Consider the following 144,179-nt stretch of genomic DNA (forward strand, 5'->3'; position numbering starts at 1 on the left):
TCTGTTTAAACCAATGGCTATCTTTGGAAAAATCTGGCTATTTATGGGTGAAAATGGATTTAATCTGAAAATAAAGGACTCCACTCATAGGGGAGTCGTTCCATCCTCTTTTTAGATGTGGTGACCAGAACTGCACACAGAACTCCAGGTGTGGCTTCACCATGGAGAGATACAGAAGCACGATGACATTCTCTGTTTCATTCTCCATTCCTTTATAATTCCATTTTGTTTGCGTTATTGAATGCCACCATGCAACTGAGCTGAGGATTTCAAAGTATTGCCCACTATGATGGCCAGAATCCTTTCCTGAGTGCAGTGGCGTACCTAAAGTATGGGGCACCCATGGCAAATACAACTTTGGCATCCCCCCTCCCCCCCACCCCAACAATGCTGGTTCACTCCCTCTCTGTCTCCCCTGGATCCCCTCACTCGAAATTTGTAAAACCATACTAATAAGAACATTTCCAACAAGCTGATGAATTGAATAACATCCAATAATTAAGAGCTCATACAAAATTTTAAAATGTTTCTAAATAGCAATAAAATATTTCAAAATGGCAGACACATCAGACACCCAATAATTAAAATTGATAAGGACAGAAAAATTCTTCACTCTCCACACCTGAAATCTATTGATTTCCAGTCACCCTGAGCCTGTCTTAGATTAGTGGGCAAAAAACAACAAGGGGACAACCTTATACCGTGGAAAGATTTTATTAAAGAGCCAGACTCCGGCCGAGTTTCGCCAATTAAGGCTGCATCAGGGGCTCAAGTCACAATTGATGACTATATGGAACTACATATTCTATGTAGTAAAAGGATGACAAACCAAGACCTGGATGAAGTGCAATAATGGAAAAACAGAATCACCATTCCTCATAAAATAAACAATCAAATCACTCCCATATATGCTCTCTCTCTCACACACACACACACACACCACACAAATGCACACTCTCTCGTACATGCTCTCAGTTTCTCATACACATACACTCTCGCTCTTTTATACATATTCTCTCACACACAACTCACATGCTCTATTTCTGTATTTCATACATGGTCTCGCTGTCTCACACCACCTACACTCTCACTTTCTTTCACATGCCCTCTCTCTTACTTTCTCTATTACTCATACACACTCTCTGATTCATATCAGGTCTCTCCTTCTCTTCTTTGGCTGTTGACATTAGAGGGGTGGGGGATCTAGAGCGAATCAGCCAGAAAGGGGCCCCTTATTCATGACTGAAGGACAAGAAAGGTTTCCTTCCTCAAGATTGAGATTCTACACTGCATTCCCCTTCTCCCAAGATACCTCAATCAGCCTCCCCCCATGATCCCTTCAAGTAATCGCTCCACAGTCTATGCCCCCCAAAATACCCCACAAAGCCCTTTCCCTTCCAACCAATCAACAAGCACTCTCCCCTTCTCTCAGACACCGACCCCAGGAAACATTTCCTCCCAATCCTCCAGGCACCTTGTTGATGTGACAGTCATCTCTTCCTGTCTAATGTTGATTCCTCTGCACCTTGCGGGAAGATAGAAATAAACGGCACCTGCCCTTCCTCTGTGCCAGCAGACGTATGCTGGTGGCGCTTCCTGCAGAAGATGTGCAGGAGACGCTGCTAGGGACTATTGGAGTCCTTCCTGCAGCTGAAGGAGGCATCTGTTGGGGGGCCACTAAAACGCAGATTCCGGCACAAAATCACCCCAGTTTACCACTCCTCCTCAATGTTCCCTGTAAGGATTAGCTTGCCGTGTGCAAAAACGTTTGCTCATTAGCAAACATTTTGGGTTTAATTACCCTGTGAGCATTACTTTCTTTGATGTAAAAAGACTATCAATTTCATGCTCGCAGAACACAGTCCTTAGAGGAAACATTGGTAGCAGCATGCACACAAATTTTCTCACGTACACACACATACACACACACACACACTAACATACTTGCATATTCACTCTCATACTGTTTCTCACACATACATGCGCAGGGGCGGATTGTGGGAAAATAGTGGCCCGGGGGATTTTTCTCCATACTGGCCCATGGGTACTCAATTACACATACAATATAATTTACATATATAATTTACATATATATGCACACACCCCTTAAAACATAAAAAAAAAGCTACCTGGCATGCACATGCTATAAAATCCATGGGCTGTGCCCACATATATCATTTATAAAATGTTTCAGTAAGTACTTTCATTCAACAAGAAACCTATTAGTTTGAGAACATTTACTATTTTCAGTAGAAGAGCAGGTGGCAGTACAACATATTTCTCCTCAATAAACTAAAAAGCCATGGGATAGGAGGTGTTGTCTTGATGTGATTGATAACTGGTTAAAAGACAGGAAACAGAGTATTAAAGGGTCAGTTTTTCCAGTGGAGAAAAGGTGAATCTTGGCGTGCCCCAAAGATCTGTTCTGGGACCAGGGCTATTCAACTTTTTATTAAATGACCTAGAAAGGGGAGCGACAAGTTAAGTGAACAAATTTGCAATTACATTCAAATATTCGGGATAATTAAAACTAAGGAAGATTTTAAGGAACTATAGAATGACTTTGCTAGACTGGAGAATTGGGTATCTAAATGGCAGATGAAATTTAATATGAATAAAAGCAAAACAATGCACATAGGGAAAAATAACTCTAATTTTACATACACAATGATGGATTCTGCATTATGACTAACCACCATCCACCATTGTTAGTTTCAGTGAGCATCCCCTAGTCCTAGTGTTATTTGAAAGGGTAAATAGCTGTTCCTTATTTACTTGTTCTACTCCACTCACAGTTTTGTAGTCCTCAATTATATCCTGCCTCAATCGTCTCTTTTTTCACTCAATGTACAATCAAGTTATGGAATTCACTGCTTGAGGATGGGATCATGACAGCTAGCATAACTGAATTTAAAAAGAGTTTGGTCAGTTTCATGGAAGAAAAGTCCATAATTAATTATTAATCATTTGACTCAGGGAGACCCACCATTTGTCACAGGGAAGTAGCAGCAAGAAACTGAATCTTTTAGGGCCTGGCCACTGTTGCGAGACAATATACTGAGCTTGATAGACCTTTGGTCTGAGCCAGCATGGCACTTATGTTCTTATGGCAGTAGGCCTATTTTAACGCTTGCTGGGTATGGGTCTGGATCTCAGAAAACCTTGGGTAAACTGAATTACAATTATAATACAGTAAACCTCCACACCAAAACAGCACTAACTGACAGAACGCAGAGTTACAATGCTACCTCTAAAAAGGTAACACGGAAAATATTATATCAGACTCTAAAACATCAATACACCTCCTATTGGAAAAAGAAAACAAATCAGACTGTTATAGATCCCTAAACAGAAAGCTCATGCTAGCAGAATACTTCACCTTGATTACACATGCAGAACATAAACAGACCTTCAAACTCAGAATAAAAAGACCATAATGTATGAACAGAAACGTCCAAAAACTGAACTGGAAACTACAACAAGCCAGTGCAACAAAATCACCATCATTCCTCATAAAATATCAAACAATAAAATAAAAAATTATAAAACTTCAACCATAATAGTAAAACCATACTAAAAAAAAGAATAAATATTTCAGAACAATTGACAAATAGAACATCAAATAATCAGAAACGAATAAAATATTTTAAAATAGCAGACACATTTAATAACATCTAATAATTTAAAATAAGGATTAAAAATCACACACTTTTTATTCCTGGGAACTTTTGATTCCTATCACTCTGAGGTTGTCATGGATCAGGCAAGCACAGGGGTGTACACAATCTCTTCTCTCTTATATACATACATTCTCTAATACACGATCATTCTTATACGTACTCTGTCTTATGCACCGTCACAAACACACACTCTCTCACTTGATCACTGACACACACACACTCACATGTGCTCACTGACCCACACATGCACTCTCATGCACTCTCACATATACTCAGTGACACAGGCTCACACCTGCTCACTGACTCACATATGCACTCACAAGCGCTCACTGACTCACAAACACACTCTCATATATGCTCAGTGACACACAGGCTCACACATGATCAAAATTCACACTAGCTCAAAAAATACTCAGTGACTCACTCTCACTCTTCCTGTGAATAAGTTAAAAAATATATTTTACTTACTTTTACATTGGTGGTCAGAGGGTATTCAGGCAGGGCTCCAAAAGAATAGGGTCTGGGTAGGCATCCTGTTGTTCCTCCAGCAGGCAGGGATCCCTATCGGTAAGGGCAGGCTGGAAGGCCCAGATGCTGGCAAGGGGGCTCTGGTAATTTATTTTTTAGCGGGCTGAGCTTGAAGGCAGTTGAGCCTGGGAGAAGCAGGAAGTGCTCATCCCCCGGTGAGGTAGTCCCGGGAAGTTTATGCATTCCTGTCCCCGGGAGAGGAATGCACATAGATAGGATTTTAGATCATGCTGGGGATGAGCCGGCTGTCTTGGTACATATGGGTACATATGGCTTTGGAAAGTGCAGGAGGGAGGTTCTGGAAGCCAAATGTAAGATTTTAGGTAGAAAGTTGAAATCCAGACCCTTCAGGGTAACATTCTCAGAAATGTTCCCCGTTCCAAGTGCAGGACCCCAGAGGCAGGCAGAGTTCCAGAGTCTCAATGCCTGGATGAGACAATGGTGCAGGGAAGAGGGTTTTAGGTTTGTTAGGAACTGGGCATCATTTTGGGGAAGGGGGGGTCCTTTTCTGAAAGGATGGGCTCCACCTTAACCAGAGTGGAACCAGGCTGCTGGCGCTAACTTTAAAAAAAAAAAAAAAGATAGTGCGGCTTTTAAAATAGATGATGGGGGACACCCAGCAGTTGCTCAGAAGCGCATAATTTGGAATGATGGATTTTTGAAGGATACTAAGAGACCAGGGAAACTGGGGCATCCTAGCAGTGAAATTGCAATAAATGTTAACGTGGCCCAGGTACCTTTAAGTAAAGAGCAGACAGCACAGAAAGATTTCAAATTCCCTATCAACCAATAAGCAGGTTGTTAATACAAACAAAAACTATACTTTCAAATGTCTGTATGCTAATGCTAGAGGGCTAAAAACTAAGATGGGAGAGTTGGAGTGTATAGCACTGGATGAAGATGTTGCGATCCCCCCTGCTGCTGCGCTACAGGAGGTCTCTTACCTTCCTCCAGAGGCCGCTCTGAAGCCAGGGCCTCGCTTACGTTCCATCCGGGACTTGCTCCAGGGCCTGAGAGGCCTAGCTGTGCCTGTGGCTTGCATGCCAGCGTTTGGACTTCCTGTTTGGCGACGCCCTTCTCCTAGGGGCTGGCCCGCAGCTCTCCACCTGACTTATAGGACCAGCGGTGGGCGGTCCTGGCAAGCTCCTCCCAGGGAGTTGCCTTCTACCTCCAGTATTTAAGGACTTTCTGTTCACTTGCAAAGGGCCTCTGGATCGGGCTCTACAGTCATCTGTAACCTTGCCGATCCAGGTCCCCCGGTTTCGCCTATGCCTTGATGGGTTCCTGTCCTGTGTCTCTGCCTAGATGTCTGCTCCTGTTCCTGCCAGCCGTAAGGACTTCGGATGTCAGTATCCCAGCATCGGAGTTCCTGTTCGCCTGGAGTTTCCCTGCACCCTCCTTCTCAGCGTGGTCCGCGACCAGCCTTCCTGGGCTGTGTAGGGTGCGTCTGGGACAGGGTGGTCCACGACTCAGTCCCACGGGTGGGCTGAGTAGGGCGCCCTGATGGACAGTGCCATGTTTCCGTCCAGCCTTGTCTACAGTATCTGCTTCAGCCCTTGCCCGGATGTCTTCCTGTCTCTGCCTTGACCTACGTCCTCGTCTGGTTCCTGAGCCTTCTGTCCTGTTAGGCCCTGGAGTGGCCAACAGGAGGGATTCGTCCCACGGGCTCTTGAGCTTCTGCCAGCCGAGGGGGCTTCGGATGTGAGTATCCCAGCATCGGAGTTCCTGCTCGCCTGGATCCTTCCTGTGTCTCGCTTCAGCCCTTGTCCTGATGTCTCCGTCTTGCTTCAGCCTGCTTCTGCCCCGTCTGATGTCTTCTGTTTAAGGACTCTGTCTGCCCTCGCCTCTGTCCGGCCTGCTGCCCATTGCCGTTCCCTGCGGCAGGTCCGAAAGGGCCGGGAACAGTCGGAGGACCATTCATTAGTCAACTTCCCCGTGTTGGCTACCATGGGCATGCAGGTCTGGCTGAGGGTCGGACCCCCTGCTTCTGTTTCTGCCTGCCTGGCTCACCATGCCTGCTCAGCTCACCTCCCACGGTGTGGCTTGGGGCTCCTCCTTGAGTCCTGCCGTGGCCCAAGGGCTCACCACCACCCGCTTACGACGACCGCGCCCGCGCGCGCTCGTAACAGAAGAGGCAGATATAATTGGTATCTCTGAGTCTTGGTGGATGGAGGATAACCAATGGGACACTGTGATACCGGGGTACAAATTATATGGAAATGATAGGATAGATCAAATGGGTGGAGGGGTGGCACTATATGTGAAAGAGGGCATTGAGTCAAACAGGATAAACATTTTACAGGAATCAAAATGCAATGTTGAATCTTTATGGGAGTGTGTTACCATCCACCTGGCCAGAATGAACAGAAAAACAATGAAATGCTAGAAGAAATTAGGGGTGGGAGAGATCTGTAACCCCCTATAAGAAATCTGTCATGTTTTCATGAGGGGGGGGGGGGGCAGTTAAAACATATTGGAGAGGTGGTTGGGAATTGGGACACAGACCCACAATGATTTTTTTTTTTTTTTTAGGTTTTACAGTACTACTTCTTTGAAGATATTTGGTTAAGTAGCAAGTTATCTGGCTACACAAGGCTGAATAACTTAAAAACCTAACCAGTTGTATACAAATATAGTTAGGTTTTTAAGTTGGCCAGCTGCATGTTATTTTTTCATAAAGCCTCCCAGCTGCCCCCTCCCTCTACCCACCAGCAGCTTCAATATCCTGTACCCCCCAATGCCCTCCCTCCCCCGGACCCCAAAAATCCTTGCCAGGAGTAAGGTAACCTCTTACCTGCTCCTGACACTTCCAGCACTATTCCGATAAGACGAGCACTGGAATGGTAAGCGACCAGCAGCTTTCACTTCTGGTGCTGCTGCTGACAGAGGGCTTAATAAACTTGTGGTTGTGCTTAATAAACTTGGGCATTATTGGAACCTCCAATCTGAGTACTGGGCTGAACTGTTTTCCAAGGTTGGGATTTTCCTGAAGTGGAGCTTACAGTAAATTGGAGTGCGCCTGAAGAAGCCAAATACCTGGGGAGGCGGGATCTGGTCACCCTTTTCCAATTAAAGAAAATCTTAGCTTGGTCCACTAATTTATCTACTCAACCATTTTCAGAACGCACTGACCAGTGCAAACATTGGAACCCCCTCAGCTTCTGATCATATTTTATGTATCCAAGTCAGGGTTACACGGATTTTATCTCATTGCCTGCAAGACTTGTAGTCTTGAGAAGCTGTGGTCATGTGGAAAGCCTGAAGTTGGGTTTAAACAGCTTTATTTTCATTCGCTTATCTACATCTTTCTGTTAAGTTTGTCTTGAGACATCAGTCCTCACTTTTATTTGCAGTTTCTTTCTTTATTCTTTATTTCTTTGTTTATTGGGAGAAATAATTTTTAACTGCAGCATCTCTTCCTTTCCCTCATATTCGTTTGTTCATTCTTTTATTTCTAATTCCCCTCACACACACACAAGCACGATTAAGGGTCCATATTCAGTAAGCCAATGAATGGACAAGTTAAAGTTAGCCTGATATCTTATCATGGATAGCAGATCAGATGGCGGTGGGGGCCCTAAGAAATGAGATATTGCATGCAGCTGGAACAGCACCACTATCCTGGGACAGAGCTTTGGCAATTACATAGGAATTTGCATCTGCCTCTAGTTCTGCCATAGCCCTACAAAATCAGAAGCAAGCAGCTGGAGCTAGTGCACAGAGTACAGGTCGGATGTCTGGTGATATGACTGCCCAAGTGAAGGACTGTGACGACACGATTCATCGGCTGCATCAGCATGTTGATGGTGTGAGGGAAGGCATGTAGCAGACAATTGCAAGTTTACTAGAGTTGCATGCCACCAGTACAGTGAGGCCCATGGGGGAAATAAGGGAGAGAAAGGAGGAGAAGGAGCTGGGATGTGAAGAGGGCGCAGGAATACATCTTCCTTCAATCCTGTCTCTTAAACCTCCCTCCCTGATCCTAGATTCTCTTCACCAATGCTAGCAGTTCCCTCTTCCCCAAGTCCTTTTCCTGCTGCCTTCTCCCTCCTCAATCCTCTTCTCCCCAATCCTAGAACCTCATACCAACATCAATCCTTTCTCCACATCCATGATCCTCTCTTTCACCTCCCTGATCTTCTCTGCCCCTTGAAGTTGCCATCCCTAGCCCTCCCTCCCTCTGTTTTTTTTGATCCCCAGTATTCTCTCCCCTCCCCTCCTCCTTCTCCCCATCCCTGTGATTCCTTTCCTCCCCTCATGCCCTTACTGCTCCCTGTCTCTCTCTCTCTCTCTCTCGCTCCCTTGCATTGACACCTGAGGTCCCCTTTCACCCCCCACTATAGAAAAAAAAACCTTAAAATTATATAGACACACAAGCATGGTTGGAAAACTACTTTAGATTTATAGGGAGACATTTTCATATAGCCCATGCAGTTGCAAAAAGACCAGATGTACTTTTACCATCTGTGGTTGTAGTTACTTTTGAAAGAGAAATGCCCCTGGGAGTCTCTCTTTGAAAACTGGATGGGTTAATGTGTCTGAACTAAAAGTGCCTGCATGCTCTGCACCTGTTATTTGTGTGGGTAGCCGAGGGGTTGAAAATACGCACGCGTATGTGCTGTGTTACTCCCCTGTCCTAAACCCGTCCCTTGGGACTCGGGAATGCCTCTTTTCAACCCAGCTAAACATAGGCACAGGCTGTGGATGCCCTGGTATGCTCTTAGCCAGAGAGAGAGGAGGGTGATTTCCAGCTTACCCAGCTCAGTGACTTTTGAAAATTGCCCTTGTATGGGGTCATTTTATCACATTGTGCATAAGTTAGCTGCCAACTAGGCATATAAGTTACAGCAGTTTTCAAAGTGGGCTTATGCACAATACATTGGCTTTCAAAATTATCCTGGCAAAAACGGGGGTACGCAAATACCCCCCTGCTATTTGGTGCTTGGAATTTTGTTACAAGACTTTATGCTCAAGCATTTTAAAATTTAAAAAAGCATGCACGTAAGTCGCAGCCCCTCCCAGACTCCACCCACTAGAACGCCTCTCCCCTATGTACATAACAGTACACGTATACGGTAATTTGATGTCCAATTTTCTAAAGGGCCATTTCTGTGGGGAAAGCATGATTCTGAAAGTTACCCCCATCTTGTAAAATAAGTATTCCAGGATTTAATAAGAATAAAAAGGTAAATATATGCCAATGTGCCGTAAAACTGCCATTGAATTTCAGAAACTTTCTGCAGAAATGTCTAACTCCTGCCACAGAAAATCGAGGCTCGGCGTCTATGTTACTATAATAGCCACATATTTTGGGATAAAGCTTGTTAACAACATTCTAATGAGGGAAAGTGCGTATGCGCTGTTGCAGTTCTGTGACCCTTTTTAGTATTGTTCTGATGACAGCAAAATGCAAGTTCAAAAAGAGGCATTCATGAAGAGCAGAACAAACACAAACTCTGCAGGAAGGCAGTGAAGCGAAAGAAGATATTTGTCTCTCCTTGTCAAGGCCTGGAAGGCAAGAAGACAAAGCTTCTCTCATTTTCTGGGGTCTGGAGTTCGTGCAGATTGAGTGTGGCCCTTTGAGACAGATGTAACCTGTGAGAGTAATGAGCTGCTGGAAGACAGCCTTGTTATATTCCTCCCTCCACACAAAAACACACACGCTTTACCGTTATAACAATTTCACTCTCATCTGTTGCTCTCGCTCCTCTCTGATGGTGATTACTGTTCCAGTAAGGCTGGTGTGAATACAGCATCATTTTGCTTTGGAGCTGCTTGACTGAGGCAGATGCCTATCACACACTGTGCTCATTTGCTTGCTGGGACAGTGCTGCTGGATATTATCTTATTACCAGCAGAAGATAGCCTTCACACTTTGATACTGCTTCATTAAAGCAAGCTATTGGACATATCTGCACATTTTCTGGGTCCAGTACTAACTATGAGCTGGTGACAAGCAAATTCCATCTCTCTGGTTAATCTTGTTTATATTTCTTATATATTTTTTCCCAAAGTTTTAATTTTCTGCAACTTTGGAAGGATAAAAAAATTCCATAGAAAAACTGCAGAAGTAAAGCTTTGTACACAAAGTGTTGTGGGGCTGTTGACTTGAAGGGCCACATTTAAGGATCAAGAAAAAGGCCCACAAGGATTTTTTGTTTGTTTGTTTTTTTTGCAAAAGAGTTGACTGAAAGGCAGGGATAGACACTCATACACTTATTCCACCTGCTGGTTCAATGAGCCTGGTTACTATACAGCTTGTTTCAGAGTTGTCTGGGGCAGCTGTTGGACCTTCAGAGTTGCACAGTTCTCTATATGTTGTGCAGTCACCTACAGATACAAACAGGAGGCTGCCAGGATTGTTAGGCTCCAGTAATATGGATCCCCTGCTTGTTGTGGATTCATGATGACACTTTTTCATGTGCAGGCAAATGTGCAGCAGGCACCCTACCGAAAGACATGGAAATTTGTCAACAAGGTTTGGGACTCTGAAGACACTGGTACTTGTTGGTAGGTACTAGAGAGGTCCAGTTTTGTAAAACACTCACTTCCTGCTAGTTGTGTGAATAGATCTTGTGGTTTAGGTAGAGCATATTGATTCAACTCCAGAACTGGGTTCCCTGTCTACTTAAAATCAGCTGCACATGTGTGGATGGATCTGTCTAGCTTGGCATTTAAATAAGTAGTGAACTCCAATCACTATGTTCTATGGTTCTTCTTTTACCATTTCATCACCCCACAAAGAGCATTAGAAACTGATTGAATTTTGACAATACAGTTTCAACCCCTTCTTTGACATCTACATGTGGCACCCCTTTGCAAAACATTCTCTGTTTAGCACTGAACACTTCCCGGGATTTGCTTAACAAGTTCACCAGACGTGGACAGACAATATGCCAATCAAGTTGTATATCTTGCCACCAGTTCCTTTCCAAAAGAGATAGCTCCTCAAGGCAGCTGAACAGAAGGGGCAAATGCAGCTGTTTGCCCAGGTTCCCTACTGACAGAGGCATAACCACTTTTAGGGAGACTGGATAGCCATTGAAAAAAAGCACTGACTTTGGAGTTACCACTGCCTTTTGGCCAGGGCTGTTCCTGCAGCTTTTCTAAAGCAATGGTGAAGAGAGCACCTGCATCTAAAACAAACTGCAGGGGGCGCCTCTGCACAGCGAGTTTCTTCTGTATGGATGATGAAGGCAGCAATTCCGGTGACTTCAGTTCCTCTTTCTCTTGTAGAGTGAAAAGACTCCAGTCATCTGGTATGTTCACTGATGTAGTGGCAGGCACTGGTGACTATTCCAGAGAAAGAAAAAAATGGGAAGATTGGGACCCACAGAGAATGGGAAGGGGGTAAATGGACTCAGCCCCAGGTCCTGTATCACTCCTAGCGCTGAGGGCCCATGGAATAGCCGTCCCCCTGAGAGTCTATTTAGGAGCTCTCCAAACTAAGCACGGGAGGCAGTCCCTTTAGGTTTTCAAAGAGTACACAGGCATAGAGAAGTTTATCTTTTGTTGTTTTCTAGGCCCAGTCAGAAAAGCAGGCTAGCCCAGCAGGGGCAGTTCAAGACAATCCGCTGCCTGAGGCAAGGGACGAGCTGGTGCCCCCCCTTGCCCCACCCCGTCTCCTCCACCCCCCACTCACTCCGCCTCTCTTGCTCCACGCCATCCCTCCTCCCTTCAGCCTCAGCGGTGACTGAAGGGAGGAGGGAAGGGGTGCCTCGGCGGTGGCTGAAGGGAGGAGGGACGGGGCAGAGCATAAGGGGCAGGGAGAGTGGGGCGGGGAGAGCAAAGGTGGAGCAAGATGGGGGCATGGTAAGGGGGCACCATCTCATCCCTTGCCTCAGGCGGCAGATTGTCTTGAACCGCCCCTGCTAGGCTAATCTGCTTTTACTAACTGGGCCAAGACGTCACCATGGACCTATAAACAGCGCACGTGGAACAGCCTCTGAGTAGCGAGTGTAAGCCAAGCTGACTGCAAAGCTGCAATCGGAAGTGAACACAAGTTCATTGGTTTTCTTCACTCACTACTGGGAAAGAAATAAATATCATCATGGCTAGGGATGTGAATCGTTTTCCATATCGTCTTAACGATAGAAATCGTGTGGCAGGGCAAGAAAATCGTCTTAGGCACGATTTTTTAGTTAAAAAATCGTTAAAAATCGTTTTTTCCGATTAGTGCGCACTAACTGAAAATGATACAATTTGACACTTTTCAGGTCAGTTAAGGTCAGTTTAGGAATGAATATGTATTCCTATTGGCTGCCCTCTTATTTATTCATGTTACCAAGTTTCCTACTGACAGTATATGGGGGATGGGAAATGGAAACAGTTGGTAGCTTGACAAAACAAGTAATGTGATCAGTCAATGTGACTAGAACTTGTGCCCTAACCCTGATACCAGGGGTATTGTGATCTTCCTGCACACAGTGCCCTATCCCTATTAATACCAGGAGTGTTGTGATCTTCCTGCACACAGTGCCCTATCCCTAATACCAGGGGTGTTGTGATCTTCCTGCACACAGTGCCCTATTCCTGATACTGGGGGTGTTGTGATCTTCCTGCACACAGTGCCCTATTCCTGATACCGGGGGTGTTGTGATCTTCTTGCACACATCCCGGTATCAGGGATAGGGCACTGCGTGCAGGAAGATCACAACACTCCTGGTATTAATAGGTATAGGGCACTGCATGCAGGAAGATCACAACACTCCTGGTATTAATAGGGATAGGGCACTGCATGCAGGAAGATCACAACACCCCTGGTATCAGGGATAGGGCACTGTGTGCAGGAAGATCACAATACCCCGGAGGAGTGAGGGTCAGGCAGCTCCCCCCTGTCTGTGAAGCCAGCCTCTCACTAGTAATGCAGGGAGGGAGCTGTCTCAGACTTCACCATCCTCCCCCCCCCCCTCACCCACACACCATTCACTAGCTGGGACATGGGGGAAGTCAGGAGTGAGGGTCAGGCAGCTCCCCCCTTTCTGTGAAGCCAGCCTCTCACTAGTAATGCAGGGAGGGAGCTGTCTCAGACTTCACCATCCTCCCCCCCCCCCCCTCACCCACACACCATTCACTAGCTGGGACATGGGGGAAGTCAGGAGTGAGGGTCAGGCAGCTCCCCCCTGTCTGTGAAGCCAGCCTCTCACTAGTAATGCAGGGAGGGAGCTGTCTCAGACTGGTATCAGGGTTAGGGCACTGTGTGCAGGAAGATCACAACACTCCTGGTATTAATAGGGATAGGGCACTGTAAGAGATGACTGTAGTAGATTGAATAAAGATCTGATGTTTCTGCTCTCCTCACACCAAACAAAAACAACACACAAGCAGAGAAGCCCTTCTTACAAAGCTGAGCTAGTGAGTTAAGTAGGAGGAAAAGTAAACATACTTGTGCCAGTGTGGCTACTTAAAAAATACACTTACCAACAATCAATTACATATATTTGAACTGTGTACAGTTCCAGCCAGGACCACCTTTCTAAAATGCACAGTGATTGGCAAATTCAACATGCACTAGCATTTCAGGTGCCTGCTAACAAAAATAATAAACAAACAAGTTCTAGTCACGTGAGTGCTGATCATTACATTACTTTTTTTGTCAAGCTTCCAACTGTTTCCATTTCACATCCCCCCAACCATTACCTCAGTATTAGCCTTGGTAACATCAATAGATAAGAGCACAGCCAGCACAGCACATACATACATATTCATTCCTAAGTGACCTTTACTGACCTGGGAAGTGTGAACACTTTGTTTCATTTTCTGTTGGTGTTCGTTAGTTTCCAGTTCCATTTCCCATCCCCCCAACCATCACCTCAGTGGTAACCTTGGTAACATCAATAGATAAGAGGGCAGCCAGCCAATAGGAACACATATTCATTCCTAACTGACCTTCAGTGACCTGGAAAGTGTTTATTTGTATCATTTTCAGTTAGTGCGCACTAAATCGAGTTAGTGCGCACTAACGGGGAGTTAGTGCGCACTAACTCGAGTTAGTGCGCACTAACACGATTTAACGATTTTTAACGATAAATCGTTAGAATTTCTATTGTATCGTGTTCTATAACGATTTAAGACGATATAAACATTATCGGACGATAATTTTAATCGTTGAAAAACGATTCACATCCCTAATCATGGCTGAATCCATCGAGTCCGGAGCAGGCGGCAGTCCGCCTATGCCATGCTCAAAAGGAAAACAGGCTGGGTAGTCATCTGGATCCGAAGGGCTCCGAGGCCTCACCGCTAGCCAAGCATCATCTGTCAGGAGTGAGACAACAAACTTTTTCATCCCGATGGGGAGGATGGGACTTTTCCACGGATGCCAGACAATGGAGGCATTGGAGTGCGCCAGCTATTTCACCCTACAGCACCTTTACCTGGTAAGCCTTTCTTGCTGCAGTTGTTCCAGTTTACTGTACGAGGAAGCTAAACTGGACAGCACATGCAAGCCCCTATCTCCAGCCACTAGCTAGTGGAGGCTTTGATCCAAGCAACTCGACACGAGAGATATCAGTGTCCCCTTCCAAAGGATCAGACGGAAGCAGGGACAGGAGCGCGAAGTTGGTAACTGGCATGGCAAAAGAAATACCTGTTTTTCCTAGTGCAGGAAACACAACAATTTCCTTCCATGAATTGTTGGAGGCGCTACCAGCCAAGCCTCCGCAGGGTGTGGGAGCACAGGAAAAGGGGCAGCCCGCAGCAAAGGAAACAGAGATTGAGGAATCCAGCCTCCATGGACTAAATAAGGACATTCAATCTAAGGTGTCGATTGAACCTGTACAGCCCCTGTACAGACCCTGGAGTGATATAATGGGCACAGAAGAGCGAAAACTCGCCGCTCAAGAAGAATATCAGGAGAGAGTTGAAAAGCCTCACCGTCACCGACCTAAAGAACAGGAGGCAGATAGTGCAAGTGTCTGAGGTCATCCAGTGCTTCAGAGGCCTCTAACTGGAGCTAGGCCTAGGAGGGCCACTGTATACTGATCTTATGGATCACCAAGAAGGGAACAAGGAAGATCTCCTGACTCATTATCATCTCACTCCATCTATGCAAGTTCATCCTCCTTCCAACAGGTGGATTGGAATATAGATTCAAAAAACTGGAACGTGGCCATCAGTGCAGTGGTTGCCAGAGAAAGATTTTCTATTGCTCCACTAGAAATGGACTTTTATGCCTTGGAACCCACCACCTACAAGGAATACACAGAGCAAGCCATGGAGGGGTATATAATAAAATCAAATTCTGGTTTCTCAGCAGAGGAAGCTTCACAAACAGAAACAGTTTCACCTGTCTCTAGTTTTTCTATTTCAGCTGTTACCAGTGAGAACTCATTACCGTCCTCTTCAGCAGGAATGTGACTGAGAAAATATCTACTAGAACAGCCTATTCACCCAGATGTCAAGAACCAGTCATGGGTGGTTCCCAGTAAAGTAACAGATCCTATTTGTCTTTCCAGGGCCTCTCAGGCTGATAGAATCATCTGGAGGTGAGTTAAAAATGATTTGGGGCTGTACTATCCCTGCGTTCCCTGCTTTGTCATGAACTATGTGGAGCAACATCATGAAGCCTGGATCAGAGAGGAGGTGGATCATAGAATAATAAAGAACTCTGACTCTGAATTTGTCCATAGCCATCCTGATTACCAGAGAGAAGTGATAAGGAAAATGAAGGAAATTCATCTGGGTTGCAATGTCCATAAATATGCGGTTGCTGTAATCATCCTGTGGGTCCTCCTACAGAGTCCCAGATCTGCTGCTTGCTTTTCAATGGGGTCACTGTTTACAAGCCTCACCCAGAGGACTATGAGCCTTAGCCAGTGATACCACCTTCATAGTAAATGAAAAATGCATGCATCTTCCAGTTTTTTACATTTCGGTGCTTCTATAAAAATGTTTACTTCCTCACCCACTTTGGGGAACGAAAAGAAGATTTTGTTCATTATTACTTACACTAAATGTGTAATATATTCTTTGCCCTAATATGAAGGACATTTTATTTTGATCAACATGTGGACATTTCTATTACAACAAGATGGCCTGGCCTTTCAAGCGGCCTAGAAGAATAGAAGACCAGCTTCCACACATAAGAAGTGGGACTTTTGTTTTATTGACTTTTCTCTTTTGCATTTATTTGGATGGCTTTAATAAAATATTTTCTTATGAGTTATTTTGCATTATGAATATGTTTTATTTTGTTGAGTATATCCATATTGATATCTGTTGTAATAAATGTTTTGATATAAAAACTATAAAAAAAATAATTCCATAAAAATTGAAAACTTTGTTCATAAAAATGTTAACCGCGTGCTTGGTTTATGTCGCAACATTGCCAAATAAACATTTTTATTTTTGCAGGGTGGGTGCCCACTGCCCATCCCGTGTTTTTGGACCTGTCCTGAAGAAACTGCCACAGGAGATGACATCTGCAATTTAAAAAAAATTGTTTTCTCCCCAGGTATCAGAGGAGCCTAGTCCAGATTCCTGTCCTATAAATTTAGAGTGAGTCATCTGTCTTTTAGCAAGAAGGACTACAACAAGAGGTCACTTTCAAATTGAAGATGTGAGTGCAGTGCACAGGCGTAAATAAATGTATCATATGCAGACTGGTGAGAGTATTCTTCATCAATTAAGGGTGGTGGCAGCACCCATTGTAGCCAGCAGTGGCAGGGCTGGCCCATTTCTTAGCCCATACTGTCATTTTCCATAAAATCATCTGTTGGACATTGGAAGTGTTTGTCAAAACTTTTATGTTTCAGGATGGAGCTGCTGGCCGTGAATAATAGTGACTGCACCAGGTGCATTTCATGCCTGGGAGTCGAGGCCTCGCCCAGATAGCAATGGAAGCATTACTCTCCTGGAGTGCCTACTTGTGTCATTGTATTATTTAAAGTATTATATTGCAATGCAATATTACCTCTACTGAAGTTTCCATTGTAAAATCTGTGGAAGAGTTACCCTTTGTCCAGATTTAAATAACAGGGGGATGGGGGACGGGGCGGGGGGGGGGGGGGAGTGTGACAGGACCACAGTTCCTGCCACTAATAAGACCTGGGTGAACCCTACGTTTAGCTATAGAGAGAAGGTTAGAGTAATGGGAGGTACCATTCATCAAATGCAGATCCTCTTCTTGTGGGGTCTGGAATGGCCGTCCCCCTAACAGTCTATTTAGGAGCTCTCCAAACTGAGCTCAGGAGGCAGTCCCTTTAGGTTTTCAAAGAGTGAAGAAACATAGAAAAGTTTATCTTTTGTTGTTTTGTAGGCCCAGTCAGTAAAAGCAGGCTAGCCCAGCCTGTGGGTCCTCACCAGGATCGGGAGGGTATTCTCCTTCCAGTACACAACCTGCCTGGTGGAGTTTTCCCTCTGTTTCTACTTTAAGGGATTTTTGTCATTTTTATTAGGAGCCTCATTGGCACCTGGGCTTGTCTTGCACACTATCAGGCCGATACAATAGTGGCGCGCGATAAACGGGCGCTCATGATTGAGTGCTTGCTCCCTTAACGCGCACCGATCCACCTCTCTGGGGCACCCAATGCAAAATGCAAATGGGCTGCCACAGTAGAAGGAGGCACTAGGGGAAATTGAGCAATCCTAGTGCCTCCTTGGCAGCAGGTGCCTGGGAGAGGTGGCTGTCAGCCAGTTAGGAAAACAGACACTCAATTTTAGAGCAGCCATTTTCCTAACCTGTGCACAGGCACAGGTTAGGAAAATAGATGCTCGTTAAATGAGTGTCCCTTTTCCTAACCTGACGGCTGGCACCTTTTCTTTTTTTTGGGACATTCTAATTTTTTAGTTCCCCCGACTTAATATTATCACATTATTAATTCAGAGGAAGTACAGAAAAGCAGTATTTGTGCATGTCGGGTGCACAATTTTTTTTTTTTGAATTGGGGAGAATAGATAATAGCCTCATTAACAAGCATTTGCATGTGATGAGCGCTATTATGTACGTGCGCGTTTTGGAAGTGTTAACCCGCGTTTTGCATCGGGGGTTATGGACCCGGGTCCGAAATGCGCATCCAGTCGCGGATTGAGCCACGTGCTGCAGCCAGCGCAGGATATTGCATCGGCCTGAATGATTGGGGAACCCTGTGTAGGGGCCACCCAAAGATAAGGAAGATACACCCCTGAAGTGGTGGTGACCTGCTGTGAAGAGGGGACTCTGATATTTTGATTCCGTTCCTTTTGGGGGGAAAGAACACTTTTTGTTAAAAGATCCAGGAAGAAGTTTGGCTGTCGCTTCCTTCCAGTTTGACACAAGAGAACATCTTGTTTCCAAGCGGATTCCTTACCATGAAGGATCCTGCAGAGAGTACTAAAGAGACTGGGTAACAATTCAAGAAGATCCAGAGCTCTTAACTGTGAGCAAAGGAAACAACATCAGTGGAACTGGAAGCCCCCATCCGGTGTTTACCACCCAGGGGAAAGAAAGAATTTAACTTTCTGTGCCAGAGACTTTTTTTTTGGCACGTTATCGGTTTTGGAAGGGGTTTTGCCCAACTTAAAAGACCCTTCTCCTCCACTTAATTATTCCAAGAGAGCGAGAGTTTTCCCTGGTTCCTGATACAAGTAAGCCCTGCACAGATAGAGGGAAGAGATTGTAAAAAAAATTGTGAGGATAATTCTGTGGTGTTGCAGTTTGATTTTTGTGCCATTCATCATCACCAGTGTTTACAGTAAAGACTTTTATTTTAGACACTACTGAAGTGACTCCAGAGTATTTATTTTTCACTCACTGCAGCCACATAAAGGACAGATGACCTCTCCAGGGGAAACAGAAGTAAATGAGTAAAGAAACTCTCGTCACATCGGGACCTGAGAGGACTCCTTTCTTCCCCCAGTCCAATGAATCCACACTTGGGGAAGTGAGGGAGACAGAATAGCTAGCCAAGGAAAGTTTCCAGCCTTGAAGAGCAACAAGTAAGTTTATGTACAGGAGAGGCACACTGGGGTGGGGTTATGCACACACCCTGGTAATGATCCAGTTGGATGATTCTTCCAGTTGATCACCCTTCTCAAATCATTATCCCACTTCCTACCCACTCCCATCCTGCAAGTGCTCTCCCTCACACACATCCTGACCAAGGATCTTTTCTCTGATCCACCCCAGTTTGCCCACCTCTCACTCCCCTGCCCCAGCCAATGCAACCTCTTGTTCTATCATTGTCCCAACCCCAAGTTGATCCACCCCTCTCAATCCATCCCCCTCCTGATCCTCCCAGCTAATCCCCCCCCCCTCCCTTCTCCTCCCTCTGGCCGACCAATGCAAGCCAGGTAAAGGAAAAAGAGAGCACGGAGCTTCAGGCCATGTTCTGCTCTATCACCCGGAATCCAACATGTGGTTTGAACCATGGAGGACACCATTAAAACTCACAAGTTGGGTTCTGGGCAACAGGCAAGCAGGGTTTTGCCCAAGGCAAGCACTGCTGCTGTCCTTCTTCTCTTGCCAGTGGGGGAATCATGGATTTAGGAAGGAGAAAGGCTTCTGGCTCCCACAATTCTGCCAGACCCAGCAATTACACTGCAAGGGTAACATTTTGTGGTCTGTTTTATAGCAGTTATATCCAAAATGATGCAGTAAGCCCTCCCCCTGGTGGAAAAAAGAAAGCAGAGATTGAAAAAAAAAGAAAAAAAAAGGAATGATAAACCTTCTTCCTGTTCAGTAGGGGATAATCTCTTTACTCCTGGCTGATCAGGGTAGAACTGCTGCCTTTAGACCAGATCGTAATTAGTCCTAGCGCCGACTGAGATATGTTTTATTTGTTGAACTTTATAGAACAACTGTATACGTATTAGCAATTTAGTATATACTTAGTTTTATGTGGTAAAATAGAAACATAGTACACAACAGCATAAAAAAAAATCAATCAACCCTTCCATTCTGCCCAGTTATTCCTGCCCACACAGTTAAGGATATATCACAGCTGCCAGCCACAGAGCGCAACCACTTGTAAACTACCACTGCTTATCCAGGGCAGTTTTTCTTGTCTTCCTTCTTGGGAAGAGATTGGTGTACAAAATCTCCCACAGTTCGCACCAAATAGCCTTTTCTTCCTATGTAATAATCTAAATAGCTACAAACACTAGCACGGATGTCCCCTGCGTAGCCTGCCGGAAATACCTGGCTACACGAGTGCCTGTGTTTTCCTCTAGAACTTTTCGTGATTGCTGCATTCGTGGCCTGCCAGACAGCCCCAGCTGCTAACTAATTCTGTCATTGATCAATGTCGGGCCGATACAGTAGGACGCGCAGGAGAGCCGGCGAGCGCACCCAGGCCACTCTCTTTGGTGTGCGATTCAGTAAATAAAGGTATGCAAATTAGGGCTCATGGTAAAAGGAGGCGCTAGGGACACTAGCATTTCCCTAGCGCCTCCTTTTTGACAGAAGCGGCGGCTGTCAGCAGGTTTGACAGCCGGATGCTCAATTTTACTGGCGTCGGTTCCCGAACCCGCTGACAGCCACGGGTTCAGAAAATGGACGCCGGCTAAATTGAGCGTCCATCTTCCAACCCGTGAGCCACAGGCAGATTTTTAATTTGCTTTTATTTGTGGGGCCTCCGACTTAATATCGCTATGGTATTAAGTCGGAGGGTGTACAGAAAAGCAGTTTTTTCTGCTTTTCTGAACACTTTCCCGGTGCCGGCCGAAATTAACTTCTGCCTTTGGGCAGGCGCTAATTTCTGAAAGTAAAATGTGCGGCTTCGCTGCAAATTTTTACTTTCTGTATCGCGCGGGAATAACTAATTGGCCTATCAACATGCATTTGCATGTTGCAGGTGCTATTAGTTGTTGGGCGGTTGGCCGCACGTTTTCGACGCGCTATTACCCCTTACTGTATAAGGGGTAAAAAATAGCACGCTGAAAACGTGCAGCCAAACTGAGGCTAAAGGTGTGCTCACTCGAGCGCACCATACTAGGGGTGTGCATTCGTTTTGAACTTATATGTAAAACGCTACTTTTTTTTTTTTTTAACTTAAAAAAGTGATGAGGCGAAAACGATCGCGATTTCCAACGTATTCAACATAGCTATGTTGAATAAGTTGGAAATCCGATTGTTGATCCTAAATAAAAATTTAAACCCCTCACCCTCCTTAATCCCCCCCAAGACTTACCAAAACTCCCTGGTGGTCCAGCGGGGAGTCAGGAAGCCATTATTCTATTCCTTTGCGAGGAGAACGTGACGTCCGCGTCACGTCGGAGTGACGTGGCCGTCACATGGTCCACCACGGTTCTGCTCCCGGACCCCTCCTTGGACACAAACGGAACTTTTGGCCAGCTTGGGGAGGTCAGGAGGCCCCCCCAAGCTGGCCAAAAGTTCCGTTTGTGTCCAAGGAGGGGTCCGGGAGCGGAACCGCGGTGGACCACGTGACAGCCGCGTCACTCCGACGTGACGCGGACGTCACGTGCTCCTCGCAAAGGAATAGAGGAATGGCTTCCTGACTCCCCGCTGGACCACCAGGGAATTTTGGTAAGTCTTGGGGGGGGGATTAAGGAGGGTGAGGGGTTTCAATTTTTATTTAGGGAACCGGTGCACGTATGGACATAGACTCAACTTATGGAATTCTCCATATGTCCATATTGACCGAAATTGACCCCCCTTTTCGACTTATGGACTTATGAACATAAACGTTTTGTCTGCACATCCCTACACCATACTGAATCGGCCCGTGTGTTTGCAGGCGTAATCATTTTTATCTGGAATCTAAGCTGTCTCATCAAAATTCTTCCAGTTTTAGCTTCTTACGATCATCAAATGAAAAAAAAATGCAAGCTGTATTGAGCCAACACTGAAGGTTGTTTACAGCTTGTGCTTCAGATACCCCCTATATTGTAGCTAGAACAGGTGGTACCTGAACAGTGCTGTAGTACATAGTGGGTTTTGTTTAGTGTAAATTTTAACTCTTTATTCATTTGCATTTAAATATCTCCAAGACAAAATATCTTGTAAAGATATTAATGAGAGATTATATAATTATAACAAAAAAATATATATAAAAATTTGCAAAATAATACATCTTTCTGCTATATTTAGTTTGATTTTATAGGTGAGTTAAAATCTTCTGCACTTGATCATGCCTTTCTATGCAAATACTTGTCATAAAGTGTTTCTAAGCCATGCATGGAACATGTAGTTATCAGTTTAAGCTTTAAGGGGGCAATGCTCCAAAGCTTTTCTGCAGGTAAATGTGTTTACTCATAGGTTCCCCCTTCCCCGCTTTAGTGCTAGTAAAATTTCACATGGACTTTTGCCAGCAGGGAAAGAGGAGGCAGGTTAGGTGACGGCAGGGAAAGTACATGCAGTAATTTCATTTTCAAGTCATTGCATGTGCTTTCTGGCTTGAACTTTGCCCCTTGCTTCCATGCAGGTACAAAGTATGTTGATACAAGTGTAGCCATGTTGTGCATGCTACTTGGAAACTCCACAGGGAGTTTCCATTTGAAAACTGGTTTTCCTGCTCATGGAATTTCAAAATTGCCCTTTTAAATACTAGGAAGTTCCCCTAAATAATTTGATAACGAATGGAACCCACAGTATAGAATCCCTGCATGTGTGCTGTTAAAATGTACATTTCTTGCCTACTCTGACTGTAATGAAAGCCATATTTTTCAATTGCATCTTTGCCCCCATAGCACTTTCTCCTAGAGATCTGAACACCCTGAGGGGCTGGTCACAACACAGGCTGAAGGGAAGCTGCAGGAAGTAACTTTCAAAACTTCTCGCATGTGGCTGTTTACGTGTGCAAATTTATTACTGTATTTTATAACCTACATGCAAAAGATATGCACAGGTAATACAATAGTATAATATATGATCTCACTTTATGCGATACGGAATTAATTTATCATAAGATGAATGACCTTCATGTAGCACAGGACTAACACATGCTGATCGTGTTTTGAAGTCCCCGCATATATGCTTGAATTATAATCATCGGCCATGTAATATGAATTATATTGCCTTGTGATCAGGTATGTATTTTTTAAAGCATATTTTCTTTTGCAATTTAAAACGCAAACACACTGCTAACTTCAGATCTTATGTAAAAACACAGCACTTATCTGAATGTTTGTTCTTGTGCAAATGCCTCCGGGAGAAGTCTCTAAATGTATCAGCAATCAAGAATATTTTCTTCTAGAAGCTTTTTCAACCCGACACTGCAATGTTTCGGAATGGAGCTTCCTTCCTCAGGAGTCACCCAGAGTATTAAGGTCTTCCTTCACAAAAATCATGGGTTTGATGTCAAAAGCTTTATATAATAAAGAAATTGCTGTTGCTGTCATCCACTTTCTCGTTCTGTCAAGAACCGAAAAGACCTATGACCAATGATTATAATTCAAGCACATATGAGGGGACTTTATAACACTATCAGCATGTATTAGTCCTGTGCTACATAAAGGTCATTTATCTTATGATAAATTAATTCCCGTATCGCATAAAGTGAGAACATATATTGTACCGATTAAGTGGATTCTTATACTTTTGGGTTTTTTATTTGTTCAGGTAATAAAATATGAATACCTATGCTTGTGTATGTAAAAACTGCAAGCTGTACAATTTCGGACATATCTAAATAAGTAGTGGCATTTATTCGGATAAGTTCCACTTTATCCAGCTAAGTAGCAGCACTTAGCCGGATATGTCTAAAATACTCTCCTTATCCCTCTAAATAGTGCTTTTTAGCCTTATCTAGCTAAGTAGCGCCTGCTGCTACTTAGTCGGAAAAATTGGAATATAGCTGGATAAGTGCAGCTACTTAGTCAGGTAAGTCAAAATTTAGACGGATAAGTGTGCACAAATGATATACCCGCAGATTTGTACTTCATATTTTTAAAGGGATATGCAAGTAGATTTGCTCTCATTATTTAGATGTATTTACCCCACGTAAGTGGGCTTTTACATGCGTAAATCAGAGGGTTTTCTAACATGCACAAGACAATGAAATAACCAAATTTACCAATTAGTCTACCAGTTCGCCTAGTCCATCTACAGCTTATGAAGACCTTCCTGGCACTTCAGTTGGAAGTCTCCTCATTTCACCCAGAACCCCTACCCCATCATTTTTTCACTTTTAAAAGATGTTAACAATCTCTTACTCCTGATATTGAGCAGGAGTAAATATATGCGAGTAAGGTGCCACATTTACATGCGTAAATTGCTTAGAAAACAGCAACTTACTCATGTAAATGTTGGTCCCTCCCCAGAATGCTCCAGTCCTTCCCTTTGTTACATGTGTAAATATAATCAGGGACTCTGATTTATGCATGAATGTAGAGGTTATTATACCCGCATGTATGCTATTTTACATACACAAGTGGTATATTTTTATGCATGCAACTTTTTAAAATTCACCTTTAATTATTGAATCAATGCCCCAGCATGGTGATAAGGGGTACATAGTGGGGTGCACAGACTTCCTATATTATATTGGTATGAAAAAGTTAAACCATTTTCTGTGGACTGTGGGCAAATGTTTTAAGAACTGCCCAGATTACAGCACTAACTGGTGGTTCCATGCAGGGATATCCTTAGTATTGGGGGACAAATTGGGGCACCCACCACAGCCCTCTGCTTTTGGGTGTATTGCACCACAACATATCAACAACTTCTGGTCTATCACTCTCCCACACCAAGATCCTTCCTTGGGGTTTCCCACATCTACAATAATTTAAGCCCAACTTGAGTGGCATCATTGAGCTAAAGGGCTCACACTCAATACCAGGGTTAAGTCTTTGACTTCCTCCCTCTGCCTCAAATGCAGGTCCTCTGTTGAAAGAAAGAATAAACCTCCAAGACCATGCATATTATGGGTATTAGGTATTCTCGAGACTAATAGAGAAGCTGGACACTATCATGGTGTTCCAACATAAATCTTTACCTAAGAAATGGGTTAAAATAAATACGGTACTTGATACAAGTTCCTCTGGTAATCTTCAAATTGCAATTAAAAGCAATAAATCTGTGAATCTGTGGTCCATTAATCTTTCCCTCAGATTCTCTTCTACCTCCTTGGGTGAAAAATGCTGCTGCCCTGGACAAATTGGAAAATGTCCTCCTAACCCTTAGAGATTCCCTTGGAAATATCTGGAATCCATTGGTTGATCCTGAATTCTTCACTTCTCCTCTTTCTTCCCTCTTATATCTTGTGAGCCTCTCAGTAGCTATTTGCTTTAGGGGATTACCTGTGGTGACTTTTTCCTCCTCTCTCTTCCCGGTTATGGTACCAGCTGGATCTCGGTTCTTTTTCAACCAGTTGCTGATTTGGTAATTATAGTAACCCTTGGACTAAGGGACTCCTGGATGATTTAAAAAATCAGTTTGTCACTCCTCTCTCTCTTGGATAGGATGGGTGGTAAACGTTCTCCCAACAAAAAGCACATAGAGTAAACAATTTCAAAACACGAAAGAGAAATGACCAACCTCTGGATTTGGATTGGAAACAAATCTTTTACTAAGACTTTACAGCTAAAGCTTTAGCCTATTCCATGCAAGTACAGAAAGGAAAAAACTCCTATCCCTTCAACTCCAAACTCAAAAATCCATGGAGACACTAGAGGGTGACTGGATAATATATGTAGAGACCCATAGGTCTCCACTTGATGGCCCTAGAATGATCCCTGCTCTTAGATTTAGTCAGCTAGAAGGGATATACCATTCCTTGCAGCACCTCCCCATGAGGCTGGCTGGATGGTGTAATCCTGTTCCAGAAAAGGCAACGAGTCTAGGGATAGTGGAGTCAGTGTAGTTTTGATTTTAAGGAAGGAAGAAGTGTTTTGTGTGCCCTCCAAGTGTAGGCTCCCTGTCTAGACAAAGAACGGAGAGACACTGCCCTGCCAGGCCTTTGAAATAAAGGCTGGAGGGAAGACAGGCAGATTGAGATGTTTTTTTTTCTCGTTTGAATGATTTTTGATAATTATGTGCATCAGACGTGTACCTTCTGGGAAGCAGTAATCCCTTTCCTGGAGGAATCTGTACACCTCTTTGTGCCATCTAGAGAAGGTTAGGGAGACCACAGAAAGATTCCAGAATTTTTTTTGCTGAGATTGAGTTTTTCTATAATATTGACAAGGAAGTATTTTTGCTGCACCCTTCCTTGCCCAGAACTGGAAGTTAAGACTTGCTTCCAGAACAGATCTTTCCCTCAGAAAGGTCCCACTGAAATTCAAATTGGAGAGAAGAGGAGAAAGACTCCTGGAGATCCCCAAGTGGAGTTTCCACCCTGAGATGCAGGTCAGCTGCCAGGCTGGAGATCAGGACTTGCACTGTGGACCTCAGGTACTGTGGGAATCCGGGATCTTACCCACTGTTAGGACACCCCAGCCACATTAGGATATCTATTCTTCCCCAACGGAGGATACTAAAATCTCAACGCTCCACACTGAGAGATACTTACAAAGGGAGAGAAACAAACACAGCATGTATTCTCTGGCCGTCAGTAAACCTGGATATATTTGGACCTTATGTTATTTACCCATCTTGATTACCTTACTACAAATTACAGTAAAATATTATTTGAACACACATCCAGTGAGTCTCACCTGGTCTGTATCAATACCTGCTCCAAAGAGCCTGGACAATGTACACACAAAGGAAGATACGCTTGCCCCGGGCATTAAAAGTTATCCTTTCCCCCTGACAGCCAGAGCCCACTCCCGGAGATGGAGAACATGGAAGAGAGAGAGAGAATGGAGCCCCCAGATACAAATTAGTTTATGGACCCTTTAGACACAGTAAATCCACCAAAAAAAGGTTACATATGCAAGCAGTAATAAATCATTATAGCATTCTTCAATGTAAGTCTGTGGCAAAGATGGTACATTCCTCTATTCTGTACTGCATGACTTATCCAATAGGCCACACTCTTTAGTAGGGATCCCTTTGAGGCACTACAGTAGCGCTGGCAAAGTCTTCTCTCCTTTGAGCATGCTCCTTCTCCACAACCCCACACAGCACAATCCCTTCCTTCCAGCAGAAGGAGTCAGAGAGCAGGGCTTCTTACCTGCCTCCTCCTATGGCAGCTTTGAGCTGAAATCTGAACTATGCAAGGACTCCCTAATGTCACGAGACCCACAAGTCCTGCATGATCAAACTGAGGAAGAGGCAGAAATAGGTAAGATAAGCTACTCTCTTGCTGCTGGCAGGAGGGGCTGGTACCATAGAAGGGGGGAAGAGATGATGGCTGGGGGGGGGGGGGGGGACGGTAAGTGGGATGAAGAGATAGGAGATATTGATAGTGCCAAAGAAGAGGAAATGATTTAGGGGAGGGAGAGAATAATTGTTATGGGGGAATGGGAAGACAGATGATAATTGTGCCAGGAAAAGGGAGGGGAAAGGAAAGAAATAATGATTATGCCTGAGGTGGGGAGACAGATGATTGTATAGAGGATGAGGAAGTGTTGATTGTGTGGTGGGGGGGAAGGGGAGGGCAATGATGATTATTGTGCCGGGGTAGGGAAGACATGATTGTGCAGGTGAGGGGAGGACAGAGATGATGATTATGTTGGTGGAGAGGGGGGGGGGGCAGTGTTTGAGTGTTTGTGTGGGCCCTCCTCAGGCTGATTAACCCATTTACATACCCCTCTAGGGTCAGTCCCAGGTGACCATAAGAACTAGAGATGTGCATTCGTTTTTGCCGAATTGGAAAATTGCAACGAAATTGTCCAATTCGGCATGTTTCAGGGAGCCCGAAAAAAATCAGGATTTTCCCATTTTTTCGCAAAAATTCGTTTTTCTGATTAGTGCGCACTAACGGGAGTCAGTGCGCGCTAACTCTCCGTTAGTGCGCGCTAACTCCCGTTAGTGCGCACTGACAAAAACTAACAAAAAGTAACAAAAAATAACAAAATCTAACGGTTTTTGTTAGTGCGCACTAATGGGGAGTTAGCGCGCACTAACTAAAAATCGATTTTTTGCGAAAAAAAAAGACCCGAACCGGAAAAAAACGACATTTTCCATGGCGGCCGAAAAACGAAGAACGACACGAACACAAAAAATGATGCACATCTCTAATAAGAACATAAGAAATGTCATACTGGGTCAGACCAAGGGTCCATCAAGCCCAGCATCCTGTTTCCAACAGTGGCCAATCCAGGCTACAAGTACCTAGCAAGTACCCAAAAACTAAGGGGCAGATTTTTAAAAAGTACGCCAGAGTTTAAAAGATACGCGCGGCTTCGCGATCCGGCTATGCGCGGATCTTTTAAAATCCAGGGTCGGTGCGCGCAAGGCTGCGCAAAATCGGCAGCCTGTGTGCGCCGAGCCATGCTGCCTGCCTCCGTTCCCTCCGAGGCCGCTCCGAAATCAGAGCGGCCTCGGAGGGAACTTTTTTTTGTGCCCCCCACTTTTCCCCACCTTTCCCTCCCTTCCCCTATCTAACCCACCCCCTAGCCCTACCTAAATCCCCCTCCACTACCTTATTTTGTTGAGTTATGCCTGCCTCTGGCAGGCGTAACTTGCGCATGTCGCCAGCTCCCTGCCCCGGCATAGGTCGCTGTGCCGGAGCACTTGGCCCCGCCCCCGGACCTCCGTCACGCCTCTGTCCCTGCCCCCTGACTGCCGCCACACCCTGGACATGCCCAAGACACACCCCATTGCCCCGACACGCCCCCTAAGCAAAGCCCCGGGACTTACGCGCGTCCCGGGGCTTTGCGCATGCCGGCGGCCTATGAAAAATAGGCGCGCCGGCGCGCAGTGCTTTTAAAATCTACCCCAAAATATATCCCATGCTGCTTATCCTAAGAATAAGCAGTGGATTTTTGCAACTCTACCTTAATAATTGTTAATGGACTTTTCCTCCAGGAACTTGTCCAAACCTTTTTTAAATGCAGGTATACTAATAGCTTTCACTACATCCTCGAGCTTAGTTATGCGTTGAGTAAAAAAATATTGTATTTGTTTTAAATGTATTACCCAGTAACTCCATTGTAGGTCCCCTGGACTTTGTATTTTTCAAAAGAGTAAACAAGTGATTACAGTTTACTCGTTCCTTTCCACTCATTATTTCATAGCTCCCCTCAACTGGTGCAGGTGAGGTCACTTAATCCTCTGTTTAGACGGCAGGTTTTTTATATATCTTATTTTCAACATGACCAGGAGAAGGCACACTGCCAGCTACTACTCTGAATGAGATATTTCTATAGGATGAGGTTTTCTGGGGAGAGAGTTCCTCAGGCAGGGTTCACTCCGGGAATTGCTTCAAATGTCAGATAATTGTGTAGTGCTCTGGCTGCAGAGGTTGCAGCAGGGCAATGATCTCTGGTTGGAAAAAAATACTGTTTTTCTTTTTATTGTGTAACCCCACCTCCAGGAGTAGGCTGCACTCCGATGGGGCTATAAAAGATATATCTCTTCAGGGCTGGAACTCTGGCTAACTCTTAAAACACAGTCTCTTTCCCCCTGGGGTTTGGATCCTTGGTTGGTTGTGCAGAAAAGTTATCTTTTCAGGGCCCAGAGTGCTAGGGGTGCCTTTCTCTATAATCTTTATCCCTGGGAGAGGGGTATTTTCTATTTTTTAAACATGTATTGCAAGTGCCAATAACCACGCTGGAGGTGAGTTATTAGAGCCCAAACTCAAAGTCTTTTTACTATTTCACAAATCAATTGGAATATGGCACATTTATTTATTTATTTATTATTTTTATATACCGACATTCATCTCAATTGAGATTCCCAAATTCCATAGTACTTTCTCCGTTTAAGTTCTTTTATAGTCTCTGTCCTCTATCTGTGCAGGAATATCTTATACCAGGACAAGGAAACTTCTAGCCTCCAGGGCTTGGAGAAAGCTAGAGTTCCCAGGTGGGCAAGGAATCCCTGAGTTAGACAGGAAACCCCTTCCAAACTGGTAAAAAGGTAAAAGAAGTCATTTTCTCTGCACAGAAAGCCCATTTGCCCTCTCTCCATAGGGCACAAAGACCCCTGTGTGGTGTCCTCAGTGATCTTGAATAATACTTTACTCATGGTTAGCAGTTGTATCAAGTTTTTCTTGATCTCAGGATCTCTGATGTGAAGGATCCAGGCTGGCTTAATAGTTCAAATTGTCCTTTGGATGGGTAGGAAGAGGGGCAGCCGAACCTTTCTCCCAGATTTTCCAAATCAAAGTCTTTTCCTAAAAATGATGCAAACCCCAGAAGGTCCTGGCCTCGGGTCACCACCTTCTCCATCCTCGTTAAGGGGATAGAGGGGCAGGTCTTCCCTAGCCTACACAGCCCGAAAAATGTTGTTCCCCGTTCCCTGAGTCTCGGTGGTGTGCAGGGTCTCTCCAGGCTTCCTACCAAGTAAAATGTCTTTAAGCCCAAAATATACCTGGGATGCCGCTATTACCCACCAGGGACTGGATAAGAAAAAGCAGATCACCCACTCAACTCACAAACTACCAGCAGGGTTTGGTGGAGCCCTCCAGAGACCTCCTAAACCTTCAAAAAACAAGCTACACTGCCCCCTGAGCTCTCAGTGGAGAGCTGCTATAAAACCTTTCAAAGGGGATGGCCATTCCAGCTCCCTCGAAGGGAGGTGCTGCATTAGAATGGATCTTCCCCTTTACTGACTAACCTGCACTGATCTTAGCTGGCCCAGGAAAACCCAGGACTTACTAGTAACAGCATTGAGTGCCTGTTAACAATTGTGTTTTGTGTACGCAGGTTTCAACTGCTTTTATATGTAGTAGTAATTTTCTAAATGAAAAAAAGTACTGGGTCAGGTCCAGGGACAGCCTCCGCCTACTCTCCCCCAATGGGGAAAAAGGAAGCCATTTTCAAAAGGTTCTGGATTGGTGACCTGGCAGAAAATCACCCTGTATATTCCTGCTGAAACCTTTAGAACCTCCCATGCTGCCTCTGAAGAAATTAAACTGTGAGTGAAGAGACACCAGGGAGAAATAAACATATTGGGTTTTGGCAGTTGTTGAGGCTGTGCTATTGTTTCCGGTTTACCAGCCAGCAATCCTGGCCAAGTTGCAGCGAGCAACCCGCTACAGGGTGCTAAACTGTTGAGTGTGCTGTCTGTCAGACAAGATGTTAAACCAAGGACTTGTAGAGAGAAACAAAAACAATTCAAAGTCAAACGAACCAGACAGATTTCAGGCTCGTTTGAATTCATGGCGAAAGTTTATATAGCCCTTCTTCCCTCAAAGTCAAGGCATGGGCTCAAAGGTTCTTATCTATACTGGGAGGCCCTGCTGGTTGGGGATGTTGTTGATATTTCACTCTTATACTGTAAAAAAAAAAAAAAAAAGTCCAAAGTAAAGTCTTGAGGTTTCCAAGCTCCTTCTTTACTTTTTAAAATAAAGCAGAGAATCATACATTTCATACAAATCTACAGTCTTTTTACGCTCCATTCAAAAGCACTAGCAGCAAAACTTTTTAATACAAGTCAACTATTCCAGAGAATTAAGACCGAGCAAAGTTAAAGCTGTTAATACTCTCAGCCTCAGAGGTCTTCCATGGCATCAAGCAGTAACACCCTGTTCTGATGCAAGAGGTCAATTTGATGGTTTCTCTTTGGAAAGCATCTCGAGTATAAAATAAGCACACTGAAGGTAGCTGCTTCTTTGCTACTGCGGTCAGCTGATGGGGACAGGTAAAATCGCACATATACTTTTGGAAAATCCCATACATGCTGGGCTTACTGACCCCAGCCTAGCAACACTTCTTTTTAACCCCAGCTAAAAGTACACACACCATGGAAACCCCATGCAGACTTTTAGCCGCTCTAAGGATAATTTTCCGACAGGGTCAATTTGCCTGGGCCACTCGGTGTATACCTGAATAAATTGCTCTGAGAATTCCCCTCTAAATGCATTTCATTATGACTAAACTCTAACATTAGTTATGAAATCCAGCCTGCGATATAACTTCCCTTACCAGAAATCTAATGAGACACAGCTCATACACAGGACAAAAATAAATAATCTTCTCCTTTTCTGATCACATCCAAACATCCTTGGTGTGTAAGTGTCTGGGCAAATTATCCCGAAAACTTTCAATGTAATATTTCTATTTTCTTGAATTTCTTCCCCCTCCCCTCATCTTAGGTACAATGAGAGTAATTTTCAAGGGCTCTTCTGTGGGTAAATTTGTGCTTTAAACCAAAATAAGGGCCCTTTAAAAAAATGACACAACCAAGAGTGCACACTGGTAAAATGATGGGCACGCACACATAGGGGAAAGGCATTCCAGGGGGTGGGCTCTGAGCAGGCTTGGCACCTACACACCTACATTCTCTCAGCAAAACCTATGCAAACAAAATGGCAGGTATAATCGTGGATAGTTTTGGGGGACGAGTGCATAAGTCTGTTTGGAAAACAGGTTGTCTATGAAACATGACCTTACTAAATTATTCCCAATGGGATCAGTTTTCAAAAGCTTTTACATGGGTAAATGCATGTTTACCTACAAAAAAAAAATCTTTGGAAATGCTCCCCTCCCCTCATGTAAATGGGTAAAAATACATGCCAGCACGCATATTTTTAGATGCAGCTGTAAGGGGCGGGGGGGGGGGGGGGGGAGCAAAGCTGAGGCGGGACCAGGGAGACTAAAGTATGCCCAGAGACCTCTTTGTGTAAGTCGTACCTGTGAGCCACCTTGAGCTATTTGTATGGGTGTGGAATATAAATCTGCTAAATAAATACACTTTTGAAATTTCAGCAAATGCTGTACCCCCCATATAATTTGCACCTGACATTCTTTGGAACAGGACACACATACTTTGAGTCCTCCTGTTGAGGGATGGTAGTTATTTAGATTTATTTTTATTTATTATTCTATTCTGCTTTTGGCACCTCAAAGCAGATTACATTCAGGTACTGTAGGTATTTCCCTATCCACAGAGAGCTTACAATCTAAGGGGTAGATTTTCATACAGGGTGCCCTCGCGTACTTTTGTAGGCGCATCAGGCGCAAACAAAAGTACGCTGGATTTTAGCAGATACGCGCGGAGCCGCGCGTATCTGCTAAAATCCTGGATCGGCGCGCGCAAGGCTACCGATTTCGTGTAGCCGGCACGCGCCGAGCCACGCAGCCTACCTCCGTTCCCTCCGAGGCCGCTCCGAAATCGGAGCGGCCTCGGAGGGAATTCGCTAACGCCCTCCCCTCACCTTCCCCTCCCTTCCTCTACCTAACCCACCCCCCCGGCCCTGTCTAAACCCCCCCCCTACCTTTGTTGGGGGATTTACGCATCCCAGAGGGAGAAGTAAATCCCCGCGCACCAGCGGGACACTGGTGCGCCTAGACGCGACCCAGGGGCGGTTCCGGAGGGCGCAGCCACGCCTCCGGACCGCCCCCGAAACGCCGCGTCCCGCCCCGAAAACGGCGCGCCGCTTGGCCCCGCCCCCGACACACCCCCCTCGGAAAACCCCGGGACTTACGCGAGTCCCGGGGCTCTGCGCGCGCCGGCAGGCCTATGTAAAATAGGCGCACCGGCGCGCAAGCCCTGCTCGCGTAAATCCGGGCGGATTTACGTGAGCAGGGCTCTTAAAATCCGCCCCTAATTTTGTACCTGAGGCAACAAAGGGTAAAGTGGCTTGCTCAAGGTCACAAAGAGTGACAGTGGGATCTGAGCCCTGGTTGCTGTTGCTTGTAGCCTGCTGCTCTAACCACTAGGCTACTCCTCCCCTTTGCTCTTAGATGCCCAATTTGCATATGCAAATTACTATGTATATTTGCACATGGCTTCAACTATGTTTTGCCTGCGGTATAATTACAAAATGAGTCACTTATTTCATATCCATTTAATTATTTTTCTAAATATTTCTTCAGGTACTGTTATAGGAGCCAACCAATTCCCCTATAGGATGGGGAGGCCACAACCGGAGCTGTGCTCTTCCTCCAGACACCCAAAAGAGTTGGATCAGGGAAAGAGGTGGAGACCGGGGGCTGGACTGGTGTGGACCAGGCTACTCACTATCCCCTTATTTTGGTGGCGTTCCCAGGTATGGTTTTTGGGGTTTTTTTTTTAAAAGAACAGGGGTCTTGGTATGGGGGGGACAGTAAATGGGGTGCGGAAGAGGTGTCGAGTTGCATCTGCTGTGGTTGTGTACATTCTGTTACAAGAAGAAACCCTGACAAGGACTGGTAAATGAAGGTCATCAGCAAATCATAACAAAGGAGAAAGGAGATGGACTTCTTATATCATAGTCCAGACAAAGTCTATAGTGAATTTTCTTCAAAAGATTATAATCAGATAACATCAAGAAATGCTGTTCACAAATTTGAAATATAGTCAGTTTTCAGTCCCTCTACATGGAACCATGTTTCACAAAAAGCTGCGTTAGAGAGGACTTACATCCTTAACAGCATGACAATTTTAGCATAGAAGAGGCGTGGACAGCAAGGCTTCCTGAATCCTGACATTCCTTTTTCCTTTGTTGCAAGAAGAATCCCTACAACAACAGGAGGCGTAAAACTATAAAAAGTTTAAACAGCATACCACATATCACATCAAAGATCAACTGCCATCCATCCCACTTGGAAACACGTGCTCAAGAAACAGTTAGGGTTGCCAACTGACTCCAGATTTCCAGGACAGGTTGATCCAGTCCTGGTTTTACTCCTCTGCATGCAGGTACAGATAGTCTTGCTTTTCTTAGGGAGTGCAATAGAGAAATCAGAATAAGTCCCAGAATCTAATGGGGCAAAATCAAGACTGGATCAACCTGTCCTGAAAATCTGGAGCCAGTTGACAACCTTAGTTATAGCGGAGTCTGTTGACCCCAGATCCTCATCCAGTACATTCAGACCCGCAGATAGGGAAAATTATCATCCTCAGTTAAGAGGACTTGTTGAAAATTACTCCACAATGTACTTAATGTTCTTAGTCTACAAGACTATTTTATTTACCTTGTGTTTAAAATGTACATTGATGAACTTAATATGTTGCCTTGGGACAGATCACATTTCCATTGCAAAATTTAATTGCAATGCCACTGCTTTCTTTTAGTTTTCAGGAGGCTTATCCAATAAGATGTGTTCAATACAGCGCACACAGTTTAACCCTTAGTTGAATGCACATTATTTGTGTGCAAACTTTTCTGCTAATGAACCAAAACACAAAAAAAGCGCACACAACAATGTGCATTTTAACTTAGCATCCTCGCATTCACTATTACCCCCCAAAGCAGACAAATGTACTTGCATACCTAGGGACCGATGCAATAATCTTCGTGGTAAGCAGGCGCTGACTTTTCAGCGCCCGCTTTCTTAATGCACGCACGGTGCCCGCAAGGGGGGCGCCATGCAATATGTAAATTAGGGGGTCGCGCTAGGAAGGAGGCACTAGGGTCACTTGCGTGACCTTAGCGCCTCCTTGCTAAGGCAACCCGCCGCAGCTGCCGGTTATGAAGAGCGACGCCGGTAAACTCAGCCTCGGTTTTCATAACCAGCCGTCTGCCAAGTTATTTTATTTTATTTACTTTAAAAAAGTACAGAAAAGCAGTTTTTTCTGCTTTTCTGTACTTCTTTTCAATGCGCTCAGCTATTAACACCTGCTCCAGGCAGGCGTTAATATCTTAGCGATAAATGTGCGTCTGAGATGCACATTTACCTTTTTGCATTTGTAGTGAATGAGCAATAGCCTCATTCACATGCATTTGCATGTGATGAGCGCTAACTCATTCACTCTGCATTGGACGCGCGTTAAATAGGCGATAATCCTCCTATTGCATTAGGGGGTGGATTAGCGCCTATTTAACCCGCGTCCAACAGTGGGTTAAACAGTGCACTTGGCTGAGCTCACTGTATTGCATCAGCCCCTTAGTGTTTTCTTAATGCTGGAAATTATACTCCATCTTGGACTAGGAATTAAGTTTCCTGGACTAATGTTATTTTATGGGCGGATGCTAGATTTCCTATGACGGGACCTGTAGTTGGTATTTTATGAGCAGAATACATACTTTGTGCACCGAAAGCACGGCTTCCACATATGAAATATGATTTCAGTGAACAAAAACACTTTCTGCACTGAAAACCTTTTTTGGTGTATAATTCATATTTTATGCATAGAAAACATGGTTTATGTGCACAATTGTTTTCCACTCATAAAAAAATGTTTGTCTGCATAAATCATGCTTTCTAAACAGAAAGCATGATTTGTTCACATAAACCATGTTTTCTGTGCATAGAATATGATTTATGCACATAAACCATGTTTTGTGCTGCGTGCGCCTTTTCTTCATGCACATTTTTTGGTTTCTGAGCATTTATTAACTCCTGATGCATTAGCATACTATTAGTTTACTTTATCAGAAGTTTAAATAAAAATTAGCTTCTGCGTTAAGAACTCAGCACATAGTTGTAACGCTCAGCTTTTTGCATTGGCCCCCCTGTCAGGAAACAAAGTACAAAATGCAGTATTTTCACTGCTGTGCTTTCCTTCACAACACCACAGCCTGCGATTAACTTTATTGATGTTATTTCTGATGGTAAGATGCAGAGAGCACTTGCAGAGAAATTCAATTCTACGCCACTATCTTTATATAACTGCACTGGCAGACACATAAACAAATTAATGGGAATGTAAATAGAATGTGATTAAAAACAAATTCTGCATTTGTGCTTACTAATAGCCAATTTTAACAATGCTGGTATTAAAAGTAATTGGGTAAACAGAACATAACACAACAGAAGATGTTAAACTTAGTGACGTTTAGCACCTCCGGTAAACGTTCCAAAGTGTGCATGGAGAGACTGCTAAAAATGCTCGCATATCCATAGCCTGCCGAAGATTTCAGGCTCCAAAAATTCAGAAACTGTAATATGCACAAAACTTTCAATTACTGGATACAAACTTAGGTCAAATAGAAAATAAATCTGCTCTATCAGCAAACTTTGCTTAAAAAGAAAAAACCGCTTGCTGATTCAAAGAAGGCTGTATAGTTCAGATGCTTCCACACTAAATCAAGCCAGCAAAAATGGAGTTTGTCTTCTCATGGTTTTGATGTTGACAGCTGATTTGATCAGTGGCGTCTATGAGCTCCGCTATATATTTCTGTTGGCACAGTCAAACAGGTGTCTCTTGTGTGCTATAATGCAGCATTGGTTGCTATGACCTTTCCACAAGTAACTGTGAACATTACAGCTTGCAGGGCCTTGTCATGGATTCTACAGCTAGGATGATCTTACAGTTCATCTTCTGAGGTTTTAAAAACATTTTAGGCTTCTGCCACTCAGCAAAGTCCAGCAGTGTGAGCTGTGACCCTTTCATTGGCGCATTGCTTCCTCTGGTAGAGTTGAACCTGCTGGATAATTTCAGATGATGTAGATGAGAAATGTGCCTTCCAGTAGAGCTATAGTCTTATCAGAAGTTTTCTCTGTGCGTGACACCAGACACATTAGTGAACATACGATTATGTATGTTGCAAATCCTACAATATTTAGCAGAACAGCTTACTTTTCTTTTCATCACTGATAAGTCTTGCAGTTTTGCCTAAGTAAGTAAAGTAGTCCCTGCCTTCAATTAAACCCATCTATTAACTCAACTTTGAGACTTTAAAATCTTAGCCTTTGTTTTCTTGTTTCTTGTTTATATTTTCTGAAAACTATATTATTTACAGTTAACCCACAAGTGGATTCTGAGGAACTGCAGAATGATCTTGCTAGACTGGGGGACTAAGCAACTAAATAGCAAATGAAAGTTAATGTGAACAAGTGCCAAGTGGTGCACATAGGGAAAAACAATCCTAAGTAGACGTGTATAGAGATACACAATGCTGGGCTCCATATTAGGAGTCACTACCCACCCACCCAGGAAAAGGATTTTAGTGTGACAGCAATCAAAAAAGCAGAGAGAATATTAGCAAAAATTCAGTAAGGAATGGAGAATATCATAATGCCTCCATAAGAATCTGTGATGCAACTGCACCTTGAGTACTGTGTGTAATTCTGGTAGCTCCATGACAACAAAGATATAGCGTTAACTAGAAAAGGTACATAGAAGGGAAAATAAACAACTAAACAGAGCTCTTTAGCCTGGAGAAGAGGGAACTAAGGCAGGCAGAAGAGGTAAATAGGGGACAGTTATTAATATTTACCATTTCAAATAGTATTAAGACTAGTGGACGCTCTATGAAACTAACAGGTAGCAGATTTAAAACAAATTGGAGAAGGTATAACTGAGTTTAAGAGTGTTTTGGACCAATTTCTAGAGAAAAAAGTCCATAACACCAAAACAAAGAATGCAAAAAAAAAAAAAAAATACTTTGAAAACTTGATTAAATCATATTGTTAAATCAAATACAGTATTCCAAAACTATACATTGAATACAATGTCACTTAACATTACAAAATTTCAAAGCAAATACACAACTAACAAATCAAATTTCTTATGAATAGCTAATCAAGAACATTAAAAAGGGCCCACAGACACCAGACAAATACACAAAAAAATAAGCATAAAAGGATAACCACAAAATATAAACAGGACACGAGTGTAAGGAACCCTTGGTTTCCTTACCAGATGGAGCGTACTAACTAGCTGGGTAGATTCAGAGGGATTTACTAAACAGTGAGTTGGATTTTCATTTTATTGCCTATGAGGGAGACTGAGATGGTATTGCCTTATCCTTTTTCACCACTAGACACCATTTTAGGTTGTGGCATTTTAGTTAGCTTTCCTGAAGGCAGCCACTCTCTGTCTCCTTTCCTTTGATTTACTACTGTAATTATTCTTGAAGAGTTGTCTGTTTCTTCCCTTTGTGGGAAGAAACAGACTTCTGATTTCTTTTGCTCATTTAATCCATTTTTGGAGATTTCCCTTGTGAGAACTGTTCACAGATGATTGGGGTATCCCTGTGTGTGGTTAAATCAAGAGTAAGGAAGATTCTAGCAAGAGTTCTAGCACTCCACCCTGGGATAGACTTGTTAATGACCCCGATACAGAGGAGTTTCAACTTTAAAGTATGTCTTTTGCGCTATCTCCTCATTTATAAGGCAAGAAAGTTTTCCCATCCTTCCAGTCACTGGTTTGTTTTTCCCCTTTTTGTAAAAAACTATTTTTGTTCCACCTGGAGCTGAGTACCTTTGGTACCAGGGAATCAGTTTCCATTCTTTGGGAAGAAGCATCTTTCACTTAGGAAGAACCTGAGGAGTGAAGGTTACATTTAAGAAGTGGACTCCTGTCCCTTGCTACAGGAAAGGAACCGAAGGTTTTAGAGAACTGTGTTCACTACTGTTTCAAGTGCAGCTTACTTGAGAGGATAGTACCCACTGGAAATGTCATAGGAAGATCTAAATTATTTAAGAAGTCATCAGGAAAGGTATGGCACAAGCCATCCATTAAAAAATGGTGCAAGCCATCCATTGCTCCTACCATGTGACAGGGGCCAGCCAATGGCATCGATAGCTCCTGTCACATAGTAAGGGCAATGGGCCACCGGAGCCATTTTGATTAGTGGCAGCTGACAGCCTTAGAAGGGGAGATCGCTCCCAGGACCCCCGCTGGACCACCAGGGACTTTAGGCAAGTTTTAGGGGGGATCAGGAGGGTGGGGGATTATAATGAATTAAATCTGAAGGGTTGGGGTGGGTTTGGGGTTTTTTTATGTGCCCTTTCTTCCCCCCCCCCCCAAAAAAAATGATAAGAAAACCACACAATATTTCATGGGTTTTCCTATCATTTTGGGAACCCCCTGAAATGCGACGAAATAGGAAATATCGTCGTCTGTATTTCCTATTTCGTCGCAAACAAATGCACATCTCTACAATATAATAATATATAAAAACACAATTAAAAGATGCATAATGGTTAATTTAAAGGAACATTAGGATAAAATATACAAAAAAGAAAAAAGTATTAAAAAGAAGCATCCTAGGAAAGCAAGCACTAAACATAGATAAAATAAAAATTATCTTATATAATAGATGCACACTGATTTCTGAGGATAACATAGGATCCAATATGGCTAAGGGTCATGATAGAGCTGCCATGTTTTGATTAGGCATAGCCTTGTTGGAATAGCCAGGTCTTTATTTTCTTCTTGAAAATTCAGGTGTTTTCTTCTAGTCTTAGATCCTGTGGTAAAGAGTTCCATAAGTGAGGTCCTGCTAGAGATAGAGCTCGCTCTCTTACAGTATTTAGGTGTGCTAATTTGGGAGAGGGTATAGAGAGGGGATCATTGCTTGCTGAGCACATGTTTCTCTGTGGAGTGTGGAAATGTAGGGCAGCATTGAGCCAATCAACTTTGTCATTGTATAATGTCTTATAGGGATGTGAATCGTTTTAGGACGATTAAAATTATCGTCCGATAATTTTAATATCGTCTTAAACCGTTATGGAACACAATACAATAGAGATTCTAACGATTTATCGTTATAAATCGTTAGAATCGTGAGCCGGCACACTAAAACCCCCTAAAACCCACCCCCGACCCTTTAAATTAAATCCCCCACCCTCCCGAACCCCCCCCAAATGAGTTAAATAACCTGCGGGTCCAGCGGCTGTCCGGAACAGCAGCGGTCCGGAACGGGCTCCTGCTCCTGAATCTTGTTGTCTTCAGCCGGCGCCATTTTCCAAAATGGCGCCGAAAAATGGCGGCGGCCATAGACGAACACGATTGGACGGCAGGAGGTCCTTCCGGACCCCCGCTGGACTTTTGGCAAGTCTCGTGGGGGTCAGGAGGCCCCCCACAAGCTGGCCAAAAGTTCCTGGAGGTCCAGTGGGGGTCAGGGAGCGATTTCCCGCCGCGAATCGTTTTCGTACGGAAAATGGCGCCGGCAGGAGATCGACTGCAGGAGGTCGTTCAGCGAGGCGCCGGAACCCTCGCTGAACGACCTCCTGCAGTCGATCTCCTGCCGGCGCCATTTTCCGTACGGAAACGATTCGCGGCGGGAAATCGCTCCCTGACCCCCGCTGGACCTCCAGGAACTTTTGGCCAGCTTGTGGGGGGCCTCCTGACCCCCACGAGACTTGCCAAAAGTCCAGCGGGGGTCCGGAAGAACCTCCTGCCGTCCAATCGTGTTAGTCTATGGCCGCCGCCATTTTTCGGCGCCATTTTGGAAAATGGCGCCGGCTGAAGACAACAAGATTCAGGAGCAGGAGCCCGTTCCGGACCGCTGCCGTTCCGGACCGCCGCTGGACCCGCAGGTTATTTAACTCATTTGGGGGGGGGTTCGGGAGGGTGGGGGATTTAATTTAAAGGGTCGGGGGTGGGTTTTAGGGGGTTTTAATGTGCCGGTTTTGCGATTTTTAGATTTTTAGATTTTTCATGATTTTTCACGATTTTTCACGATATTTTACTCCCCCAAACGGCAACAATACGATTCCCTCCCCCTCCCAGCCGAAATCGATCGTTAAGACGATCGAGGACACGATTCACATCCCTAATGTCTTATGAATTAATGTTAAGATTTTGAAGTGGTTTCTGTGGGATATTGGTAGCCAATGTAGTTCCTTTCGGATGGGTGTTATGTGATTGGCTTTTCTGGCATTAGTTAGTACTCTAGCAGCTGCGTTCTGCAGTAGTTGAAGGGGTCTGATGGTGGAAGCGGAAAGGCCTAAAAGTATGGCATTACAATAGTCAATTTTTGAGAAGATGAGAGCTTGAAGTACAATTCTAAAATCGTTTGTGTGAAGCAGAGGTCTTAAGTTTTTTTAGGACATGAAGTTTGAAAAAGCAGTCTTTAATTAAAGTGCTTATGAATTTCTTTAGGTTTGATTCACTGTCTAATTTTACTCCTAAATCTTTAACTTCATTTAAAATGGGGTATTTAATCTGAACTGTTTTCACATCTGAATTGACTTGTTTGTTCAGTTTATGGCATAATACGAGAAATTCAGTTTTAGATGGGGAAAGACAAACATTGAGCTGACTCACAGGGCGGATTTTTTTTTCCCACATGATAAAATCCCAGAGGAAGGAGAAACAGGGAAGGCATGCCAGAGAGGGCCTGAAGAGGCACTGGAGAGACCCCATGGACCAGACCAGGCAGACTGGAGGACACTTTTTTTTCTAAGCCAAGAACTTCTTACACCAGTCAGTACACCTGCAGGTTGGAATAAATCAGTGACTAGCTTGCAGTACTAAAGGTAATTGGTGAGCTTTTTTTTGTTTTTTTTTTATTTTTGCTTATTTTCATGCAGAAGTGATTCTCAGAATACCCTACAGAGCTGACTTGCTGTTAAAGAAATAAACCCTTTTCTTGGATCCTGTTAGCATCTGTCCATTTTCTGGGAAAAAGGTTTTCACCTAAACCCAAGTCAGAAAGAAGTAATTTGCACATTACCACATATGCACTTGAATTTAGAAAATATTTTTTAGTTTAGAGATCCCACATTACTGGGTTAACAGGTCACTCACCTCTAATGTTGCATCATAAAATATCTGGATTATGTATTTTATTATCCACATTTATAAAAAAAAAAAAACAACAACAAAAAACACCCATTCAACAAGGGCTCTGGATGAGAACATGACATGTAAAATAAAATGCAATTGAAAAACAATAACTCGAGACCTACATTAACAATAAACTAAAACATTGGAATAATAAAACAATCAAAGCATCAATTAATATAAGTAGAACTCAGATACAAAATTTCCCATCAACCATATGCAGCAGTATGCAGCTAGAGTTTACAAGTTTTATGAAAAATTAAGCAATCATCAATGAAACCCTGCGTAGAGTTGCAAACAGGACCTCTACATGAGAAGGTTTGGTATCTGGTATCTGTTAGTCAAACTTCCTTAACTGAGGAAACATCCAGTAGCAACCCCTGAGAAGATCGTAAACTCCTAGCTGGGTAATATTGTGGCCTAATTCTTTAGATACTGAGTACTAACAATCGCAGGACCAAGATTATGGAATAAATTACCACCAGAATTGAGGCTTCAACAAGATAAGAAAAGGTTTAGAAAAGAACTAAAAACATGGCTTTCTGACAGGCCAATGAGAGTGATAGCCAAACTACAAGCTGAACCACAAATATCTTTCTTTTCATCTTTTATGTTAGTTTAAAGTAATTTTATTAAGTTTAGAGAACTTTGTTTACATTAGGCTAATTTGTAATAATATGTTATAAGCTTTTTATTCAATTTTTTAATGTATTTATTTTGAATATTTTATTGTGAACCGTAGCGATGGAATTTACTGTTCAACGGTTTAAGAAAACCGTACAAATAAATAAATAAACAATATAAGTCCTTGAATTCAAAATATAAAGTTTTAAACAGAACAATCCAGTCAGGATCCCACTTGAACCTAGATGTTCCTTCTTTTAAATGTGTTTGCCTAGAAGAGTCTAGGGATCGTCTTTTTTGTATTCAGGGACCAAATTTGTGGAATGCATTATCTAAACAGTTAAAAAAGAAACAGTCTTAATTGATTTTAGGACGATGCTAAAGGCCTATTTATTTACATAGGCTTATCAGTTATAACATATTTTTTTTTATTATTATTTATGCCATTTTAGATAATTACAAGAACAAAATCTTGATAGGAAAAAACAAAAGAGATTTCACTTATACTGTTAATATAATATTACATATACATCAGGTAATTATAACCATTTCAATCTCTCTATTATTAAAGTCCTCAAGAAGAGAGGGAAATCCTTCACAACCTTAAAGAAAAAAGTATTTATAACTTATAAGGCAATATACCGATGTAACAGCAACACATACTTTATGGAGGACCAAGAGGGTCCAATCAGTTATAACATTTAAATACTACTCGTGATTAATTGGATCTATTAGATAAGTTTATTTGTCCTTTTATTTTAATTTTTACTGTTTTTATTTTACCATTATTGCTTATTTGACTATGTATGTTTATTGTAAATTGCCTAGAATTGTAGATAGGCAATCAATCAATCAATAAATAAATAAATAGACTGAACACTGGTCCATCATACTTTGCCTTCTTGCTGCAGGATCAGGCCCATAGAGGAAAGATTTTTTCTCTTTTATTGCATAGTATCCATGGCAGCAAAATGTCTGGAAGGGTTTCCCAGGCTCCACCAGCAGAAGTGAAAGATGGTACATGGTGACAGCAGAAAAGCTGGCAGATTTTCCCCGGCCCCACCAGCAGAAGAAGAGCTGGCAACCTATGCCACTGAAAGGCACCAGTGACAAGGAGGCCAGGCCCCATTAGCAGAACAGAAGCCAGCCAATACTTGACTGAATTCAGCTGCTGACAAGGAGGCCAGGCCCATCAGCTGAAGACTGAGTGGAGTGAATAAGTGCCAAGGGAATGGGGAATAACAGACAAGGGAGAGAGAGAGAAGGGTGAGTATGAGCCAAAGGAGGAGGAGGGAGAGAGGGAGGAGAGAGTGAATGAAGGAAGAAGAAGGAGTGTTCCATACACACAATCATACATCTACAAAGGAAGGAAGCAGGGATCCCAGGAGTATGGCAGAGATGTCAACATCTGAGCATTCTACAAATATTATTATTAACACTCTTACTAGCTGCCTCCCTCTGGTCCCCTTGGGAACCCTGCCTTCTGTCCCCTGATCAAACCTTTCCCATCATTTCAAATTATTGAAAAGGATATATATCAACACCCCTTCCCACCCTTCAAGCTCAACAAACTCCTTGGCCTTCTCAGTAGTTTCAAAGGTCGAATGTGGCCCTCATTTTAAATTTTAGGGACCCCCTGTTATACAGTCTTAAATTACATAATATTCTTTCAGCAGTATTCTGAATAATCTGTAGCCTCCGAAGTGATAACGATTTAAACCCTAAATACTGTGTGAATTGCAGTAATGCAAGAGATTTGTGACCAATGCATAAATCAAAGTTGCCAGATGATCTTTTCAAATATAAGGGGAAAGACTACATATCACATTTAATTCATTGAAACAAGACCGCATTATGTATTTTATATGGCTTTGAAATGAAAAATTGGAATCTAAAATAACTCCAAGAACCCAGACTTCCAATTTCACAGCTAGCACAGTCCCCTCTACAATTAGACAAGATGAAGAAAATGGAATGGAAGGTTTTGTGACCCACAAAACTTCCATTTTCTGAGGATTTACTTTCAATTTATTTGCCCAGATCCTGTTTATAGTCGGATTCAAACAAATCTGAAGATTTTCTATTGGCTAAAGACGAGATGACCCCAGCTCACAGTACAGCTGTAGATCATCACCACTAGCTCTAATCAATGTTCCCAGAGGTTGTGAATAGATTATTAAATAGAGTAGAATATATTACAGAACCCCGAGGGACTTTTTATTCTAATGTGCAAATAAAGATTTCTGCTTATCCATCTTCTTTACACAAAGTATGTTGAGGCAAATCCTGTCAACATTATACCTGTGATACTGAAGATCAATTTGTTGGAGAGAAGAAAAGGCTCTTTATTTTGCAGATCTGAAAATCATGTCAGTCTCAGCTTGAGTATCACTTCCCAGACAGAGGCCCACTTGCCTTCACAAGTTACTTGTTGGTTCACTTTCCTTGCAGTTTTCAATTTCTTCCTCCTTCTGCTTACACGCAGGTGAAAAGGAGAGTTCTCATTTTCACTACCAGATTGTCATGTCATCACCTGGAGTGAGAGAAACAGAAAGAACATTAACACAGGTTGATTCTGGAACAAATGTCTGCACAAATTGTCTTCACAGACAAAGTCAGAGGAATTCTGCAACACTAAGCACAGCAAACAGAAAGACAGATGTATTCTCAGCTAGAATACATTTTACTACTACTCAGTGAGCAGAGGTAACATTTACATGCTATGCTATGCTGCATATAAAACATGTGGCATAATTAAAGTGCATGCACTGTGCATACTGTTAGAGTAAAGTAATGGCTAGTGAGCTCTTTAGCAAAAGACCTTCCTAGAGGAGCCAATTCATCCCTCAGAGATTTCGGCCTCCACTAATCAAATAGCAATCAAGTACTGGATTTTCCTGAATAGCTTCTGTCATAAAAAAGATATTCAGCCATTATTCTGTCTGTTTTGAAACCAAAATCTTTTTGCAATGGTCCAAATAAAGATATGTTCAGGGTGTTCAGGGGGTAAAGCCTGCCTATCCTTTCCATGATCAGTCTCCATTCTGCCTCAGGATTATTCCTGATCTCCTTCCTGCCTGACATGCTGCACCCTAGCGTTATTCAGCCTCCTACATATGAAGCCTCTACCCTGCATTTCTCAGGGAATATGTCAGTCCAGCCAGCTTCCCTTTTGGTCACATAGATCCCACTATTTCCTAAGGGAGAAAAATTGTATTTTTTTTTTTACTTTATTTACAAAGTAACAAACATAGTAACATAGTAGATAACAAAGAAAATAACATCTGGTCTGTCAGTTATTTTCCTCCTATGAAAAATTATGGGTGCCGAACTGTTGTGTTTGGTCAGTCGTGGGCCGACCTGTGACCTGGTCGATCTTACCTTCTGCATTCAATTGGCTGCTCAAGACGTGACGTCAAACGTGTGATGTCACGTCTTGAGCAGCCAATTGAATGCACAGGGGCCGCTTTCCCCCGTGCTGGCAGCCATCTTCCCGGGGAGGTAGGGGAGCAACGATATCTTCTACAGATGGCCGGACGGCTGCAAAAGTAAGTCGGGTCGGGTCCGAGTCCGGGTCGGGTTGGGTCAGGTCAGGGTTACCTTTTGGTTTTTTCACTTTTTTCGCTTTTTTTTTTGGCTTCGCCGCTGTCGGGTCCAATCGGATGCAAAAGTAAGTTGCTTCGCCACTGTCATCTCTCTCCCCTCCTCCCGGAGCAAGGCTGCTTTTCGCGCCCTGCTTCGGGAGGAGGGGAGAGAGATGACAGCGGCGAAGCAACTTACTTTTGTATCCGATCGGACCCGACTTCCTGGTATCTGTCATTTCAAATGAGCAAGTACCTGTTCCCTGAATGGCACCTGAAAATAGAACAGAGGTCCCCGGAGGAGCGGGTACCCAAGTTAGTAGTAAACACCCAAGGGCAGAAGGAAAGCTTCCTGCTGGCAGCAGAGAAGCAGCAGAGTAGTGCAGACAGGAACAGTTCGAGTCTATTCCAGCCTATTCGAGCCTTTGCCAACTCAATGAGCTTGAATCTTGAGAAGTAGATATACCCAGATTGGCATGATGTCAGATGAGGGAACGCCCTCGAGGTTCACGCCACTGGGCGTACTTAGATGTGGGTTGCGCGCGAGCACACACCCTAGCAAGTACCTGGGAGGAGCAATGGCGTACGGCTGCACCATAACCGTTCCGGGGATGCCAGAGAAGTCGGCTTGACGACGCTGCGGTAGCCACCTTGCTCAGGTAAGTGGGAGGAGCTGAGATAGGGGTGCAACAAGTGGGGCGAAGCCGAAGACCAACAGATGCAACAGTACCCCCCTTCAAAGGGCGTCCATGCAATGACCTACCAGGTCTAGGTTTTTGCGGATGTAGATGATGGAAATCCAGTAGCATCTTCTTATCCAAGATATTGGTCATTGGGGTCCAAGAGTTGTCTTCTGGGCCATAACCATCCCATGTAAAGAGGAATTCCAATACTCTGCCTCGTTTTCTTACATCAAGAACTGCGTCAACTTTGTATTCGATGTCTTCTTCTGCATCTACATGTAAACCGTTGTGATGGTATATAACTTAGCGACAGTATATTTTAAATAAAATAAATAAATAAATGTCAAGAAATGGGCACAACCCACCGGTTTAAAGACTCTCAGATGCTTCTTAGGTTTCACCAAGTATTATAGGACCTTCATCAAGACTTACTCCTCACTCACCGTTCCGCTGACCGCTATGACAAGAAAAGGTGCCCGCGTGGCTAATTGGTCTCCCGAAGCAATTGCTGCATTCCAAAAACTGAAGTATGCCTTTTCAACCAAGCCATGCCTTCGACATCCAGACCCCTCAAAACCTTTCATTGTAGAAGTCGACTCCTCAGACCTTAGCGTAGGGGCAGTACTAAGCCAGGCTGACAACTCTAAGGTCCCACATCCATGCTCATTTTTCTCCCGTTGCTTTCTCCTGCTGAGAGAAATTACGGAGTTGGAGACAAGGAACTTCTGGCTATAAATGCAGCAGTCAGTCCTTCCAGCGCAGTCTGCTGTTAGGCGATCCGCTGGGCCAGGCATGGAATGGCCTGCAACACCGTGAGTTGAGTCGGATCTATGGAGTTGGCAATCTGTTATTTCGTGTGTTTTAGTGGATCCTTGGGTGCTGTGGAGATGACCACATCCCCGGGGAGGAGCCCCGTGAGGAGCTACAGCACTGGGCTACACTCTTATACACAAAACACCGGAATTGAGCTCTCTTATTATACAGCTTGAAGTAGCCACCAGGTGGCAGTGGTGAGTTGTAGACTTAGGGACCGCGACAGAGGGAGCCCTTCTCTCCTAGATGATGTCAGGAGGTTCTGCAACAAGGAGTTACTGTGGATGAGAGATTAGAGTACTCACTCGGTGTTAGCTGTTATGGATGCGATCCCACCAGATAGTTGTCGTAGGTACAGGCACTGAGGCAGGGAGAGCAGGCCCTCGAGGAGCCTGAATGGCACCTGAAATAGAACAGAGGGCCCCCGAGGAGTGGGCACCCAAGTTAATAGTAAACCCTGAAGGGCAGAAGGAAGCTTCTTGCAGGCAGCAGAGAAGCGGCAGAGTAGCGCAGGTACAGGAACAGTTCGAGTTTTATTCGAGCCTTTGCCAACTCAATGAGCTAGCAATCTTGAGAAGTAGATATACCCGGATTGGCGTGATGTCAGATGAGGGAACGCCCTCGAGGTTCGCACCACTGGGCGTACTTAGATGTGGGTTACGCGAGCGCGCGCGTGCACCCTAGCAGGTACCTGGGAGGAGCAATGGCATACAGCTGCACCATAGCCGTTCCAGGGACACCAGAGAAGTCAGCTTGATGACGCTGCGGTAGCCATCTTGCCCAGGTAAGCGGGAGAAGCTGAGATAGGGGTGCAACAAGTGGGGCGAAGCCATCGAAGACCGATGGACGCAAAAGCCTTGATCCTTGCTATCCACTCGGACTCTCTGTTATGGCCTCTTGTGACCTCTGGACATGCTTGTTTGGACATCGTCCGTGTACCCTTGCTTGTGGTGGGCACTCCCCTGCGCTTCCTCTCTAGGAGATCCTGCGAAGCCCACTTAAGACCTGGCGGCCCAGGTAACCAAGGGCTCAACCTTAGAAAACCACAGGTTGCTATTGGTGAACATAAGAACATAAGAAAATGCCATACTGGGTCAGACCTAGGGTCCATCAAGCCCAGCATCCTGTTTCCAACAGTGGCCAATCCAGGCCATAAGAACCTGGCAAGTACCCAAAAACTAAGTCTATTCCATGTAACCATTGCTAATGGCAGTGAAGCTCCAGCTAGCCTCTGTCTCCTCCTGTGCTCCGCCTCCTGGTGGCAGGCGCTCTCCAGGTCCGACCGGAGGACTGTACTAATCCTGCACCAGGCCAAGGGTCCACCTCCAGCGTAACACTTTAGTGTTGGAGAGTAATCTGAGATCAAGGGGTAAAGTGTTCCACAAGATTGGGCCTGCATTTGAGAAAGCTCATTTTCGTGTCATACTCAGTCTGGTTGATTTAGGTGATGGGTCCTGTATAAGTTGATTTTTGATCTGAGGATTTTTGCAGGCGCTGTATAAATGTAAGTAGGAGATAGCCATGAATTATTGATGTCATAGATAAGGTTGTGTATTATTGTTAGGGTTTTGTATTGAATGTGCCATTTAATTGGGAGCCAGTGTAATGAAAGAGAACTGGGATGTGTGATCATGTAGATTGCAGTTAGAAAGGAGCCGTGCTGCAGCATTTTGTATGAGGGAGAGGGTGTAGAGCAGATTGAGATAGACCTAAATAGAGAGAGTTGCAGTAGTCTATATTAGAGGTGTACATTCGTTTGCAACATATTGGCAATCCGCAACGTATATGCCATAGGGATGTGAATCGGGCTTCGGACGACTGAAAATATCGTACGATATTTTCAAAATCGTCAGAAATTGGGGGCTCCCCCAAAATGATAGGAAAACCCCACGAAATTGTTCGTGGGGGTTCTCTTATCGTTTTGGGGGAGGGCAGGAAAAAGGCACACAAAAATAACCCCTAAACCCACCCCCTAAACCCACCCCGACCCTTTAAAACTAATCCCTTAGCTTCCCCCACCCTCCCGACCCCCCCAAAAAACTTCTTACAGGTACCTGGTGGTCCAGTGGGGGTACCGGGAGCGATCTCCCGCTCCCGGGCCATCGGCTGCCACTAATCAAAATGGCGCCGATGGCCCTTTGCCCTTACCATGTGACAGGGTATCCGTGCCATTGGCCGGCCCCTGTCACATGGAGGGAGCACTGGATGGCTGGCGCCATCTTTAAAAGTAAGGGGGGGTCGGGAGGGTGGGGGAAGCTAAGGGATTAGTTTTAAAGGGTCGGGGTGGGTTTTTTGTTTATCGGCTCGGGTGCAGCCAATAAACAAACCGCGATCGGGCTGGACAAAAAAAAACCCACGATGTGAATTGGAACTGGAATCAAAACCGATTCCGGTTCCGATTCACATCTCTAATATGCCATATTCGTTGTATATGTGGGGGTCACGAAACGTATGGCGAACCCCCACAAATACAACGTATCACTAACAAATAAACCCCCACCCTCCTGACCCCCCAAGACTTGCCAAAAGTTCCTGGTGGTCCAGCGGGGGTCCTCGAGCGATCTCCTGCACTCGGGCTGTCAGCTGCCGATATTCAAAATGGCGCCGATAGCCCCTGTGACATAGCAAGGGCAAAGGCTATCGGCACAATTTTGAATACCAATAGCTGACAGCCCGAGAGCAGATCGCTTCAGGACTCTTGCTGGACCACCAGGGACTTTTGGCAAGTCTTGGGGGGGTCAGGAAGGTGGGGGGGGTTGTAGTAAATTAAATTTACAGGGTTAGGATAGGGTTTTTTGGGGGAAATGAATACATATGTAACTAATGAATGGATTGGGGTCCCCCAAGAACGGATGCAACGGATTTGGGTCCCGACGAATACGAATACCAAATGGGACGAATCCGTCCCTGCTGCACATCCCTAGTCTATACCAGTTAGAATCAGGGATTGAAGTACTATGAGGAAAAAAGAGTTGGGTCAAGTAATGGCTTGATGTGTTTGAGAATTTGAAATTTGTAAAATGAAGATTTGATGGTGGATTTGATGTGTTTGGACAGCATTTAGTTTTGGATCTACAGATGATGCCGAGATTGCGGACTTGACTGGGAATTTTAATGGGTATGGTGTCAACCAAGATGGAATTAGGAATGTTTTCAAATTCTGGGTGTCCTAAAATCATTATTCAGTTTTTGCAAGATTTAGGATGTTTATTGTGGGATAGCCATATTTTGATGGTAGATAAGCAAGTTCAAGAAGTTAGAGTAGAGTTCCAGTTGTGCTTGGTTGGGAAGTAGAATTGTATGTCATTGGCATATAAATGGTAGGAAACACCTAGAGGTGATAGCAGTTGACAGACGGGTACAAGATAGATGTTAAATAAGGCTGCTGATAGAGTAGATCCATGTGGGACTCCTGTTTTTTGAGGGAATTGAGCTGAGCTTGCATGGTTTAAAAAGATTTGTGAAATCTAATTTTAAGAAAAGATTGAAACCAGGAATAGACTGTCCCAGTTATTCCTATGCTGGGTCCGGAAGAACCCTCTTCATGATTACATAGAAACATAGAAATGATGGCAGAAGAAGACCAAACGGCCATCCAGTATGCCCAGCAAGCTTCGCACTTTTTTTTTTCTCATACTTATCTGTTACTCTTGGCTCTTAGTAACCCTTTGGTTCTATTTCCCTTCCACCCCCACCATTAATGCAAGGAGCAGTGTTGGAGCTGTATCTAAGTGTAATATATAGCTTAAATTAGTTAGGGGTAGTATCCGCCGCAATAAGCAAGCTACACCCATGCCCATTTGTCTACCCAGACTATGCGACTCAGTCCCTGTTGGTTGTTGTCTGTATATAGATCCACTTTTCTTCATTCCCCCTGCCGTTGAAGCAGAGAGCAATGCTGGATTTGCACAAAATATCAGACTTCCTCCCCTGCCATAGAAGCATAGAGCTATGCTGGATATGCACGTAGTATCAGACTTCCTCCCCTGCCGTAGAAACATAGAGCTATGCTGGATATGCACGTAGAATCAGACTTCCTCCCCTGCCGTTGTAGCAGAGAGCTATACTGGTTATGCATTGAAAGTGAAGTATCAAGCTTATTTGGTTTGGAGTAGTAACCGCCGTAACAAGCAAGCTACTCCCCGCTTTTTGTGAATGCAAATCTTTTTCCACATGTCCTCTTGCCGTTGAAGCTTGCAGCTTCAACGGCAAGTATGATGTGTTATCCCTAAGTATGATGTTGGCCTGCTGTGACAGAGCTTGTGTGTTCAGTGAAAACAATTTTTCTCCAGTTTGTTGTAAATGTAAATGTTCTACTTACTAACTTAATGGCATGTCTCCTAGTTTTATAGACCTCAGCCATCTCTTCTCTAAGCTAAACAGACCTAACCTTTAGCCTTTCCTCACAGGGGAGCTATCCCATCCCCTTTATAATTTTGGTCACCCTTCTGTATACCTTTTCCAGTTCAGCTATATCTTTTTTTAGATGCAGCAACCAGAATTGCACACAGTAGTCTAGATGCAATCTCACCATGGAGTGATACAGAAGTATTATGACATGTACCATTCCTTTCCCAATAATGCTTAACATTCTGTTTGCTTTGTTGACCACCACCGCATAGAATTTCAAAGGTATATTCTCGGATGACACCTAGATTCTTTCCCTGGTAATTCCTAATATGGAACCTAACACTATGTAACAACAGTTTGTGTTACTTTTCCCTATGTACATCACTTTGCACCTTTCCACATTAAATTTCATCTGCCATTTGGATGCCCAATCACTCAGTCTTTCAAGGTCTTCCCAAAATTTCTCACAATTCATTGTGCTTTCACCAATTGCAATAACTGTGTAATCTGGAAATGTGATCATCTCACTCATCAGTATTTATTTATTTATTATTATTCCTCGATTTTTCTATACCACACTTACAGCTAGCTGACCAGGGCAGTTTACAGCATATTAAATAAACAGCATAAAAATATATCATATTTTTTAAAAATCTGTAAAACATCTCAACATAAAAAACATTTACCAATACTAATTAATAGCTGGAAACGGCCATACCTTCACCTTCTTCCTAAAAGCCACATAGTTTGCATCTAGCCAATATTTATTTAATGGTGCAGATTTCCAGATTTTTGGACCACATTCTGAAAACATCTTCCTTCGATTCCCCTCTCTTTTTACTTGCTTCACACCTGGCATAAAATACAATGATCCTTCTGCTGAGTATAAATTTTGTTTTGGCATGTCTCTTTGCACTTGGGTAGAGAGATCACCTGCACCTTTAGAACACTTGATCTTATACATCAAGGTCATAACTTTAAACTTTATCCTTTCTCTAATCGGCAGCCAGTGCAATTTTGCCAGCAGGGGAGCTGCACTAGTTTATAGGGGTGTGAATCGTGTGATTGATCATCTTAACGATCGATTTTGGCTGGGGGGGGAGGGAAATCTGATTGTCATGTTTTGTTTTGTTTTTTTTTTAATCGTTAAAAATCGTAAATCGGGGAAGGGCGGGAAAACCTGCACACCAAAACAATCCTAAAACCCACCCCGAACCTTTAAAACAAATCCCCCACCCTCCCGAACCCCCCCCCCAAGATGTTTTAAATTACCTGGGGTCCAGTGGGAGGGTCCCGGCGCGATCTCCTGCTCTCTGGCCACGGCTGTGTTAAGAGAAATGGCGCCGGTGGCCCTTTGCCCTTATCATGTGACAGGGCGAAGGTAGCGCCGGCGCCATTTTGGTTCCTGGCTCCCGATGTCACGAGTGCAGGAGATCGCTCCCGGACCCCCGCTGGACCCCCAGGGACTTTTGGCCAGTCTTGTGGGGGCCTCATGACCCCCACAAGACTGACCAAAAGTCCAGCGGGGGTCTGGGAGCAACCTCCTACACGCGGGCCGTATTGCCAATATTCAAAATGGCGCCGGCGCTACCTTTGCCCTCACTATGTCATATGGGCGACGATAATTTTAATCGTTCAAAAACGATTCACATCCCTAGTTTCCTATTCCAGATCTTTTATAAACACAGGTAGATTAAAAAGCACTGGTCCCAGTTCAGATCCCTAAGTCCACCGAGAAAACTGTCCATTTAATCCTACTCTCTGTTTCCTTTCTTTTAACCAATTTGCAATCCACAATAGGAGATTGCCTCCTATCCCATGAATTTTTATTTTTCTCAGGAGTCTCTCATGAAGAAATTTGTCAAATGCCTTCCAAAAATCCAAACACATTATATCCATTGGATCACCATTACATAAAAACCTAAGAAGAACATAAGAACATGCTATACTGGGTCAGAACAAGGGTCCATGAAGCCCAGCATCCTGTTTCCAACAGTGGCCAATCCAGGCCATAAGAACCTGGCAAGTGTTGCGCGTCCCGGCCTTGTTGGCACCACGGTTGGGCCTGCTCACCTTGTGCTTCCGTCAACCAGCTCCGGACATCCCTCCCTTGCGGCCGCAGCCAGTTCACAGCATCCTTGGGCTCACCGCTCACCATCTTCCTCGCAGGCCTCACAGAAGGGCTCCCATTGGGGCTCCGTGTCATTGGCGTCCCTGGCCATACCCCTAGGTGCACATGCTGCCGACATGCAGCCCTTTAAAGGGTCCAAGGTGGGAAAACCAACAGAGGCGCCTCCTGATGACGTTACCTTTATTCACTATTTAAGGCGAGGCCCTGTCCCCAGGACCTCACCTTGGCAATCGGGTCGACACCGTTGTGTGTGTTAGTTTGCCTTCGCGTTCCAGTGTCTCCTGTGCCAGCATCTCCCGTTCCAGCATCTCTGTGTTCCTGTATCCTTCTCAGGTAGTACTTCTCCGGGCTGATCTTTGGTACTGACCTCTGCCTGCCTGACCATTCTCTCGCTTGCCGCCTGGAACTGACTACTGCCTGCCTGACCATTCTCTTGCTTGCTGCTGGGTACCAACCCTTGCTCACCTTGACTACGCCGAGACTGATTCTGGTATTGACCCCTACTTTGGCTGACCTCTCCTGGACTGGCTCTGACCCTTGCACTTCACTTGGGCATCCAAACCCATGCGCCGCCGGGAATTCTCACTGCGGGCCCCTTAACTGGAGCACGGCTGCGTGCATGCATGCCTAGAGGTGGCTGTAACAGGGTGTCTTAGACGTGGCGCAGCCGAGTTCTTAGGTTGGCCATGTCTTTGAGGAGCTGGCATGGGCAAGGCATTCTGAAAGGGCCAGCCTGCTACGGAGGGCGAGCCGTTATGGGTAACACTTACTTCTTTAGGGTAGTTTCTGTGATTTTTCCTGTCACTAAAGACAAGCTCACTAGTTTATAGATTCCCGGATCATCCTTAGAGCCCTTGCTAAAGACTGGTGTTACATCGGCCATACTTCAATCTTCAGGTACAGTAGATGATTTTAATGATAAGTTACAAATTACTAGTAATAGATCTGCAATTTCATTTATGAAATCTGGGGTGTGAACCATCTGTACTATGCAATTTGCTATTTTTTAGTTTGTCAATCTGCCCTATTACATCATCCAGGTTCACCATGATTTGTTTCAATTCTTTTGAATCATCACCGTTAAATACCATTTCCAGTGCTGGTATCTCCACAGTAACCACTTCAGTAACCACTGAAACATAGAATTCATTTACTCTGTCCCCTATGGCCATGGCCTTGTCCTTGCTAAGTGCAACTCGATCATCTAATGATCCAACAAATTCCCTCACAGTCTTTGGCTTCAGATATATTTAAAAAAGATTTCATTATGAGTTTTTGCCTCTATGGCCAATTTCATATCAAATTTTCTTTTTGCCTGCCTTATCAATGTTTTACATCTAACTTGTCAATGGTTATGCTTTTTGTTTTGACTAAAATAGTCTCTTTCACTTCACCTTTTAACTGTACCGGCAGTTGTTTGGCCTTCCTTCCACCTTTTCTGATGCATGGAATACATCTGGTCTGGGCTTCTAAGATGCTAAGAACATAAGAACATAAGAAAATGCCATACTGGGTCAGACCAAGGGTCCATCAAGCCCAGCATCCTCTTTCCAACAGTGGCCAATCCAGGCCATAAGAACCTGGCAAGTACCCAAAAACTAAGTCTATTCCATGTAACCATTGCTAATGGCAGTGGCTATTCTCTAAGTGAACTTAATAGCAGGTAATGGACTTCTCCTCCAAGAACTTATCCAATCCTTTTTTAAACACAGCTATACTAACTGCACGAACCACATTCTCTGGCAACAAATTCCAGAGTTTAATTGTGCGTTGAGTGAAAAAGAACTTTCTCCGATTAGTTTTAAATGTGCCCCATGCTAACTTCATGGAGTGTCCCCTAGTCTTTCTACTATCCGAAAGAGTAAATAACCGATTCACATCTACCCGTTCTAGACCTCTCATGATTTTAAACACCTCTATCATATCCCCCCTCAGTCGTCTCTTCTCCAAGCTGAAAAGTCCTAACCTCTTTAGTCTTTCCTCATAGGGGAGTTGTTCCATTCCCCTTATCATTTTGGTAGCCCTTCTCTGTACCTTCTCCATCGCAATTATATCTTTTTTGAGATGCGGCGACCAGAATTGTACACAGTATTCAAGGTGCGGTCTCACCATGGAGCGATACAGAGGCATTATGACATTTTCCGTTTTATTCATCATTCCTTTTCTAATAATTCCCAACATTCTGTTTGCTTTTTTGACTGCCGCAGCACATATAAACTTGTTTTTTGACTGCCGCACCTCATATAAACTTGTTTACCCTTGTAGCTACACCTTTTATTTTTTTCTGTTTTATTCATTTTCTCAAAGTTTCCTTTTGAAAGTGAAATGCTTGAGCATAAATATTCTACTGTGCATTTAGTCTCCTGCAGGATCTTTTTCCTGTTGGACTCTGTGCAATCCCTAACAAAATGCCACCCCCCACCAAGTTGATCCATCCTATCATTGCGGTATAATTTTACCCTAGTATAGCACTGTCCCATTGGTTATCCTTCTCCCATCAGATCTCTGAGATGCCAGTCAAGGAAGTATACCTCTTCATTCAGTGAATATATTCTACCTCTCTGGCATTAGCATACAGACATTTCAAGGTACATTTTGTATTTGTATATAAAACTTTCTTAGCAGTTGACAAGGATAATTTGGAATCTTTTAACTCAATCTGTTCTTTATTTAAAGGCAAATGAGCTACATATGCAGTTTGAAGACTGAATTGTGGGTAAGTATTTTTGGCTTCTTGACCTAAATTTGCACTGATAGCATGTCCTGTGCATGCTCAGTGTTATTTTCCCACCTTTTTCTGCCACTCAAGTGACTTTGCAAGTCTGAAAAGAGATAGTCAGGCTTATGCATATGGAAATGAGGCAGCTAATGCATTCCATGGCTCAGAGCATGGCAGGCCTGAAACGCTTCATTATACACTCATTATTGCTTCATTTGCTACTATTCAGCCTCCTCTATGCCTCTCCTCCAGCTATGAATAGCAATTATTTTTGTACTGGCCTGCCCAAGCTGCTATTTGCCATGGTCCCCTTTCCAGCCTCAGATGGGTGAATCAGCCTCAGAATTGTTTATATCCATTCACTTAATGGTTCCTATGGTGGGTATTTTTCCTGTTTACTATTTTGAATTAAAGAGAACCAAAGAGCTGACAAGTAGGCAGAGCTTTTGTTTTTGTTTTTTCTGGACACTATATATGAATGCAAAGGGAATGCTCTGGATATTTGTAAGTGCTGGTGGAAAAGGGTAAGTATTAGAATTTCAGGAAGTCTAAGCAAGGCAAGATAGAGATGGGAGAGTTAATGCAAAGATAGACAGCACCAACTATATTAATAACACAGCAAACTAAAATCCAGTAGAGATCAGTAGAGATGTGCATTCATTTTGATACGAATGGAAAAATACGAGAAATAAGTTGATTTTCAGTTTAGTTTGAGTCAACAAACTAAATAACTGTGGTCCCTCAAAAAGTCCAAATCCTGTTTGAAACATTTGGTTTGGCCCCATTAAAGTCTATTGGAGAAGCACAGCATGTATTTTTTATACTCTGAGCCAGACAGAGTGCATCTGTTTATGGATAGGACAAGGAAAGAGTAGAACCACTCATATTTCAACACTTTTTCAGTCAGTCTATCCCAGCTGGCAGCTGCATGTCATGACTTTATCTTTTTTTTTTTAGACAGGAGTGAAACTAAGAGCACTTTGAGCTGTGACCATTTTGTTCTTTGTTGGATCTCAAAGAAATAAAGCAGATATTCTGAAGTTTCTTGCTTCAGAACTTAGAGTGAAGGAAAAGATTAGAAGAGAGAATTTACAAGAGAAAACAAAGTGTGCAGAGAGTCACTCACTGACATTGTGCTTAGCTGTGGTTTAGGGTCCCACCTAGTAGCAGAAGAAAATCTATAATCTAATTGAAAGGGTTACAGTATGCATCCTACCACTACAGTTTACTCTGTTCCAGGAAAGTTACAGACAGATTGTCTATTTCTTGCAACCTGTGCACTGCAGTGACTTAGAGGCAGTCTTCTGCTTTCTTTCGGGACGATGAAGTAAAGTGCGCTCAGGCTGAGCGCACTGTTAAGCCCCATTTGGCCGCGCATTTTTGACATGCCCTATTACCCCTTATACAGTAAGGGGTAACAGCGCATGGAAAACGTGCATCCAACTCCCCCAAAACTGATAGCGCCTGAAACATGCAAATGCATGTTGATGGGCATATTAGTCATTCCCGTGTGATACAGAAAATAAATTGTTCAGCGAAGCTACACATTTTACTTTCAGAAATTAACGCCTGCCAAAAGCAGGCATTAATTTCGGCCAGCACCTGGAAAGTGTACAGAAAAGCAGAAAAAATTGCTTTTCTGTACACCCTCCGACTTAATATCATAGCGATATTAAGTCGGAGGCCCCAAAAATAAAAAAAATTAAAAATTTAAAAAAAAATTTTTAAATCTGCCCGCGGCCTGCGGGTTGTAAGACTGATGCTCAATTTAGCCAGCGGTCATTTTCCGAGCTGTCAGCGGGTTCGAGAACCGAAGCCGGTAAAATTGAGTGTTGGCTGTCAAACCCGCTGACAGCCACCGCTTCTGTCAAAAAGGAGGTGCTAGGGATGCGCTAGTGTCCCTAGTGCCTCCTTTTACCGCGGGCCCTCATTTGCATACGGGCCGATACTGAATCGCACACCCAGGAGAGTGGCCCGGGCGCGTGCTGGGAGAGCGGGCGCTCGCTGGCTCTCCCGTGGGTTTTTCTGTATCAGTCCGTTTGTGTGAAAAGTCAGTGTTATTCTTATGTGTGATAGCCTTGCACCAAGATTGACTTATTAGGAGTAAATTTTCAAAGAGTTTTCACTCATAAAAATAGCATATCCACACATAAATAGAATGTACTCAAGCACATGCTAGTTTATAAGTATATGCATATTTTTTGTTTTCTGCATACATTTTACTGGGGGGAAAAAAGAAGCAATCTAGGAGCATTCGGGAGTAGGGTTAAGCAGTAAACATGAAGTTGCTATTTTGTAAGAGATACATTAGCAAACTTGTTTGTATACTTTTACACCTGCTAATTGACTGGTGCAAGTGAAATCAGAATTGTCTGTTGTGTGCAGTTTTTGGTTGAGCGGTAAAGTGGTGTGGATTCCATTAGGGATGTGAATCGTGTGATCGATCGTCTTAACGATCGATTTTGGCTGGGGGGGGAGGGAAATCTGATCGTCATGTTTGGTTTTTTTTAAAAATCGTTAAAAATCGTAAATCGGGGGAGGGCGGGAAAACCGGCACACCAAAACAACCCTAAAACCCACCCCGACCCTGTAAAACAAATCCCCCACCCTCCCGAACCCCCCACCAAAATGTTTTAAATTACCTGGGGTCCAGTGGGGGGGTCCCGGCATCACTATGTCATACGGGCCAACGTCGCCCGTATGACATAGTGAGGGCAAAGGTAGCGCCGGCGCCATTTTGAATATTGGCAATACGGCGCGAGAGCAGGAGGTCGCTCCCGGACCCCCGCTGGACTTTTGGCAAGTCTTGTGGGGGTCAGGAGGCCCCCCCAAGCTGGCCAAAAGTCCCTGGGGGTCTAGCGGGGGTCCGGGAGCGATCTCCTGCACTCATGACATCGGGTGTCAGGAACCAAAATGGCGCCAGCACTACCTTTGCCCTGTCATATGGTAAGGGCAAAGGGCTACTGGCGCCATTTCTATTAACGCAGCCGTGGCCCGAGAGCGGGAGATCGCGGAAGATCGCGCCGGGACCCCCCCACTGGACCCCAGGTAATTTAAAACATTTTGGGGGGGTTCGGGAGGGTGGGGGATTTGTTTTAAAGGGTCGGGGTGGGTTTTAGGGTTGTTTTGGTGTGCCGGTTTTCCCGCCCTCCCCCCTCCCCCGATTTATGATTTTTTGACGATAAATCGGGGGAATTTTTATTGTATCGCTGCTCTAACGATTTTTGATGATTTAAAATATATCTGATGATTGTTTTAAATCGTCAAAAAATGATTCACATCCCTAGATTCCATGCAAAGTGCTAGAGGGTTTAGGTGAAATAAAAAAAAGGACTGAGAGACCCGACTAAAGTATCAGTGAACTGGCAATTCCAAGTATTCACACATACTTTAAAATATATCTGCATCTGTATTTAATTTTGGGTGATTATTTCAAGTGTATGTTTATAAAACGGATAGAGAAAATAAGCATTTTCTTGTGCATACTGAAACATACACACATATTTTTTTTGTGCAGCTCCCTCTGCACAGTTTATAAAATTCTAGTATTAATCTCTGCATGTCTGCTTATGCACGCATTTGATGTACCTCAGATAGGTTACCCAGATAAGTGGGAGGCATTCCGAAGGCATTGTAGATTGGAAGTTTGCTAGCCGAATATCTTATTCAGTTAACTCTGACATAGCAACAGGATTATTGCTTTTCTAATCTTAACCATTGAAAATTAAAGAGCTCAATTAATCTAATTTTTGGATGACTGCAGCAGCCATGGCGTGGTCAGCTTCACCTCCCCCAGGACGACGTTGACGCTACAGGCCGCAGGACGCCGCCGTGCCGATCTTGATCCTGAGCTCTAGCTCTGGCTCTCGTGTGCAACCTTCAGATTCTTAAAGGCCCCATGGCGGGAAACTATCTGCGGCACCAGCTAACATCATATGAGCCCGGGTATTTAAGCCTCAGTCCTGCAGGTAGCCAATGCCTCAGCAACAGATCCTCCTGTATCTCGCTGATATTCGTTGCTAATTCCTGCCTTGTTCCAGTTCCTGCCTTTGCCAGGCCTCCTTGTTCCTGGTCCTGCCTGCCTCTTTTTACTTCCCTTCTTGACCTCCTCTGATTGATCTCTCATGTCTTGACCCTCTGCCCGTATACAGACTCTGCTTAACCACCGCCAGCTAAGGCTCTCTGCCTATAATCGGACCTTGCTGCTCAGCCACCGACCCTGAAACTTGGACCATTTGTTTAGCTGTGGGCATTCTCCTAACCCTGCTGGCCTCAGAACCCCAAAGGCTTAGCCTGCAGGGGGTGGGAAGAGGCTGGTAAAGATGAAGCTTCTCTCATCATCCCAGCCAGTAGCACATCTGCCTGCTGCCAAGATGGACAAGCTGCACCACAGCCGAAGGATTCACTTGCCATGACAATTAATTATATGTACAATGGGGGCCCTAATACTAGAATTCAACCCAGATGGCAGAGACTTTCCCTTTTTAATCACATTGAATCATATAACAATCATGCATGCTGGCTACTGAAGTCACCTTCCACTACTTCATATATTTTATCATTCCTTTCCTGTTAAGTTTTGTGTGGGAGCTGTGATTTCTCATAATAAAAGAAAGAGATTCAGCAGCTGAGGTCTTCAGTACTGTCCTAAATTCCTTCTGGGGAAAGTAAAAAGATAACAATGCAATATGGTGATAAAAAGCATTCAGGTGAAATTCCATTCTTGCCTTATTAATTGTAGTGATGCAATCTATCCTAACTTTCAGCACCAGAGAATTATTGCCAGCAGCTACTGTACCATCCACAGCTTCCATTTCTCTACCTGGTATTTTACAAGTTCTGATAAAATTAAGTTTTATAATCTTCCAGCATCATCACATACAGTTTTATTAAAGGAATAACAAAGAAGGGGAGACATCCCGAAGCCTGGGGCTTCCATGAAATCTTGTGAACTTAAAGTTCATAGCTACTATGTGTCCCTTTACTGCAATAGCTCAGTTTTAATGTAGTCTTACACTCTAAGCAATAACCAGTTTCCATCTTTTCCCAGAAGGGCATAGCAATCATACTGCAAACTGCAGCACGCCACAACAGCCATGTAACATAGATGACACACTGCTGCGCACGTTTTGTGAGCAAACAACAAGCCATTTATAAACACCACAGCAGTCACAGTCACACAAGCATACACTACAAATATTTATTGCATTTATTTATTTCAAACATTTCTATTCTGCACCTATCTAGACATTCATAAAATACTCTGGATATAATAAGACTCAAAATAAAAACATAAATACAATAAACTTAGAAACAAATAAATATAAGAGAACTCATGACAATCAAAATGATAAAATCAATAGAAATAAACTCATAGTTCTATACACATTAGGGATGTGAATCGTGTCCTCGATCGTCTTAACGATCGATTTCGGCTGGGAGGGGGAGGGAATCGTATTGTTGCCGTTTGGGGGGGTAAAATATCGTGAAAAATCGTGGAAAATCGTGAAAAATCGTGAAAAATCTAAAAATCGCAAAACCGGCACATTAAAACCCCCTAAAACCCACCCCCCGCCCCTTTAAATTAAATCCCCCCCCCCCCCCAACCCCCCCCAAATGAGTTAAATAACCTGCGGGTCCAGCGGCGGTCCGGAACGGCAGCGGTCCGGAACGGGCTCCTGCTCCTGAATCTTGTTGTCTTCAGCCGGCGCCATTTTCCAAAATGGCGCCGAAAAATGGCGGCGGCCATAGACGAACACGATTGGACGGCAGGAGGTCCTTCCGGACCCCCGCTGGACTTTTGGCAAGTCTCGTGGGGGTCAGGAGGCCCCCCACAAGCTGGCCAAAAGTTCCTGGAGGTCCAGCGGGGGTCAGGGAGCGATTTCCCGCGCGAATCGTTTTCGTACGGAAAATGGCGCCGGCAGGAGATCGACTGCAGGAGGTCGTTCAGCGAGGGTTCCGGCGCCTCGCTGAACGACCTCCTGCAGTCGATCTCCTGCCGGCGCCATTTTCCGTACGAAAACGATTCGCGGCGGGAAATCGCTCCCTGACCCCCGCTGGACCTCCAGGAACTTTTGGCCAGCTTGTGGGGGGCCTCCTGACCCCCACGAGACTTGCCAAAAGTCCAGCGGGGGTCCGGAAGGACCTCCTGCCGTCCAATCGTGTTCGTCTATGGCCGCCGCCATTTTTCGGCGCCATTTTGGAAAATGGCGCCGGCTGAAGACAACAAGATTCAGGAGCAGGAGCCCGTTCCAGACCGCTGCCGTTCCGGACCGCCGCTGGACCCGCAGGTTATTTAACTCATTTGGGGGGGGGTTGGGGGGGGGGGGGGATTTAATTTAAAGGGGCGGGGGGTGGGTTTTAGGGGGTTTTAGTGTGTCGGCTCACGATTCTAACGATTTATAACGATAAATCGTTAGAATCTCTATTGTATTGTGTTCCATAACGGTTTAAGACGATATTAAAATTATCGGACGATAATTTTAATCGTCCTAAAACGATTCACATCCCTAATACACATATTGACATGCAAGCAAGTGAAATATCAAATTTAACAATAAGTACTAAATTTGACCTCCTACTCAAAATCTTGAGTGGGGTGGAATGGATAAATAGGGAACAGTTATTTTCCCTTTTCAATATTATTAGAATTTGAGATTACTCTATGAAGCTTATAGGTAGCACTTTTAAAACAAATTGGAAAAAGTATTTTTCACTCAGTGCACAATTGTGGAATTTGTTGCCAGAGGATGTGGTGTTAGTATTTAAAGGATATAGGCATCTTAGATATGCCACTTAAATGGTTCATTTAATTTCTTAACAATAGGACCTTCCAAGTTAATTGGAACTCTATACTTTCAGTACCAAATCAGTTAATGTGTGGTGTCCCACAGAGTTCAATCATATCCCCCATCCTGTTCAACTTGTACCTGGCACTCCTGACCATGCTAATCCAAAGATTGAGTTTCAGAAGCTTTTTTTTTTTTTTTTTATACATACATGGCATCCGGATAGTGTCCAATTTTGATTCTAAATGTCCTAATTCCTTGACTAAATTTGAGAACTGCCTAACAGAGGTCGCTATATGACTGTCAGCGTCAAAGCTCAAGGTTAATCCTGTCAAGTCTGAAGCAATGTTGATTGGGAGGAAAACTGATAGCCATGGACTCCCTGCCCCCAAGACCACTGGCTCTTCAGTCCCTCTTAAAGAGAAAGAGTCTTGACTTTAGATGTCAAGTTAGATTCAGGAATTAATTTCTCCTCCAACATATCAGCCCTAGTTCAGTGTCCCTATTATTACCTCTGTTTCATTAGAAGATTTTGACCCTTTCTTGAATTTCAAGATCTTAAAATTCTGATTCATTTTCTAGTAGTAAGCCAGCTTGATTATTGGAATGCTCTATACCATGTCTTATCCACTAAACTGGTGAATAAACTACAGATAGTGTAAAACACCGCCACTAAGCTAATATTTGGGAGGAGAAAAAAAAAAGTGATCGTGCAATCACTTTAATGCAGGAAATTCCACTGACTGCCAATTCCTTGCCACATGAGATTCAAGATTGTATGCCTCACCTTTAAAACTCTGCCCTGGGGTATGCCTTCATCTCTGTCAGCTCTACTTATCCCTTATCAGCCTGCATGTCAATTATGTTATTCTCAGCATGAGAAACCTTTGCATTAAGGAATAAGGTTAAAGTGAACTTGAGAGATCAGTTTTTCATTTCTGGTGCCCCATCTTTCGAACTCCCCATCATTAGCTATTGACCTTGAAAGAAAATACCCTAAATGCAGGTAGGCTATAAAGACCTGATTATTTGTTCAAGCATTTCAGGATAGCTAAATATATAAATATTATAGCCAGATTCTGCTGTTTATCATAGCTAGGGGTGTGCGTTCGTTTTCGACGTATTGTGAATCCGCAACATATTTGTTGTATTCGTGGGGGTTCTGAAACGTATGGCGAACCCCCACGAATACAACGGATCACCAACGAATAGGCCCCCCCACCCTCCTGACCCCCCCCCCCCCAAGACTTGCCAAAAGTACCTGGTGGTCCAGTGGGGTTCCTGGAGCGATCTCCTGCACTCGGGCTGTCAGCTGCCTGTATTCAAAATGGCGCCGATAGCCCCTGTGACATAGTAAGGGCAAAGGCTATCGGCGCCATTTTGAATACCGGCAGCCAATGACCCGCATGCAGGAGATCGCTCCAGGACCCCCGCTGGACCACCAGGGACTTTTGGAAAGTCTTTGGGGGGGGGGGGGGGGGCAGGAATCTTATGTGGCAAGGAATTGGCAATCAGTGGAATTCCTGCATTAAAGTGGTTGCACGATCACTTTTTTTTCCCCGACAGCCCGAGTGCAGGAGATTGCTCCAAGAACCCCGCTGGACCACCAGGTGCTTTTGGCAAGTCTTAGGGGGGGTCAGGAGGGTGGGGGGTTGTAGATAAATAACTTTAAAGGGTTGGGATGGGTTTTTTTGGGGGGAACGAATATATTTTTGACATATGAACAGATTGGGGGCCCCTAAGAATGGATGCAATGGATTTGGGCCCCTATGAATCCGAATCTCGAATGGGACAAATCCATCCCTGCTGCACATCCCTAATGGTTAAATCATATGCAGATAAATTGATTGCTAATATCTACTTTATCTTTAGTTGATTATATTTATCACTCTCCAGTTGTTATAGTTTAAAATCTGTCCTGTCTTCCATCTCCCATGTTTTTACACTCCCTGTTTAATGTAACTTTACTTTCTACCTAGATGTTAATTGGTTTCCCCCTGTTCTATTGTAAACCGGTACGATAAGACCTGGTCTTGAGTATCAGTATAGTAAAAGAACTTAAATAAATAAATAAATAAATAAATAAATAAATAAATAGTTTTCTCTTTATTGTTTTTTTTCTGTTATATTTTGTTTCTAATCTTATTGTAGTTCATTGTTTTATGACAATATTTAATTTTATTTTTTTATCTTAATATGTTCATTTTATCAACAGTTTTTTGTTAGCTATTATTTAATTATTTTATACATTGTGCATTATTTTACATTATAAAGAATATAAACGGATATATTGTTACTCTGTGCTTTGCTTTGAATTATCAATATGAGAAAAGCAATTATTTATTTATTTATTTAAATCTTTTTCTATACCATCGTTAAGGTGGGTACAGTAAGGCACAAAAAGTAATGCTATTAACCTCTATCAGTTTACACAGGTGCCATAATGTTCGGTAACATGGTTTTAATTAATGTTAGTTGTTAAATGAGTGTGAACACTATCATGTCCTGGTCGATTCTATAGCGGTTTTCAGTCTAGGACTCATTCTATAAGTAACTTATCCTTTACTGATGAATTTTATTAAAATTTTATTAAAATTAAGAAAGATAAGTAAACTGAACTACACTATAAACTAAATTAGGTTTCAAAAGGGTTTAGATAAGTTCCTGGAGAGAAGGCCATAAACCATGTAGACTTGGGAAAGCCATTGCTTATCCCTAGTTATGAATAAGAAGGATTGGACCAATTCATTAGGATCCTATTGGATATTTGTGAACTGGTTTGGCCACTGTGGAAGACAGGATACTAGGCTTGTCAGATCTTTGGTCTGACCTAGTATGGCATTTCTTATATAGATATCTTCTAAGCATTTCTTCAATGACTGGGCCAGCCTCTTGTTCATATTATCTGATCTCTCCTTTCTGGTCATCCATGAAGCAGGCTATACCACACAAAAAGAGGGTGGTGAATAGTCCCACAGAGTAAAAAACTAAAGTTATATATGAGCTTTAAAAAAAAATCATATAAGTTATTACAGCACCCCTATTTCAACACAATTAATATATCCTTGCACAGTCTGGGTCCAATAGAATTAGCAGAGTCATAAAAATAAAACAAACTATGATAAACAGAGTTGTATTTATAGGGGTTTATAGGGGTGAAGTGGAGGACCTATCAGAATCCCTTCTCTTGTGTCCTAGAACTAAGCCAGAGGATCTGTTGGAAGAGGGTGACTAACCTTCTCTAAGGGTGAAAGGGATGAGCCAGTCCACTGCTGTCAATTCTGCTTTTAGATAGGGAAATGCAGTCAGTGGAAGCAACAGGGGAAATGTTAATGGCATTTTCTATGTTGTTTCTTGTCATTTTGAAATGAAATGACAGGGAAAAAAAATACTATTTTTTAATTTTATGCACTCTATTTACAAATTGCACACATTAAAACAATCTAGTGCACATTATTTGTGAAAAACATACACAAAACTCATTTAGGGCACGCTAGTCACAAATAACAGGCACTGAATGCATCTATTGTACTCTATTCACATATAACATGAAGAAAAGAGAAAAAAACTAAATGAAATAAAAAACTGAAATGGAATAAAAATAAGAAATGAAAAACTAAATTGCACACCCTTTCCTTAGTCAGGCAGTACAGAAAACCATATCATGGGAGCAGCATCAGCACCATGTGTAACCAGAAGGGCAGCACAGCAGATAAATTAAACAGTCCTTGTCAATGTCACACACCTTATAAAAATAACAGGATAATAGAGTGCAATGAAAAATAGTCTCTACAGGACAACTAGGAGGTGTGCTGTTACTTTTAACCTTGGCCTACATTTGTCTTTGCTACCTTTGGGGTAGATTTTCCACTTTACGTGTGCATGTCCATGTTCGTGCGCTTCCTGGCGAGCACACATGGACACGCCGATTTTCTATCATGCATGTGCCAGTGCACGTACATGCGCACCGGATTTTATAATCCACACACGTATGTGCGGGCAGCGTGCGCAAGGGGGGGGGGGGGGGGAAACTTCTGCAATTTCCGCACGGCGACGCATTCCGGCCTTCCCCAGTTCCCTCCCAGTCTGCTCCAATTAAGGAGCAAGGATAGGGGATAGGGGATAGGGGATAGGGTTTTCCTCTCAGCCTGCTCCAATTAAGGAGCAGGCTGAGAGGAAATTTCCCTACCCCCCCTACCTAACCTCCCTTCCCCTCTCCTCCCCACCCCCTAAACCCTATCTTTTTCTTTTCATTGTTTCACAACTTACTTCAGCTACCGAGCTGAAGTAAGCTGCATGCGCTGGCAGCCGAGTCTTCAGGACAGCAAACAATGGCACTGTCCTGGCCCGCCCCCCGCCCTGCCCCTTCCCACCCAGAACATGCCTCCCCCCCCAGCCCACCCCTTCGAAGAAGCCTGGTACTTGTGCATGTACCGAATTTTACACGCTTGGTCGGACCCCTTCGAAAATTGGCTTGGCACACACAAGACCCTGCTATCCACATAAAGCCCGGATTTTAAGTGCCCATGGCATTTAAAATCCAGGCTTTTATGATTATGTTCCAGTGCAAAGAGATCCTAGCTCTCAGAGAACAAGTCAGATCTCTCTGGAGACTAGAGTGGCAGACCTGGAGAAGCAGAGACAGTCAGAGAGTACTGAGGAGACCTAAATGGACATAGAAAAGAGGTCCCAACTTAACAGGGGCACATCAACCTCTTGCCCTAGCAACTCATTCTGCAGAGGGTCCTGCTCCCTCTGGTCCTCATTGCTTATAGACTCCTGTTCCTTCCCTACCCTCAGCTCCTAAGCATGCATGGGCTCCTCTGTCTAATCTGTCCCTTTAGTTCCTTGCCATGAAAAGAGCAATTTGCATGAGAGCTCCTAGCTCTCAGAGAGCTTGGAAAAAAGGAAAACTGAATACAGACAACAACCAACATGGGTCCTGACTTTTATGGTCTGGGGTACTGACATGCAGACATAAGGGAAAAAGCAAAGGACAGTTTCTAAGGCCAAGTCCCAAAGCAGAGTATGTCAAGCAGCATTGTCAGAATTATCAAGAAGCCACAAGGTAGGCATAGGTTGGCTTCTACGGCCAAGTCCTATAGCAAAGAACATCAAGCAGCATTGTCCTAATTATCAAGAAGGCTCCTCACTCAGTAAAAATGTTACGAGCAGTAATTTGTTATGGGTTTGACAGTTGCTTGGTTTTGATTGTAAATATTACTATCCTTATAATAAGGCTTGGGGGTAACTACATGGAGTGGCAGTAACCACCCTTGAGAGAAACATGGGGATATCCTGTATGGAGCAGCAGATACTACCATAAGAAGCTTGCTGGGCAAACTGGATGAAATATCTGGTCCTTTTCTGTCATTATTACTATGTTACTGTGAAAAGTCCTCCCTACTCCTGGACTCCAGCTCGCTCTATATGCAGAAGAAAACAGAAATCTGTGTGGTTCGGGGCAGGCTGCTGATTCAGTTAATTATCTTGACTAACAGAGCTCCTCCACTGTTGCTCAGTGTGAGTTACATCCAGTGCTCAGTACACTTCTCCAATTCTCACTCAGCCTGGGGATAAGTCAGAGGCTGGAAGGTCTCAAAAGAGGATGATCAGGAGGAGAAAATGGAGGAGGTTCTGTGTGTAATGTATGTGCTGTACAAAGTGGGTCCCAGCTGTCTAAGCCTTGCCTACTGCCCATTAATTCTCACATGCCACATGTGCGCTGGAGCACTGGTGTTTCTCATTGTTGCGAGGTGCTGAGAGCAGAACTCAGGCACTGATCTGGTCCTGGGCATCAGGCAGTGGGGATTTTCCCTGGCATGCTTGATCAGATCTGATATCACCTCAAATCAATGTTCAAGAAATATTTCTAACATTTTATAATGAAGAGAAAAAATCTATAAATATTTCAAATTACTGTAAAATGCAATTTTTTATTCACCAAAAAAGTGAAAAAGAAAAAATTTTGGGGGAAGATGAGGAAGGTTTCATACAACTTCATGTCATTGCATCCAGCAATGTATAATGTTTTTAATCATGAACCAACCTCCTCCAACCCGTGAATGATTTTTTTAATATATTTTTAGCGTGATTTAATTTAATGAAAAAATGACTTAAAAATATTTCTTTGGAATTTTACTTGAAGTCCTTTGCCCTCAATCGGGCTTATTCTCAAAAAATACCAGAACAATCCTCAATGAACGCCGAAAAAGAATTCTTAATTTAAATTAGGGAATCACCCCGTCACTCCTTTACATATAAAGAATTCCTTAATGACAAAGTAATTTTCAATGAACGGCGAACAAGTGTTTTTACAGTTTTACTGAGCACCCAACTCATCACATCTTTGTGTCTGGGAACTTTCTTAGAGAATTTTTTCACAATTGAGTTTTGTTGACCTTCTATTTTTCAACAAAAGAAAACAATTCTCAATAATGCAGACACTTGTTTTTTTCAATTTTACAGAGGGGAACTTCCCCGTTACTTATCTGTACACAATCGAACTGTTAGCTCCATGTCCCTATCCCGACAAGGCCTCGTTTCGAATCGTGAATTCTTCATCAGGGGACAGAAATTTTTAATCCTCTGTTTGAAGGCTTTACGGCGTTTTTACAAACTTTCAATCGCCAAATCCATGGTCGCCATTGTTGATTTAAAACCCAAGGTAGCATCCCTCTTTTTATTCATACAAAGCTCCTTCAAATTGGACCAATCACTATGGAACGTTTTACGTCATTGCGTAGAATACGAAATGACCTGAACTCACAACAAGGTGTTCCATTCCAGTTCTTCATTTAATCCCTTTGGGGATTGCGTACCCAAAGTAAAAATCCAGTCTCTGTTGGAATATAGACCTAAAAAACAAGAACCTAATCTAGTGTGTGTCCTTAAGCAGACTACAGCATTTCAAGCGATTGCCAAATCCATCAGAACACACTGGCATATATTGGGTATTCACGATGTATTTCAAGAACCACCGTTGATCGTCACTTCTAGGGGCAGCAACATTAGGGATTACTTAGTACATGTTCAGTCATCAACATCATTGAGTCAAGATGCAATTGGACATTTCAAATGCAATCAATTTTCTCATTGTGACACATGTATAGAGGGGGAGGAATGGCAAGATCCAGTGTCTGGTTACAAGATTAGGAGGAGAACAAACACCACTTGTAATTCCAGTTTTGTAGTATACGCTCTATGGTGTAGTTGCCCTAAAGTATACATCGAAAGAACAACTCGCAATATAAAAATCAGATTGAATGAGCACAAATTCCGAATACAGATGCGTGTGTTAACTGCTCCTATAGTTTCACACTGTGTTCAAAATGATCATTTATTTTCTCAAATAAAATGGACCATTATAGATCAAGTAACTATTTCTCCTCGCGGTGGTGACTGCAAACATTTGTTGAATTTAAGAGAAGCTTACTGGATTTTTACTTTGGGTACGCAATCCCCAAAGGGATTAAATGAATAACTGGAATGGAACACCTTGTTGTGAGTTCAGGTCATTTCGTATTCTACGCAATGACGTTGTAAAACGTTCCATAGTGATTGGTCCAATTTGAAGGAGCTTTGTATGAATAAAAAGAGGGACGCTACCTTGGGTTTTAAATCAACAATGGCAACCATGGATTTGGCGATTGAAAGTTTGTAAAAATGCCGTAAAGCCTTCAAACAGAGGATTAAAAATTTCTGTCCCCTGATGAAGAATTCACGATTCGAAACGAGGCCTTGTCGGGATAGGGACATGGAGCTAACAGTTCGATTGTGTACAGATAAGTAACGGGGAAGTTCCCCTCTGTAAAATTGAAAAAAACAAGTGTCGGCGTTATTGAGAATTGTTTTCTTTTGTTGAAAAATAGAAGGTCAACAAAACTCAATTGTGAAAAAATTCTCTAAGAAAGTTCCCAGACACAAAGATGTGATGAGTTGGGTGCTCAGTAAAACTGTAAAAACACTTGTTCGCCGTTCATTGAAAATTACTTTGTCATCAAGGAATTCTTTATATGTAAAGGAGTGACGGGGTGATTCCCTAATTTAAATTAAGAATTCTTTTTCGGCGTTCATTGAGGATTGTTCTGGTATTTCTTGAGAATAAGCCCGATTGAGGGCAAAGGACTTCAAGTAAAATTCCAAAGAATATTTTTAAGTCATTTTTTCATTGAATTAAATCACGCTAATAGTATATTAAAAAATCATTCACGGGTTGGAGGAGGTTGGTTAGTGATTAAAAACATTGGGGCGGATTTTCAGAGCCCTGCTCGCGTAAATCCGCCCAAAACCGGGCGGATTTACGCGAGCAGGGCCCTGCGCACCGGGAAGCCTATTTTACATAGGCCTCCCGGCGCGCGCAGAGCCCCGGGACTCGCGTAAGTCCCGGGGTTCTCCGTGGGGGGCGTGTCAGGGGGCGTGTCGGGGGGCGGGCCCGGTCGTCGCGGCATTTCGGGGGCGTGTCGGCAGCGTTTTGGGGGCGGGTAAGGGGGCGTGGCTACGGCCCGGGGCGGTCCGGGGGCGTGGCCACGCCCTCCGTACCCGCCCCAGGTCGCGGCCCGGCGCGCAGGAGGCCCGCTCGCGCGCGGGGATTTACTTCTCCCTCCGGGAGGCGTAAATCCCCGGAGAAAGGTAAGGGGGGGGTGTAGACAGGGCCGGGGGGGTGGGTTAGGTAGAGGAAGGGAGGGGAAGATGAGGGGAGGGCGTTAGAGGATTCCCTCCAAGGCCACTCCGATTTCGGAGCGGCCTTGGAGGGAACGGGGGTAGGCTGCGCGGCTCGGCGCGCGCCGGCTATACAAAATCGATAGCCTTGCGCGCGCCGATCCAGGTTTTTAGCAGATACGCGCGGCTCCGCGCGTATGTACTAAAATCCAGCGTACTTTTGTTTGCGCCTGGAGCGCAAACAAAAGTAGGCTATTCGCGCGCCTTTTAAAATCCGCCCCATTATACATTGCTGGATGCAATGACATGAAGTTGTATGAAACCTTCCTCATCTTCCCCAAAAAATTTTTCTTTTTCACTTTTTTGGTGAATAAAAAATTGCATTTTACAGTAATTTGAAATATTTAGAGATTTTTTTCTCTTCATTATAAAATGTTAGAAATATTTCTTGAACATTGATTTGAGGTGATATCTGGTTTTGTGCATTTCTGATATTTATATCACTCGAAAAATAATTGTGCTTTACTTGCTTTTGATCAGATCTGATGGCACACTGATTGAGAAACACTGCAGAAAGGCAACTTTTTCCATAGAAAAATAAGCACAATGTAACAGAAAGAAGGCTGAGAAGAAATACTTTCCTGCAAGGGTAGAATATGTCTGGAACAGCTTACTAACAGCAGTAATAATAAGAACATAAGAACATAACCTTGCCATCAAGCCCAGTATCCTGTTTCCAACAGTGGCCAACCCAGGTCATAAGTACCTGGTAGGATCCCAAGGAATAGTTACTATAGATTCCATGCCTCTTATCCCAGGTATAAGAAGTGGATTTCTGCAATTCCACCTTAATGGTTTATGGACTTTTCCTCCAGGAACTTGTCCAAACCATTTTTAAACACAGCTACACTAAAAGCTTTCACCACATCCTCTAGCAATGAATTCCAGAGCTTAATTATGCATTGAGTAAAAAATATTTTCTCTTATTAGTTTTAAGTGTATCACCTAGTAACTTCATTGTTTCCCCTAGACTTTTTACTTTTTGAAAGAGTAAACAACTCATTAATGTTTACTAGTTCTACTCCACTCATTATTTTATAGACTTCCATCATGTCTCCCCTCAGCTGTCTCTTCTCCAAGCTGAAGAGTCCTAACCTCTTTAGCCTTTCCTCATAGCGACATGTTCCATCCCCTTTATCATTTTGGTTGCCCTTCTCTGTACCTTTGCTTATTCTGCTATATCTTTTTTGAGATGCGGCTACATGCTACCTAAAATTTGGAAACATGACTTGTATATAATTTTACTTTGTTACTTCCCTCTAGTATATCCTACAGTATCAGTTCTCATATTACCGTCCTCATGCCTCTCCTCCGATCTATATGTATCTTTCGTTCGCAACTCCCAGTTTTCTACGCCCTTGTTTTTTGTAACTGATTTTTTACATTGTTACCCTTGTCCATGTAAACTGGCATGATGTGCCTGACGAATGTCGGTAAAGAAAAACCTTAAATAAATAATAAAAATAAATAAGTAAACAAATAAATAAATAAATAAATAAAATATGAACTGCACATAATATTCAAGATGAGGTTGCACCATGGAGTAATACAGAGGCATTATGATATTCTCTGTTTTATTCTCCATTCCTTACTTAATATTAAAAGCTGTTAAATAAATAAATAACCTTAAACAAATAACAAAAATAAATAAATAAATAAATAAATAAATATCCCTAGCATTCTGTTTGCTTTCTTGGCTGCTGCTGCACACTAAGCAAAAGATTTCAATGTATTATCAACGATGACGCCTAGATCCTTTTTCTGAATGGTGCCTCCTAATGTGTAACCTTGCATTGAGTAGCTATAATATGGGTTACTCTCCCTAAATGCATCAATTTGCACTTGTTCACACTAAATTTCCTTGCCATTTGCATGCTCAGTCTCTCAGTTTTGCAAGGTCTTCTTGCAATTTCTCAAAATCCTCATGTAATTTAACAACTTTGAATAATTTGGTGTCATTGGCAAATTTAATCACTCTCACTTGTTGTTCCCATTTCCAGATCATTTATAAATATATTCAAAAGTATTGGTCCCAAAACAGATCTCTGGGGCACTCTGCTATTCATCTTTCTCCGTTGGTAAAATTTATCATTTAACCCTTCTCTCTGTTTTCTATCTTTTAACCAGTTACCCCCTATCCCATGACATTTTAATTTCCTAAAAAGTCTTTCATGAGGGACTTTGTCAAATGCTTTCTGGAAATCTATATACACTATATCAAGTGGCTCACCTTTATACAAATGTTTATTTACGCCCTCAAAAAAATGTAGTAAATTTGTGAGGCAAGACTTCCCTTTGCTAAATCCATGTTGGCTTTGTCCCATTCAACTATTCCTGTCTATGTGTTCAGCAATTTTGTCTTTTATGATAGTTTCTACCATTTTGTAGGGATGTGCAGAGCAAACGTTTATGTTCATAAGTCCATAAGTCGAAAGGGGGTCCCATTTGTGGTCAATATGGACATATGGAGAATTCCATAAGTTGAGTCTATGTCCATACGTGCAAATAAAAATTTAAACCCCTCACCCTCCTTAATCCCCCCCCCCCAAGACTTACCAAAACTCCCTGGTGGTACAGCAGGGAGTCAGGACGCCATTTCTGAATTCCTTTGCGAGGAGCACGTGACGTCGGCGTCACGTCGGAGTGACGCGGCGTCACGTGATTCCCCACGCGATCGCTCCAGGACCCTCGTTGCACCCAAAAGGAACTTTTGGCCAGCTTGGGGGGGGTCAAAAGTTCCTTTTGGGTGCAACGAGGGTCCCGGAGCGATCGCGCGGGGAATCACGTGATGCCGCGTCACTCCGACGTGACGCCGACGTCACGTGCTCCTCGCAAAGGAATTCAGAAATGGCGTCCTGACTCCCTGCTGTACCACCAGGGAGTTTTGGTAAGTCTTGGGGGGGATTAAGTAGGGTGAGGGGTTTAAATTTTTATTTAGGATCAACAATCACGATTTCCAACTTATTCAACATAGCTATGTTGAATAAGTTGGAAATCCGATCGTTTTCGCCTCATCACTTTTTTAAGTTAAAAAAAAAAAAAGTTGCGTTTTACATTTAAGTTCAAAACGAATGCACACCCCTACCATTTTGCATAGGACAGATGTCAGACTCACTGGTCTGTAGTTTCCTGATCACCCCATGATCCCTTTTCAGAAATGGGCGGTACATTGTCTTCAGGTACCATAGATGATTTTAATGATAGTTTGCAAATTACCAATAGCAGGTCTGCAATTTCATTTTTCAGTTCTTTGGGATGAATACCATCTGGTCCAAGTAATTTGTTACTCTTTAATTTGTTACTTTGTGCTATTACATCCTCCAGGTACACTGAGATGTGTTTCAGTTCTGCTGAATTTTCACCTTTGAATATCATTTCTGGCATGGGTATCTGTCAACTTCTAGGCCTGCTACTGGGTCAAATAATGGGAGCTGCTCTCTCTTTTTCTTATTTTTCACCATTAGAGAACACAGCTCCCTTGTAGTCAGATAGTTTCATCCTTTACTCCTTATAAACACTGTGGATCCCTAAAGGCTAGAGGATGGAAATGAGGAAAAGAGTGCATGGGGGTAACTTGCTGGTACGGCGGTTACTATCCTTAACCAATAAGCCTGATTCTTTTGCTGCAACTCCAACATTGCTCTCTGCTTCTATGGCAAGAGGTAATGGGGAATTAGACTCAGACAGCAATAAACAAGGGCCCTGACTTTTATGGCCTGGGAAACTGATAAGTATGGGGGGGGGGGTGACCTGTTCAGCGTGGCAGATACTACCAGAAGCTTGCTGGGCAGACTGGACACACCATTTGGTTCTTTTCTGCCTTCATTTCTATGTCTACCAGAAGCTTGCTGGGCAGACTGGACGCACCATTTGGTTCTTTTCTGCCTTCATTTCTATGTTTCTATGTTTCTTATACAATAAAGATTAAACTAAAAAGAAAACATATAATCTCCAGAGCCAACAATGGTATTCTTTCATCAGGTTATTCCCTTAATACAGTCCCATCTCCTTTTAAAAGAGAAAAAAAATCCCCCTTTTTTTTCTTGTCCACTTTTGGAGCGTATCCCTGTGAACTCATATGCATGCACAGTTTCCAAACCTCTCCACTGTGCACTGATCCCAGTTCCCCCTCAGTAAGGTAGATCAGTCTTTTTGGAAAAAAAAAAATCTCTTAAACACACAATTCTGAGTTCCTGGCATTGCACAGTCCCCAGATACTTAATTGCACAGGGGTTTTGAGTAATCCACCTTAAGGTAGATCTGCATCTTAGTCCCAAAGCTTTTCTTCTAAATGTCTCATTATGAGCTCAAGCCCCAGCACCATCTCCAAAATAAACAGTTGTGTTCAAATCAAGGGTCACTCCCATTCAAGCAGATCAACTTCTTAGGCAAAATACTCTCTTTGGAATGTACAATTTTAAGTCCATAGAATCTGCAGGCACTGGGTCCTGCTAACCCATGGTTTGTTTGTCACCACTCTCTGTCAGCTGAATTTATATGCAATGTATATATTTATATATTAAGCTTCTGCTTACTCTGTTCCCACACAACAACCTTAGCTTAAGTAAGCACAAAAAAAAAAAAACCTCAGCCAACAACCTCCTGCTAACAAACAATGCTGCTAGGACTTGTGCTAGCAATCAATACAAAGTAAGAAAAAAAAATCTTAATTCCTTATATTTGTAATCCCACCTCCTCAACTCAGGAGTACTTTCTATCTTTATCGGCTCTTCTGTTTCGATGGCTGCCAGCCTTGTCTCCATTTCTTCCTCGAGTGCTGTGCATTGCCTCCTTCTCATCCTGTTCCTCTCTAAATCCCTCTATGTCCTGAAAGGGTGTGGGAGGTTCACCCTTCCCTCTCTCCCTGCAAGAACCACCTCCCTCTCCCCATTGGATATTCTAATCTGTCCTTTTCAACACGGGCAGAGATACCCACGTACCCTTCTGCGCCCTATTCTGTCTTTCTTCCTCTTTTTGGAGCTACCCCCCTTTTACCCAGAGTCCAATTCGATTTGCTTAGGGTTGACATCTTCTCTCCCTCTCTTTCTGGTAGTGAAGGAGCTCTTCCATTACAGTATCCTTCAGTATTTTCCTCAATGAAGGCCAAAGTAAAGAATTAATTTAGTTTCTCTGCTATGACCAATCCAGGCCATAAGAACCTGGCAAATACCCAAAAACTAAGTCTATTCCATGTTACTGTTGCTAGTAATAGCAGTGGCTATTTTCTAAGTCAACTCAATTAATAGCAGGTAATGGACTTCTCTAGGAACTTATCCAATCCTTTTTTAAACACAGCTACACTAACTGCACTAACCTCATCCTCTAGCAACAAATTCCAGAGTTTAATTGTGCGTTGAGTGAAAAAGAACTTTCTCCGATTAGTTTTAAATGTGCCACATGCTAACTTCATGGAGTGCCCCCTAGTCTTTCTATTATCTGAAAGAGTAAATAACCGATTCACATCTACCCATTCTAGACCTCTCATGATTTTAAACATCTCTATAATATCCCCCCCTCAGCCACCTCTTCTCCAAGCTGAAAAGTCCTAACTTCTTTAGTCTTTCCTCATAGGGGAGCTGTTCCATTCCCGTTATCATTTTGGTCGCCCTTCTCTGTACCTTCCCCATCGCAATTATATCTTTTTTGAGATGCGGCAACCAGAATTGTACACAGCATTCAAGGTGTGGTCTCCCCATGGAGTGATACAGAGGCATTTTGACATTTTTTGTTTTATTCACCACTCCCTTTCTAATAATTCCCAACATTCTGTTTGCTTTTTTGACTGCCGCAGCACACTGAACAGACGATTTCAATGTGTTATCCACTATGATGCTTAGATCGCTTTCTTGGGTGGTAGCACCTAATATGGAACCTAACATTGTGTAACTATAGCATGGGTTATTTTTCCCTATATGCATCACCTTGCACTTATCCACATTAAATTTCATCTGCCATTTCGATGCCCAATTTTCCAGTCTCACAAGGTCTTCCTGCAATTTATCACAATCTGCTTGTGATTTAACTACTCTGAACAATTTTGTATCATCTGCAAATTTGATTACCTCACTCGTCGTATTTCTTTCCAGATCATTTATAAATATATTGAAAAGTAAGGGTCCCAATACAATCAAAGATGGCCGCCGCCATCCTTAATGACATTTCCCGTTCCATAGAAATGACATGTATAGAAGCAGCATACCCTGGATACTGTATAGGCGCTCTATAACATCCTATACAGTAAAATCGATTGTGAACGCCTACCACTTGATAGGGACGCTTTTGGCGCTCCTTTGGTGCTGCTTGGATTTGCGTCTAATTTGAATACTGAATCGAGCGGATTGCAACCCAAAATGTGCACACGTCAAATGAGTGGGCGCTGGACACTGCCACACTTTTTTTTACGCGTCAGTACTGTATCGGCCATGGTCTTGTAAGAAGATAATTTTAGGCAGCTGAGCTAGATTTCCAGAAGACCTTATGATGTAAAGAGAGCATTGGATCAGAGCAGGCCCCAATCATTGATAATTGGGGATCAATATATATATATATATATATTTATGTTACCTATAATTTAACTACAAGGATTGTAAAGGCATGACACTATCACCATCTTTATTTTCCCCTTCATTCCTGAGACTCCCTAGTATCAATGAGCTGATAAAGAGTTAGGATAACCTCAAAAGACATCTTATGTCTCTTAACTGTTACGCTTGGGCTCCGGACAGGAGTCGTGCACACCACCCAGCAGGGTGGCTCCAGGTGGAGAGAGACAGGAAGCTCGAACAGAGTCAGGTACCAGGCTGGGTCAGGGCAGGCAGCAAGAATCAGAGTCTGGGTTCAGGCTGGGTCAGGGCAGGCGGCAAGTGGCAGTGTCTAAGTACAGGCTGGGTCAGGGCAGGCGGCAAGTGGCAGTGTCAAGTACAGGCTGGGTCAGGGCAGGCGGCAGTCAGCAGTGTCTGGGTCCAGGCTGGGTCAGGGCACAGTAAGCAGGGCAGGGCAGGTCAGAAGGCCCGTAGGCCACACACACACACACACGGAAGGCCCGTAGGCCACACACCAATAGCGGGGCAAGGCAGGTCAGAAGGCCCGTAGGCCACACACACACACACGGAAGGCCCGTAGGCCACACACCAATAGCGGGGCAAGGCAGGTCAGAAGGCCCGTAGGCCACACACACACACACGGAAGGCCCGTAGGCCAGGTATGGAAATCAAGGAAGAAGGCCAAAAGGCCGCACAAGGCAAGGCAAGGAAAGGAAAGGCCCGAAGGCCACGCAAGGCAAGGCAAGGCAAGGATAGGCCCGAAGGCCGCGCAAGGCAAGGCAAGGCAAGGATAGGCCCGAAGGCCGCGCAAGGCAAGGCAAGGCAAGGATAGGCCCGAAGGCCACGCAAGGCAAGGCAAGGCAAGGATAGGCCCGAAGGCCGCGCAAGGCAAGGCAAGGCAAGGATAGGCCCGAAGGCCACGCAAGGCAAGGCAAGGCAAGGATAGGCCCGAAGGCCGCGCAAGGCAAGGCAAGGCAAGGATAGGCCCGAAGGCCGCGCAAGGCAAGGCAAGGCAAGGATAGGCCCGAAGGCCACGCAAGGCAAGGCAAGGCAAGGATAGGCCCGAAGGCCGCGCAAGGCAAGGCAAGGCAAGGATAGGCCCGAAGGCCACGCAAGGCAAGGCAAGGCAAGGATAGGCCCGAAGGCCGCGCAAGGCAGGCTAGAGCAGGGAGCCCAGGTGAGCTCGATGCCGAAGCACCGAGGCAACTGTCAGGCAGGGTTAAGAGGGCACACCCAGAGCATAGAGTGGACATAGGAGATGGACTGGGCCTGTCAGGAAAGCCAGCCCTAGAGGGACCCCTGGTGGTGAGGCGGTAGCACAGCAGCCACCGCCGTAACAGTACCCCCCCCTCAAGGCCTCCCCCTCCTCCTGGATCCCATCTGTGCAGGAGGTAATCAAGAATACCGGGAGACCACTTCGGGGGTGATGCGGCAGGGTCAACTCCTTCCCGAGGAAATAAGGCAGTCCAGAACCCCACCTGGGGTGATAAGGCAGACACAACCCCAACCTGGGGCAGAAAAATAGTCCATAACCCCTCCTGGGACAAGGCGGCAGGGTTAGACCCCTCCTGGGGTAGCAGAGGCGGTGCAGATTTCCATAACCCCTCCTGGGGTGACAAGGGGAACACAAACCCCACCTGGGGCAGAGAAATAGTCCGTAACCCTTCTTGAGGCGATAGTAGGACCGGTCCGGACCCTTCCAAGGTCGGCATTAAGACCGGTACAGGCCCCTCCAGGGGCGGCAGCTGGGCCAGTACAGCAGGCTCGGACCCCTCTCGGGGCGATGAAGCAGGCTCGGACCCCTCTCGGGGCATTGTAGCAGGCTCGGACCCCTCTCGGGGCGTTGTAGCAGGCTCGGACCCCTCTCGGGGCGATGAAGCAGGCTCGGACCCCTCTCGGGGCGATGAAGCAGGCTCGGACCCCTCTCGGGGCATTGTAGCAGGCTCGGACCCCTCTCGGGGCGTTGTAGCAGGCTCGGACCCCTCTCGGGGCGATGAAGCAGGCTCGGACCTCTCTCGGGGCGATGAAGCAGGCTCGGACCCCTCTCGGGGCGTTGTAACAGGCTCGGACCCCTCTCGGGGCGATGAAGCAGGCTCGGACCCCTCTCGGGGCATTGTAGCAGGCTCGGACCCCTCTCGGGGCGTTGTAGCAGGCTCGGACCCCTCTCGGGGCGATGAAGCATGCTCGGACCCCTCTCGGGGCATTGTAGCAGGCTCGGACCCCTCTCGGAGCGATGAAGCAGGCTCGGACCCCTCTCGGGGCGTTGTAACAGGCTCGGACCCCTCTCGGGGCGATGGAGCAGGCTCGGACCCCTCTCGGGGCATTGTAGCAGGCTCGGACCCCTCTCGGGGCGTTGTAGCAGGCTCGGACCCCTCTCGGGGCGATGAAGCAGGCTCGGACCCCTCTCGGGGCATTGTAGCAGGCTCGGACCCCTCTCGGAGCGATGAAGCAGGCTCGAACCCCTCTCGGGGCGTTGTAGCAGGCTCGGACCCCTCTCTGAGCGATGAAGCAGGCTCGGACCCCTCTCGGGGCATTGTAGCAGGCTCGGACCCCTCTCGGGGCGTTAGCAGGACCGGTATGGACCCCTCCAGGGGTGGCAGCAGGACCGGTATGGACCCCTCCCGGGGTGGCAGCAGGACCAGTTCAGCAGACTCCGATGGCTGACTCAGGAAGTCTGTCAGTAGGACTGGTTCGGACCCCTCTGAAGACGGCAGCAGGGCCGGTTCGGCAGGCTCAGATGGCAGAGTTAGAAAGTCTGTCAGCAGGGCTGGTGCGGACCCCTCCGAGGACGGCAGCAGGGCCGGTTCAGCAGACTCAGGCTCTTCTCGGGGTAGTGCAGCAGGTTCAGATGGCAGAGTAGCATGGTTAAAGGTAGTGTGCATGGAAGACACAGATTGTACTGCCGTGGGCTTGATACCTCGAGCCAAAGTCTGATGCTCCTGATTTTGTTTCTGGAGGAGCAGTTTAGAGAAGGCACAGGCAGTTCTAGGACGTCTAGGGAAGGTGCTCGTTAGTGTCCACTTGGCAGCTGTGGGAAGCTGAGCCCTGCTAGAGTTAATCAGCTCTCTCCGTTGTAGAGAAACCTGTTCCCGAGGCTCTAGCACTGGTCTCACAGAAGCCTTCTTGGCCAGGTAAGTCCTGGGTTTTTCTACCCACAAACTGCCAGCAAAAATGTCTGTTTTAGTTGAGCCAGAAACAGAATACTGATTAGGAGAGCTGATAGCTTTTTCTAATTGCACAGCTGGTCCTAGAGCAGAACAACAGGGGCAGGGTTTGCCTGGAGGTAACAAACACGGGAGACAGGAGCATTTCCACCACCCTGGTTTAGGAGCCAGACAGTTCAAACACTCCTGATAGACAGAAACATTTTTCTTGTTGCAGTTATTGCATGACCAGTGTTCCTGACCAACAAGTTCACAGGCTAGACAGTTCTGATAGCTAGGATAGTTCAAAGTTTGACAGGAATTGCAGGTATAAAACTTTAAAGAAGGAGGCATCTTGAATTAGTGAAAAGTTGACTCACCGGCAGGACACAGACCTATCTCTTCCCCTGGAAAATGTGATGGCTTCGGCATACTGTTACGCTTGGGCTCCGGACAGGAGTCGTGCACACCACCCAGCAGGGTGGCTCCAGGTGGAGAGAGACAGGAAGCTCGAACAGAGTCAGGTACCAGGCTGGGTCAGGGCAGGCAGCAAGAATCAGAGTCTGGGTTCAGGCTGGGTCAGGGCAGGCGGCAAGTGGCAGTGTCTAAGTACAGGCTGGGTCAGGGCAGGCGGCAAGTGGCAGTGTCAAGTACAGGCTGGGTCAGGGCAGGCGGCAGTCAGCAGTGTCTGGGTCCAGGCTGGGTCAGGGCACAGTAAGCAGGGCAGGGCAGGTCAGAAGGCCCGTAGGCCACACACACACACACACGGAAGGCCCGTAGGCCACACACCAATAGCGGGGCAAGGCAGGTCAGAAGGCCCGTAGGCCACACACACACACACGGAAGGCCCGTAGGCCAGGTATGGAAATCAAGGAAGAAGGCCAAAAGGCCGCACAAGGCAAGGAAAGGAAAGGCCCGAAGGCCACGCAAGGCAAGGCAAGGCAAGGATAGGCCCGAAGGCCGCGCAAGGCAAGGCAAGGCAAGGATAGGCCCGAAGGCCGCGCAAGGCAAGGCAAGGCAAGGATAGGCCCGAAGGCCACGCAAGGCAAGGCAAGGCAAGAATAGGCCCGAAGGCCGCGCAAGGCAAGGCAAGGCAAGGATAGGCCCGAAGGCCACGCAAGGCAAGGCAAGGCAAGGATAGGCCCGAAGGCCGCGCAAGGCAAGGATAGGCCCGAAGGCCGCGCAAGGCAAGGCAAGGCAAGGATAGGCCCGAAGGCCACGCAAGGCAAGGCAAGGCAAGGATAGGCCCGAAGGCCGCGCAAGGCAAGGCAAGGCAAGGATAGGCCCGAAGGCCACGCAAGGCAAGGCAAGGATAGGCCCGAAGGCCGCGCAAGGCAGGCTAGAGCAGGGAGCCCAGGTGAGCTCGATGCCGAAGCACCGAGGCAACTGTCAGGCAGGGTTAAGAGGGCACACCCAGAGCATAGAGTGGACATAGGAGATGGACTGGGCCTGTCAGGAAAGCTAGCCCTAGAGGGACCCCTGGTGGTGAGGCGGTAGCACAGCAGCCACCGCCGTAACATTAACAACTGAGAAGATCAAAGACTAGTACTGAAATACCTTCCTAATGAGCTGGTTAAACTTTTTTCTTAAAGTGCAAACAGAATACCTAATGCTTGTAGACCCTGAAGTTAAGTCAGAAAAATAAGATCTATAAGGAGCTGCATTTGCCAATTTTCTTTGGATAATCCAAAACAGCTAGTTTTTTTAAGGGTCTCTGGGCTCGCAGTCTTTCAGATTTTCAAAGACATTGCTTGTAGAAAGAAGACCTATGAGGGAAGTGTCTTTTGTATAATATCTTATCCTTATTTCTTTCTGTATTAATATCATCATATTTACCTGTATTGATGTATATAAGGATTACTGTGATACTGTATTCTTTTTTTATATTACTTATCTTTGCTGATTCATTATCCATATATTAGCAACATTTCGTAAACTAAGTTTTTCTTTTATCAATATTCTTTATGCATTTTCTATGACATAATATTCCTCCATTCAGCCATTGCTTATAGGGCTCTCCAATTTTTAGTTGTTATTTGTCATGATATTTTCACAGATTAAATATTAATTTTGTTATGTATATTAGAAATATTTGATTCCCTGGTATGACTATAAGTATGCATAATTTTATTATGTTTATTTACATGTTTTGTAAATATTCTGTATTTGGTATTTTTATGATTATTTTTTTGTTTCATAGTGCTGTAACTCACCTGGAGCACAAGCTTGGATAGGTGAGACAAATTGTAGGAGCCAAATACATTAAAAAATGACACAAAGAACAATGGTAAGTGCAAGTGAGGGGATGGAATCTAGGTGGGGTTAAGAAAACCAGCCAAATGGGACAAAGAGGTCCTTATCTATTGACAATCACTGTCACTATTCAGTATAGCCAGGAAGGATCTATGTGTGTCTAACAATTTGATAGATTTGCACTACAAGTAACATTCCCATGTTTATTGTAAAGCTAGGAACTAGATGCCTTCCAATATAGTAGTAGGGTTAGTTACCTAGGAATCTGTTGAACTCCTAAATTTTATTTGATAGAATAAGAAATGTCAAATACGAGGATCTTTTTGTATCAGAAAATGAGATGGAATAGTAGTTTATCACCTAACACAAAGGTTTTTCCCTCTTCCACTGCCTTATCCAACTAACAACAAGGGTTCATACCCACTCAGGGCTTCACTGTTGACACAGTATCTGAACCTTTTGATAAGTCTTTGACTTCCATAAAAATTGATGTGACAGGGTGCCCAATTTTTCTCCTTACTAGAAGTGGGTGCCCATTAGTGGAATGGCAGCAGAGGCCTGAACAAATCTGCTTTCCAGTAGTGTGGAAAGTCAGGATAGTGAGGTGTGTTAACATAGTATACCACTCCCCATTGGGAGGAGTTGTAAGGGTATATAAAAACCCCTGTATCTATGTAATACAGTGAATAAAGTCCAGAAGCTTGGAGTCAAGAATCAGCCTTAGCACAAAGCTGAGGGTAGCATGTCTCTCTTCCTTGAAGACGACAGTTGGTGGGCCTTATCCCTTCACAGGGAAGGTCTGGGGAAAAGAAGAGGGGAGAACTTCAGGGTTCCAGGAACAGAGTATGTTGAAACCCAGAAGAAAAAATCCAGAAGGAAGAAGTTTTGGGGTTTCCATAGAGAGTTGGAAAGATGTGTTCCTAAGAAAGTATCAGATTCTGAAGAGATCCAAGAGAGGAGGGAATTCTGTACCAGAGAGACCTAAGGGAAAATCCACAGTATTGGTTGATCAAGCAAATCTACCATAAGCTCATCCATGAGAAAAGAGACAGAAAATGAGAAGCTCTATGGCCTCAAAAGGTACTGGGAGGGCCCAGAATGCAAAGGTACCTGTCCCAAACAACTTACATTTATGGGAAAGAGTGTGTTAAAGAGAATGAGTTGTCTTTTGAATTTTTGGACTTTGTTACTGGGGAGCATTAACCACTGGTGTTCCAGTTTGTTTTCCTGCCACCAGTTCAGTAAATACTATTTTGAACAATAGTTTTTGGAGTGAAGAGTGATTTTTAGTGTATAGACTGGTATGGAAAAGAGCCCCTGCATGTAGAAAAAAAAAAACCCAACTATGGGCCTTGAAAAGACTCTTTTCCCTCCTGTGCAAGAAACCTAGGAGGTCATGGGGCCTTGCACGGTCTATGATCCACCCTATGTGCTGCCATGCCCAAAAGCTAACCAGGATGGGGGCTACATTTATAAAGTTTATCCAAAAAAGAGTCTTTACGATCACAAATGTTTTAGCTGTGAAGCATGCCCGGTGGACTTCTACTGAAGAATGCAACTAAAGAGGCCCAACTTGGCTGAAAAATGGAGGAAACAGGGAATAGATTACCTTGGAGGAGCAGTGCAAAGCCAATTACAGATCTGTATAATCCATCCCACCAGCTTCCATAGTGAAGAGATATCAAAGAAATATCTATAGTATCTGAATATAATTTGCTTTGAAGTGCCTGAAAAGTGAAATATAAATCAAATAGAAAACAAAATAAATAAATAAGGGAAACGTTAGAAAGGAGACCATCTCTGGCAAGAGCAAAACTGAAAGGTTGCAATATCAAAAGCTCAGTTACTGGATTCATTTATCTTCCCCTTCTCTTAGGAACAATTGTCCAGGAAAGAAAACTAACAGCACAACTTATTAGAAAACTTTTTCCTTTCTGTTTTTTCAATAAAGCAATTCAGTTTCACAAAGCCCTTTACTGTAAAATCAGGTAGTTGCTTACTCCACTTAACTGAAAAGACACATTCTCTCACAATTCCTGCAATCTAAGGCTCATATTGCAGCTTCATCCGCATGGTTTCAGCTTTCAGGATCTTCAACAGACACACTGAGAAGGAAATGTAAAGAATACCACTGGGTTTCTACTAGGCGGAATATATCGACAGTATAGGTAGAAGAGAAGCATCTTTAGTTGGTGTATTGCTTCCTCATGTGGGTTGTTGTGTTGGTTACTCATTACTACTATAAAAAAGGGGAAATATGTAGAAGGGTATAGATTTCTTAATTAACCCTTGAAGAGGCAGTTTGGAATTTTCCAATTCTTCCTTTTGTTCCCTTTTGATTTAGAAGACAGCACCCTTAACCTTAAGGGATAAGGTCTTGGTTGGAAAGAAGAAAGGGTAACTTATGTTCTCTTTTGAGAAACTGTTTTTACCTCTCTTTGGACTTTGCTTTGGAAAAAGTTTTATGCTGCCTTCCTTCACTTTTTGTTGCTTTTGGAAGTCTGGAATGTTTTGCGTGATCCAGCAATTAATGGCCTGGAAAATTTAGTCAATATGAGGAAGAAAGGAGTTTTTCAGGAGGCTCTCATCCATAGAGATCCAAGGACTCATCAAAGGTGAACAGGAGGCATGGAGTCACATTCATTCCTGGGAAGAGGAGAGAAAAAGGAGGAAAGGAGAACTGTGGCACTTATTCAATGTAAACCACCACATATCATCAGGATATTTCGGAGAAGATTGGATATGGAGCAATCATCTGAATCAAGGTATGACAAAAAGGATTGTATTGTATTGTATGCCATGTAAATTTAGTAAAAAATCCTATTCCACCAATTTTGGGAGAGAGCTCCAAAACTACCCCTGCAATTGAAAACGGATGTGGAAACAGAAGATCTAAATTAAAACATTAGCAAAAAGTCATAAATGTAATGGAACTGAAATATGTAATGGATTTCAAAGAACTACTACTACTTACAAGTAATTATCAATATCAGTAAAGTTGTGCTGGAACCATAGTGTCCAGCATGATCATTAATGTACCTGTTAAAGATTTTTAAATGCTGCTCAGGGCCTTGTCTTTCACTGACAGGGAATCCTGAAAAATAGAGGGACTTAAGAACTGTGTAGGAAGTTTGAATATTGTTAGAATCTGCAGTTCCCAGATGCTTTCCCCCAGCCGTCTCACTCACCAGTGTCCAGCCTGTCTTCGCAGCAGAACGGCACCATTATAAGCCAACGGTGGGGTCTTTGTCGATACTTATGCGTTTATGTGCCTAGGCCTTAGGCACATAAACGCATAAGTACGCACATAATATATGCGACTAGGCGGGAAAGTGCAGGAGTCGCTCTTGGATGATGTCACCCATATCTAGCGTTTAAACCTATGCTTTGCTGCACTCCTTGCCTTGGCAACAGGTCTCCTGAGTGATCTGCTCCTCAGAGCGCATTGCTTCTTCCTGTCTTGCTTGCCTGTGTTCCTGTTTGCTTGTGCTTCTATGATCCTGCTTCCTGGTGTTGTTCTGTGTTCTGATCTGTCTTCCCTGCCCAGTCCAAGTCCTCAGTGTTGTGGTCTGTCCATGTACCTTCCCATGTCTCATCCTGTCTCCCTTGGTTTGACTTCCTGGTTTGACCTTAGCTTGTTCTCTGACCCTCTTGGACCTGACCCCTTGCTTTGGACTTGACCTACGCCTGTCTACTGCCTGCCCCAACCTCTGGCCTTCCTATTAGATCTCACAGTCTGCTGCTTGCCACAACCTCCAGTCTGTCTACTGGATCTTGCTATCTGCTACCTGCCTCAACCTTCACCTGTACCTGGACACTCTCTCTTGCTATTGCCCCAGGGACCCTCCTGCCAGCCATCAGAACCCAAGGGCTCAACCTGTAGGGGAGACGGTTGGTATTGGTGAAATTCCAGTCCGTCCCACTCAGGGTTTATCCACTAGCTGTCGGTGTGGGTTGTACAGGATTGCTCGTCCATCCATGCCAACCATACCACAGCACAAGGATCCATTTCCCAATTTGCTACTGCCATGGACTGGGTGGACCTGACCATTCCACAGGCCATTCCAGATATGGTGCACTAAATTAAGCAGCAGCAAGGTGTTTTGGATTAAGTAATGAGGGTTTTGGAAAGGCTTGCGGCATGGATAGACATCCTCTCAACTCTCTAGCTCTACCAGTAGCACTGCCACTTCCAGCATCAGCCCTCCTGTGATGTCTGTTCCTTGGCTGCCACCTCCACCTCATTATCATAGGGACCTGTATGAAGGCATCCACCGTAGGACAGCCTGGAAGGAAGGTATCCCTGTTTTGGCATCTTGCGTCCAGTTTACAGCAAGGTGGAAGACAGATCGGGATATTTGAGTATTTTGAGAAGTACCTTGGAGATTCCATTTATTTATTTATTTTATTTTTATGCATTTACAAATTATCATATTTCAAGAACAATTCTTGAACTCAATAGGGCTTACAAAACAGAAAAAAGGAAATATAGTAACAACAGTTTCCATATGTGTTACAACTTGAATATAATAATAATATCCCTTTTGTTTAAAGGAAATTTGGGAGACAAGATATAGGAACAATATAGAGCAGATTGAGTGAAATTTAGTAAAAAGAAATATAGAGTTATCCAGTTATTACTTTATGTCCGGGTCAATCATTCTTTAGTATCCAGGAGTGCTCGCAATTGAGACGGCTCATAAAATACATACTTAACCTCATTAAATCGAGCCAAACATTTACAAGGGAACCTTAATAATGTCCTACTTTTGCCTGTACTTCAGATCTCATTAACAGGAATTTTTTCCTGCAAAGTTGGGTAACCCTTGTTAAATCAGGGTATACCCAAATCTTCTGGCTATAGAACAGTTGTAAACAGTTTCGTAGGAAAAATCTTAGAACATTATCTCTGTCAGTAGCAAATGTAAATTTAACCAGTAATGTTCCTCTATGCAATATTTCATTTTCTTGAGAATTCTGTAGGAAATCTGTTAGATTCAAAGACGATTCTGAAATATTGCTCTCCTATCTTGGTTCCGATTATGTATTCGATATAAAGTATGCCTTGGCCACCATGGGTAAAGCTTTTTCAGGTAACTTTAAATTAGTAAGGAAATAATTTTTCAGCGATTCAATCGGTGAAAGTACTCTTATCTTCGTATCCAACTGAATTTTGAACATTTTCTTTTTTTTTTTTTATTGAATCATTTCGGATTGTACCAGCTGTTGCTGAATTTTCTCAACATTATCAATTTTTTTAATCTAATTCAGAGATCTTAGTGTCATGAATATGCAATTCAGATGAATTCAGTTTTAAAGTATTTTTTGTTTCCAACACAACACTCGTAAGAGATGTTATTGAGGTTTCCAAGTTAACCAAAACATACCATAGACTATCCAATGTTATTACCTCTGGTTTAAGTAAATTTATGTTCCGAGTCCATTCCATAGATACCTCTATTTTCTTTCCCTTTGACAATCCATCAGAAGAAGATGCCGAGACTTGCTCTTCCTTTCGAATTATAGATGTTCTCTCCTTGCCCAATAAATGCCGAAGCCCCTTCGACAATCTGCTCCATCGTCGCTGACTCTAATTCCTCCTCGAGTCTTCCTTGGAGTCTTTGTTGCTCAAGGGTTTCTGAGGGAGTCTCTCGGGATAAATCCAAGCCTTTTGCGGCAGCCAGCACCCCGCTACTTGGAGGTGAGGGTGTTGCCGGAGCTCCTGGGCTCAATGATATTTCGTCGGCCATTAGGAGAGAGATCTGCTCCATTTCTCTCTCTATTGCAGCCACATCTCTGGGATTTCTAACTGGTAAGGCACCGTAAAACTCCTCAATTTTAGTTTGATTCGCTGCAGGTAAAGGGATACTTGCTGTAATATCCCTTACCCATGCCTTTCTTTTAGTGTGCAGCATTTTTTAGGTAATTTCATTCAGAAATTCAGAAAAGTAACTGAGAAGCTCATCGGCATCCTTCTCATACAGTGGCCATCTTGCCTCATTCCATTTATTTTTAAGCTGGGAAATTTTTGCCATCAACCATGGTGAATGTTGGAATTGGAAAAAAAAACGTACCTACCCTTATCAGGAAAGCCATTCTGGAGAGAAGGAGGGTCATGGATCCTTTTAGGAAAGAGGCACTATGGAGAGAGAAACATACTTCTGTTTTATTGGTATTTTTCTTATCTTGTTTTTGATTTTTAGAATCATTGCCTGGATATTACTTTCTGAAGCTTAAGTTAACTTTTTGATTATTTGAACACTAACCTTGTACTCTGAGTTTTTCTTCAAGCATGCTCTTTTGGATCAATAGATCACCTCACTGTGAGTACTGAACCAAGAGTGAATGTGGCTGTTCAGCCTAGTTACCCCACCACAACACATAGGGCCCCAGAAGCTTAGGACTCTTCCCCACCAGAGAACCCCAGCTCTCCAGGGCTGAAGTTTGGTGTCTGAGAGTGATAGAGATCTGTGAGAATAAAGACAACCCTGGGACTTTGCTGTAGTCCTGCATCAGGGACCCTCTGCCAGAGAGGGGGGTTACACTAAGTATCAGGGATGTCCAGGGGAAAAAAGTTTTCTTTTTATTTTTTGGTTCGTTTTCAGGAGGGTTTTTTTCCTATGAATTTTAATTCGTGGAATGTTTGATTTGTTTCATTCATGTGAAAAAATGAATCAAATTTTTAAATAAAAAACAAAAACAACCAAACAACCGAAAATGGGGCCTCCCAAGGCTTCTCACCCACTCAGAAAAATGCTGGGGCCAGGATTCCCACCGGCCCCACTTACCCGGTCCAGTGACGATCCACTGGTGAGGCTAGGCCTAGGTCAAAGCCTCAGGTTTGTGTAGGCCGAAGTTGTGGTAGGTCACTGCGAACTCGGCCTATGCAAGGCCAATGCCTTGTCCTAGACCAGAGCACAGACCCAGGCCCGATGCTGCTGTCTGGCCCAAAGACCAGGTCCTGATGCTAGGGCCTCGACCCAGACCCATGCTTGATGGTAGGGCCTGGTCTGGAGGCTGGGTCCTGATACCTTGGCCTCAGCCTAGGCCCAAGCTGAAGCTTTGGCCTTGTGTAGGGAGAGGCCATGGTAAGTCACTGACACTTTTGCCTTGGCCTACTCAAGGCTGGCACCTTGGCCTCAGGCTATATAGAAGCCCTGGCCCAGGCCCGATGCCACAGCCTGACCTGGAGGTTGGGTCTTGACACCGGAGCCTGCCCTGGAGGCTGTGTCCCAAATCCTGGGCCTCGGCCTAGGGTCAGTCCCAGGCACAGGCCCAGAGTAGCTCTGAGGCAACAACATCCCCTTTTCTTCTTCAACTGGGGCCATTAATTAATTCTGGCTTGATCTCGATGGACAGCCTCAGTTGAAGAACAAAGAAAGAGGACATTGGACATCTCAGAGCTGCTGCAAGGCCCAGGCTCCAGGCCTGGTCCTGACATTAGGCCAAGGCACAGGTATTGGAACCCAGCCTTGGATCTGGGTCCCAGTGTCAGGTCTGGGTCTGGACTCAAGCCCTGGCGTTGTGATCCAGGCCCCAGGTCAGAGCCCTGCATCACTACCCAGGCCTGGGCCTAGACTGAGGCCAGGTAAGTTTGTTTGGGAGGCTCAGCCGAGGCCCTGGAATCAGTCTAGGCCTAGGATGAATAATAGAAGGACTAGGGGGCATTCCTTGAAGTTAGCAAGTAGCACATTTAAGACTAATCGGAGAAAATTCTTTTTCACTCAACGCACAATAAAGCTCTGGAATTTGTTGCCAGAGGATGTGGTTAGTGCAGTTAGTGTAGCTGGGTTCAAAAAAGGTTTGGATAAGTTCTTGGAGGAGAAGTCCATTAACGGCTATTAATCAAGTTTACTTAGGGAATAGCCACTGCTATTAATTGCATCAGTAGCATGAGATCTTCTAAGGGTTTGGGTAATTGCCAGGTTCTTATGGCCTGGTTTGGCCTTTGTTGGAAACAGGATGCTGGGCTTGATGGACCCTTGGTGTGACCCAGCATGGCAATTTCTTATGTTCTTATGAAACCCCAGTGTCACTCTTGGGACTAGACTGTGGCCCCTGCTTTGGGCTCCTAGGCTGAAGTGCCTGCATCATGCTCGTGTGTATGCCATGGCCCATGCCTTGGGCCTCAGCCTATGCCCTAGGTGAGGCCCCAGTCTCGAGCCTAAGCCAAGGCCCGATGCATTCATTTAAAACAAGTGAGGTGAGTAAGGTTTGTTTCATTTGGGGGCGCACCTGAATGAAATAAATCAGCCTTATTCATCTCATTTTGCGCATTTGTGTTAAACGAATGCAAATCCCTACTAAGTATTGCAATTACAAAAATAACAGCCAGGCAAAGAAAAGATACGGGTGTGAATGTGTGCGTGTGCGTGCAAATTTTATGGTTTTGTGAATGTCCTGCTAGTTAATAATAAAAAGGAAAATACAAACAATGAAAACTATGTGATCTGGCTTTGGGTCTTTCTGAGCTGCACTTCTCTTAGAAAAAGCTCTTACAACAAACACATGAATAGTGCTAAGTTAATATACTTTAGTAACAGTTTCTCATTTTTTTTTCCATCATGGGATCAATTTTGAAAACTATGCTGGCAGGTGCAAAGTCGATGGATATTTTTACCTGTGGATTGTGCACCAGTTCTCAAAGGGAAAGCATGAGCAAATCCTCTTTCAAAAATTTCCAAGGGAACACTACTGCAGTGATTTGCACTTGATTTTTCTGCAGGTACTTTTTCCTGCAAAAACAATGCATGTTACTGCCTAACCCAGTTCCATGAACATCTCAAAAATGTATGTAAAGGCAGGCATGTTTTGGAGCAATGCACCTACTTTTACCCTGGTATAGCAACCCTCTCAGATAAAACAGTACAGCTGCATGCCAAGGGAAAGGGGAGATAGCCACAGAAAGAAAAACACTTTACCTCCATAGTGGAGTCATGTGGGCAATAGAAATGGATGAGGATATTCCGATAATAGGAACCGCCTCACCAGCTCAGGTCCCAGCCTAGAGCACCCAATGAACACTGTTAACCTCTTACCCTTCCAGCGGCAGAGGATACACAAAGCAGTCACCACACCATGCAATCCTTTATATATTTTACTGATAAGCAGGCATAAGAAACAGGAAATCACCAAAGACAAAACACCTAACAGGCAATAAAACAATAGAGGGGAAAAGAGCAAAGCAAAGAATGAAACAATACTTAAAGATTTTAGTATAAAAAATATCACATCAATATTGGATTAGTAATATCAAAACATCTGTTCCAATTCAGACACAGAAACCCGCTATAAATTCTACAGTATACTGTATACCAGTTGTTGAAAACACAATACACCTTTCAGTCTATTTATGTGCACAAAAATTCCTGAGGCCTCTGGTGATACAGGCATTGTCAGATGACTTAAGTCTGGAAAATGGTGCTGAAAATAGAAGGCTCTGTATCAGATATATGTGCAGTGTAACAGTCCTTCAGAATGCACTAAGCTCTGTTCAACTTCCTTCAGGGAATAGGCAACCTATCGCTTCTCTATTCCTGCTTGCAGTATATCTCAGGGATTTACTTCACTGTCTACAGCCTATGTTTAGGTATTTACCTTTTATGGCTATGTCCTTTCCACAATGGTGAGAAGAAAAAGAAATACCTGGTATCCAGTGGCACCCTCCTCAATGTCTCTGTGCATGTTGCTCTGCAAATCACACTGGAGAAGGGAGGAGGTGGCCAAGCCAGCCCGTCCCCAGCTTCCACGTCCTTTTTCCCTGTATGTTTAGGTACTCATGCCCCCAGTACTGTCTTCCTCTGACCAATGCTCCTAGCTTTTCTATTCCACTGGGGCTCTCTGACATTTCCCAAATGTTAAATTGCTCTGCTGTTGTCTCTCTCTCTTTCTTTCTCCTCTCTGGGAACTCCCAGGCAAATTCAAACAAGAAAAAAGTGCAATTTCTTTTTCTTCTCTCTGGGATTGGCTGAGCAGTGCATGCAGCTATTTCCTGGTCTCTCCATTTTCCATTGGCTTCCAATGTCAGGTGACTCTAGGATACCAGGTATTTCTTTGCCTTCTCTATTCAGTGTCTTTTAGTCTTTAGTCTCTCCAAGGCCCCTTTAACCCCGAAGCTGCTTGATTTGCAGGTGCGGAACACTTCTTGCAATACAGGAATTGTTCATTTAATAAACACAAACTGTTCCTGCAACACCTCCATCCCTGCAGTTAGAGGAAGAGTGATGCTGCTTGGGTCAGGAAACATCTCCTCAGGAACAGGGCAGAACCACACTGCTAGACTGGTGTTTATCTTCTGCCTAGCCAGCTCCCTCCTCTGCAGATTGAGCCCTTAGGTTCTGGGGGCCGGTAGGGCTTGGCTTCAGTGGCAGAACATCATGATGGAGGTAAATCAGGCTGGCTAAGGCAGGATGGGCTGGAGAGTTTGGACAAGGCAAGGCAGGCATAGGCAGGACCTGGCTGAACGTTGTGGCAGAGGCAGGTTGGAAGCTAAGGACTGAATACTGGAGCAGGCTGGACAAGACTGGCCAGATATAGGCTGGAACTGAGGACTGGATATAGACACAGGTTGGGCAGGATACTTAACAGGGACTGGGACTGAATACAGATACAGGCTGAAGACTGGACACAGGCTAAGACTGGGCAGGCTAGGGACTGGTTGTAGATTCAAGCTGTGGACTGGTTACAGACTCAGGCTAGGGACTGGAATTGGATGCAGATGTAGGCTGGGCAGGATACTGAGCAGGGACTAGGACTAGGTACAGACTGGGGCAAAACAGGGCAATGGCAAGGCAAGCAATGAATACTAGGAACTGGACTGGACAGGGCAGGACAGACCAGACAGACAAGGCCAAGACCAGACAAGGACTAGACAAAGACTCACAGAACACTGAGGCCAGAAGGCAGCAATGCTGAAGGCCCATAGACTGCTAGGCCTAAGGCCCAAAGGCCACTAGCCATGGAGAGGCCTGGATAGGCCACAAGACAAGGCACAAGGTGAGAGGATGCCAAGAGGCCACAAGACAAGGAAAGGCCTGAATAGGCCACAAGGCAAGGAAAAGCCTAAGAAGGCTACAAAACAAGGCACAAAGCAAAAGCACGCCCAGAGGCCACAAGGCAAGGAACAAGGTAAGCTTTGCCAGGTCAGAGAACTAAAGGTGACTCCATGAAGAGGCATTGACGGACTGAACAAGATGGCTTAAGTAGTGCAAGGTTGGCTGAGTCAGATGGTCAGTGAGGAGGTGACTCATATGCCTAGGAGAAGATCTCACTGGAGACCTCAGCAGGTGGGGGGGGGGGGGGGGGGGGGTGTCATTATAAGTAGAAGCAGGGCACAGTGAGATGGCATAGCAGGCAAAACCATGACAAGAAGCTTGCAGTTCCTGGCACCTTCGTGCCTTTAGGGATGTTTGTAGCACAGGATAAGAGTCTAGTCTTAATGACATGCACATTTTCTAGTCACAGCACAATGTAAGCTCAAGGGGGCAGGGACAAATTTTAAGACCTTTTCACACTGGTACATAGCCATTTACATTACAGAATGCCACCCTAGGGATCATGGGAAACAAACCTCAACCGGGCTCAAAAATATGCCCTTCCCTGGAGCTGGTTTATCATTTTACTGGTTTCTCTGACTGCAGCATCACAGCCTGATGTGATCCTTCATATGCCCATACCATCAGATCTCTACAATATAAATCATATGGTTACAGCTTCCTCACCATAAAGTTTACAATAAGTTTAAGCACAAAAAGGTCCATATTCAGTAAGCCAGTTAGTGGACAAGTCATCCAGCTAAAGTTAGCTGGATAACTAGTCCCATATATTCAGCTAAAAATCCTGCTGAATATACTCACCAAAAGTAATCCAGCTAAATGTAGCCAGATAACTTAAAAACCTAATCAGCTGTGTTTGAATAGAGCCGAATTAGGTTTTTAAGTTAACTTCCCACTTAACCAGATATCTTCAAAAGATATCTGATTAAGTAGCGCTGGGTAAAAAAAAAAAAGAAGAGGCCTGTGGTCCAATTTTCTCCCTCCCCCCGCCAAATTTAATTGATAGCCCTGTCAAGCCATTGCTCCGGTGTCCTCAGCTGACCCCGCACACCTCATCCCCGGTTTATGCAATATTGAATATGCGGGTGCCGCCAGAGCCTCCCATCTCCCGCAGTCTTGCACTACCTCCCATCTTCCCAAGCCCTAAGCTTTCTGCCAGGAGCAGGGTATGAACTTACCTGGTCCCAGTACACTCCAGTGCAGCTTCTGTCACAAAGCTGCACTGGAAGTAAACACTGCACTTATTTTACATTTCCTGATATGTAGGGTGGGGGGGGGGGGGTGCATGGCCCGACATGCAACCTTATTTAATGTGATAATGTAACAATATCCTGTTTAATAAACATAAAAATTACAAAAAGTTTGGTGGTGGCAGTGAAGGGAGGACATCAAGCCATAGACCCCTTCTTTTCTTTTCTTTTTTTTTTTTATTTCTCACTGTTACTTAACTGCATATCTTTTGAAGATATCCAGTTAAGTAGGAATTTAACCAGCTACAGACAATGCAGGATAACTTCAGACATGCTCTGAAGCCAGATAGAATTCTCCCCAAAACACCCCCAGAATGCTTCTTTTTTTATATGGCTAGAGTTAGGCAGGCTAAATGACTGAATATTGCACAACTTGCCATTTAGATGGATAACTTGTGCGTTATCCATCTAAATGGCTTTGAATATTGACCTGAAGGAGATTAAGTGAGTCATACAAGATCCCTAGGCCCAGTGTAACAAGGCATGAGTGAAAAATGTGCACTGAATTTCAGCGCATTTTCTTTACTCAGCTAATTTAAAAAAGTTAACTCCCATTGCTAATGCTTCGGAAGATGTAAAAAGTATGATAACCCAAAAATATACACACAAAGGCATGTTTAGCATGCATAAATCATGTTTTATGCACAGAAATGATTTTTGCCCACTGTTGTGTACAGAAAACATGATTTATTCTCCTAAAGGTTGTGCACACAAAATGAGTTAGAATAAGGACTTTTAGGAGCTCAGTTGTTATAAACCTAATTCACATTTCTTGCTCCAGACTTTTAAGAGTTATGGTTATGAAAACATTGAATGGCTAACTTCATCACTTCATTTCCGCATCCCTTCAAGAATTACTAGATCAACCAGAACAGGGATGTTGCCAATTCCTTCCCCCAAAATTGCGCATCTATATAATGTAAGAGAAAGAACTCTCTCTATTGCTGGACGCCAACTATGGAACTCTCTTCTACAGGAATTACGATTAGAAGCAGACATTAAATTATTTAAAAAGGGGATTAAAAGTTGGCTTTTTAAACAAGCCTTCCAAAAGCTGTTAACATAATGAGTTCAAACTACTGATTTTATATCAAGGTAATGTATATATTTTTTATTTTATTATCTCTACTCTTACTATTCTGCCTCTCTAACTGTTTAAATTTTATGATTACTTAGCCTACTATTTTTAGTTTACTATTTTATTTATTTACATTATGAAACTATGTATCTACTTCCTTTCTTCTTTGGAAATGCTAATATTTTTAAATGAATATTTGCTAACTACTGTAAAACGATTTGAAATGCTCGCATGAAAAGTCGGTATATAAAAATTATTAAATATATAAATACATAAATAAATTAGAGCACAACCATTTGATGTGGGTGTGGACCCTTGGACCAAGGGGGAGTTGGTGCAAACTTCAGGAAGGAGCTCTGGCTGGTAGAGCTGGCTGTGGAAGAAGCCCAAATGGAGCTTCACCTATACCAGCCCTCATGCCCCTTAGGTTGAGCCCTCTGGTGCCAGGGCCTACACATCTTAGGTGGGAGCCTCTGCTGATGAACTGGAGGTCTGTGGAGATGGTTGGGTCACAGGCCAGGGTCCAGGACAGGCTGGTTATAGGCATACTCAGAGATGGGCAGTGGCCAAGGGAGGCGGCATTCAGGCATGATTGTGAGTCAGGCAGTGGTCAGTTAGCAGGCTGAGTTCAGGCATGGTCGTGAGTCCGGCAGCATTCAGTGGCAAGCGGAGTTCAGGCATGGTCGTGAGTCAGACAGTGGTCAGTGGCAGGTGGAGTTCAAGCATAGGTGAGTGTCAAGACCAAAGTCAAAACTAGACATCCATCCAAGGGAAGATGAGACAGATAGGCAGGCAGGGATGCAAGGAGCAGTACAGGCGGGCAGGAAAAGACACTGAAGAACTGAATACTGACCATAAGATAAAAACTCAGCAAAGAACCAAAGACTGACAACAGGTCGAAGACAAGGACCAAGAACTCAGGAGCAAAAGACCAGGAACACACAACAAAGATGAGGAATACAGGAACAAAGACCAGAAATGCTGAGGCAACTTGCTCTACTTAATAATAGTCAACCAATTGCCGAGGCAAAGTGGAGCTGCTGAGGAGGCCTTTTATAGACCTTTGTTGGTGATATCATCATTGGGCATCACTGGCATTTAACCGCTGTGGGCCCTTTAAGAAGAGCAACGTCGGGTGCGCGCACTTTAGGAAAGCCCCAGGGGAAGTAGTAGCTTCAGAGGCAGGCTGAGCATGGTGGTCTGCCACGCATCAATTCAGGGATCTTCCCCGGCATTGGAGATTGCTGCTTCAGGCTTGGGGTTGGAGGTAAGTGCAGTGGTCCATGGGCCTGTCCTATGGACCGCCAAATGCAACACCTTACATAGAAACATAGAAGCATAGAAATGATGGCAGAAGAAGACCAAACAGCCCATCCAGTCTGCCCAGCAAGCTTCACACTTTTTTTTTCTCTCTCATACTTATCTGTTACTCTTGGCTCTTAGTAACCTTTTTTATTCTATTTCCCTTCCACCCCCGCCATTAATGTAGAGAGTAGTGTTGGAACTGCATCTAAGTGAAATAGCTTAATTAGTTAGGGGTATTAACCACCACAATAAGCAAGCTACACCAATGCTTATCTGTTTATCCAGACTATGTAATTCAGTCCTTGTTGGTTGTTGCCTGAATATAGATCCATGTTTCTTCATTCCCCCCTGCCATTGAAGCAGAGAGCCATGCTGGCTATGCATTGAAAGTGAAGTATCAGTCTTGCTCCCCTGCTGTTGAAGCAGAGAGCTATGCTGGATATGCGTGAAGTGTCAAACTTTCTCCCCTGCCGTTGAAGCAGAGAGCTATGCTGGATATGCGTGAAGTGTCAGACTTTCTCCCCTGCCTTTGAAAAAGAGAGCTTTGCTGGATAAGGGGATAAGGGGAATGGAACAACTCCCCTATGAGGAAAGACTAAAGAGGTTAGGACTTTTCAGCTTGGAGAAGAGACGACTGAGGGGGGATATGATAGAGGTGTTTAAAATCATGAGAGGTCTAGAACGGGTAGATGTGAATCGGTTATTTACTCTTTTGGATAGTAAAGACTAGGGGGCACTCCATGAAGTTAGCATGGGGCACATTTAAAACTAATCGGAGAAAGTTCTTTTTTACTCAACGCACAATTAAACTCTGGAATTTGTTGCCAGAGAATGTGGTTCGTGCAGTTAGTATAGCTGTGTTTAAAAAAGGATTGGATAAGTTCTTCGAGGAGAAGTCCATTACCTGCTATTACGTTCATTTAGGGGTAGATTTTCAGACGAGCGCGAACAGCCTACTTTTGTTTGCGCTCCAGGCGCAAACAAAAGTACGCTGGATTTTAGTAGATACGCGCGTAGTCGCGCGTATCGGCTAAAATCCTGGATCGGCGCGCGCAAGGCTATCGATTTTGTATAGCCTGCGCGCGCCGAGCCGCGCTGCCTCCCCCCGTTCCCTCCAAGGCCGCTCCGAAATCGGAGCGGCCTTGGAGGGAACTTTCCTTTGCCCTCCCCTCACCTTCCCCTCCCTTCCCCTACCTAACCCACCCGCCCGGCCCTGTCTACACCCCCCCCTTACCTTTGTCGGGGGATTTACGCCTCCCGGAGGGAGACGTAAATCCCCGCGCGCCAGCGGGCCTGCTGCGCGCCGGGCCGCGACCTGGGGGCGGGTACGGAGGGCGCGGCCACGCCCCCGGGCCGTAGCCACGCCCCGTACCCGCCCCCAAAACGCTGCCGACACGCCCCCGCAACGCCGCGCGCTCCGGCCCCGCCCCCCGACACGCCCCCCTCCGAGAACCCCGGGACGTACGCGAGTCCCGGGGCTCTGCGCGCGCTGGGAGGCCTATGTAAAATAGGCTTCCCGGCGCGCAGGGCCCTGCTCGCGTAAATCCGCCCGGTTTTGGGCGGATTTACGCGAGCAGGGCTCTGAAAATCCGCCCCTTAGAGAATAGTCACTGCCATTAGCAATGGTTACATGGAATAGACTTAGTTTTTGGGTACTTGCCAGGTTCTTATGGCCTGGATTGGCCACTGTTGGAAACAGGATGCTGGGCTTGATGGACTCTTGGTCTGACCCAGTATGGCATTTTCTTATGTTCTTATGTTCTTATGATATGCATTGAAAGTGCAGTGTCAGTCTTTCTCTCCTGCCATTGAAGCAAAGAGCTATGCTTTATATGCATTGAAAGTGAAGCATCAAGCTTATTTAGTTTGGGGTAGTAACCACAGTAACAAGCAAGCTACTCCCCGCTTTTTTGTGAATGCAAATCCTTTTTTCCACATTTCCTCATTGCCGCTGAAGCAATGTTGGAGTTGCATTAACCATGTGTATGTTTATTGAATAAGGGTATTATCATCAGGTAGTAGCCGTCGTTCCCGGGAGCCACCCACTTTTCATTCACATCCTCTAGACTTTATGGATCCACAGTGTTTACCCATGCCCCTTTGAAGTCCTTTACAGTTTTGGTCTTCACCACTTCCTCCGGAAGGTCATTCCAGGCATCCACCACCCTCTCCATGAAGAAATACTTCCTGACATTGGTTCTGAGTCTTCCTCCCTGGAGTTTTAAATCGTGACCCCTGGTTCTGCTGATTTTTTTTTAACGGAAAAGGTTTGTCGTTATCTTTGGATCATTAAAACCTTTCAAGTATCTGAAAGTCTGCTCCTCCTTTCCTCCAGGGTGTACATATTTAGATTCTTCAATCGCTCCTCATAAGTCATTCGATGAAGACCAACCACCTTTTTGGTCGCCCTTCTCTGGACCGCCTCCATCCTGTCTCTGTCTCTTCGGAGATACGGTCTCCAGAACTGAACACAGTACTCCAGGTGAGGCGTAACCAAGGACCTGTACAAGGGGATCATCACTTCCCTTTTCTTGCTCGATATTCCTCTCTCTATGCAGCCCAGCATTCTTCTGGCTTTAGCTATCGCCTTGTCACATTGTTTCGCTGACTTCAGATCGTTAGACACTATCACCCCAAGGTCTCTCTCCTGCTCCGTGCACATCCGCCCTTCACCCCCCATCGAATACAGTTCTTCCAGATTTCCACACCCCATATGCATGACTCTGCACTTCTTAGCATTGAAACTCAGCTGCCATATCTTCGACCACTCTTCCAGCTTCTTTAAATAATGTTTTGTGCACAGAAGTCATGTTCTGCACAACAATGCACGCAAACCAAATTTTACGCACAGAAAATATGATCTGTGCACAAATTGTTTTTTATGCATATAAATGCTGAGTAGTGGACCTCCACACCACAAACTCTGGGATCAGCCCCATAGACTAACACTAGCCCCAGAAGCTTTACTCCATCTCTGACAAGGAGTTAAATTTCCAGCAGTACGAAAACATGAGTTAAGCCTGCGCACCTCTCTGCATTGAGGAGTAATAGCTAATGCTATGATTAAGATGAGATGTACACAGAGGAGCATTAATTTGTGCATACAGTTTCACTCACATTTGTGCATATGTATTTGTGCACTAAACTCCTAGTTGCATCATGAGTAAAGCTGAACACGCAAAAATGTGCACACAACTGCACACTAATATGTGTTCACAGCCGAGCACATCATATTGCATTGCATCCTCAGTATTAGGGGCACAGGAGAATCAAATAAGTTTGTACTCTAGCCACTATACAACAATTTTAAAATCTAACTTCCTATCTGTACAAGAACTAGTGTGGCACAAATAAAATCTGTCATATTGTTAGCCAGGTGAAAGGTGCCCCACTGGTAATGGGAGCACAGCAGTGATATCAGTTCATCCCAGGTGGGAAACAGGAAGGGTGTGGATTTCTGTGACTGACAGATCTGTAATTAACATAACAATCCAATATTAGGGTAGGATTGCTGGTGAACTGCTTGGATCCAAAAACAAGTATTTAAAGCACTTTTCATCTGGCTGAGACAATAAGCTGATTCTTAGCACAATAGTTCTCCTGAAATATTCAGCCTGACTTCTCATAGATAAAATGTGAAGAAGAATGTCATGTAGTTGTAACATACATTGCCTTTTAGTCCCAATCCTCTTTGAAAATACAGCCCTAAAAAAAAAAAAAGAAAAGAGAGATTTTCTAAATGTCAGTGTTAAGAATCGTAGCCTTCCTTAGAAGATGGAACCTCCCTGGGGAGTCCTCTCTCACTGTAAGTACCACCCTTGATCAGAATGACTTACTGCTTGATTATCTGAAGCTCCCACAGCTTTGCATTGCTCTGGATGGCACATTTCCCACAGACAACACATTTCTTCTCATACTGGGGTCAATGCTGGTTTGCACTCTATTTCCCTGCCTAATGCCACTCTGCAATCAGAAGTGATCCTTTCCTTTCTATGCAAAATGACTTCTTAGGAAAATGGAAACAATTTCATCAGCCTATTTTTAGTCAGGCATCTCTTGGAGTCTATTATTGCTGCACTGTAGCAAGCAGTGAATCATTTTCTTTTTTTTTTCTCTCTGCTGAAAAGCTATTCATTTTTCTACCAGGTAATTATATTTGATACATTCTGCACAGCATACTGAAAACTACAGTATAATGGAATGGTTAGTGACAGCTTTGTACTATGTATGCCTGCAGGTTTACCATCTCAAGGTCTGACCCCATAAGGTTTCAGGAGCAATACCACAGGTCAGAATGTAAGGAAGAGGTGCAAGGGCTGAGCACACATGCCAGCTGAGTCAGATGGCTACAGTTGTGAGTGCAGATTGTGACTCTGGGATGCTGGAAGGGAGGTAATCTCACAAGAAAGAAGAAAAACTGGAGATTCAGAGAGTGTAGGATGAGGTTCCAAAAATCACAAACGCAATATATATGGGGAAACTTTCCAAATTTACTATTGAATTTACTACAAACAAAAGATTTCCTAAAATGTACAAAAGTCAAAAATATTTTTCACTTTAAATTTTGTTGAGTTATTAGTTTCTTCTGAATGTTTACATTCACTTTCAATAATCGCAGCAAAAAAAAAAGTGCTATGCCAGTACTGTTGACACTTTGTCAAGTTCCCAGTCATCTGTGATCCCTTCCAGCAGACAGGGTCAGTGCAAGGTTTCTGGCTATTGTTTGGGGCTTCAAACTTTGATGCTCCTACATCCCCTGGCCAGCACCAATGCTGATAGTGCCTCCTTCCCTCTCAGCTCCCATTGATGGTATCCAGTGCACTCCACCCCTTACCACAGGTGCTGATGCCTCCTGCCAAGCCTCATTCATCACTAACCAGCTCCTCAAATGTACCCTGAATTGTCAAGCAGGTGCCTGAATTTTGGGAATCTGAGTTGATGCATGCTCATTCCCTGTGGTGATGTGACCCTGCCTCTTCCCTTTACTTTAGAATCATGTCCTGAAGGGGGAGAAGGCAGGGCTGCAGTGTTAGATTGTGAGCATGCTGCATAGCACAACCTGATCTATGGCTACCCAGGATAGCAGTAAGCAATAGAGAACAGTGTTAGTGAGGAACCAATGGGTAGTACAGAAACAGGAGTGGGGAAAGTAAATTTGCTTACCATAAACAGGTTCTCCATAGATAGATGAAAGATTTAGCCATGTCACATGGGTAATGGCATCCGATGGCATCGAACAGCCTCATCTCTCTGGCTCAGTAAAGTTTACTACTGAGCATGTGCGGGAGTCTCTAAATGCACTGCCTTGTGAACCCGTCTATCAATTGTAGAGCTTAGCTTTAGCTGGGTAGTCGAATCTTCAGGGAGGCAGGCGGGTATTAAGCATGGCTAATTCATCCTGCTGTCCACAGAGAATCCCATTTATGGCAAGCAAACTTGTTTTCTCTGTCAACAAGCAGGGCTGAATTAGCTATGACACGTGGGGAGTTCCATGATGAAAATTGAGTGGTGGAGTACTTACTGAAAAAGCAATCCAGCCCTCCTGTGGAGAATGGACTACTGGGTGGACAGGCTGTGCAAAACTGATTGCCCAAATTTACCGTTGCTTCTTGAGAGATTGTTCAGACAGTAATGGGACATAAAGATGTGAACTGACGACCAAGTTGCAGCTTTGCAAATGTCCCCAGTTGGGATGGCTCTTAAGTAAACGACTGAAGTAGCCATGGTTCTGTGTTAATATGCTGTGACAGCCTGTGATCTGATGGCCAGTTAGAGCATAGCAATGTGAAATGCAGTCTGTTAACAGTTGGACAACATGCATTTGATAATAGCTACTCCCAGTCTGTTAGAATTGTAGGAGACAAAGAGTTGAAAAGCTTGACAATGTGTTTGAGTACACTTCAGATAATAGGCTAAGGCCCTCTTACAGTTTAGTGAATGGAGAGTCTTCTCCCCTTCAGGAGGTTTTGGAAAGAATGTGGGCAAAACAGTGGCTTGATTCAAATTAAATGTAGAAACCACTTTTGGTAGAAATTTAGGATAAGTGAAGAGCACCACCCTATTGTAGAAATACTGTAGGTACAGAAAATAATGAACCAATGCTTGTAGCTCACTGACTTTTGTAACTGAAATGAAGGCGACCATACATACCACTTCCCAGAAAGGAACTTTAAGGTAGTCAACTCCACTGCCTCATAGGGAAGTTCATCAATAGCGCCAAGATGTCAATATCATTTCATGGCTCTGGTGGCTTCGCAATCAGAGGTCTTGTATGCCACAAACTCTTTATGAACTTTGATACCAGAGGATGAATGGAGATTAGCTTTACATCTACTTGAGGGTAGTATGCGACAATGGCACTGAGATGCACTTTGACAGATGACATACCGAGACCTGAAGAGAAGAAGGAGAACAAGTACTGAAGTAGATCTCTTGGAGCCTAGGCAAATGGGTTCAGGGAGCCTGACTCACATCAAGATAAAAAACACTTCCATTTAAAACTGTACACTCTTCTAGTAAGCGGATTCCTGGCCAAAAGCACAATGTCCTCATCTTCCCCAGATAGTAAAAATGAGGAGATTATTAAGCACTCAACATCCATGCCATCAAGCTGAGGGACGAAAATCTCAGATGACATAGTTGGCCCTCCTTTTTAGTTACTAGAGCCAGATCAGATCCCAGAGGAAATAGGTGAATAGTCTGATAACCTGATGATGTAAGAAAACCATACTTGCCTGGGCTAAGTGGACCAATGAGGATAAGATATGCCTCATCTTTAAGTATCTTCTGCACTATCTGTTGTGTCTGTGGACCTTTGGAGGCAATATTGGCTCTTCCTGCAGGGAGGAGCCCCATAGGTTCTTTAGTTGGCAGGTGGACCCAGGTGAAGCAGAGACCAGTCAGGACCTTCATGTATACCAGCTCACATTTCCCCTTGGTTTGAACCTTTGGGTGCCGGGGCCGGAAGGACTTAGGTGCGGGTCTATGCTGATGAGAGGAAAGATGATCCAAGACCAGGCTAGGGTCGTAGGCAGGCAGCAGTCAGAAGTGTTGAGGGTCCAAGCAAAGGTCAGAGGTAGACAGTAGTCAAGTGTATCCAGAATCCAGGCAGGGGTCAGAAGCAGGCAGTGATCAAGAGTATCTAGAATCCAGGCAGAGGTCAAATCAGGTATCTGTCTGAGGAAGAGGAAGAAGGATGGATAGGGCTGGAATGGGCAGGCAGGAAAGAAGGTTGCTGCAAGCTGAGCAAACGGAAACTGAAAAGACAGAAACAAAGATCGGGATAAGCTGGAATGAAGACTAGGATAAGCAGGAGCGAAGGCTGTAACAAGCAGAAACGAGGACTGGAACAAGCAGGAAGAAAGAGTAGAACAGCTGGGAAGCAACACGCATTACACAGGGTAGCTAGACCTGTTGCTGAGGCAGCGAGTAAGCATCCAGGCTGGCTTTTTATAGGAAGTGCTGTGTGATGTCATCTAAGAGTGCCATGGGTCTCACTGTAAGCTCTTTATTTATTTATTTAAAAACTTTTATATACCGGTATTAGTATGCATACATCATACCGGTTTACAATGTAACTTTAAAGGTAGAAATTACAATGAACAGGGAGGGCGAACAAGGAGGAGTATACAAAGAGCAGGAGGTGGAGGAATTAAAGCAATAAATAAAAACTGCAACAGACTATTTACAGGAATATACAAGGCATAGGCAAGATCTTGCAGAAGTCGGTGTACTTAATCAGGGTAGGCTTGTCGGAAGAGCCATGTTTTAAGTTTTTTTCTGAACTTGGCGTAACATGGCTCTAGCCTGAGAGTGGTAGGGAGGGTGTTCCATTGTTTAGGGCCTGCAATGGATAGTGCACGGTCCCTAGTAGAGGAGAGGTGGGCTTTTTTCAAAGGGGGAATGGAGAGGGTGCCTTTGTTGACAGTGCGAGTGGGTCGTTCAGTGCGTATAGGACGAAAGGGTTCATCCAACCAATTGGAATTGTGCGAGTGGATGGACTTGTGCACTATGGTTGAATTTTGAAGAGAATTCGGGATGCGATGGGAGCCAGTGGAGTTCTTTGAGTATTGGGGTAATGTGATCAGCTTTCCTTGAGTTGGTGATGACCCTGGCGATGGCATTCTGGAGCATTTGTAAGGGCTTGGTGGTGGAGGAGGGTAGGCCGAGGAAGAGGGCATACAGTAGTCCAGCTTTGAGGAAAGGGTGGCTTGGACGACGGTGCGGAAGTCATGATAGTGGAGGAGGGGTCTGAGTTTCTTCAGGATGTGAAGCTTGAAGAAACCTTCTTTGAGGATGGAGTTGATCTGTTTTTTGAGATTGAGTTGTTGATCTATGATAACCCCAAGGTCTCTTACTGTGGGTTGGGGTGTTATGACGTTGAAAGCTGGATCGTTGGAGATCGGTGGTTTGGGAGGGAGGTGAGGAGAGATAAGGAGCAGCTCTGTTTTGGAGGAGTTTAGAGCGAGGTGGATGTTGGTGAGGAAGTCATTGATGTTGGCAAGACATGTGTTCCAGAAGGCAAGGGCATCTGAGAGAGAGTTGTGAATGGGAATGACGATTTGAACGTCATCTGCATAGAGGTAGAATTTGAGGCCGAGGTCTGTGAGGAGCTGACATAGAGGTGTGAGATAAATGTTGAAAAGGGTGGGACACCTTGAGACAAGGGATAGAGTGTGGAGTTGGCGTTTCCTATCTTGACGGAGAACTTTCTGTTAGATAAGTAGGATTTAAACCATAGTAGGGCTAGGCCTGAGATGCCTATTTCGGATAGCCGGTTGATGAGGAGGTTATGGTTGATGGTATCAAAGGCAGCTGAGATGTCGAGTAGGGCGAGGAGGTAACAGTTGCCTCGGTCCATGCCTATGAGTAAGTGGTCCGTGAGGGAGAGCAGGAGGGTTTCTGTATTGAGGTATTTACGGAAGCCGTATTGGGCTGGATGCAGAATGTTGTTGCTTTCTAGATATTCTGTAAGTTGGATGTTTACAATCTTTTCCATAATTTTGGATAGGAAGGGCAGGTTAGAGATAGGGCGGAAGTTAGCGGGGTCTTTAGGGTCTAGTGTTGGTTTTTTAGGAGGGGCTTGACAATAGCTTGTTTAAGAGCATCTGGGACAGAGCCTGAAGAGAGGGAGGAGTTTATGATGTCTGCGATGGGTTTGGATATAGTGTTTCGGGATGGAGAGGAGGGATTTTGTGGGAATGGTGTCTGAAGGGTGGGAAGCTGGTTTAAGTTTTCTGAGAATAGATTCCACTTCTTTAGCGGAAGTCAGGTCAAGGGTTTGGAGGGTGGGTGAAGTGGGGGAAGGTTGGAGGGGGGGGGAAGGGGAGGTGGATGGAGAAGGGTGTTGAAATCTGCGGAGGATGTTGGTGATTTTTGTGAGGAAATACTGGGCGATTTCTTCGCTCTTAGTGGAGGCATCATTCTCAGGGATAGTGGGCTGAGAGGATTTGGTGAGGTTGGCAACATAATTGAAAAGGGCTTTCGGGTTGTACATGTATTGGTGGATCTTAGCTGAAAAGTAGTCTCTTTTTGTTTTGAGGGTGGTTATTCTATATTGGTGAAGGGTAGTTTTGAAACTTGAGGCGAGTTGGGGTGAGGGGGCTTTACGCCAGTTTCTCTCACGCTGCCTGAGGGTATTTTTTAGGGATCTTAGTTCAGTCGTGTACCAGGGTTGATGATTTTTTGTGGGTTGGGTAATGTTACGTCTGGAGATGGGGCATAGTTTGTCAGCAATTTCAAGAGTCATGCTGAGCCAGGATTTGATGGCAGTCTCTGGACTGGAGCAGTCAAGGCTAGTGGATGTGTTGGAAATGGCAAGAGCCAGTTCATCTCCAGAGCAGGGTTTCCTGAAGGTGAAGGTGGTGTTGTTTGAGGGAGTGGGGGTAGTAGGGAAGTTAAGGGGGAGGAGGGCTTTTATGAGGAAGTGGTCTGACCAAGGTACAGGGGAGCAGGTGGGGGGGTGGGATGGTAGGAAGCAGTGGTTGATGAATATAAGGTCAAGGGAGTGACCAGCTTGGTGCGTGGGGGAGGCAACAATTTGTCTAAGGCCTAGAGCTTGGAGTGCAGTAAGGAATGCCTCACAAGAAGGGGTAAGGGGGGTGGCATCGACATGGAGGTTGAAGTCTCCTAGTATGATGGAAGGGATTTCAATGTTTATGTTGGCAGATAAGAATTCAATTAAGGGGGTGCGTTGGTGCGCATGCACTCTAAGGGAGCTGCCGGCATTCTGCTGCACCGACGAGGGATGGCGTTGTATGGTCACATCAGGGAGGCAATCAGTGGCATACTGCCACATTGAGGAAGTGTGCACCTGGCCCGGCCATTAAACTAGGGGCAATGGCTCACAGGAGCAGCCCATGGACCACAGAACATAACAGTACCCCCCCCTCTTAAGCCCCCCTCCTGATGCTTTGGATTTTCTAGGGTACCGTTGGTGGAAGTCCTTTATGAGATTGAGATCCAGTATGTTCAATGATGGCTACCATGAATTTTCCTCTAGGTCATAGTTCTTCCAGGAGATCACACATTCTATTTGTTTGGTTCTCTGGCGAGAGTCCAGGACTTCTTGGACTTTGTATATTGTGTCTCTGTCTGCAACAATCTCCTGGGGTTATGGCAATACTCTGGAAGGCCAGGAAAGTATTATTGGTTTGAGCAGGGTAATGTGAAACACGTTGTAAATTTTCAAGATAAGCGGGAGCTTTAGCTGTTATATGACTAGACCTACTTGTCATACCACTGAAAATGGCCCAATAAAGTATGGAGCTAAGTACATCAAGGGAAGCCTTTGGTGCAGGTGTCGGGTAATTAGCTAGACGTTTTCACCTATCTTGAACTAGGGTGCTGGCCTCCTTCAGGTGTTACCAACAGAGGGAAGTGCAGGTAATTCAATAAGTCCCCATGACTTCAGATTCTTTTCATCAAAGGGCTCTCCTTGCAAAGTGAATGTCAGCACAGCGTTTAAAAGTTGAAGAATTCCTGTTTCTAAATGTTTGTCCCTCCCGACGCAGCCGGGTTTGGCGAAACACGGGTCCGTGTCAGGGGACCCCTTTAAATTCTGTGTGTGTCTAAGCAATGGAGTTGCCGATGTAAAAATAAAAAGAAATCTTTGATGAAAAGAATCTGAAGTCGTGGGGACTTATTGAATCACCTGCACTTCCCTCTCTTGGTGATTGAATATTTGAAGTGCAGGCTCCTGCTCCTGCATTGTGTTGTGGATTACTCCTTCAGGTACTAGCCATTTTCTTGGCTTGGGTGATGGCTTTCTCAATTAACTGATTGGTTTGTTCCCATATTTCATGCAATTCCTGAGATGAGAGCTGAGCCACAGGTGAAGGAACTGTCACAGGCAGTGGTAATGGAAGCAGAGGTTGTTTCCCATAAACCAACTGAAAAGGGGATGAGCTGGTGGCAGCATTGACATGATTGTTATAGGAGATTTTGGGACATGGCAAGAGGGCAGCCCAGTTGTCCTGGTGCTCATTGACATAGGAAAGGAGAAAGGTTTTAAGGGCTTGATTTGTATGTTCCGCTTGCCTGTTGCCTTGCGTGTAGTAGGCTGTTGTATTGTCAAGTGTAATACCAAACATGTTGCAGAATGAGCACCAGTTCTACACAGTGAAGTGAACTCCTCTATTGGATAATATGTGCTTCAGTAAGCCATTTAAGTGGAATACATGGAAGATAAACAGACGTGCCAGCTCTGGGCAGAAAGAAGGCCTGGTAATGGGATGAAGTGTGCCTTCTTGAAGAAATGAGCAATCACCACCTATATTATAGTAGCACCATTAGAGACAGGGAGATCCACGATAAAGTCCATGGAGAAGTGGGTCCAGGGTTCCCTGGAGGCTGGCAATGACTGTAATAGCCCCCAGGGTTAGCCATGCAGGACTTTTTGCTGTGAACATGTGGGGCATGAATCGACATAGTCCAGAGCTTCCCAAACCTGTCCTGGGGACCCCACAGGCAGCTGGGTTTTCAGAATATCCACAATGAATGTGCATGAATTAAATTTGCATATACTGAGTCTCCATGATATGCAAATTTAGCTCATGTGTATTCATTGTGGATATCTTGAAAACCCGACTAGCTGTGGGGTCCCCAGGACAGGTTTGGAAAGCCCTGATATAGACCATGACATCTTCCTTCATTTGGGTCACCAATAATATTATTGAAGCAGTTCAAGAGTTCATGCCCATTCAGGATGTCCTGCTACACAGGAGTCATGGGGTCATTTCAACACTATCTTCCCTGGAGAGACTGGTGCTGCAATGGCCAGGAGTATTCTAGCAGGATCAATGATGTGCCTAGGAGGTTCTGGAGTATCTTCGGCCTGGAAGGAAAGGGAAAGGGTGTCTACTCATTGATTCTTAGCTGCAGGGCGATATTGCAATTCAAATTCGAAGCAGGCAAAGAACAAGGACCAGCAGGCCTGTCCAGCATTGAGTTGTTCAGCTTGATGCAGATGTTCAAGGTTTTTGTGATCTATGTATACGATGCGATGTTGAGCCCCCTGAAGAAGATGACACCATTCTTCTAGAGTCAACTTGACTGCCAGAAGCTCTTGATCTCCAATGCTATAGTTGTGCTTGACTGAAGAATAAAAAGGAAAAGGAAACATTGTCAAAGGATATTAACATATCCAAAAAGGGTATATGTGAGGAATGTAAAATGAAACTAAACTGTAGATGTGGATTACAATGATTTAACCAGTCAAAAAACATGTAAAATTGAATATCTATACCTAACCAAATCAAAAGAATATCATCTATGTATCTGAACCATGAATGTATGAATCTGAACCAAACATAGGGATAAATGTGTGTCTCTTCAAATTTTTCCACATACAGGCATGCCAGGCTGGGTGCCATAGTGGCCCCCATAGCCGTGCCTTTAATTTGCTGGTAAAAGGTCTCTTCGAAACGAAGAAAAAAATTCCTTGTTAATGCTAGAGAAGTCAATTGCATTAAGAACAATGTCAGAACCCTTATTGGTGCAGGGCAGCGATTCAAAGTCTCTTCAACCAATTCCATTGCCTCATGTTGAGGAATGTTCGAATATAATGATGCTATGTCTAGGGTGATCAAAAAACAGGGTGAAGCTGGTACATCTAACTCTTGCAACAAACATATCAAATGAGAAGAATCACGGACGTAAGATTTTATAGCTGGAACAAAAGGTCTCAAAAATATGTCCACAAATTGTGAAAGGGTTTCTAAGACAGAACCGATGTCTGACACAATGGGGCATCCTGGAGGATTGTGTAGGGTCTTATGAATCTTTGGAACCACATAAAATACAGGTGTAATAGGGAACTTGACCGTCAGGAAACTGGCCTCACGGTTTGTAATGTGACGATGTGTCACTGCTTCCTGCACCAGTGTGACTATTTCAAGCTTCAATGTGTCCGTAGGATTCTCAGTCAGGGGTAAGTAAAAATTACTGTCATTAAGTTGACAGTGAACCTCTGTCGTGTAGTCTACTCGATTCATAATAACTATACCACCTCTCTTGTCAGCAGGTTTTATGATAATAGTTGGATCCTCAGCTAATGAGCCTAAATGAGCCTTCTCCTGCTTAGTTAAGTTATAATGAATGTGTTGTCTACCCTGCAGGAGTGACTGAATATCATTTTGCACTAATTTCTCAAAACCAATCAGCATAGGGTCAACAGGGCCCGGGGGGGACCCATCTGGATTTTACAGTAACAAGAGATACATCCTGTGTAGGTTGATAATCTGAAAAAAATAGTTTAAGTTTCAAAGATCTGAAAAACCTATACAAATGTACTTGTAAGTCAAAAGTATCACATTTAGTGGTAGGTACAAATGATAATCCTTTCGCCAAAGATCTCAATTCATTATTAGATAACACCCAAGAAGACAAATTGAAAACTATTTCAGAGTTCACTGCCACGGGTCCTGCTGTTGTCGCGTTGTTCGGGTCAATCGTTGATTGGTATATGGGCGGCCCCGAGCTCGGGACCCCCGATTGCTGTGGGGTGCCTGTCCTGAGTCCAAAAAAGAAGCAGCTATAGATGAGTACTGTCCAGAGCCTGATGGTACATGGGACCAGAACCTCCTAGGCACATCATTGATCCTGCTAGAATACTCCTGGCCATTGCAGCACCAGTCTCTCCAGAACTCTCATCATAGAGATGTTCGCACCATCCTACACTGCCTTCAAGAAAATAACCTCTATACCAAACTGGAAAAATGTCTCTTTGAGTAAGAAGAACTCCCCTTCCTCCGGTCCATAGTCTTGCAAGATGGATTTTAGATAGATCCAGCCAAGGTAAAAGCCATTATGGATTGGCCTTGCCCTGTGGGGCTCTGAGACTACAAGTTTCTGGGATTACCACCAGTTTATCCCTCATTCCTCCTCCCTGGCAGTCCCCCTTCCTGCCCTTACTCATAAAGGCACCAACACTAAGGACTGGCCATCAGAAGCTACTGAGGCTTTCCAGAAATTAAAAGATGATTCTGCTGACAAGCCTTGTTTGTTCCACCTGGACCCTACATGGCCCTTTATTCTAGAGGTAGATGCTAGAGATGTGAATCGTGTGATCGATCTTCTTAACGATCGATTTCAGCTGGGGGGGGAGGGAATTGGATCATCGCGGTTTTGTTTTTGTAAATATCGTGTAAATCGTAAATCGGGGGAGGGCGGGAAAACCGGCACACTAAAACATCCTTAAAACCCACCCCGACCCTTTAAAATAAATCCCCCACCCTCCCGAACCCCCCCAAAATGCCTTAAATTACCTGGGGTCCAGAGCGGGGGTCCCGGTGTGATCTTTTACTCTCGGGCCTGCGGTGCGTTGTAGAAATGGTGCCATTTTGTTTTTTGTCCCCCGACGTCAGGAGCGTAGGAGATCACTCCCGGACCCCCGCTGGACCCCCAGGGACTTTTGGCCAGCTTGGGGGGCCTCCTGACCCCCACAAGACTTGCCAAAAGTCCAGCGGGGGTCCAGGAGCGACCTCCTGCACTCGAATCGTTTTGCCGTACGGCCGGCGCCATTTTGCGCAAAATGGCGCCGGCCGTACGGCAACACGATTCGACTGCAGGAGGTCATTCCCGGACCCCCGCTGGACTTTTGGCAAGTCTTGGGGGGGTCAGGAGGCCCCCCCAAGCTGGCCAAAAGTCCCTGGGGGTCCAGCGGGGGTCCGGGAGCGATCTCCTACGCTCCTGACGTCGTTTTGCTGTACAAAATGGCACCGGCCATACGGCGTATGGCCGGCGCCATTTTGTACGGCAAAACGATTCAACTGCAGGAGGTCGCTCCCGGACCCCCGCTGGACTTTTGGCAAGTCTTGTGGGGGTCAGGAGGCCCCCCCAAGCTGGCCAAAAGTCCCTGGGGGTCCAGCGGGGGTCCGGGAGCGATCTCCTATGCTCCTGACGTCGGGGGACAAAAAACAAAATGGCGCCGGCGCTACCTTTGCCCTGTCATATGACAGGGCAAAGGTAGTGCCGGTGCCATTTCTACAATGCACCGCAGGCCCGAGAGTAAAAGATCACACCGGGACCCCCGCTTTGGACCCCAGGTAATTTAAGGCATTTTGGGGGGGTTCGGGAGGGTGGGGGATTTATTTTAAAGGGTCGGGGTGGGTTTTAGGGTTGTTTTAGTGTGCCGGTTTTTCTGCCCTCCCCCTTCCCCTCCCCTTCCCCCGATTTACGATTTTTGACGATAAATTGGGGGAATTCCTATTGTATCGCGCTTCTAACGATTTTTGACGATTTAAAATATATCGGACGATATTTTAAATCGTCAAAAAACGATTCACATCCCTAGTAGATGCCATTACTCTGGGGATAGGGGCTGTCCTCAGCCATCACAATCCTGAAGGGGTACTTCACCCAGGTCCTCAGCACTCTTTTTTGAAAAGATAACTGTAGTCTGCATATTGAGCAGAATGGCTTGGAAGTGTGGAAGCCATGATCATTGGTGCGAAAAGTGCCGTGGTGCCAAGTAGGAGTCTGCGCATCCAAGGCCCTAACAAGCAAGTTCCAGTGCAAGACAATCAAAATGAGGTTGATGATGTGTTGGCAGGCCAAGTATAATAGGATTAATAGCTCTGGAGATTACATAGAAGCTGATCCTCTCCATGTGCAGGAGGCCAGTGCAGAAAGTTAAAGGCTCCATGGTCTGGGTAATCTGTCCTGGAAGTGGATCCCCATAGACTGAGGAAATCACTAATGGGGACGTCATCTTCATTGTGGGTATTCGGAATTGGTTAACCAGCTCCTGTAGGATGAAGTTTCCTCCGGAGCCGGAATCTATGAAGACCTGAGTGGAAAAGTACATGGAGCCCATTTCCAAAATAACTGATAGAAGGAATTGGGGAGCTGGAACAATAAGACCTAGAGTCATCTCCCAAAAGGACCCTAGGTTTTAAGTTTCCCAGCCTCTCTGAGCATTGGACCAGGAGATGGCCTCAGTCTGCGCAGTAGAGACAGAGACCCTGTTGCCTGCAATGGAGCCTTTCTTCTGGGGTTAGGCGGCAGTAGCCCAACTGCATCGGTTCCTCAGAAGGAGTGGGAGAGGCCGAAGGTGTAGCAGCTATGGGTGTTGGAAGAGGGTGCTAGAAGAACATTTCTCCATGCCGGACAGGTCTCTCGAGCCTTTTGCTGCAAACGGCGATCAATCCTACTGGTTAGGGCAATGAGAGCCTCTAACTTAGTGGGAAGTTCCCAGGTGGTGAGCTCATCATTGATTCTCCTGGCGAGGCCATCCAGAAAGATGGTGATGAGGCTGTCTTCTCACCAGTTTAGTTCCAAGGCTAGTGTCCTAAATTCCACAGCACACTCACCTGAGGTCTGGGAGCCTTGGTGAAGGTGGAGTAGGTCAGAGGCCATCGCCTCTGTTTGCCCTGGCTCCTCAAAGACAGAGCAAAATTGTTCTATGAACTGTTGGAGGTTGAGTAAGACAGAATACCTTGTTCTGAAATAGGGGAAGCCTAGGCCAATGCAGTTCTATCTAGTGGTGAGAGGATATAATTTGTCTTGGCTTAATCATCAGGGAATAATGGAGACAGTAGCTGGAAGTGCATCATGTACTGATTGAGAAAACTCCAACACCATTTGGGATCCCCAGCATACCCAGAGGCAGCAGTAATGGTATGGCTGGCAACTGTGCTGCCAGCATGGTCAGGACATCCAAATGGGTGATGAGACAATCCATAGGAACAGCCAAGAGCTCCAAGATCCCTGTTGATCTTGGAGCTGCAAGATCCCTGTTGATCTTGGAGCTGCAAGATCCCCGTTGATCTTGCAGCCTTCAGGCTATGCCAGGGATGGCTTGATATAAGGCCACTGAGTCCATGGCCTCAGCAAACTATTGTGTTCTGTGGACCCTTGGACTGAGGCAATATTGTCTCTATCTGCAAGGAGGAATTCTGCAGGTTCTCGCTTTCAGCAGGCATTCCCAGGCAAAGCAGAGATTTGTCAGGACCTTCATGTATACCAGCCCACGTTCCCCTTGGGTTGAGCCTTTGGGTACTGGGACCAGCAGGACTTAGGTGCAGGTCTCTATTGATGACAAGAGAGATGATCCATGGCCAGACCAGAGTCATAGGCAGGTGGCAGTTTGAAGTGTTGAGGGTCCAGGCAAAGGTCAGAGGCAGGCAGTGGTCAAGCATATCCAGAATCCAGGCAAGGGTCAGAATCAGGTAGTGGTCATCTACCCAGAATCCAGGCAGAGGTCAAACCAGTTATCTGTCCAAGGAAGAGGAAGAGAAACAGATATGGCTGGAATGGGCAGACAGGCAAGAAGTTGGAGCCAGCTGGGTAAACAAAGACAAGAACAGACAGAGACAAAGACCAGGACAAGCGGGGATGAAGACTAGGATAAGCAGGAGCAAAGGCTGGAACAAGCAGGAACGAGGCCTGGAACAAGCAGGAACAAAGAGTAGAACAGCTGGGGAGCAACATACACTGCATGGAGTAGTTGGACCTGTTGCTGAGGCATTGTGTAAGTATCCAGACTGGCCTTTTATAGAGAGTGCTATGTGATGTCATTTAAGAGTGCTGCAATGGTTTTCCCATCATGGACCCTTTAAATGTCCTAGTGTTAGTGCACATTCATGCTAAGGGAACTGCCAACATTCTGCTGCTCTGACAAGGGATGGCATCTACTGTCGCATTGAGGAGGCAGTCAATGGCATCCTACACTGCTGAGGAAGGGTGCGGCTGGCCCAGCCATGAAGGTAGGGGTGATAGTTCATGGGAGCAGCCCATGAACCACCAAACATAATACTATCCTTGTCACCAATGGAATTGGAAGAAAGGCATACAGCATATCTGCATCCTGTATGAGCAGAAAAGCATCTGAATGAATCTGAACCTGCTCTGAAGAATGGAGCAACATTTGTCAATTTTCGTGTTATTCTCTGAAACAAAAAAATCAATTGATGGGTTACCCCAGAGGATGAATAGCCTGCCACCCCTTAGTCCAGGGACCACATGTGGGATAGAAAAAGCTTGTTGAGGCAATCCATTAACATAATGGAGATTCCAGGAAGGTATGTCACTAGGAGGAAAGCTCCCCTCATGAATTTTCATAGATTCCTGACAGAGTGTCCAGGACCCTGTGACTCCTTGTTTGTTCATGTAGAACATAGCCACTTGGTTGTTGGTTTGCACCAGAATTCTCTTTTACTGAAGGCGATGTGAGAAAACTCATAACGCATATCAAATGACTCACAGCTCCAAAAGGTTTATCTGGAGCAGGCATTTCACTGCCAAACAAATCATTTGAGTTCAGAAGGAACCAATATGTACACCCCACTCACTGGTAGACACATCCATCACCAGTGTTACCTGATAAGGTACACCTTGAACAGGGCATTTTTCTATGATATTTGAATCTAGCTACCAACAGAGGGACAATTTCACCTTTGCGATTACCAAAACAGAATGTGACAATGGCTAGCATAGCTGATCCCACTAAGAGCAGGACTATTAGAGAACTCTTATGTTGAGGTACATCATTGGGATCACATACACTGCTGTCTTCATGTGTCTGATTACAATCAGAATTGCTTGGGCCGATACTTGATCTTGCTTTAGCAGGCTCTATACCAGAGCTTGAAGGAATAGAGCCCAATTTGATGGACAGAATGCCTTTTCCTCCAATGAGTCTATCCATGCCCTTATGAACTTGATTCTCTGGATAGGCACAAGGTTCAACCCTAGTGACTGAAGAAGCTGAATAATTTTCTGCAGGGAGTCTAACATCTCTGATTGAAAAGGTCAGGTCACCTGCCAGTTGTCCAGATAAGGAAAGAAACAAATCTCTTGATGGTGAAGGTGTGCCACCACAAGTGCTAGGCATTTCATGAAGCTCCTTGGGGCTGCCAAGAACCCAAAGGGGAGAACCTTATATCGGTAGTGAGAAGAATCTACCACAAATCTGAAGTATTTCCAATGAGATGGATGAATATTTATTTATTTATTTATTTATTTATTTAATTAACGTTTTTCTATACCGGCATTCATGATTAGAATCACATCATGCTGGTTTACATTTAACAGGGGTTGTAAATTAAAATAAATAACAGAACTGAAAAAACTGTAACAAGTGAAATGAAAAAACTCTGAAGTTACAATAAAACAGGATGCTAAAAACTGGGTGAAGGAACTTAACAGAAAGAGCCATTATTTACAGTATTCTAAGAATGTCTGATTGTGGTTGTCGTTAATATGCGATTCAAATTGGGTCTGGAAATGCTTGTTTGAACAACCACGTCTTAAGCCTTTTTCTGAATGTTCGAAGGCACGGTTCTTGACGAAGTTCTGGTGGAATGGAGTTCCATAGAGATGGTCCTGCTGTCGAGAAAGCCCAGTCTCTAAATGATATATGTTGAGAGGTTTTGGTATGGGGGACATGTAGTGAGTCTCTTAGGCTTCTCTAGTCGGTCTGGAGGAGGTATGTTTTCTGAATAGGAATTGTAGGTTTAGTGGCGCTTGGTGATGGATGACTTTAAAGATTGTGGTAATGGCCTTATGCATGATTCTGTAGTGGATTGGCAGCCAATGTAGGTCTTTAAGGATGGGAGAAATGTTGTCTCTTCTCCTCATGTTTGTCAATATTCTGGCTGCTGCATTTTTTACCATCTGAAAAGGTTTGGTGTGAGAAGAGGGGAGACCTAGTAAGATAGAGTTACAGTAGTATATCTTAGAGAAGATTATAGCTTGCAGAACCGTTCTGTAATCTTGAAAGTGAAGGAGAGATTTTATTCTTTTCAAGACATGTAGTTTATGGAAACAGTCCTTAGTTGTTTGGTTGATGAAGGGTTTAAAGTTTAGCTGATTATCAATGATAACCCCTAAGTCTCTTGCTTGGGTGATGTGAAGGTTTGCTGGTATGTTCGAGGTGATAGTACTGTTTTCCGGGGAGATGAGAAGGAGTTCGGTCTTAGAGGAATTTAGAATTAAGTTTAAGTTGGTGAGGAAGCCGTTAATTTCCTGCAGGCAGTTTTCCCAGAATTCAAGTGTTTTAGTAATAGATTCTTTTAGGGGGATCATGATCTGGATATTGTCGGCATATAAGAAGTGTTTTAGGTTCATTTTGGTTAACAGCTTGCATAATGGAAGGAGGTAAATATTGAAGAGGGTGGGGGACAAGGAAGAACCCTGGGGAACTCCTAGGGAGGAATGGTGATGGAGTGATTCTTTATTGTGTATTTTAACCTTGTAGCCTCTGTTATCAAGGAAGGTTTTGAACCAGGCCAGAGCAGTTCCTGTTACTCTGATGTTTGACAACTGGTTTAGGAGGATGGAATGGTTAACAGTGTCAAAAGCCGCTGAAAGGTCCAGGAGAATCAGTAAGAAGGCGTGACCTTTGTCTAGGCCCATGATGAGATAGTCTGTCAGGGATATGAGTAGGGATTCTGTGCTAACTGCTTTTCAGAATCCAAATTGGGAGGGGAACAGAATTTTGTGGTCTTCGATATAATCCGATAATTGTGTATTGACTAATTTTTCCATGACCTTGGCTATAAATGGGAGGTTGGAGATCGGGCAGAAGCTATTGGGATCTTTAGGGTCCAGATTAGGTTTCTTTAGGAGTGGCTTGATGGAGGCCAGTTTAAGATCGTCTGGATAGATTCCCTGCGATAGAGAACAGTTAATGATTTCCACCAATGCTTTGGAGATGGAGTCGGGGATTAGTAGTAGCAGTTTAGAGGGGATTTGGTCAAAGGGATGAGAGGAGGGTTTCATTATATGTGTACTAGGGGTGTGCAGACAATAGATATGTGTACTAGGGGTGTGCAGACAATACAATTTCATACTGTTTTTCATTTTGTTTATTTTTTCCAACTTTCACTTGTTTTATTTTTAGTGCATACTAATTTTGAGATAGTGCACATAAAAACAAAACAAAAAAAAAATGCTGCACATCCCTAATGTGCGCATATGGATCTTTCAGATCCAGGGCACACATCCAATCCCTCATTTGAATAAAGGGTAAAATGGTGTGGACAGAATTCATTTTGAACTTCTCCTGTTACAGGCTCTTGTTCAGTCTTTGTAAATCCAGAATTGGTCTCAAACCACCTGACTTTTTGTGGATAAGTAAATAGCAAGCATAGAATTACTTGCCAAGGTCTTTGGGAGGGGCATGTTCTATTTCTTGCTGGCTGAGAAGTGATTCTACCTCAAGATCTCTATCTTTATTAAGATTTATGTATCACTTAACACCAAGGACTAAGCAATGTACAATAATAAAATACACAAATTGCAAAAAAAAACAAACCCCAAAAAAAGCAATACATGGAAGTGGGTTGAGTGAGACAGTTCCATATTGAAAGCTAAACATTGATGCAATGATGGGGAACAACAGAGGCGCAAATGATAACCAGATTCCAAACTTTTGAGGATCCAACAGTACTTGGGGATCTTCTGCCACTCTTCATAGATGAATCTATCCTCTTACCAGAAGGGTCGCAGTCTGAGAGTCAAGTCTCATCAGAAACTGGACTCAAGCTTGGCCTGAGACTATTGTGGCATCTTAAGCTGATGTCTCTCAAGTGGTCATGCATATGCCAGAAGTTGTTGCTGCCCTAGCACAGGTGGAGTGTGATACTGCTGAAATTAGCAGTAAGAGTTTCTCTGGGAAAAGGAGCACAAGCAAAATAAAGATGTCTCAAGGACGAAGGCTGCTGACAAGGATTGAATGGCCACATACTGCTCCTTAATTTTGGCAATGGTTTCCCTGAACTTGTGTCCAAAGAGATTGTTCTCAGGACAAGAGATTTCTGCCAACTTGTAATGATCATCCTTCCATAGGCTGTGAGCCCTCAACCAGGCTATCCAACACATGCCCTGATAGCTGCTGCGGAGGGTCCTGTAGTGGTGCTGAATGATTTATACACTGACTAGATGAGGTGATGCTCACACTTCTCTGCATCCCAGAGAGCCTGCCAGTAACCATCTTGCTCCCTGATCAGAAACAATATGAGAGATTTTAGCTTGTTGATACAATTGTGTCAGTATTTTACCATATAATACAATTGATGAGATACAATGCAGGCATTGAGCATCAAGCTTTACAAGACTTTCTTCCTGAAATTGCCCAACAACCTGAGGTCCTTACCCGAGGGGAGTGTGGATGAAAAGATTCTGGGTTTGTTTTGTTTTTTTTAGTTCATATTGAAACTGACTCCACTACCACTGACTGATGTGGTAGGGGAACTACCACAAACGAAGGGGATTGTTGAACTCTGTATTTAAAGTCCAATTTCCTGGCTAGCAAAGGGCAGGAGGCTGGGTTCTCTCACCTTCTCATTTGTAATTCCCGCAAGATCTAATGGATCGAGATTGCAGCTGATTTGGAAGGTGTTTCCAGATTCCAAATGAATATGAATACTTCATTTTGAGAATCTGTACCCCACAACTTTTGGGTAGTGTCTCTCCCGCTACGGTGGCTAAGGCGGCTATTAGAATATGGGGTTTCTGTTGTTATTCTGGGAGCCACTAGATGCATAAAAGAGGAGCTATGAGAGGAAAATGTTGCCCTCCTTCCTGTTGGGTCTTCCATTAACAGGAACCAGGGGACTGAAACCCACCCAACCAGTCTCCCAGTGGTAAAGAGGAGAAGGCAGGATCTTTAAAAGTATAATACTCAGATAAATTCAATGTTAAATTTAACAGTTTAGTTAACAGTTTTGCTTACCAAGAAAGTAGAGTAAATCAGCAATTCCAATTTTTGTGAACTTCTGAAAATAACATTCAAAGCAGAAAGTACTGTTTTACAATAGTTAATAGCATTAAAGAAACCTTTTTCTCTCTCTCTTTTCCTCTTAGGATTCTTATTCCCTGTCTGTTATCAGGAACTCTCATCAGATAAATATACATATATATGTCTTTATCTCTGAGTAGTAAAGTTTGATTTGCTTGAAATAATGTGTATGTAAAGCAGATGTTTGTTTAAGAGCACATTATTCTTTTCTTATGCTCCACTTCACAGGTGTTCTGGTGTAGTTCCTTGCACTTAGCTCTTCAAATGAAGTGCCGGGCTGCTCAGTCTCCTCACACTGTAGAGCCTTGATGAATCTTTGCCTCTGGATCTTTTGAGTGCACCCTCTGTAGTTCCGCCTCCTTGTCCGTCGCAGATTTCCTGCCTATCTTTAAATAAATTAAAATATGTGTTCCCTAATTATTCTATTGCGTCCCCCTCTTCCGAAGATGTACTACTGGTGTCGCTACATGGGGTGTCTTCGCCGTCTAACTGACCTTGTTCTAGCTTAGTGAAGAAATAAGAAGATAAGCAAAGGACCCTGCTCTGGCTAACAGAGGGAATGAGCAGTCTTATTTCACTCTTGTGGTTTCTTATATACACTTTTATACTCTTCTCCTTTCACACTCTTTCTGCACTTTATTTCTGTGAGTCAGAAAGGAAGTGAGTTCCCGGACAGATTAATTTTATTCAGAGATAGAGGATGCAATATCCCACTGCCCTTCCCTTTCTTTTCTCACTCACACCTTTTTGCTGTTGTCTCTGCTATTCAGATTGTCAGGGCTGACAGTTTTAATATGATAGAATGTGTCAGTCTCCATAACACAGGGAGGCAAGTCATATGCTCGGCCCGTCCTTCCTTCCCCCCCCCCCTCCCAATGAAACATGACACAGTTTGGCATTAAAACAGGATGCAGTTTATTAACTTAACCCGAGCAAACCAATAACATAATACGTTAACAATCATAACAAGCTCCCCACCCCATCTTCACCTTCCCTTTTACCTCCCTCAGAATCCTCTACCACCTCGCCCCAGTGGTAAAGCAATAACCCACCCAATCCCCCCCCCCCCCCCCCCCCCCCCGCCACTTACCCCGCCTCACTACCAGCGAGGGCAAGCCCTGGCCTCGAGCTTTAGGCCCTCAGCTCACTGGCCGTCTCGTGCAGCAACCCCCCCTCCCAACTACACGAGCTGCCCTCCCCCTTCTCCCCTTTTAACCGTACATTCTTCCCCATAATTACTTGGGCTCGGGTTTCTGCCTCCAACTGTGACGAAACATAGCCCCACATAACACACCTCCCCCACACAAAAAAGGGAGGGACAGCAAGCCAAGAACCCCTGCCGCGTCCCAAAGCCCGCCAGATCTGAATGGCACGCCGACTTGCCACCCTCATGCGCCGTGCCCTCTCCGCCAATCAGAGCCCACGATTTAAATCGCTGGCCCCCTCAACCATTAACCCCCCAGGACTATCCTGCACCACCGGCCCTTTATTGTGCCAGCCTATCCCTATGGATGGAGACAGAGATCATGGAGGTGAGTGAAGGGTTTACCTTCCTATCCTAACATGACCAAGTATAACAGAGTTTTGGTAAATCATGCTGTCACCAAAATGTCCACTTCAGCGTCTGAATGAGCAGGTTAAGAACCCACAAAATAAATTTGGAAGGGACAACCACCACTAACACTGGAAGTTCACTTTCCCATCATTTTATGTACCCAGTTGGGGGATTCATCCAAATTGCCCAAAATGTGGTGGCAAGAACACTACCAGGCTGTTCTAGAAGAGCCACATAAAAGAGAGCATACAATCAGTGTGACATTCTAGCTATCCGATTAAAACATGTGTACAGTTCAAGGTGCTTACCATAAGTGTTTAAGGTGTTAGGGAAGTCCTAGGCTCTTTACGTGAGAAGCTCAAGTGATATTATCCTAGCAGGAATGTACAATTCTAGTTAGGGAACATTCATCATAATACTACCTACAACCAAGGTGGTGCAGGAGACAAAGATAAGATCAAGGACTGTTTTGAATAGTGACCCCTACTACTTTGTAAAATAAGCTGCCCGTGAAAATTCAACAAGAAATATATTATGCAAGGTTTTGAAAAAGGCTTAGATGTGGCTTTTTCCTAACTTGTATGCATATTAAATGGGCAACAACAACAGTAAAGGCAAGGTTTGCTTGTGAAGGTTTTAGCTGAGGAATGTTTGCAGTATTTCTCAACCTCTGTGTATGCCGAGGCCAGCTGGTTACCTTTCTTAAATTACATGGACTGGTAGCAGTGCTGATGAGCAGAGAGGGAGAGAGAGGTTCCTCCAGAAAACGAAACAAACTTGGGAGGTAGGGAGAATACAATTCCCTCCCCCATCTGGCTTTTAATCTCATGGGTCAACCCTGCAGCTGGTCTGTGTCATTTTTAAGAAGGTAATGAGGTAACTAGCCAGCTGAAGAAAATTATTTTCTAAACAAATAGTTGCTCTTATTAAAATCCCCTCCCTCTCTCCCCATTTTCCTGTCCCATCCAAACAACAGTATTGTACTCAGAAAAGAAAAAAATAAATAAATATTTCAACCAGCCACCAATTGAACACTGACCAAAACAATTCTTTCTTCTCTCTTTTCCTCCCCCACCCCAGCCAGCCACCTGTTTATTATGGAAAAAAAAAATTATATATATATATATATATATATATAAATATAAGCTATCCTCCCTCTTTCCCCCTCCCTCTGCCAGCCAGCAACACTACTATAATTAATATCCATGTTCTATGGACTTTTTCTTTCAGTTGGGAACAATCTCATGGCCTGATCTCTGGGACGGGAGCAACTAAAATTGAATATTAATGAACCAGAGTGAGACTGAGTCAGCATGTGCTTCCTTTTAAGGCCCCACAGTGGGCCCCTCCCCTCTTGGCTTCTGTACAGGAGGTAAGGCTTACAGCACAGTAGCCGCCGACTCGTTCTCATGCTAGCTTCTAAACATTTAGTTGCAGATGTTCTCCTCCCAGTGATAGGGCCTCAGGAGATGCCCCAACTGCAAAAAAGGTCCACAGGGCAGGGGAAAGGCTAAGAAAAGTCTCTACTGGCTGTGGTGCAGGGTGCAGTGCAGTGTGTACAGCTGCAAGGCAGGTCTTGCTTCTTTCTTATGGTAACATAGTAATGACAGCAGAAAAAGACCCAAAATGGTCAATCTAGTCTGCCCAGCAAGCTTCCCAAGGAAGTAGCTGCCGCTCCGTGCAGGTTACCCCAAACTTTTTTACTTATTCCCATCCTTTAACCTTTAGGGATTCACAGTGTTCATCCATAAGAACATAAGAAAATGCCATACTGGGTCTCACCAAGGGTCCATCAAGCCCAGCATCCTGTTTCCAACAGTGGCCAATCCAGGCCATAAGAACCTGGCAAGTACCCAAAAACTAAGTCTATTCCATGTTACCATTGCTAATGGCAGTGTCTATTCTCTAAGTGAACTTAATATGCCTGTTTTAATTACCTAGCACCCGGGCAGGACCGACGCCGATCGCGAGGCAAGGCAGGCTCCGTTTCACTTCCCTGCGAACCACGCGACAAAAAAGCCCGCCCCGAAAGCCAGCGAACCAATCAACAGACGGCTGCAAGGCAGCCAATCGGCTGAGGCCCAGCGGCCCTTTAAAATTAATAGAACACCAGACGCCGCGGCGTCGAACGCCGCGCGCCGAAGGTGCGCGTCAAAGGGGCTGGCCCCTTGTGCGCCCCTTCGTGCAGCCCTGAGTGGAGACCTTTGCAATCAAGCCAGGATATCACCGTCCTTTACACCACTACTGCCCCACGCATTGCAGACAATTGCCTGTCTACTGCATTGAGGGCTGAACAACCCCTAAATGCAAACCAGGTCTCCAACAAGTCCCTTTCTCCTACAATTAAGAAAATCACCAGGACCACTCACCGACAATCCAGGTGCATTACAACCACCACCATACACAACTCACCTTCAAATTACGTCAGCTACAACCTTCACTAGAATTCTAATTACGTCACTTGAATTCTAATTAACGTCACTTGAATTCACTAGAATTCAATTAACGTCAGCCTACAACCTTCACTAGAATTCTAAGTATGGCAATATCAACCATCCCTATCATCCACAATCTCAAGAGACCCCCCAGCAATAAAACAAGCTACACCACACTCTGCACACAAAAGATTCATCCCTATCATCATCTCACCCATAAACCAACTACTAGGCCTCTCTCTTTTTACCTTATCGCTGCTGAATGCTCAGTCTCTGACAAAGAAAACCCACCTTCTTCATGACTATCTTCTGGAAACAAACACGGACCTATTTGCAATCACGGAAACATGGTTAAAACCAGAAGACATCGCCTCAATCAACCAACTCCCCACCTCACTCTTACAAACATATTCTCTATCCCAAGACTCAAAAAACGAGGAGGCGGTCTACTTCTCGCAGCAAAAAATACACTAGGAATGTCTCTTCAAACTACTTTATCCTCTCACTCTCTAGAATTCGCCGTATTCAAATCCTCCCAACTACAAATAGGGCTTATATACGCCACCCCAGGATATCTAGAAGCTGATCCATCACCGCTGATTGAAAATATAGTTAAGCACATCAATACTGACAAACCAGCGATTCTCCTGGGGGACTTTAATCTCCACGTGGACACATCCCTGCGCTCACCTAGTTGCGAAACCTTCCTAGACACACTAAAATTCATGGGTTTCAAACAATTAATTAATGAACCCACACACAAAGCAGGTCATACACTGGACCTCATATTCATCAACCATGAACTTACTCCTGCCTCCCAACCAAAATGCCTTCCAGTTCCTTGGTCAGACCACAAGCTGATCAATGCTGTACTAAACTTAAACCTACCCACCCCACCAAAAAAGCAGAACAACACAATTCAACTCAAGAAACTCTGCAGCCAGGAAACTCTTAGCAATAGCCTATCTGGAGAGCTCAACCAACTGGACCTCACAAACGCTGACTCAGCCATATCTTCCTGGAACAACATCACCAAAAAAGTGGCTGACACTACATGCCCGTCTATCACCAAAGCCTCCCAAGCAAACAAAGACAATAGGAAACCATGGTACACCCCAAAACTAAAAACCATTAAACAGGATCTCAGAAAAAAAGAACAACATTGGCGTAAAAACCCAACAGCTACTAACCTCACAGCATTTAAGTCCACGATGCACCTTTACAGAATATCCATCCTCCAAACAAAAAGAGACTTTTACTCACAAAAAATCCACCACTTCATCTTCGACCCCAGAGCGCTTTTTTCTTTGGTTTCATCCCTCACTAAACCCCCATTGACATCCATACCAGATGAGAAAGCGGCAAGCAAAGCAGAAGAACTTGCAACCTATTTCAAAAACAAGATCCCAAATCTACTAACTCAATCAAAGAATAACAAAAACCCTACGACAGTTACACCACCAGTTGCCTCTCCTTCACAAAAGGAAAGATTTGGGGAATTCGAACCGACTTCATCTCTAGAGATCGAAAACATCATAAAAAAGCTCAAACCTTCTTCACATCCTCAGGATACCATCCCAACCAATCTACTCATCACTTGTGCTAAAATCATCTCCAAACCCATTGCACAAATCATCAACTGCACATTAGCTCAAGGGTTAGTACCTGACCCTCTCAAAATGGCAATCATAAAACCACTCCTAAAAAAACCTAATCTGACTCCAGATAACCCGGCCAATTTTCGCCCAATAGCTAATCTACCCTTCATCGCAAAAATTTTGGAACGAGTTGTAAATAAACAATTAACAGAATACCTAAACGATAACAACATCCTCTCCCCGTCGCAGTAGGGGAGAGGATGTTTTTTTTTTGGGGGGGGGGGGGGGGTAGCAAAGGGATTCGTTTTAAAGGGTCGGGGGGTTTAGGGGTTATTTTTGTGTGCCGTTTTTCCTGCCCTCCCCCAAAATGTTAAGAGAACCCCCATGATCAATATCGTGGGGTTTTCCTATCGTTTCGGGGGAGCCCCCGATTTCTGACGATTTTGAAAATATCGACGATATTTTCAATTGTCCGAAGCCCGATTCACATCCCTACTCCAGAGGGTTTATGGTGATATGGGATATGGATTGATAATAGGAGCAGGTTGATGGTCCTTTTATTCACTCTTGTGCAACTGTAACCCTTTTTTCATGGATTTAGCCCCAGATATTAATTATTTTGTGTGCTATCTTCGCTAACACTCTTCCCCTCTTGCTTGTCCCCAAGGTGAAGGTTCTTTTCTGTGGAGGTGAAGGCAGACTTCCTTGGCCCAGGTGGTGAGGTGACTTTCCTTTCTGTATTACTGTCACTCTCTTTATTCTTCTGTGATGCTCTCCTGCAGGTACAGATAGGCTGGACAAATTGTGGGTGTTCAAAATAAAACTTTACTGATTTCTTTCAGAAGTAAAAGCAATGTCCAATCAATAAATACCGTGACAGATTACAGCTGGGGTTACACAGATTAACGACACTCTCTCTGGTGGATGTGGCCTTGTTCAACGGTTCTGGGATGAGGCGTATCACTTCTTTGCTGAGTGCATAGACTGTCCCAGTTGGGCACAGAAAAATCCTAATTGAGAGAGGATCCCCACAGTCCCGGAAAAATCCTACCTGAGTCCTCAAAGTTCAGTCCTCTTCATCCTGCCTAGGTCTTGTGTCCCAAGGTTAGAGATCCAGGGCTGGGTCTCCATGTCTTTTCTCCTTACTCCTGAACTCCTGATGGATGTGACGTATCTGAAGGAAAAGTCTGATGTAAGCAGGAAACTAGCTATCACAAATCAGCTTCCCTGTGAGGAGGGGTGGATCAAAAAACCTCCTCACAACCAAAAAGTGAGGAAAAAAAAACAAAAAACTCTTAAAAGTCCCAAACTCACTCTGAGATGAATCTGCCACTGCAGCTCTTTCTTTTACTTGGAAAGGGACTAGCAGGGCTTCAGCTCCCTTGCATCCAGATTAGAGGATTTGTTCTTCATCTGGACTGGTACAGGGATTCATACCAGTCAAAATCCTCAAAGCAATAAAAGTCTCAACCAACTCTCTCTTCAAAACATGGAGGCAGATCATAAAAGGCACAGAGTGCACTGACAGGAATTCCTTCTTTACAGACAATGTCTAGTTAGGATGATAGGCCCTACCCCAAACAGAGAAACTAAAAGAGATCCTCACTCTACAAAGGCTTGCTCAAAAGACCACATATTTTATGGACCTGAAACCCTCCCTCCACCTTTTCTGGACAAGGATCAGACCATCACAGACAGTCTCAGAGGATGGTCTGTCCCTCTAGCAGGACAGGGAGCCAGGGCCATCTAGTGAGAAACCAGGGGTTCCAACCCAACTATTGAAGAAATAATTTGTGAAGCATCTGGAAACTTTAAAACCCAGAATATCTCCTATTCCAGTGTTTCCCAACCTTGTCCTGGAGGCACACCTAACCAATCGGGTTTTCAGGATTACCACAATGAATATGCATGAGATAGATTTGCATACCATGGATCTCCAATTATGAATATCCATTATGGAGATCCTGAAAACCCAACTGGTTAGGTAGTATGCCTCCAGTAAAGTGCTGGCAAACACTGTCCTTCCTATTCCTATATTGATCCCCATTCCTTCTTTCCCCAAATGCTGTCAAGTAGATAAAGAGTCTCTGCCCATAGGAATAGAAGGTCCTGTTCATTACATAATCACTGATTAGTGAATATTAATTGCCTTCATTTGGCAGTGCTTGTGCTGGCTAATGTAAGAAACCAGCAGCTCAGAAAGTTCCCTACAGTTTCTTTTCCATTATGTTCATTTTAAGAGTAGCAGGGTGTAAGAAGCACATACAAAGTCTTGCCAGTGCCTGAAAAACAAAACCATGCATTTTATAGTTTGATATTTCATCTGCTGAGAGAGACAAATACTTGATAGGTTGGAAGTCCCCTGCAGTACAAATCATGCTTATTGGTATCTCAATGTGGGTTTATTATTAGATAAGACAATAATATTACATTCCCTGACTTGTGAATTACTGCAGGAACATATAAAACAGGTAACACGGTTGGATTAAAGCTTTATTCCAGTCCACTTATCCAGTCCACAGTAATTCCTCTTCATGGACAAACACACTCAATACCTGAGACAACTTGTACTTACAGTCTTAACACAGAGTTTTAGCTCTTTTACATCACATAAGATCAATTTACGAAGGGAAAAAAAGGTCAAAAGTCTTCCTCCAGGATCCCAACAATAAATTGGTCTCCTAGCCATCTAACTGGCAGGATCACTTTCCAGTTGTCCCAACATACATTTTTGAATCCCTTGAGAACCAACCCAGGTCCTCAAGGATGGGGCCATACACCAGGCTATCAGTAGTTTGAACCTAAATTTTACAGAGCCATTCTCTGGGTCTGTACATAGCCTACCAGAACATACCTGGCTCAAGGCCTGCCACAACATTTTTTTGCCTAAACAACATTTAATATAGCTGTTATAATAATGAGGAGAACTTTGTTTGAAAATCAGTCAAACTTAATGAATCAGAAATAAAAATGATGTTTTTTTATTCTACATAAAAATATCCTGCTGGTATACCTTGCTAATTCCAGATTAGTGTACTTTTTCTTTTCTGCTTGATACCACATAGAGTGACCTCATGGTATTGGCTATGGGAGAAAGGGTAAAACAGATAGATGCACAGATGGCATTCTCCTCCCAGTCAAGGATAATGACCCAGGCAGGGAAGTTCGCATTCTGGAGATGAATGAAGGCTACATAGATGGTGTCAATGAGATAACTTTGGCTTCCTAGACCATGGGATGATTCAAGGACTGCTGAGCAGAGATTGGGTAGACCTATTGAAGAAGGGGTGCAATGTCTTCCAGACAATGCTCAGTAAAAGAATCAAATTGTAAGACTCTGTTGCTGAATGCTCCTCCTGCCTTCAGGTGGTGCTGTGAGCCACTTGAACTTCCTGTCTAGTCCTCCTAGCTCTGTGCTCCTCACTTCCCGACAGAGGCCATCTAGTTTCCTGTGTAGGCTTGTACTTATACTGAGGCTGTCTCAGCAGTCAGTTGCCAGAGCTTGGTCCTACCTTCTGGTTTTTTTTTTTTTGTTTTTACTCTGGCTCCAGAAGACTGCAATTTTGTCATTCTACATTCATCTTCTTCATCCAGTGCTCCTGTTGTTTTCCTTCCTGGCCTTCTGATTTCTGCTTAATTCCTGATACTTACCAAGTGTCAGGCCTCTCACTCCTCATCTATGTTGGGGGCTTCCCCCATTCTCATGCCTCGCTGGCCACCAGCACCAGAGGGCTCAACTTGAAGGGAAGGTGGCATACCAAGGGAGGGGAGGGGGGAGACAAGGCCCCTGGGTAGCAGACTTTAGGGGGTGCCAGTGCCTTTTTTGTATTCTGTATGGGGTGCCCAGGATCTCTCCTGAAAACTCTAGCCTCTGCTGCAGTAGCAGACCTGCATGAAAAAGTAATCTGGCCCTGCGCAGCAGGAAGATGGAAGAGTGTGCTGTTGGCTGCATGTTTATGAAGGCGGACACAGACTGCACACTGGGTGCACAGATCCGAATCCAGGAAGTACTACTCGCCCATGTAGAACACGCAACCATTGGCTCCACATGTGCTCACCTGGCCAGCCAGAGCCCAGCAACCAGAGTGAAAGGATAAGGCGCCAGCTCTCCCTTATGCTGGCCCAGAGCTGGGGTGCACAGCCAAGGGGAGAAAAAATTTAAAAAATGCAGATGGAAACTCAGGAACCGGATGAGCCCGAAGTGCTGTGCCTTCCACAGGAGGGTGATCACAAAAGCAGAGCTGCGTACTTAAAATTGGATCTTCATTGCTCTCTCGGCTTTCACTCCCGGATTGGGATTTCCAATATTGCACCACTTCATTTCAGTTTATCACATGGAGGGGGCCCAAGATCTCTGCTTACACCAAAGGGCCCTCCCGTTCCCACAGCCACTGCCCTCCTCTATATTCTGGGCAAGCTCGGGCATTGCAGCGCTCCTTGGGTTAGGGTCATATATCGCATGTGCTTGGTAATCCAGTAGTGATGGTTCCCCCTTTGCTGCCCGGCTTTGACCAGATTCCTCTTGTGATGCTGATGGTGCCAGGAGGACTGGAGAGGAGAAAGAGTAGGATCTCAGTGCCCCCTTCTCCTGGGGCTGAGACTGTACTTAGGAAATATGAGCGTGTGCAAGAGAGAAAGAGAGCATGTATGTGTATGAGAGAGATGAAGCTTACATGTGTGTGAGAGAGAGGGAACATTTGTGTGAAAGTGTACTTAAGAGAGAAGGAGCATGTACATATGAGAGAGAAGGAGCTAGGCACTAGATGCCTAGTGGTGGGCCAAATGATGACCTATGGATGGGCTTCCCACACCTAGCCAACAGGAAGAAAAAAACTAGGACCACTGGGAGAGGACTGAGTCATATGGCGAATTGTGACTAAGAGGGAAGGAAAGGGAAGGGGTATATGAGTGAGGAAAGGAAAGAGGATAAGAGTAAGGGATGTGAAGGGGGAGTTGGGGAGGGAAACAGGTGGGAGTGCTGAGTGACTGAGGAGGGGAGGGAAGGGGTGAGGGACAGAGGGGTGAGTGACTTGAAGAGAAGGGAGGTGAGAGTTAAGGAAAGGGGAGTTGAGTGATAGGGAAGGGGAAGGGACCAGTAACTGAGAGATGAATTGAAGAGGGAGTGAGGGTAGAGAGCAGTGAGAAAAAGAAAGTGTGTATGTGAATAAAAGTGTGTGTGTATATGAGAGAGAGGAACGTTTATGTGTTCCCTCTTCTCCTGTCCCCCACCCCACCTCACCTCCTCTCCATTAATCCAGGACAATCTCAAGGTGATTAAAAATCATAAGTTCCCAGGTATGGAGAGGGGAACATTTTTTATCCTTAATCCTTATTCGTTTTAATTATTAGGTGTTATTTGAAAGGTCTGCTGTTTTGAAATATTTAATTGATTTTTGGGAAATGTATAAAGTTGGTTTAATCCTTACTATTTATTAGAGATGTGAATCGTGTGCCCGATCGTTTTAACGATCAGGTTCGGATGGTGGGAGAAAAAAATCGGATTGTTAGAGATGTGAATTGGAATCGGTTCCGATTCCAATTCACATTGTTAATTTTTTAGTGAGGCTTGAGCAGATAAAAAAAACCCCACCCTGACCCTTTACAAATGACCCCTTTGCTCTCCCACCCTCCTGAACCCCCCCCCAAATGTTAAATTACCTGGTGGTCCAGTGGAAGGGGGGGGGGGTGTCCCGGCACGATCTCCTGCTCTCGGGCCATCGGCGCCATTTTGGCTACCACTGATAAAAATGGCGCCGATGGCCGATAAAAAAAAAAACCCACCCCGACCCTTTACAAATTACCCCTTTGCTTCTCCCACCCTCCTGACCCCCCAAAAACCTTTTACATGTACCTGGTGGTCTAGCGGGGGGTCCGGGAGCCATCCCTTCAATCATACCCTCGGTGCCGGTGCTGGGTGACATAGTGAGGGCAAAGGCGATCGGCGTCATTTTGAAACCTCCAGCACCGGCACCGAGGGTATGATTGAAGGGATGGCTCCTGGACCGTCGCTCCCTGTGACATAGTGAGGGCAAAGGCGATTGGCGCCATTTTGAAACCTCCAGCACCGGCACCGAAGGTATGATTGAAGGGATGGCTCCCGGACCCCCTGCTAGACCACCAGGTACATGTAAAAGGTTTTTTGGGGGGGTCGGGAGGGTGGAAGAAGCAAAGGGGTAATTTGTAAAGGGTCGGGGTGGGTTTTTTTTTATCGGGCCATCGGCGCCATTTTTATCAGTGGTAGCCAAAATGGCGCCGATGGCCTGAGAGCGGGAGATCGCGCTGGGACACCCCCCCCCCCCCCCCCCACTGTTAGTCGTGCCACCCGCTGCAGACCCTCTCACCTTCTTGTACGGACTCCAGCTCCTGGTTCCTCTTCACTGGCAGTGGTGGGCCGCCAGCTCCGACCTCAGGTCGTCTCCAGAGCCTCCAGCTCTGCAATGGTCCCAGTGTTGCCAGCCAAGATGTCCCTGCTCATCTGGCCTCTCCAGGTGGCCCATGGAGAGACGCCGCCATCGGCACCGCACCCCTCCCTAGGTGCACGCACATCGCTGATTCTTTTAAGGGGCCCATGGCGGGAACCGGCCGCAGCTCCGGATGCTGACATCAGACTCTTCAGCGTATATAAGCTTAGGCCTCACTCCATAGCGTTGCCTTTGCAATGGGTCTCCTCATACTCCGAGTACTCGTTGCTGACAGAGAATCATCTCTACGTTGTGTTCCTGTCTCCTGTGGTTCCCGATTCCTGTCTTCCTCATTCCTGCCCTGTCTATGTGTTGGACTGACTTTCTGGATTTTGATTCAGCTTTGTTTGACTACTCTTCAGCCTATCTCCAACCCTGGATCAGTTAGTGACTGAAGAAGAGTTTTGGTTGAGTGGTTTTTCTGGAATCCAAATTGGTTAGGATAAAGTGTCTTATTATCTTCAAGATGATTTTCCAGTTGGGTAAGGCTGCTTTTTCAAGTATTTTTGCCATGAAGATTAAGTTGGAGATTGGATGGTAGATATTCCAATCATCAGGTCTTTCAGATTTATTTTTTTAAATTGGCTTTATAATTGCCTGTTTTAGGCCTTGGGGCACATAACCTTCCTCAAGGGCGAGGTTGACTATCACTGTGATTGTAGGCATTATTGTCTGGTTTATTTGTTTTAGTAGGGTGGCTGACATCGGGTCAAGGGGATGTGTAGCAGGTTTTAGTTTGACTATAATTTTCCTTATCTCCAGTTTTGATACTCTGTCAAATGATGACTATTTATTATGTGCAGGTAGATCTTCTATTGCTATTAGAGGGTAGGAATAAGTGATTTGTTGTTTCAGCATCTTGATTTTTTCTGTTAGTGCTATTGAATAATCATTACATGAAGTTTGTGTAAAATTGATGTTTGTTGTATGATGTGAAGAATGGTCTTTAATTAGACATCTCAAACAAAAGTTTTGAGTCGAAAATTATTCCATATATCAGTTTTGTGTAATATATTTTTTTTATTTGTTTGTTAATGTTCTGTAATGGGATAGTTGAGATTTATATCTTCTGAGTGATTCATCAGTAGGGATTTTCACCATCTTTTTGTTATGGTTTCGTGGTGTTTGAGTGGATTCTTGGGTACCGTGGGAGATGACCATGCCTACGGGGAGTAGCCACTGAGTGTAGCCACAGCACTGGGCTACACTCAGGTCGCACAAACACAGAGTTTTGTCTTTTATTGCACAGCTGATGTATACCACCGGAGGTGGCAGTAGTGAGTTGATCCAGAGGTAGCAGTCCAGGGACCCTCGGCAGAGGGAACCCGTCTCACCAAGATGGTATAGGGATATCCAGGTGTAGGTTTCCCAGCACAGCAGAGCTGTAGATGAGACAGACTGAGAATTAGATTACTCACTAGATGGTAGCTGTAAGGTTGATGATTCCACCAGGCAGAAGTATATGGTAACAGGCACCGATGCAGGGAGAGCAGGCCCTCGAGGAGTGAGTACCTGATCCCAGTAAGGCACCTGAAAGAAAGCAGAGGGCCCCCTAGGAGCGGGTACCCAGGTTAGAGTATACCCCGAAGGACAGAGAGGACTTCCAGCGGCAGCAAGGAAGCAGCAGAGTAGCTTAGACTGGACGAGTCCAATCCTTGCTAACTCAATGAGCTAGCAAACAAGCGTAGGCTAAATACCCGGATGGTGTGATGTCACTCGAGGGGGACGCCCCCGAGGTTCCCGCCATGACGTGGATAAAGACGTGGGTGGTAGGGATGTGCAGAGCAAAATTTTATGTTCATATTTTTTATGTCCGAAAGGGGGTCCCACTTGCGGCCAATATGGACATAAAAAAAATCCAATGAGTTGGGTATATGTACATATGTGCAAAAAAAAAAATTTAAACCCCCTCACCCTCCTTAATCCCCCCCCCAGACTTACCACAACTCCCTGGTGATGGAGCGAGGAGTGAGGACGCCATTTCTGCAATCCTTGGCGAGAAGCATGTGACGTCGGTGGCACGTCGAGTGACGCGGCGTCACGTGATTCCCGGCTCGTTCGCGCCGGACGGCTCGTTCGGCCCAAAAAGAACGAGCTGGCCAAAAGTTCTTTTTGGGCCGAGCGCGCCGTCCGGCGCGAACGAGCCGGGAATCACGTGACGCCGGCGTCACTCGACGTGCCACCGACGTCACATGCTTCTCGCCAAGGATTGCAGAAATGGCGTCCTCACTCCTCGCTCCATCACCAGGGAGTTGTGGTAAGTCGGGGGGGGGGGGGGGATTAAGGAGGGTGAGGGGGTTTATATTTTTATTTTGGCTCAACAATCGCGATTTCCCACATATCGAACATATCTATGTTCGATATGTGGGAAATCCGATCGTTTATGTCGAATCAATTTTTTAAGTAAAAAAAAAATATGAGTTGCGTTTTACTAATGCGGTCAATCCGAATGCACACCCCTAGTGGGTGGCATGCGCACATGCACCCTAGGAGGCCTTAGGAGAAACATGGCATGAGGCTTTGCTAGATAGCTAGCTCTCCCCGCTAGCCATCTTCCCAAGGCTAGCGGGGAGAGCAGTGAAAAAGGTGAAGCACAAGGGTCGAAGCCGTCTGAGACCGACGGACGCAACACTTTTTTCTAGTTTTCTTAGTAGTTTTTTGGACTCTTTCAGTTTTTCATTATACCAGGGATTCAATTTGTATAGGGCTATGTTCATCTGCAATTTCTTTGATCATATTTTCCCATGATTTAAATGCATCATAGCAGCTGTTTAGGATTAAATCATTAATTTTGATCTCTAATGCTTTCGTTAGTGTTTCTATTTTTATTTTCTTTCTGAATGTTATGGTGTTTTTCATCTTAGAGTTTTTAATTATTAATTTTTTATATATTAGATCAGCTTTGATAAGATGGTGGACGGATCATGGAATTTCCTTGTGTTTAGTACTTATATTGTAGTAATAAGTATTTGTGAATATTAAATCAAGTGTGTTACCAGCTTTGTGTGTGGCTTCAGAGAAGTGTTGAGTCCATCCTAAGGCCTCAATTGCATCAAGGAACAAGTCACATGTGGGGGATCTTGGTGAAACGTTAACATGTAGATTAGAGTTTCCTAAGATTATTGTTGTTTCTGGAGTACGGCATTCTTTTGTGAAGAGTTGAATAATGGGTGAGCAATCTTTTTGGAGTAAGCCAGGTGGGCAGTATACCAATCCGATATTAATTTGTTTTGATTTTAAAATAGGTACTTCATATGGAGGGTAAATTTTAATTTTCTTTAGTGTTAATTTGACTTCTTTTTTGCAGATTATTAGTAGGCCTCCACCTTTCCTTTTTTGTCATGGAATATGGAATAGATCGTAGTTAGAAGGAGATAATTGGTTTAAGAGTACATTGAATTACTCAATATTCAAAAGGGCTGGAACGTGTGTGTTTAATATCAAAATATGTAAACCCACACCTATATATCTATTTAAAAGTACACAACTGATGACAAAAAATATTTATAAAATTTTTCATTAAACTTTTGTATATTTTTGAATTATTTTTTATTTATTTTTATTTTTATTAATAGGAGGAAAAGACTTCAGATACCAGAAGGGTAACTAAATAGTCATTCTGGTGATGTTCAATCATTAGTCATAAAAACTTCCTTTTGAAATAGTGACGACTAAGCACCGAAGGATTCTTAAGAAAATAGTGCATCTCTTTAAAGGAATATCTCCCTGATGCAGCCGTTCTGGTGAAACTTTGGCCAATTGTTGGAGACCACGAGCAGTTTTTGTGGAGAATCATTTTCAAGTCCTTCATCGATCCAAGTAGCATTATAACAAGATAAGTAATGGTCTATCTTTGCGAGTTTAAAGTTCAGTATACCGATGAAGAGCCCATTGTGGTCCAAAGCTAAAACGCTATAGTAAAGTAATGGTTATTGAATAACAATATTACTGCTTCATTGTTCCTGCAAATAGAATCCAATGATCAAAGAATAATTAATGTGCATAGAAAATTATTTCATGCAAAAATCATATTTCAAAAGGAGGTTTTTATGACTAATGATTGAACATCACCAGGATGACTATTTAGTTAGCTCTTCTGGTATCTGAAGTCTTTTCCTCCTATTAATAAAAATTAAAAAAAACAGAATTAAAAAATATACAAAAGTTTAATGAAACTTTTTATAAATTTTTTTTGTCATCAATGGTGTACTTTTAAATAGATATAGAGGTGTGGGTTTACATATTAAGAGTACATTCTCCTTGTTTTTTAGCCAGGTTTCAGTTATGCAAAAAATTGCAGGTTGTTGTTCATCTATCATTGATAAGTGGTATTTTTTTTTTAGTTGAGTGTTCAGTAGTAGTAAGGTGAACAGTAAGCAAGTTTTGATGTTTTGTTTTTGGAGATTAGAACATAAGAACATAAGAAAATGCCATACTGGGTCAGACCAAGGGTCCATCAAGCCCAGCATCCTGTTTCCAACAGTGGCCAATCCAGGCCATAAGAACCTGGCAAGTACCCAAAAACTAAGTCTATTCCATGTAACCATTGCTAATGGCAGTGGCTATTCTCTAAGTGAACTTAATAGCAGGTAATGGACTTCTCCTCCAAGAACTTATCCAATCCTTTTTTAAACACAGCTATACTAACTGCACGAACCACATTCTCTGGCAACAAATTCCAGAGTTTAATTGTGCGTTGAGTAAAAAAGAACTTTCTCCGATTAGTTTTAAATGTGCCCCATGCTAACTTCATGGAGTGTCCCCTAGTCCTTCTACTATCCGAAAGAGTAAATAACCGATTCACATCTACCCGTTCTAGACCTCTCATGATTTTAAACACCTCTATCATATCCCCCCTCAGTCGTCTCTTCTCCAAGCTGAAAAGTCCTAACCTCTTTAGTCTTTCCTCATAGGGGAGTTGTTCCATTCCCCTTATCATTTTGGTAGCCCTTCTCTGTACCTTCTCCATCGCAATTATATCTTTTTTGAGATGCGGCGACCAGAATTGTACACAGTATTCAAGGTGCGGTCTCACCATGGAGCGATACAGAGGCATTATGACATTTTCCGTTTTATTCATCATTCCTTTTCTAATAATTCCCAACATTCTGTTTGCTTTTTTGACTGCCGCAGCACACTGAACCGACGATTTCAATGTGTTATCCACTATGACACCTAGATCTCTTTCTTGGGTTGTAGCACCTAATATGGAACCCAACATCGTGTAATTATAGCATGGGTTATTTTTCCCTATATGCATCACCTTGCACTTATCCACATTAAATTTCATCTGCCATTTGGATGCCCAATTTTCCAATGCACAACAAACTTGTTAAGGTTTTTGTTTTTCATCTAACTTGTCAGTGCTTATGCTGTTTCCTATTTTCTTCATTTGGATCTCTTTTCCATTTCTTGAAAGCTGTTCTTTTAGCTATAATAACCTTTCGCACCTCACCTTTTAACCATGCTGGTAGTCATTGAGCCTTCTTTCCACCTTTTGTATTACATGGAATACATCTCGTCTGGGCTTCCAAGACATTTTTTTATTAGAATGTATTATTCACTTCTGCCGAGGCCTGAAGCAATGTACAAAACAACATGCATAAAACAAATATCATATATATACTGGGGCGGATTTTAAGAGCCCTGTTCGCCTAAATCCGCCCAAATCCGGGCGGATTTAGGTGAGCAGGGCCCTGTGCGCCGGTGAGCCTATTTTACATAGGCTCACCGGCGCGCGCAGACCCCGGGACTCGCGTAAGTCCCGGGGTTCTCCGAGGGGGGCGTGTCGGGGGCGTGTCGGGGGGGGGGGGGCGGGCCCGGCCGTCGCGGCGTTTAGGGGGCGTGTCGGCAGCGTTTTGGGGGCGGGTCCGGGGGCGTGGTTACGGCCCGGGGCGGTCCGGGGGCGTGGCCGCGCCCTCCGTACCCGCCCCCAGGTCGCGTCCCGGCGCGCTAGCGGCCCGCTGGCGCGCGGGGATTTACGTCTCCCTCCAGGAGGCGTAAATCTCCCGACAAAGGTAAGGGGGGGGTTTAGACAGAGCCGGGGGGGTGGGTTAGGTAGAGGAAGGGAGGGGAAGGTGAGGGGAGGGCGTTAGAGGATTCCCTCCGAGGCCGCTCCGATTTCGGAGCGGCCTTGGAGGGAACGGGGGTAGGCTGCGCGGCTCGGCACGCGCCGGCTATACGTAATTGATAGCCTTGTGCGCGCCGATCCAGGATTTTAGCGGATACGCGCGGCTCCGCGCGTATCTACTAAAATCCCGCGTACTTTTGTTGGCGCCTGGAGCGCCAACAAAAGTACGCCAACGCGGCTTGTTTGAAAATCTACCCCATAATTTGTATCAAAATTAAAATAAAATAACTAACTAAAGTTAAAATGCAAATAAAACAAATAGCATAAACAGATTCATAAGATATCGATCAATCAAAAAGATGGTATTTTTAAACAGCATCCATGCCTGATGTATACTCTTAACCTTGGCAGCTGCTCCTTTCAGTTTTTTCTATTTTTCTCATAGTTTCTGTGGGATAGCAATTTTTTTAATGCAGCAGCTCGTTTTAATAATGCATCACGCGCCCAGGAGAGGTGGCTGTGCACGTGTTAGGAAAATGGGTGCTCAATATGATTGCCCGTTTTAACGCGCATCTTATTGCATTGGCCCCCTAAATTGTAAACTCTTTGGGGTAGACTTATCACTTTGGGGTATCACTTTCAGAAAAAAATTAAAAACTTGGCCCAAGCATACCCTTGAAGAAGCTTCAGGGTCACCCACACAGTCACATACCCCACGGCTGGGTACCCCTCCCGCAACTGTTTTTCGGCTAACTGCACTTTCATATAACTTTCCTAATCGTATACACTGTGTAAATTGTATATAACTCTTACCTTGTAAGCACTTACTCTATGCTTATATGCTTTGCTCTCCAGTTAGAAATTGTCTACCGTACTTTTCCTTTTTTCCAACAGCCTAGTTCCACATTCCCTGTTATAATGTAACTTTTTTGCTTTCATTGTTAACTGGTTTACCCCCTAGTTTATTGTAAACCGGTACGATAAGACCTGGTCTTCAGCATCGGTATATTAAAAGAATTTAAATAAATAAATAAATAGCCAAGTAACATCTTAGCCTGGAGACATATGTACTCTAACTCTGGCCTTCCTTCTGAAAGATTTTGCTTTATTATAACACCAGCATTCATAACATGTAACCTGCTTATCTCTAGCAGCATTACTCACAGCTTCACTTCAAGACAGAGATGTTTTAGGAGCTGATTGGTCCTGGAGACACCGGGCTGTCTGTTCCCTGCTGGGCCCACTTTCTTATCCTGCTCAGCAGGGTCCCGACCATAAAGCTCTTTCTCTCTATTCCTCTGGCATTTAAGATGGATCAGGCTAGGTGCCTGGTCCCAAAAAGGTTAAAGGAGGAGTTTTAGGCTACTCCTTTACTTATCCTCCCCCTCGGCTCAAACCCGTTAGGGCAAGTGCCCCTACTCACCCTGGATCCTATCCAGGGAAATAACTTTTCTTCTCCATGTGCTCCTTCAGGCCAGTTAAACTCCAGATAGAGGATACAGGGTCATGCTCACCCATCTTATTAGGGTTAGCCTCAACCAATCCCCAGTTACCACAACTATCCACTGTGCCCTTTGCCCGTTGTCCACCCACAGTCTTCTATATATCTCCATTTGCAGCTCTGAGTTTCAATCCTTATCTAGCACAACTCTCATCTTCACTTGGGTGCTACTGTTGTGGTTTTTCTTCCACTTGCTCTATTACAGGTTTCATCTCTTTCCCAATTTTTATCACAACATCTTCTGTCTCCTCTGCACTGTCTCTACCTGTAGTGACTCCCAATGGCTATACTGCAGTGCCTCCATCTGGCCACTTTGCAGCACCAGCATATGGCCAGTCTTTGAAGCTCCACCATGAGTTCTGTTGTACCTAAGCCACAGTTACTGCAGGTTCATTCACCTGACTTTCATTCTCTTTTCTTGTGCACAGCTGTGGCTATCCTTGAAACTCTGGCTTTTCTTCTGCCACCTGTTCCAGCAGTGTGTTCACTGGCTCCATAAAAGGTAAACCAATATGGGTGAAATTGCACCCTACATGTCTACATGTTCTTAGAAGATTAACATCCATGCTTGAAATAAGCTCTAAATTGTGCATAAAACACGAATGAATAAGAGTGCTAATAAAAGTATGAAGAGAGGTATAAGATAGACACCATACGAGATAATTTACATATGAGAGGCATTACATAAATGAATGGTGATGTTGTTTGAATGTACAATGGTATAACATTAAAAAAAAAGAGGTATACTTTTTCCATTCTATTGCTTTTGTTTTCATTAATCATTGATACTGGTATATAAGAGGGTTGTTTTTAGTCCTGTTTTTATGGACTATTTTATGGTATGAATGTGGAGTGAATGAGATTCATTTTACATTGAATTATGTTGGATGAATAAAGGAATTTTCATTATAAATTGTGAGTTACGACAGACTCTCAATTATTTTATTTGACATTCACTGGCTCCATGCCAGGTTTTCCTGTCACACCATCCACAGGCTTTTCTCTAGCAAGTTGCCTCAGCTCTCTCACCATTTGGTCTATCTCTGCCGCAATCTCATATTTTTCAGCCACCAGCTACAGCCATTCACTATTCTGAGTGGCCGGGATTCCTGGGAGTGGGTTCTTCAGCTCCACTACCTTGGCTGGCTTTTCTGGATGCATTACCTCTTCACTTATTTTGGGCAGCCTCTGGTTCTCCCTCCATTCCTGCTCTCAAAAGAGGGGGACTGCTTCCACATAGAAGTACATGGCTGCTCACTTCTTCCAAGCACTCTGGCAGGTGCATTTTTCTTCAAGGCCATGCCCTTTTCAAGCATACACAGCAACAAACGGTTCCTCTCATTTTTTTTTCTCTACAGGAAAAAGCAAAACAAAGCCTGCTTGTCCAGCAATAATTCACTTTCTCTCTTCTCTCCTTAACTGAAATAATACTTTTAAAGTTATTTTCTTTCTTCAGGCCCAAAGATTCAGTTCTCTGTATTAACAAAAAAAAAAAAAAATTAAGCTGTTTGGCTTCTGTAGATCCCCTGATCCACAGACTTTTAAAGTTCTCAGTGCTCTGTGTACATCTAGCAGCATGGCTTCTGTCCCAAACTGTTTCTTTGGGCAGGAAACACAAAATAAACTTATCTTTTTCTTCTGTATTCTCTCTTTCTCCCTTGGAGTTTTGGGTTTCTGCCTGTACAGTCTGGTAGTGCAGAAATCCCCAAATTGACACCATAATGAGGAATAGCTGAGTAACCTTTTAGGCTGGAGACATA

General features: G+C 44.4%; 1 long non-coding RNA gene across 5 annotated transcripts; it reads right to left on the reverse strand.

Annotated features, from left to right (window-relative positions):
• Window positions 1–34,108: 34,108 nt before the first annotated feature.
• LOC115090206 lies at window positions 34,109–94,873 on the reverse strand. Of its 5 annotated transcripts, none has more exons than XR_003856339.1 (6): window positions 94,516–94,873; window positions 93,491–93,605; window positions 90,949–91,009; window positions 87,303–87,516; window positions 45,448–45,679; window positions 34,109–34,579 (listed from the first exon to the last, which is right to left on the reverse strand). It is a non-coding gene; the product is annotated as an uncharacterized LOC115090206 (long non-coding RNA). The 5 variants fall into 5 exon arrangements; XR_003856336.1 differs by lacking the exon at window positions 34,109–34,579 and adding an exon at window positions 35,944–37,432; XR_003856340.1 differs by lacking the exon at window positions 34,109–34,579 and adding an exon at window positions 35,944–37,432 and having other exon boundaries at window positions 94,468–94,873.
• Between the last annotated feature and the right edge of the window lie 49,306 nt (window positions 94,874–144,179).

This window comes from Rhinatrema bivittatum, chromosome 4, assembly GCF_901001135.1.
Source record: "Rhinatrema bivittatum chromosome 4, aRhiBiv1.1, whole genome shotgun sequence".
NCBI classification, from domain to species: Eukaryota; Metazoa; Chordata; class Amphibia; order Gymnophiona; family Rhinatrematidae; genus Rhinatrema; species Rhinatrema bivittatum.